Source organism: Crinia signifera, chromosome 5 (assembly GCF_055691185.1).
Source record: "Crinia signifera chromosome 5, ASM5569118v1, whole genome shotgun sequence".
Lineage (NCBI taxonomy): Eukaryota > Metazoa > Chordata > Amphibia > Anura > Myobatrachidae > Crinia > Crinia signifera.
In genome coordinates this window covers 61725471-61847366 of record NC_139221.1, presented here as the reverse complement: position 1 = coordinate 61847366, position 121896 = coordinate 61725471, and the positions used below count along the sequence as shown (strand labels likewise).

At 44.4% G+C, this 121896-nt stretch overlaps 1 protein-coding gene and 1 long non-coding RNA gene across 3 annotated transcripts in view; both read left to right on the top strand.

Moving 5' to 3' along the window:
* Positions 1 to 1321: 1321 nt before the first annotated feature.
* On the top strand, positions 1322 to 75138 carry ZNF704 (zinc finger protein 704). Of its 2 annotated transcripts, none has more exons than XM_083187323.1 (9): positions 1322 to 1568; positions 28719 to 28972; positions 48343 to 48446; positions 49226 to 49455; positions 52471 to 52571; positions 56965 to 57223; positions 63598 to 63690; positions 66071 to 66156; positions 66911 to 75138. In XM_083187323.1, exons 1-9 carry the CDS (start codon positions 1335 to 1337, stop codon positions 67020 to 67022), a joined length of 1473 nt encoding a protein of 490 aa, XP_083043449.1. In that variant the 5' UTR covers positions 1322 to 1334; the 3' UTR covers positions 67023 to 75138. The 2 variants fall into 2 exon arrangements, with proteins under 2 accessions (XP_083043449.1, XP_083043450.1); XM_083187324.1 differs by lacking the exon at positions 1322 to 1568 and adding an exon at positions 23220 to 23379.
* Positions 75139 to 115503: 40365 nt separating this feature from the next.
* LOC146079465 (uncharacterized) overlaps positions 115504 to 121896 on the top strand; it is a 7859-nt gene continuing 1466 nt past the window's right edge. The window contains exon 1 of the long non-coding RNA XR_014474546.1: positions 115504 to 115600. This is a non-coding gene — a long non-coding RNA (uncharacterized LOC146079465). The remainder of the gene's footprint in view (positions 115601 to 121896) is intronic.

Sequence of the window (121896 nt, the reverse complement as noted above, 5' to 3'; positions counted from 1 at the left end):
CGGCGTGGAGTTGAGAATAGAATAGTGTGGCGAGCGCAGCGAGCCACCGAGCCCGAAGCGTGGCGAGCGCAGCGAGCCCCGCGAGGGGACACGTATACCTGTGAAGTTATACGCGTCCCCACGCGGGGCTCGCTGCGCTCGCCACGCTTCGGGCTCGGTGGCTCGCTGCGCTCGCCACACTATTCTATTCTCAACTCCACGCCGACGTGGATAGTAGGGGAATGAAAAGGTCGGAGGACGCGCACCGCCGCCCCTCGCGGGCTCGCTGCGCTCGCCACGCTTCGGGTTGGCGTCTATCGTGGGGTGACGACGGGGACATCTATAATGTGAAATGGGTCATATTGGCCCATTTCACATTTTTCACATTTTCTCACGATTTCAATGTTAAAAAATATTTTAACATTGAAGCCTATGGAAAAATCGGGGGCATCGCGTCGGGACCAATGTTAATGGTTCCAACCGACGCAATGCCCCCGATATTTTACCTTTCCCGACACGATTTCAATGTTAAAATATATAATAAATAATTGAAGCCTATGGAAATATCGGGGGCATCGCGTCGGTCGCGTCGGGACCAATGTTAATGGTCCCGACCGACGCGATGCCCCCGATATTGTGTCCTAGCCGGCAAAATGGACCTGATTTCAAAGGAAATCGGGTCCATCGTATGGATCGTGTACCTTAACTTAAAGGTACACGATCCATAAGATTGTGGCCGTGCTAGGAAACAAGTACCCATGCAAATGAGTTTATATGATAACTTGTCAGTGATAACACTTCTGTTAGTCTCTATTTGACATATGTTCATATTAGTTTGCCCTCATAACACAGGATGAGCCACAGGTCTGGTCTGCTCTATCTAAATAATAATAATAATAATAATAATAATAATAGTGACACTCTATAGAAGCCTGTGATAACTTCTTTGTCAGATAGCCACAAGTCCATGCCCTCACGCTACCCTTGTGGGCACTGGGCAGCTCCAACCCCCCCCCCCCCCCCCCCCCCCCTCCTAATATCCCCCTGTCTAGTTTTACTCCAGGGTCTCCTGTTCTCGCCTTTGCTGTGTATCTCCCCTCGAAGCATAACACCCCCCCGTGCCCCCCAATATGCAGAACCCCTTGACTCCAGAAGCCCCCCGTGAGTGCCACGCCCCCCTTTCCCTTGCAGTTGCATCCCAGGATACCCCCACCCCCTGCCCTTCTGGTGAGGATGTGGGGGCTGTATGAGAAGAAGCTGTATGGGGGGGAGATGGGTGTACACTGGGAGGTGCTGAAAATGACAGCTCCCAGGACCTGAGGGGGAGGAGACACAGGACAGTCCCGGGGAAGAACATGCAGCCTCGCCGCCTGAGCAGCAAGCGCTCCGTCCTCGGCAGTAAGGTGGGCACAGCAGCAGAGGTTGCCCCGAAGTGTGCCATGCAATGGGCACGGGCAGCCGGGCTGGGCATTGGGTCAGTGACTGCGGACGGACGTGTCAAGAAAGAGGAGGAAGAAGAGGAGCTAGAGGTGGTGGAGAAGGATGCCCAGAGGCTCCCATGTCCCAGATCTGCGAGGTGCCCCTCCAAGGTGGGTGCCAGGCTGGGGGAATGCATGCCGGGGTGCAGCAGCTCGGAGTGGGCGTGCACGGGGTAGCCATGTGCTGCAGCATCCAGCTTGTTTCTCTCTGTACCATGGTGTAACAAAGGAAACTAGTTCACATGACACTGCTGCTCTCACTCCTCTCCCCAGTCTTATATGTGTGCTGCCCAAGCTAATGACTCTTTGTGCTGCTGGTGCCCATTCATCAGAGGGGCATCACATGCAATAATAAGCTGTATATATCATGCCAATGATACCCAGCCATCCATGCATGCAGCAGCAGCAGCAGCAGCAGCAGCAGCACAATGAGCGCACACACCCCCTTCTGTAGATAGAACAACATGTGTCCCTCACTCCTGTCATTTGGGCTGTTAATCCACCTTCTCCCCCTCTTTATAGCGCATTTGGGAGTCACACTGATAGTGCTTTGTATGTGTACCCCCAATTTGTGGATCTTTGTGTGACAGCAGCACCCTTGGGAGTCACCTCTCTGGCATGGTGCTGATGTAACAAAGGCTTGCTGCTGAGCTGCGATGCTATAGTAGGAAATACTTTTTTTTTTTTTTTTTGCAATCTGATCATAAAAAGGAAAACAAGATGACACCAACCTCACTCATTTATCACATGCACTTCATGATCCATGTATATTCTTCCTCCAGTGTGACCTGATGTAATAACAAAACTGGATGTGTGCTGTGTGACAGTGTGCATTGTAGCAGAGTATACAGTGGTGGTGGGGGAGTGACACACACACACTCCTAGGAAAACAGCTTGTGTTACTGTCAGTTACTGAGCACATTGTTGGATGTGGTCGCTGCTTAAACAAAGAAATGGTGCAACATGTTTTTCTCTCTGTCATACACTTTACTCAGAGCGACAGAAAGTCATAAACTGAACTGTACTGTAGGATCACCCAGTGGGCAATTGTCCCAGTAACTGAAGACCCCTCTGGGACAGGGTCAGGGTGCATAATATTGGCTGTCCACATACACTACAAAAACACCATTGTAGCAGAGTATGCCCATGTCACATTAGTAATAGGAAGATGATTCATTTAGATTCGCTCTTCTGTACTTCACATAAATTTTTTATTTTTTAAAAACCTTTAATTCCAGGATTTTTTTCGGTCTTGGGTAATTTTACTTTAGAACCATTTGGTAGATCAGTGTTTCCGAATGCTCAGTATTGTGGAATGTTTTGGTGCCAGGTTGCCCGCTGGCATTTTATTTCATTTTTAGATCTACCCAGGAGCTTTTTACAGTAATGGAGACTGGTAAATGTGTATTTTGCTTGGTTTTATAGTGCAGCCGCATCACAAAATATAATTCTTGTGATTTTTTTGTTTTGTTTTTACGTAATTACTTTTACAGATGGAACAAAAAGAAAACACCCAGGATTCACCTGAGGAGGTCTCTTAGATTTAGCGATTTGAATATATGTTCAACACAATAACAGGTATCAAAAGTAAGGCTGTTTTTATAACAAACATAAGGGCCGATCCTATTAACGACGAAGCGTGTGGTGTGCTATTGCCGCAATGCTTCAACGGCAACAATGGTACCTGAACTTGTACCCTTCGGAGTCCGAATTTGCACAAAATTGTTCCTTTTTCCCTATGAGTCAGCAAGCACTTTTGTGCGAATTCCGGTTGTGGGAAAGTGTGCCCACTAATTGGATTGACCACAGTGTCTAAATTTGAACAAATAGTGTTCTAGGTACTGGTAGCGCTATGCCCAGTCACCCCTGCTTTATTGTCTTCAGCAGGAGATATCCATGGTGATGTCACTATTACAATGCTGTTTGTGTGGGCGCTTTTCCGGTATCCCACCTGCTTTCAGGATACCCAGATAAAAATTTGGGTCCTCGTGGAGGGGGGTGGGGCTACAATGATGCCATCTTTTTTGCCCTGCCCCCTCCTCGAGTACCCACAAGTTAGCATCATATGTTCAGGTGGTGCCTGCAGGGCCGGCGCCACCACTAGGCAGCTCTAGGCATTTGCCTAGGGCGCCGGCACCTGGAGGGCGGCAGTTCACCCCTCACCCCCAGCATGGAGGGTTAGCGAACTGTGTAAAAAACTTGCGGCACCAGCGTCCCTGCAGTGCTGGAGCGGGCAGGGGTGTCCATGCCGCGGGGGAACCTGCGGTGCTGTCATTGTGTACAAAGCTGGCGGCGGCCGGCGGGGTCCCTGCAGTGAATAGAAAATAACTAGCGCTATGCGCGCAGCTGGCCTATAATATGGGTCCATCAACCTCAACCAGGTGACCTCATATGCTGGATCTCTAACACTGAGGTTCAAGTTCAGGTCATGGGACCCAAAAGGTCAGCACAAGCCTTTTTGGGACACATACTGTTCCTTTAACCCATCAACGTAAACATGATCTGCCCATAAGAGTCCCACTCTAACTACTACTGTAGGCCTCATTTTATTCCCAAATTCTACTGGATGATATAAAATCTGTCAACAGCAAAACACCATAACTCCCATCTGTCCCAATTACAGCGGGACAGTCCTTCTATTTGGAGACTGTCCCGCTATCCCTCTCATGGAGACTGTCCCGCTATCCCTCTCATGGGTGGCAATGTCACGCAGGCAGAGGGGAGGGGGGAGTCGGAGATCACTGCATCTCTTCAGTGCAGGGAAGGAGTGAGTGAGTGAAGGGAGTTACGGGCTGCTCGGTTGCTAGGGGAGCACTTGGAGTATATATACAAAGTTATAGGGCGGGATGTATTAAAATACATTGCCGCCCTTCGCCGCCCCCCCGCCACGATGCTGCCGCATATGTACTAACATATGCGGCTGGCATCGCGGTGCGGTGACGGAGGCCTCCCGCGATACCTGTACACCGGTGTGCGGGGGGTCTCCGTCACCTCCCTGCAGCCTGGCTCTCCTCTCACACCGGGGACAGCTATGCATGCTGTCCCCGGCGCTTCCTCCTCCCCCCTGCAGCCGGAAGGATGTCCGGCTGCTTCACTAGGGGGAGGCAGGGCTTACCTTCCAGGGTCCAGGAGGACCCTTCAGGAAGGTAAGCCAGAGGGGGGGTCGGCGAGGCGGCGGGTTTGCGTCGGCGGCCGGCGAAAAGAAGCCCATAGGCTTCTATAGGGTATCGCCACCCAAAGGTGGCGATACCCTTCAGTGCGGTATCATTTTTGATACATTGGAAAATGCGGTAAAACCGGGGTTTTACCGCATTTTCCATTTGATACATCTCGCCCATAGAGTGTCAAAAGGCCTACATACACTAGTGAAATTTGGTCCGATTTGACCCGATTTCAACAGATCGGGCAAATAAATTGGACCAAATCTCATGTCGTTGACATCCCATCCGACCCGATGTGCTGCCAGGATCCGGACTATTTGTCTACAGCAAAAAGATAAACAACGATTAGGTCGACACCATTAGTTCGACATGTAAAAAGGTCGACATGCAAAATGGTCGACATGCAAAAAGGTCGACACGTAGAAAGCTCGACGCTGCCATTAGGTCGTCAGCATCTAGGTCGACAGTCAAAAGGTCGATATGGGTTTTTTCACTGTTTTTTGAGCCGACATGTGCCGACAGGTGGTATTTCCCTACCATACACTAGGGCGAGGTGTGAGAATAAAATAGTGTGCCAAACGCAGAGAGGCACCGTGCCTGAAGCATTGCGAGCGAAGCGAGTGATGCGAGGGACTGCGGTTCACTTCAAACTGTGTCCATGTCGACTGTGTCGACATTTGGGCAAAAAAAAAAACCAGTGAAAAACCACGTCGACCCTTTGACTGTCAACCTAGACACTGTCGACCTAATGGTAGTGTCGACCTTTTTGCATGCCCACCTTTTTTCATGTGGACCTTTTTGCATGTCGACCATTTTGCATGTCAACCTTTTTACATGTCGACCTTTTTGCTTGTTGAACTAATGGTGTCGACCTAATGGTTGTCTATCTTTTTGCTGTAGATCCCTTGTCCCGGTTCCATGCAGCCCAGAGCTGGGCAAAGTGACGCTGGGAGGCAGCGGGGGTACTTGTTGGACTGTAAATTGTTATCCCTCCTTTACCTGTTAGACCTCAATGTGATGACTCCTTAGAATTCCGTGAGAGAGGGACCCTGTATAGAGATGATCAATAATCGGAGACCAAGTAATGCAGGGTACAACTCTGGCTTTAATGGGGGATGTACCACATATTTATAACAATACATAGGGTGTAGGCTTGACAAGCTAATAGGCTGGCATTTAGGTAGGTGGGTACAGTGTCTAGGGAGGGGTGAGTACAAGTTACCATATAGGGGCATAATATAACATACAGCAGTTTCGAACAAATCACAAAAAATACAGTTATCTGGGAAGTGCACCACACAGAGTAAACTGAAACAGAATGGGGAAGTAGCAACACGTGACATGCAGGAAAAGAAACTTACAGAATGTGAAGGAGAAACGAAACTCAGAAACACATTAAGAATGTACAGGAGAAACGAAACTTAGAAGTACATTAAGACAAGATGGCTGATTAACCCTTCAATCCCCTCTTAGAATCATAGTCTCTCAGACTATCTGATTCTTATAAACGGCTTCCCTCTTCTGGCGTTGCTGTGTGACATAAGCAGCGTAATCTTCTGGGGAAGGGGTCTTGGCAGACAAATCAGTATACATAACAGGTGTAGCATTGTCTAGGTATTTTGCCCCAATCTTCTTGCACAGGGGGAAAACACAATAAGCAATAATCATAAATAATATCAGTACTACAAGTAGGAAAATGCCTAGCTGAGCTAAGGCATGTTTCCAATTGTTCATCCATCCAAACCAAGCACTCCAGGGGTCGGTGACACCTGAGTTCTTCTTGAGTTCGATGGATAGATCTTCTAACTTTTTAATAGCTAAAGTGATTTTACCGTTGGGACCTGTGTTGTCAGGTATGTACGTACAGCATCCTGTTACTTTATTAATATACACACAAGTTCCTCCTTTTTCAGCAAGAATCATATCTAAAGCCATTCGATTTTGGAATGTCATCTGGGAGGTGGCCTCTAATTGTTCAGCTATACCTTTCAAAGCATCTCGGGTATCATTAACAAATCTCTGCTGATTATAATACATATAATTTATCCATGCTACATTTTTATTGATTGTCACAATGGGTATCAGTGATTCAAAGCCGGCAGCAACTTCGTTTCGTGCTTTGAACTCATCTGGGACCCCTCTTGGGACACCAATAGTATCTATGTATACATGAGGATCAAAACTTTCCTTAGGTGTTTCTCTTTTACTTCTAATAATGTCTAGTGGTTTTGTTGTGGGTGCAGGTGTGGGTATTTCAATGCTGGAGGGTAGAATGTGGATAGGCATAATTACTTTAGCCAGGGCACATTCTCCTTTCCATGTGTTTTCGAGTCTGGTTCTAATTTTCATATCACCACAGATAAAATAAATATCACCAAGGGACTTTTTCATAATGGGTAGGGCAAAGAATCTGCGAGTGGCACAGAATCCTTCAGGAAATACTTTCAAATCAGCTCCATTGGTGATATTTGAGTAATAACAAGTGTAATTACCTGGGTAGATGGTGATAGCGTTACCTGGGTTGGTGTGTTTAGACAAAATGGGATAATTCCTTTTCCATGACTCACATTCATTATCTAATGTCTTATTATCAGTGTACAAGGTAAAAAAGCATTTATCCTCTGATTCTGGTATATTCAGGGGGACAGTACCTAGATGAGGTCTGGATTTAGCACATACATAACAATCAGTATTATTACTTTTATGGGCATTATATTTCATCCATTCTAACCAAAAATTAACATCTGAGAATCCAGTTTCCATAGCTATAGTATCTTCATAAGTGGGGTTGTTGATAGCTAACATGTCTTTGAACTTAACTAAGTGTGGCATAAGAGGCTTACCTGTGTCATCCCTTCCCCTCTGTGCACTGGGGACATAGTTTTTATCATTATACATATCCTTTAGGTAGAAGGTTTGCCGGGGGCTAGGGACTAGGCCTCGGGGGAAGTGAAGTCCAAATACGTACAGGCCGCTGTCTTGGGGGCTGGGGTTTTCTATATTTATCGTAAACTGGCAGGGCTTGAGGGTCTTAGGTTTCCAGTACCCGCGGGGTCGGTCTGCGTTAGAGGAGGTGCAGCTGGTGGTGGGCCTAGAGATAGTCATTCTGTCTATGAGGGCCCTGTTATGTTTGTCTTTCCTGTTCAGGGCCTCGGTGGGGCGGTAGTTCCACTTGTTCCCTGAATTCCAAGCTGCCGCCCCCCAATAATCGCAGTTGTGTCCCCAGTAATCACTTGTTACACAGATATAAATAACTTCGGGCCTTAAGTTGGACTTTGGTACTTGATCGAATCGCATGGCTAGATCGATTTTTTCTCTCTTTTTAGCTAGTTTTGGGAATTGGAAATAGTCAAGCACAAATGTGGCAACATGGGTATTAGATGAATTATACCATAGGGTTAACAGTTCGTCATCTCGAGTTATATTTACTTCAGCTTTAAGGGGTATATATACTGCAAGACCTAGCAGAGTCACTAGGGCTAAAGTGGGGGGAATCATTTCTCTCAAAGTCCCCCTCGGCTTCAGGAGTTTGTAATTCCTCGTCCTCGGTGTCTCCAACCGGCAGTTCTTCTCCAGGGTGGAGGTCAGGGTTGTCTACCCTCGTTAGTACCTCGCTGGTCCGGCCTGTGTCAATCTCTGAATCGGTGTCGACCTCTGTGTCGATAGCAGCTGAAGTTGGGATTTTCTTTACTCTGGATGCGTGGATCCACGTTGGTCCCTCGTCTGTAAGAACAGCCGTTCTTGTGACAGCGACCACTTCTGTCTCTGGTCCGTATGCGAAGTCTCCGGGGTTCTTGTTCCTTGGCAGGATCTTCACAACGACCTTGTCTCCAACCCTGAATGGGTGAGTGGGTATCTGTGGATGAGAAGGATTTTTAAAGATAACATTTTGTTCAATCTCATCTAGTTTCTGTATTAGGGATCTTATGTATTCTTCTCTTATTACTTCTAAGTCCCCTTCCGCTATGACTAATGGTTTCTTTGCCCAGGGCGTGGGGAAGGGTCTGCCCATTAGCACTTCGAAGGGGGAGTAACCTAGAGTCTTTTGTGGCGTCATTCTAATTTCAGCCAGTATGATGGGAAGGACTGCCTTCCATTTGCTGAAGGTGCCGCCTGTTGCTTTTCTCAATTTATCCTTTAAAGTCCTATTCATTCGTTCCACGATACCTGAGCTCTGGGGATGGTAGGGAATGTGGAATTTCCATTGGATTTGCAAGGCTTTAACTAAAGCTTCAGTGACTTTTGCAGTAAAGGCTGATCCTTTATCGCTATTGATTTGTAGTGGGCATCCCCATCGCGGAATGATCTCCTGCGTGAGAATGCGGGCAACTGTTTTTGCGTCTTCGGACTTTGTTGGAAATGCTTCTGGCCATCGCGAGAACATATCAACTATGACCAAAGCGTATTCTTGTTTTCCTGTACCTGGTATATGGGTAAAATCTATCTGCAGGTGAGTAAACGGGGTGGTTGGGTATTCAAGATGCTGGTGTCTTGCTTTGTTGGGGTTGTTTGGGTTGTTTCTAAGACACACAATACATCTGCTAACATATTGGTTTACAAGTTCTTTTGCATTTGTGATGTAAAAATCATTGGTGAGGAGCAGTGTTGTCGTGACTTTACTGTGGTGACCTACTCCGTGGTAGTGTGCTATGAACAGTGAAGCACTTGTTTGGGGGATACACGGTTTCCCCTCTTTGCAGATTAATCCAGTCCGTGGATTCTTCTGCAGAATTGGATATGTCCAATCTGATAAATCAGAGTTAGAGGCAGCCGCCTGTAATTCCGTAAGTAAGTATGTGTCATCTAAGGATGGTGGCGAGATTACGGCCAGTGTGAGATTGTATGTGGATGTGGTAGCAGCCTGTTTTGCAGCAGTGTCAGCAAGGGCATTGCCCCGCGAGATATCATCCTTTCCTCCGGTGTGTGCTTTGCAGTGGAGGATGGCAATGTGTGAAGGCAGTGTGATTGCATGTAGGAGATCAGTGATTAATTGGGCATGTGATATGCCTTTTCCATCAGCGCCTGTGAAGCCTCGACGCTGCCAAATCATACCATGGTCGTGGACAACGCCATAGGCATATTTGGAGTCTGTGTAAATAGTGACAGGCTTTGCAGTGTATAGGTGGCATGCTCTTGTGAGAGCAATTAGTTCAGCAGCTTGTGCTGATTGTAGAGGAACTGCTTTTGCTTCAAGAACAGTTTGAGGAAGTTTAACTACTGCGTAGCCTGCCTGGTACGTGTTGTCATTTGGTCGACTGCAAGATCCGTCAACAAAAATTATGTCGGCGTCAGGTATGGGCACAGTCGACATGTCACTTCTGGGTGAAGTTTCTGAGTCAATTGTCAGAGAACAGTCATGTGGAGGAGGTGCCTCGTCGTCAGGTCCTTTTAAGCCTAAAAGGGCATTGAGTATGGGCACCGGTCCCTCTGAATTTGTTGCGTACTTGATAATGAGTGATGGGTTACCTAGTAGGAGTACCTCGTAACCACTGAGTCTTTGGGCTGACATGTGTTGTGTATGTAAGCCTTTGAGGATGGACAGTACGTTATGTGTAGTATGAAGAACGGTACTGTGTCCTAAAGTGAGTGCGGCAGCCATTTCAACAACCATTGCACAGGCAGCCAGTGCTCGAAGACAAGCAGGCATTCCTTGTACAGTGACCGGCATTACCTTTGAAAAGAATGCGACGGGTCGCATTTTGCCTCCATGAACTTGGGTGAGCACACCCGCCATAGTTTTACAGGTGTCCCTTGCAAACAGGTGAAATGGCAAAACATAGTTGGGGAGACCAAGCGCGGGGCTTTTAACTAACATTGCTTTGAGCTTTTCATATGCAGAAAACATTTCATTTGACCATTGTATGACTTTGGGTTTGTCTTTGAGTGTGCATTGTCTCAAGATATTATCGTAATAGGAACAATCAGAAATCCACTGTCTGCAGTAATTTACCATACCCAAGAAAGACAGCATATCCTTCTGGGTAGCTGGGGTGACCAGGCCCAGTACAGACTGTATGCGTTGTGGGCTGATTTTCCTTTCTCCCTCAGAGAGCACAAAACCCAAGTAATTGACATGCTTTTGACACCATTGCATTTTTGTTTTGGACACCTTGTGTCCACATTCACATAACCAGTTTAACAGTGATATACCATCCTCCCGGCTGGCCTCCTCCGTTGGACTACAGAGTAGCAGATCATCTGCATACTGTAGCAGGACAGAACTATGGGGGGGGGGTGCCATGGAGCCAATGTGGCTTGGAGGACTATGCTATAGACTACTGGGGAGTCAATATAGCCTTGGGGTAGACGGCACCAGGTGAGTTGTCTACCTTCAAAAGAAAAAGCAAAAAGTAATTGGGTCTCTGCATCGATCGGAATGCTAAAAAATGCGTTTTTCAAATCCACAACGGAGAAAAAGGCTGCATCTGCAGGGATGGCTGAAATGAGTGTGTTTATGTCTGGCACTATGGGTGCAATTGGGACTATGAGGTCATTTACCTTCCTCAAGTCCTGTACAAATCTAATGCTTCCATCAGCCTTGGCAACAGGGTTAATGGGTGTGCAGTATGGTGAGATTACATATCTCAGTATGCCTTGTTCAAGGAATTCATGTACCATTGGTCTAAGACCTTCAATTTTCTCTGGTGAGAGTGGGTACTGTTTGATGTACACTTGACTTGAATCTGGTTTGAGTTTGGCTTTGTATGGCGTACAGGGTATGAAGCCTGTGTCATAGGGACCGTTGGCCCAGATTCCTGCGTTGATTTTGTCAATTGAAGTGTTAAGTGAGTCTTGGGACATTAAGAAGTGTGGTGAAGTGACGTGAAGTCCACTTCCCTTGGATGAAGGTGTGATGGAGATGCGGAATTTATTGAAAAGGTCCCTTCCCAATAAGTTGACAGGGCATTCTGCGATGACCCTGAATTGATGTTCACCTAAATAACGTCCGTTTACAGATTGTATGGTCAGTTCGTCAGTCAGGTAAGTGTCAGTGGGTATCCCGTTGATTCCCATTGAAGGAGTAGTCTTTTGTAATTCACCATCATAGTGTAAGGAACACAGGACACTGGTTGTGGCACCGCTATCTACCAGAAAAGGTAGTTTCTTCCCATTCACATATAATGTGACAAGGGGTGCATCTTCCCAGTGGGTGGTAAATTGGACAAAAGATAGGATACCCTCCTCCGGGCCCCGTCACAGGGTGGGGTCGGACCAGTCAACCCTAAAACGTACATGTTCTTGAACGGGTGTGGGGCCACGGGCTGCTCTAGGTGGCCCTTGTGTGAAAGATGGTTGTTGAGACCTGTGTGGGCCTTGTGGAGGTCGATATGGTTGTTGTGGTCTTTGGGGTGGGAATGGGCATTCCCTAGCCCAGTGTGTATCTTGGCCACAATTGTAACATGTTGTTTGTTTTGCTATTGCGCCAGTGTTATTATCTCTGTTGTAAGGAGGGGCCCGATGATGTTGGTGTGGTGGGCCTTGTGATGGTCTGAAGGGTTTCCTTTGACCATATTGGGGTGCCCTACTCTGTCTATTTGGTGGGCCCCTGTTGTCTTGTTGATAACTGTGTGTTGTGACAATTGTCTTTTTCATGTCAAAACATCCAGCTGCCTCCTTTTCATACAAATGGGTCTCAAATTCCTGGAGGGTGTCTGAAGTCCAGGAAGAGACACTTTGTTTAACTGGCGTGGAAATGGAGGGGTGTAGGTTATTGATAAAGGTGGAAATGAGTAAAGGGAATATTTCAAGAAATAGTCCCGCTTCCTCAGTCCAGCATCTTTTAAATCTCTTCCAAAATTCAGTGACTGATTCAGTGGGTTTTTGTTTGCACGCCACTGCGACAGGCAATGAGGACCTCATTTTGAAGACCTTGGTCATTCCTGCTTCTATTTCTTTCCACATTGTGGCTATTCCTTCTGAATTATTTAAGGGGTAGTTTGCTGTTCCTACCGTGGTTGTAATGTTTTTGAAACTTTTGATCTTATTCCAATCCCATGCATGGTGATGGTCGATTACATTATCAACAATCAGTTTTATGTCATCATGGGTGTAATTTCTGCCTACACATGCTTTCTTCAGATAGGCAATGGTTCCTGCCGCGGTTACAGAGGGTTTTGGGCAGTGTTTAATGATCCTATTTAGGTCTTCTATGTCAATTGGTTTAACAAGTAATTGGTCACCAATTGTCATGAAGGGACAGTATTGAGTTGTTGTGCCATCATAGGTGGCACCAGATTTTGTTGTCTTCGGGCCAAGTTGTGTAGTAACTAGTGATTTGTCTGCATGTACTCTGGTGCCTTTTGTTAAAGGTTCTTTCTCTTCTCCTTCTAATAGAGGCATATCCTCCGTATTAGTTTCCTTTTTATCCTTTAAACTAAGATCTGGTTTGGGTGGAGGTGCGGTAGGATGTAGAACATGGTGACCCACGGCCATCAGTTCTGTATCCGTGAGGGAAGGATATACTGGACTGTAAGGTGGAGGTGACAGGATTTTTAGTGATTTGTTATATCTAACTTCTTCAATATTGTGGAGTTTAGTGGTGACGGCTTTAATTTTCCTTTGTTTCTTAGACAGGTTTGTGTCATGCCAGAAGGGAGCAATAGTAAGCCATTGTTCTCCTCCTGCACGCATATATTTCATATCCCATTTGGGATCTCCTGTATAATATGGCCAGGCTTCTTTATCCTCTAGACAAAGACCTTTTACCATGTCCATGTAAAAAGGGTAATTCGAGCCATCACGTGGGAAGGGGTTTGGACTTACGGCTTCTGTCCAACCTGATAAATTATCTACCCAAGGATTGATTAAAAAATAATCTGTGGGTGAATTACGGGCTACATATTCCTTACATGTTTCACTAGGTAATGGGGGTGGATAGACTGTTTTATTCTTACTATTATTTCCACCCATGTCGGGGTATGATTGTGTATCAATATTTCTGACTGTGAATGGGAGCGTGGAAAGTTCTTAATACTCAGACCAGGGGCGCCGTCTCAGTCAGGCAGGTCGGGACCTGTGGCAGCAGACTGTGAGGGTTGGTCTTTATCTGAATATTATATGAACTATATTTCCTCTAAGTACATCCCATTAATATAAAAGTACAAAATGTTAGTGAAACAACAGACCGTCTACGTGACGGTGGACAGAGTCTTGTTGTTATGTGAATACTGTATATGAAGCCTCACGTAGCGTTATCCTTAGAGGTAAGGAAGCATCAAGACCGCTAGTCTGTTGGCATACAGTAAACAATATTTTCCTGATGTTATTGTGCGTGAACTTACCAACCGCACTTACAATGGTTATACAGATATCAATTGTGTGTTCACTTACCAACCACACAAAGGATATTCAATAGAACAGACAGTTTTAAACATACAATAAATGAAGACAGAAAAGAATGGCCATAAGGAGACGAGTGATCAAATTGAGGTCACTAAATCGGACCCCAGGTCCTGTCTATGTGTCCCAGACACAAATGTCAATGTTCAGATCCCAGATCTGTGTGCGCACATTGAAGTGAAGTCCCTGACTTCAGAAGTCCCAGACTTCGTAAAAGTGTTCTTCTGTTCCCGGAACAGAGATACACGGGTTCAGATTCAGACTGTCTGCAATCCCACAAAGACAGAGAGATTACTCATCTGTCAGTCTGGGGACAGACTCTGAATCCCGGACTCGCAGCCCCCAGCTGTTGGACTGTAAATTGTTATCCCTCCTTTACCTGTTAGACCTCAATGTGATGACTCCTTAGAATTCCGTGAGAGAGGGACCCTGTATAGAGATGATCAATAATCGGAGACCAAGTAATGCAGGGTACAACTCTGGCTTTAATGGGGGATGTACCACATATTTATAACAATACATAGGGTGTAGGCTTGACAAGCTAATAGGCTGGCATTTAGGTAGGTGGGTACAGTGTCTAGGGAGGGGTGAGTACAAGTTACCATATAGGGGCATAATATAACATACAGCAGTTTCGAACAAATCACAAAAAATACAGTTATCTGGGAAGTGCACCACACAGAGTAAACTGAAACAGAATGGGGAAGTAGCAACACGTGACATGCAGGAAAAGAAACTTACAGAATGTGAAGGAGAAACGAAACTCAGAAACACATTAAGAATGTACAGGAGAAACGAAACTTAGAAGTACATTAAGACAAGATGGCTGATTAACCCTTCAGTACTCAGAGAGGTGGGCGGGGGGAGCCGGGCAGCGGGCAAAAAAAAAAACCATACAAATTAATAGGCAGCCACTAATTGGCTGAGAGCTCTCTCATCCAAACAGCGGCCACCAAAATGGGAACTGCCGACTTCTGGCTTCCCCTGCCCGGCTCTTGGCGAAGTCCGCTTTGCTCCACAACAATGGCCATCGATGGGTGCAAACCACCAATGGTTCATTATTGACGGCTTCAAACCAGTGACACTCCAGCTGCTGTGGTACTACACATAAAGGATGTGCTGAGATATGTGGGTCCACAGCAGCTGAAGTATCACGGTTTTCCTACCCTAAAACTAGTACTAGTACTGTTCCTCTCATTGTCCTTGTTTCTGCCCATGTATGTGAGCATTTAGGGAGTTCTCAGCTGGGTTCAGGATATCTACTGTTTTCGTTTAATCTACAACAAAGGGTTTCCCATTGTTTCAATTATTCTGTCCATCGTGACATTAATGACTTCTGATACACTTATGCGTGCACTCTTCTCTATACCGTTGTTCACCGTGGGAACTGCTGAATGGCACCCCATGTAGGGTTCTTTTGATCATATTTGGTGGAAATGTTTCCTTATTTATCTCTGCTGGTCTATTGTAATGGTTTTGGTGGAAGAGATCATTGATACTCCTATCCCTACAGGCCCAACTGTTTGGCTGATGTCATGTTCTGATATGACAGCAGACAAAAGAAATCTCTTCTCATACATTGTAATAATGCTGCTAGGGCTATGGCGTCGGTACATTGGCATCTATGCATACTCACCTTACCAGAATGTAATAGTGTAAGAGAATATATGGTACTTATGTAGTAACTGGGCTGCCGATTTTGAAATCGGGTCCATCGCATCGCATCGCACCCGACCATATCGCATGCGATGCGATACGATGCGATGCGATGCGATGGACCCGATTTTTCCATAGGATTCAATGTTAAAATGGACTCTGTCCATTTTAACATAGAATTCAATGGGAAAAGGGGTCCTTTTCATACCCCTACTATCCAAGTGGGCATGGAGTTGGATATAAACCTGTGGCGAGCGTAGCGAGCCACCGAGCCCGAAGCGTGGCGAGCGTAGCGAGCCCCGCGAGGGGACACAGAATACCGTCCCCTCGCGGGGCTCGCTTCGCTCGCCACGCTTCGGGCTCGGTGGCTCGCTACGCTCGCCACAGGTTTATATCCAACTCCATGCCCACTTGGATAGTAGGGGTATGAAAAGGACCCCTTTTTCCCATTGAATTCCATGTTAAAATGGACTCAGTCCATTTTAACATTGAATCCTATGGAAAAATCGGGTCATCGCATCGCATCGCATCGCATGGTCGTATGCGATGCGATGCAATATCGCATCGCATCGCATCTGATTGTATGCCTTAACTTAAGGCATACAATCAAAAAATCGGCAGCCCAGATACTACATAAGTACCGAATATATTTATATTTGGTAACAGATGACTTTCAACTCTTTGCCAAAGAGACAATCAATCAGACAACTTGGTTTAGCTGGACAGATGTCGGAGGCTCTCAAGCACCCCTTGCAGACTGTTTAACCCTAGAACATGACATGATATAGAAACCAATCAGATTTTGTCTATCATTTCTCTATGATTGTCAGAATATGGCAACATCACCACTTTTCATTTTTAGAAGCATTAGTACGCATACCCCATAATCTACTTGTGGCGCCAAGTAACTGCTCTTTATTAACCCTTTGAGTGCCAAGGAATTTATCAAAATAGGTGTGAAATTTGCCAAGCAAGCCTTTTTATTAAACGCTTTGAGTGCCGATGTTTCTGTGAGAGATCCTCAAAATATCCGTAAAAAATGCCAGCGCCACTCACAGCGACTGTGTTTTTTTTTTTGGGGGGGGGGGGGGGGGGTATTTAACTAAGCTTCAATTCAGACTTGGCTGTATTTGTATTTATTTATAATAACAGTCGCTGAGTGTGATGCTGCCATTTGTAGCGGATATTTTGATGATCACTCGCAGCAACATTGGCACTGGAAGGGCTGAGGGCAAACGCAGGCTATTAATTATGCACTTAGGCAGTAAGCTCTTCATCAGTCTGTCTTTATTTCTGTACTCATATATAGAGGGGATACGGTCACTAGGTCTACAAGCATTGGGTCGACACCATTAGGTCGACATGCATTAAGGTCGACATGACTAAAGGTCGACATGCGTTAGGCTGACAGGGTCATTAGGTCGACACAAGCATTAGGTCAACATGGGGAAGGTCGACAATCAAAGGTCGACATGGGGTTTTTCACAATTGTGCCAACATGTGCCGACATGGGCAGTATTTCATGCCCTACACTAGGGCGTGGCAGGAGAATAACATAGTGTGCCGAGCACAGCGAGTGCAACAGCACTACATTTAGTGTCCATGTCAACGGTGTCGACATTCGGGACAATAAAAATGTGAAAAACCCCATGTCGACCTTCCTTGTGTCGACCTAATGCTTGTGTTGACCTGATGACCATGTCGACCTAACCAATTTCGACCTTCCTGGATGTTGACCATAATGCATGTCGACCAACAAGCTGTCTACCCAATGATCCGAACCCATATAGATATTGTACATTGTAGATCCTTTTCTGTATCTTCATGTTTACATATTTATATCTCCTTACTGTACATCCAATTATGACACATAGGAGGATTCATTAATAATAATAAGGAATGTATCATGTTAGATATATTGAAATACAAATTCCATAATTTATCATACTGTATGTTTATATTGTGAAACATATAATGATTTCTGACGCTGCTAAGTATTATGCAGGCAAATGAGCTGTCACCGTCTTTTGGCGCACGCTGAGCAGCTGACACCATCACAGATGCACGGCGGCACACAGACGTGGCTTCTCAAATCTGCTTCATTATACCGTGCGGCTTTTCTTTCTGTTTGTTCCAACTTGCTAGTCACTGGTGATGAGAGAATGTATTGCTTGTGCCAGGAGGAACGATCCCTCTCGTACAGTACACTGGTAATCCATTTCTGAAGTCCATATAGTAGGCTAATACATCTAAAATACAAGCTGATAATAAAATATTTGGGTATTATTAAAAAAAACCATGTACAGTAATTAGGGGAAAAAAGAACCCCTTTCCAGTGCTACCTGCTGTAGCAGCCCAGTGCCAGTCACCTGCGATCTCCCTATGAACATGTGGATAAGCTGTGCAGGGTGGGGGCTGGGAGTACACAGGCGCTCAGTGTGGTGGAGCACATACAAATTATTATAAGGAAAACAACACATAAATAATACATCCAATAAACAAGTAAGATTCATTCATTAATATTGGTGATGGGTGATCTTACCCCGAGGAGGATTTCGAGCCTCCTAACCTTTGGCTGAAAACGCGTCAGTATTCCCAATAACTCTGCATCAGGACCGTGGTATAAAACATAGGGGGAGATTCTCTAAGAATCTCCGCCCCCCTTCGCATATTTAATTATCGCATATGCTGTAACATATGCGATAATTAAGGCAAAGGACAGCTCTTGCGTTAAGAGCTGTCCTTTGCGGTGAGAGTCGCCGGGTCCCAGCAGGTCCCGGCGGCTCTCCCCTCCCTCCCACACCCGGCGCTGCTGCTGCGCCGGGCTCTCCTCCTCCCTGCACCCGGAAGAGGATCAGTGCAGGGAGGAGGTCACAGGTCCGGGCAGCACTGCGCTGTGCTGCCCGGACACAGGTGAGGGGGGAGGGGACGATGCAGGGCGGCGGGGGGGCGGCGCGGTGCGGCGGAGGGTTGCGATAGAAGCCCATTGGCTTCTATGGGGCATCGCCAGATTTTTCTGGAGATGCCCCCCGCCGCGGTAACCCGGTGGGGGATGCTTACAGCATCCCAAAATTTTTAGCTTAGAGAATCTCCCCATAGACTTACTCATGATAGACAGTCATATGATCAACAGGGTCTAAAGGTCAAATGAATTTTTTTTTAGGATATGACCTATGACCTGCTGCCTGTGAGCTGTACTTTCCCCTGGTTATCACCAAATAACCCTTTAAATACCATACAATACAAACAATAGGGATTTCCAAAATCTAGGGCGCAATAAGACAAGCTAATGGTTCAGAACATCAACGTCCTCTAGTGTCTCCAGTTTTTTCTCCAGAATGCTCGTGATGATACAGTATATGGAGAGAGTCAGAGAGATCAATGGTTAGATATTGTTGTCTGTATTCTACTTTTAATAAATAAAGGAAAGTTGGAGAAGGTGGATAAATGGGCGTACCCCACTCACGGTAAGTATAGCGATGTATAGGCACCTAGCGTTTTCTTTCTCCTGTAGATGAGCTTTTTAAGATGAACTTTCCATCTCCATAAGTGTGGATATGAAAGTAGAAAACAATCAATGTGTAGATTCGTTTCACTTTGTGATATTATAAACACCCGGTGAATAAAGTAGAAAGTGTGTAGGCGTACCTTACTCACCCAAAAATGAGACAAGGTACTGTACATGTATAAAGGTTTCTTTTCTTCAATATAGATCTCACTTTGAAGAAAAACCCCACCCAAATCTAATTCTCTCTGCACAAGTTACAGCTGCCCCACCCGCAGTGCACATGGTTTTGTCCATCTAAGAAGGATTTTGTCAGAAAGAATGGACTAGAATAACCCCCAATATCTGGAGTAGATGACATGCGTACCCGACTTACAATTATGCAAGCCTTTCACCTCATATAGCGGGTTCTTTGCCTTCAAATATTCTGCATGTGTAGTTGAACTTCAAAATTATATTATTCATGCAAAACCCCCAAAAAGTCAGAAAAATTTAGTTTGGGGTCCCTTGATTTATATAGGTGATGAGGTGCCCCACATCCTTTTTATAAGGGAATTTTTTCTGTCTTTTCCAAATATTCCAACAGAGTTCTTAAAAAGGGTATATTTATTTAACAGCAAAACCAGATTAAAAATCCTCCATCCCAACAATGGAAGGATACCAAAACATCCAGAAAATATCCAAAGACATCCACAAGACAAACGATCCAAAAAAAAATATTTTTAAAAGTTTGTATAATACATACAATGTAGATCCAATAGAAGGTAATGGCTGCTCACACTCCACACTGGCTGTCAACGCGTTTTTTGTGGTTGCTAAAGTTTTGGCAAATATACTGAAACCATGTAACAGATGGGTCCATTTATCTGGAGATCCAACTCCCGACCAACTGGTTTGCTTAACCCTGGTTGTAAGTATCAACAGATTCATTTATTTATTTATTTATTTATTTCCAGTTTCTTATATAGCGCAGCAGATCCCGTTACAGTTTCTTATATAGCGCAGCAGATCCCGTTACAGTTTCTTATATAGCGCAGCAGATTCCGTTGCGCTTTACAATGGTAGACAGTGATAAAACAAACTGGGTAACAACAGACAGACTTGGAGGTAGGAGAGCCCTGCTGCAAGCTTACAATCTATAGATTCATGACCATTGTTATGTCAACCTATTGACCGGGCAGGGGCTTTATAATAAATTGCCCAAAATCTACATTTCATATAGCAGGTATTTAACAGGCCACAGAGGTGTTCTTATGGGGGTGCTGGTGGTGCAGGGAGCCACACTCCTGTGCATAGCTGCTTTTCCTCTCCAGACTTCTCCCAAAGAGAATAAAATAACTGGCAAGTAAGCAGTACAGCCAGATTGTGTGGAGGCAGCCTTGTCTCTCTTGGGATGGTAGGCATGCCCACAGAGTGATGCATCTGGGACACAGGCCTTCTACAAGGCCCTGCCCCATAGTTATGCAAATAGGGACTCCTGCAAGGCCACACCCAGGGCCGGCGCCACCACTAGGCAGCCTTGGGCATTTGCCTAGGGCGCCGGCTACTGGAGACCAGCAGTTTGGAGCTGCCCCCTCCCCCTGGATGGAGGTGAGCGGCGCTGGTTGCGGCCACAACTCCACCCCCTGGAGCGACTCGGGGCCACTGCATCACCCCCTCCCCTGGGAGTGTCGCGGCTACCCGCACCGCATCACCCGGCAATCACCCCCCCCTGGAGTGTCACAGCACCATATCACTTCACCCGGCAAGGGCCCCCCATGGGAAGCGTTGCGGCGGCCAGTGCCGCATCGCATGGCACTACCCCCCCCCCCCACATGGAGCAACATAGGTGAGTGCCGGGGCGACCCCCCTGTGGAGCGGGTGAGCGATTGAGCGCCAGTGCACCCCCCCCCCTCCCCTGCCTGGGGCTCACCGGTGCCTAGCACCGGCCCTGGCCACACCCCTTACACGCCTTTGGCAAGGGCAAAGGGTTTTTAGCCCCACTGGGACTAAGCACTTATAAATGAAAGAGCACTAGAGAACGTAAAAGGCAGCATAACATGGCTGATCCTAATGCATGGAACTAAGATAAATACAGTATGTATAAAAGAAAAACAGCATATTGAAGTACTGTGTGCAGGAAAAGATGTACATTTTACAATATAACAAGAGACTTACATAGTATCATAGTAATTTAGGTTGAAAAAAGACGTTAGTCCATCGAGTTCAACCTATCTAATTGTCTATCATACTAGCAAATAAATCCTTCCCTTTGTGATCTATTTTTCCGTATAATCAAAATGAAATATCATAATTGCCAAAAACCAGTAGTCTAGGGGAGGAACACAACACACACTGGAACAGTAACATTTTCCTACCAGCGCTATCCGATGGCAACCCCACAGCAACTACAGATGTAGCGATTGATCGCCAGATTGCATGTGGTGGTGCAGGCTGGCGGACTGCCTGACTGGGATGCGTGAGCGTCTTACTCGCTCGTGCTTCCTAGTCAGCAAAACGGCGGGGAGCGGTGATTGGAGGCCTTCCTGCCCATCTCCGCTTCAGGGAGATGAGCAGGAAGAGGGGGCAACCTGCTGCTGACGGGCAGGGAGTGGGGAGATGGGCAAAGGGGTCCGACAGAATGGGGAGCGTGAGCGTCTCGTGCGCACGTGCCTCCTTCTGTCGGAGGATGGCGCTTGGCGATAGAATCACCAGGAGCAGCTCAAATGAAAGCAGCTCCATCTGTATTCCTACTAAGTCCAGGAATACACAAGGAACACACCACTGCAGATATTGGCCACTCATGTGCCACCTAGCTGGTGTCTTAAGTGCCTATACCAGTCAGTGGCGTAACTATCGTCCCGCAGCCCCTGCGGTGGCGGGGAGGCGCTGAGGGTATGTGGGCGCCGGGGGGGCTGTGGGACTATTGTTACTCACTGGTTGCCTTCTGCCGCCGGTGGTTTTATTTGCACCGGGTCCCAGCTCTCCCGAGTCCCGGCTACTGCTGCAGCCGCAGCGCTTCTGATACAAAAAGGTGACACTTGGAAAATGGCTGCCCCCATACCGCAGACAGTTTTTCGTCTGCAGTATGGGGGCAGCCATTTTCCAAGTGTCACATTTTCATTAGCAGCAGTAAACGGGAGAGCCGGGACCCGGCGCAGACGGATGCGGCCAGAGGTAACACACACATACACACAAACAGGTCACACACACAAATACAAACACACACACAAACACAACCCCCCCCCCCCCCGCCGTACCCCGGCTCCCCTCCGCTCCGTGTTTTTTTTACCGGGGGGGGGCGCCTCCTGCATTGTCAGCAGGGGGTCGCAGAAAAACTAGTTACGCCGCTGATACCAGTGGTTTCCAAACTGTGTGCCTAGGTTCCCTGGGTGCCTCAGGACACTTGCAGGGGTGCCTTGGGTTTGTGGACCAAGATCATTTCATATTATTAATGGTTAATGTACCAGGCAAAGCCACTGCTTGTGGCTGCAATCATAATATATGTGGACAAACAGGAGCAAATCCTGTCCCTCACCACATAACTGTGACATATAAACACAATGTACTTAATTATATATATTTTTTCTAAATTTCTCAATAAGAAACATTTGGCCTAGGGGCGCCTTGAAAACATTTTGATGCTCTAGGGTGCCTTGATTCTAAAAAGTTTGGGAACCACTGGCCTATACACCCGTGATCCCCAGGCTCCAATGCAATGCTGACGGGACGCGCATCGCATCAGACCTGATATCAAACATATGCGATTTTGTCACTGCTCATCTGATTTCTTGCCGGAATCAGATGAAAAGTTACCAAATTGCCTTGAAATAGCCCTAGTGTATGGGCACCTTTAATACACAGGGAGGTGAATGGTTTTGCAAAGAGAGAGGAAGGTGAATGGTTTTGCAAAGAGATAAAAAAGTTACAGCATAATGTTAATTACAGTAAAATAGTGTGGCAGGGACAGCATACCTCCACATGAAGATAATGGAGGATCCAGTCCAGGTTTTGGAGCAGCAGCAGGGAAACTGATGTGGTCAGGGTTGGATTGGCAGCACCTGTGCTCTTCTGATATAAGGGTTTCCAGGGCAGAGAGTCATTGCGTTTGATGGTGCCAAAGCTGCCCAAGTGAATGACTGGGGTGTGGGCTATAGTAGGGTCCACGGGAGCCTTCTGAAGAGTTTGTACTATGCTGTGACACCTGTATGCTGCAATCCTTGCTTATTCTGATTACCTGGTATGCTCTTCACCCGCTACAAAATAAAGACCAAGACTTAAGGTGCGTACACACGGATAGATTTGACCAACGATTCAATCTAGTTAACGATTTCCTCTGAACTCCTGCACAAACGATTCGGTGTCAAATGATGAACGATTGAGCAAACAATTACACATGAACGATTGATCTTTAACGATGGTGGAGGGGAGCGGGAGCCAGTCAATTAGCTGCATTTACTTCCACTACAGTATATGACTGAATACATTTATTGTTTAATACAGTATTAGCAAAATGTGTTTGCATAATTTGATATAAATTTATTACTGTAGTGACCTTTTCTGTAAAGCATATATCCTGTCATATTTCATAAGACATTTATATTTCTCATTCATTCATTTTTTTATTTATTCAGTGGTGACCTTGTGGAGTTTGTATTGTAGAGACTAATTAATTGAAAGGTTAGCAGCACTAGGCCAGTGGTTGTCCGAGCCGGTCATCAGGACCCCACACTTCCCAGGTCACCTAGCAGAGGCACAGATGTATGTATTACTCACTAACATTTTAAAAGGTCCAGAGGTGGAGCTAATTATGTCAGGTGACTCTATGAGGAGATCTAGAAAACATGACCGGTTTGGTTCGTGAGAACCGAGTTCAAGAACATATGAACTACTAGGCAAATATGTCCTTGATATAGAGGGTCATATCAGTGCTTACATTATAGGACTCCGCTACATCAGGAACATCATAAGAGCCTGGGTTTATCACCAACCATCTTAGTATAGAGATAGCCAGCAGCTAAGCCTTGGGCTACCCACTCCCAGGGATTGAGAACTTGAGACAGACTGTACATTTATAAAGCATGCTTCTGCTGTTTGATGTCGCACAGTACAAACATGAGAACCATAAAACAGCTGATTTTGTCACTTCCTCTCTATGTATCTTTCTTTTGTAACCTTTGTCGATACTGAAGCAGGAATAATTTGGTCTTTTGTGCAAGATACTCTATTTTCTTTACTGTGTATTCTAACAAAGGGATTTTTTTTGCTAATTGTTCAGTTTTGGAATATCACAATTGCAAAGTAACTTGTTTATTACTCATACCCCTCATGAAAATATATGGAAAAAAAGCAAATTTTGAGGTCTAAAAAATGGCTTTTTGGGTATCCTCCATTTGCAAGTGTATAAATTGTTAATTAGTAACCAGTAATAGACACGTGAACAAGTCCATTGGCGCAGAGTCCATTGTTTTTCCTACTATCTGCATGTTCTAATATGGATCCAGCTCTCATGGGCCCTTATTCTAATCTATGCGGTACGGCCCGCGTGCGGCCGTACCGCCGATGTTTTGACACTGCACATGCGCAGAGGTCAATCTGCGCATGTGCAGCCCCCTTCGCCGCAGACGGATTTCGTCCGCCGCAAAGGGGGCGTATAGGGGCGTGAGGGGCTTCATGCCCTCATTTCCCTATGTGTACGCCCCGCGTTTCATGGGCGTTCCCATGCAAACGCGGGGCGTATGCATGGTAATGAGGGCATGACGCAACTCATGGGGGCGGAAAGCTGACGTCGCCGGATGTCAGCTTTCAGCCCCCATACAAGCTACCACACGGACGATTGTCCGTGTGGTCTCAGCTTGCGGGAGCTGCCGGGGCGTGCGGACCTGCCTTCGATGGTCGACGACCATCGAATGCAGGGGGCAGCTCCCAACATGGTGGAGGCGTACGCCCCGCCATTTTCATGCGGATCGGCAGCCGTCCGTGTACGGACGGCCGTGCCGATCCGTCTTGTAGGCGGGGATTCGTCTGGTGCGGTCGGAGCCGCATATGCGGCTCGACCGCACCAACCAGAATAAGGGTGAGGAGCCTGCCTACAGTGTGCACAGTTCAGAGCAGGCTTAGGGGGTATTCAATCACAGGTCACGACTGTCGGGTCGACCTGACAGTCGTGGCCTGGTTCCGTTCTAGGCCTGCTCGACTGCATCTCGGCAGGCAGGATTCAATGTTCTGCTTGCCGAGTGCCAAAAAGATCTGGGTGGGAGCTCGACAATTCACGGCCGTTCTCAGCAAAATGAGCCCGACTGCTTTTAAAGCTTGTTTTGCAAGACAGCATTGAATAGGCACCCCTTGTTGGAAATAGCGGCGGGGATTGAATACCCCCCTTAGTATATTGTATTATGACTTTTATCAATAATAATGCTTTGTTTGTAAAAAGCATCTTATTAAATTTGAGTTCTTATTAAAGTTGAGTTCTGTTGGTCCCTTGTTGATTTCTGCTCATACCTATTAGTGGAATGAACCTATAGAACCCTACCCCACATAAACACACAGTAGTAATGGCTTCATTTTAGAAAGTACATTAAGTGTAGATATAGGGGATACCAATGCGACAATACTACTGACTGTGCATGAGCAATGCTTGTACTCACACAGGCCAGAAGAAGGAATGTCCTATGTTGGCACTGTAAGCAGGCCAGAAAGTAGTCAGTCTTATATAGGGTCAACAGCCCAGAAAGTAAGCCAAGTCTTATGCAGAGGTCCAAAGAGTAGTCAAAGTACAGTGGTGGACGAGACGCGTGTGAATCATTAGGTCGGCGGTATTTAGGTCAACAGTCAATAGCTAGAATACTATTGGTCCACAGGCAATAGGTTGACCGTTGACACATTAAAAAGGTTGACATGGTCTAGGTAGGGCCAAACCTATGAATGATGGTGCCCGGTGCAGGCATTAATCTGCTGCCCCCCCCCCTCAAAAAAACATTTATTTTTATTTTTGGTGTCTATGTAGAAATCTGCCGACAAGTAGTGTCCCACTTTCCCTCACATGGACTGCTTTGCTCACTATGCTTCGGGCAGCATGTTGTCTTGTTGCTTGTGTTGACCTTTTGTCAAAGTCGACCTAAAGCATGTCGGCTTTTTCATGTGTCAACCTATTGCCTGTAGACCTAATTACTGATGACCCATTGATCGGATAATGTAAAGACAGGCAGAGATCCAGAGAGATGAGTGAGATTACAAGCAGGAGTCAGAACCAGAATCAGAGGCAGGACAAACTCTAGCAGATATTGGGATTCCATTACTTTTGCTATGCGGGTCCAGTGGTGTAGCTAGGTGCCACAGTGCCCGGAGCAAGGGCATGTTTAGCCGCCCCCCCCCCCTCTTGTGCGGCGAAAAGGGGGCATGGCCTAACATTATACCACTGTACACACCGTAATGCCCATTGCACATTTTGACGCACTTTGTAATACCCATTACACATAAAGCCACATGCCGTAATGCTAATTACACAGCCACGCTGAGTCGGGGATGTGACGGAGACCTCCCGCACACCACATCACAGGTATCGAGGGAGGCCTCTGACACCGCACTGCGATGCTAGCCACATATGTTAGTACATATGCGCTAGCATCGCTGCGGCGGTGCTGCGAGGGGTGGTGATGCATTTTAATACATCCCGCCGTCTGTCTATAATCCCCTAGAAAAGATACTAGATAAATGACAAGCACAATCTGATTGGTTGCTAGGGGCAACATCTCGCACTTCTTAAAATTCACACCTATAGTAACTTTACCCCAAAACCTCACATATGTCTGTATGGAAGAAGACTTCCCAGGGTGCAGAACCTCAAAGCATGTCCTGTGTGGGGTTATTGTGGCGCTAGGACACAATAGGTAACACTAGCAAACAGTGAGTAGCAGAGATTACTGAGTGGCCAGAACGTGCCATGACTAAAGGCCCCCATACACTAGCCGATTTTGGTCAGATTTCGTCCAGATCAGTCGGATCTGGCCGAAATCGGACCAAAATCGGCTAGTTTTGATGTCCCCTCAGATCCGATGCGCGGTCCCGTGCGCATCGGATCTGCGTCGGGTGGTCGGACCTGCTGCACGTCCGACCACCCAACTTGGGACCTAGTGGAGCGGTGCGGCGGTGGAGGTAGCAGGGGGGGCTGGGGATACTGCGGGGGACACAGGCGGCATAGAGCCGGGCAGGGGGAGCCGGGAGCTGTCAGTACTGAATTAAAAAAAAAAAAGCCCATACAATGAATGGGCGGCCTGTGATTGGCTGAGCGCTCTCTCAGCCAGTCAGCAATTGGCTGAGAGAGCGCTCAGCCAATCACAGGCTGCCCATTCATTGTATAGGCTTTTTTTTCTAGCACTGACAGCTCCCCGGCTCCCTCTGCCCGGCTCTATGCCGCCTGTGTCCCCCGCAGCGTCCCCAGCCCCCCCTGCTCCCACCAGCAGCCCTGCTCTGTAGCCCCCCCTGCTCCCCGTTTTTTTTTACATGTGATAAATCGAGACGATTTATCACATGTAAAAAATGGCACATCAAGTGCCAATCTAATCAAGCTCCCCCGGGGAGCAGCCGGGGAAGCTCAGGGGGAAGTCGGGGGCGACTTGTCCTAAGGACAAGTCGCCCTAGTGTATGGGGGCCTTAAGAAAGGCATCTAACACCAGCCATGTACATAGGGAGAGGGCACTTACGGACTGGCACTTTTCTGTGGTCCAGGTCGGAAACTGTGTGATGCAGGGAAGCCAGGTGGCACTGCAGGAGGGCACCGCGCTCCTCGAGGGCCACCGCTTGCCCATAGATGCGGGAGAAGATGCCCTCAGCGTGCTGGGACAGGTCAGACAGCTGCTGGATGATGCGCAGCACACTCACTTCTTGTAGTGAGGAAAGGCGCAGAGCCGGGACATCCCCGTCACCGGCACCAGCCCGGCACACATTGGTGGGCTCCATTGTTCTCCCTGCACCAGCAGATGGGGACAGTGCTGCAGCCAGTCTCACGGGTTCCGAGACAGAGGCTGTCCCCGGGAACATGCAGCTTTTCGGATCTCCCCTCTGGTCTTTCACTGCGCCGGCTAGGGATGCCGGTACTAGGGATGCGGCGCCATGACGTTGTGACGTCATGGCACCGCATCCCCAGCACTGGCGTCCCAAACCGGCACATGCACAGTTTATGGCGGTATGGGGTACTGATGCAGGGCAGGGGAGCTGGCGGTAGATTTCATGGCACCGGCGCCCGGTGACATTCCTGCACCTGGAGCGTGTGCTCCGCCGGCTCCACCCTAGCTACGCCTCTGTGCGGGTCAGGGGGATCTTGAATCAAATGTTATGCATGTAATAACCAACTTTGCCTGACTAACACTTTTTTTTTTTCTTAATTTTTATTATTACTTTCACAAATACAAACATTAAAACATTTCACATACAATACATATATTACATACAATACACTCAGTATTCACAATATCGTTTGTTCCTATACCGTTATTCTAATTGTTCGCACCTATCTCCTCTCTAGTTTAGAAAAGTTTCTAAAAAGTGTTTTTTTTTGTCGATATTCTACTTGGAAAACGTAAACTTTCTGTGTTTGTGTGTGTTAAATTGTCATTTGTGTAGGTAACACGTGTAAAACCAGGGAGGAAATCGAAAAATCAACAGGTGGAAGGCAGGCAAGTTAGTCACATGACACCCGAGCCACAAAAGAGACACCAGGCCACAGAAGAGAATGATGCTCCATACATGGTCCCGAAGAATACCAGCAGACCCACTGAACCTGAGCAGGAACTGAACCAGGAATGCACAAGATCCATCTGTCTGCTAGAGCAGAAGCGAAAGGTGGTCTCATCTAATATTGATGTCCCTCAAGCAAGGTATGTTTATTTGCAAATAATTTTTTTAAAGTATTAAAATAATTTGCTGAGGAGTGACATTACCACTTCCAGATACACTGGCTGTCATTACCCACTAAGCCAATGGTTATCAAACTCGGTCCTCAGGCACTGTGTGGGGTCCTGAGGACCAACTTTGAGAAACTGTGCACTAGGCTAATGATACTTACCACCCAGCTGATGATATTTATTCCTACCACCAGTCTAATGGGGGTTATTTTGATTCACTCCCTCTGGCAAATTCCTTCTCAAATGGAAAAACCATGGGCCTTATTCTAGTTCACTCTTTATGACAAAATCCTTCTTAGATGGACAAAACCATGTGCACTGCAGGTGGGACAGATGTAACATGTGCATAGAGAATTAGATTTGGGTGAGTTATTTTGTTTCTGTAAAGGGTAAATACTGGCTGCTTTATTTTTACACTGCAATATAGATCTCACTTTGTAGTAAAACCCCACCCAAATCTAACTCTCTCTGCACAAGTAACATCTACCCCACCTGCAGTGCACATGGTTTTGTCCATCTAAGAAGGATTTTGTCAGAAAGAGTAAACTAGTATAAGGCCCCATGTGCACTGCAGGGGGGCAGATGTAAAATGAGAGAATTCGATTTGGGTGAGTTATTTTGTTTCTGTGCAGGGAAAATACTGACTGCTTTATTTTTACACTGCAATATAGATCTCACTTTGAAGTAAAACCCCACCCAAATCTAACTCTCTCTGCACAAGTAACATCTACCCCACCTGCAGTGCACATGGTCTTGTCCATTTGAGAAGGAATTTGCAAGAAGGAGTGAACCAAAATAACCCCCAATGACTCTTACCCTACCCACAGTCTAATGACCCTTCCCCTACCCACAGGCTAATTACTCTTACCCTACCCACATGCTAAGGACTCTTACCCTACCCACAGGCTAATGACTCTTACCGTATCCACAGGCTAATGACTCTTACCCTACCCACAGGCTAATGACTCTTATCCTAACCACAGGATAAGGACTCTTACCCTACCCACAGGCTAATGACTCTTACCCTACCCAAAGGCTAATGACTCTTACCCTACCCACAGGCTAATGACTCTTACCCTACCCACAGGCTAATGACTCTTACCCTACCCACAGGCTAATGACTCTTAACCTAGCCACAGGCTAATGACTCTTACCCTACCCACAGGCTAATGGCTCTTACCCTACCCACAGGCTAATGACACTTACACTACCCACAGGTTAATGACACTTACACTACCCACAGGCTAATGACACTTACCCTACCCACAGGCTAATGACTCTTACCCTACCCACAGGCTAATGACTCTTACCCTACCCACAGGCTAATGACTCTTACCCTACCCACAGGCTAATGACTCTTACCCTACCCACATATTAATGACACTTACCCTACCCACAGGCTAATGACTCTTACACTACCCACAGGCTAATGACTCTTACCCTACCCACAGGCTAATGACTCTTACCCTACCAACAGATTAAAGACTCTTACACTACCCACAGACTTATGACACTTACCTTACCCACAGGCTTATGACACTTACCCTACCACAGGCTAATGACTCTTACCCTACCACAGGCTAATGACTCTTACACTACCTACAGGCTAATGACTCTTACCCTACCCACAGGCTAATGACTCTTACCCTACCCAAAAGCTAATGACTCTTACCCTACCCACAGGCCAATGACTCTTACCCTACCCACAGGCTAATGACTCTTACCCTACCCACATGCTAATGACTCTTACCCTACCCACAGGCTAATGACTCTTACCCTACCCACAGGCTAATTACACTTACCCTACCCACAGGCTAATGACACTTACCCTACCCACAGGCTAATGACTCTTACCCTACCCACAGGCTAATGACTCTTACCCTACCCACAGGCTAATGACACTTACCCTACCCACATATTAATGACTCTTACCCTACCCACAGGCTAATGACTCTTACACTACCCACAGGCTAATGACTCTTACCCTACCCACAGGCTAATGACACTTACCCTACCCACATATTAATGACTCTCACCCTACCCACAGGCTAATGACTCTTACACTACCCACAGGCTAATGACTCGTACCCTACCCACAGGCTAAGGACTCTTACCCTACCACAGGCTAATGACTCTTACCCTACCCACAGGCTAATGACACTTACCCTACCCACAGGCTAATGACACTTACCCTACCCACAGGCTAATGACTCTTACCCTACCCACAGGCTAATGACTCTTACCCTACCCACAGACTAATGACACTTACCCTGCCCACAGGCTAATGACTCTTACCCTACCCACAGGCTAATTACACTTACCCTACCCACAGGCTAATGACACTTACCCTACCCACAGGCTAATGACACTTACCCTACCCACATATTAATGACTCTTACCCTACCCACATATTAATGACACTTACCCTACCCACAGGCTAATGACTCTTACACTACCCACAGGCTAATGACTCTTACCCTACCCACAGGCTAATGACTCTTACCCTACCAACAGATTAAAGACTCTTACACTACCCACAGACTTATGACACTTACCTTACCCACAGGCTTATGACACTTACCCTACCACAGGCTAATGACTCTTACCCTACCACAGGCTAATGACTCTTACACTACCTACAGGCTAATGACTCTTACCCTACCCACAGGCTAATGACTCTTACCCTACCCAAAAGCTAATGACTCTTACCCTACCCACAGGCCAATGACTCTTACCCTACCCACAGGCTAATGACTCTTACCCTACCCACAGGCCAATGACTCTTACCCTACCCACAGGCTAATGACTCTTACCCTACCCACAGGCTAATGACTCTTACCCTACCCACAGGCTAATGACTCTTACCCTACCCACAGGCTAATGACTCTTACCCTACCCACAGGCTAATGACTCTTACCCTACCCACAGGCTAATGACTCTTACCCTAGCCACAGGCTAATGACTCTTACCCTACCCACAGGCTAATGGCTCTTACCCTACCCACAGGCTAATGACACTTACACTACCCACAGGTTAATGACACTTACACTACCCACAGGCTAATAACACTTACCCTACCCACAGGCTAATGACTCTTACCCTACCCACAGGCTAATGACTCTTACCCTACCCACAGGCTAATGACTCTTACCCTACCCACAGGCTAATGACTCTTACCCTACCCACAGGCTAATGACACTTACCCTACCCACATATTAATGACTCTTACCCTACCCACAGGCTAATGACTCTTACACTACCCACAGGCTAATGACTCTTACCCTACCCACAGGCTAATGACACTTACCCTACCCACATATTAATGACTCTTACCCTACCCACAGGCTAATGACTCTTACACTACCCACAGGCTAATGACTCGTACCCTACCCACAGGCTAAGGACTCTTACCCTACCACAGGCTAATGACTCTTACCCTACCCACAGGCTAATGACACTTACCCTACCCACAGGCTAATGACACTTACCCTACCCACAGGCTAATGACTCTTACCCTACCCACAGGCTAATGACTCTTACCCTACCCACAGACTAATGACACTTACCCTGCCCACAGGCTAATGACTTTTACCCTACCCACAGGCTAATGACACTTACCCTACCCACATATTAATGACTCTTACCCTACCCACATATTAATGACACTTACCCTACCCACAGGCTAATGACTCTTACACTACCCACAGGCTAATGACTCTTACCCTACCCACAGGCTAATGACTCTTACCCTACCAACAGATTAAAGACTCTTACACTACCCACAGACTTATGACACTTACCTTACCCACAGGCTTATGACACTTACCCTACCACAGGCTAATGACTCTTACCCTACCACAGGCTAATGACTCTTACACTACCTACAGGCTAATGACTCTTACCCTACCCACAGGCTAATGACTCTTACCCTACCCAAAAGCTAATGACTCTTACCCTACCCACAGGCCAATGACTCTTACCCTACCCACAGGCTAATGACTCTTACCCTACCCACATGCTAATGACTCTTACCCTACCCACAGGCTAATGACTCTTACCCTACCCACAGGCTAATGACTCTTACCCTACCCACAGGCTAATGACACTTACCCTACCCACATATTAATGACTCTTACTCTACCCACAGGCTAATGAATCTTACCCTACCCACAGGCTAATGACTCTTACCCTACCCACAGGCTAATGACTCTTACCCTACCCACAGGCTAATGACTCTTACCCTACCCACAGGCTAATGACTCTTACACTACCCACAGGCTAATGACTCGTACCCTACCCACAGGCTAATGACTCTTACCCTACCCACAGGCTAATGACTCTTACCCTACCCACAGGCTAATGACACACCCACCAGGCAATTCACAAGTATATTCATCAGCTGTTAAAATTAGCCATAAAAAAACACTTTAACTTGGTGTTCAGCTATTATTCCAATTATTGCGGAAATAGAAGCCAAGTTTCAAACCCATTCTGATTTTAAGGTATAGTAGTTGGCGTTCCCTACTCTTCATGAGCCAATAATCTGCTGATTAGGTTTGGGTGGAGCAACTATAGACCTATGTAAGTCACATGTTTTGATCTCTATTATTACTATTAGTCTATTATGGTAAAGCATTACGCCACAGCCTCACCCTCTTGTATAGATCTGTTTTTAATAGTAAGTAACGGATCTACTGATTATTTCACTGTATTCATGTCTTGGTGTGTATTGCCCCCTCACACAGCTTTATTTTCTCTTGTTATTTTGTTTGTGGTGATTTGTTTGTCTCATATGATCTGTTTGAGATTTGAAGGGATTTCAATTGTGGATGAATGTATTTGAATCAGCATGGCAGCCGCTGCGCTTCACAGCAGCAGGATCGCGCAAAAAAAGTGTCTGCTACATAGGATATTGAGCACTTTGGTGCAAATTAGGGGTGCGAATCAGCCAGGAGATGGGTGTGAAATGGCTGCCTTTGCCCACATTTAAACCTGTGGAAGTGGCAATTAGCACCCTTCACCTGCAGTTGCATTCCCCCCATTGTGTAGGTGATATATGTAAAGCGCAATGGAATATGCTGCGCTATATAAGTAAAACTGTAAATAAATAAATTAATATGGTATTGTTTTACCATTTCAATAATTGTCATTTTGCACAAAAACAATACCATGAAGGCCCCTTGTAATGTTAATATAGCTGCAGTTAGTGACAATTAAAATAAACTCTCTACATTTATAACGAAGAAGAAATTAGCAAATGAAGAAATGAAACTATAAATGAAGAGATGAAACCACGGTACTTGTTTCCTAGCACGGCCACCACGATTTATATCGTGGTGGTCGTGTCGGAAAAAAAATTGCGTCGGTCACGTCGGGTGCATACCAAAACGCACACGACGCGACCGACGCGATGTACCCGATTTCTCCATAGGCTTCAATGTTAAATTATTTTAACATTGAAACTGAGTACATTTAACATAGAGAAAAAAGGTAAATGGCCCAATATGGGCCATTTCTCATTAGGTATGGCCCCGGCATGTGTGTTAAAAATAATGGCCCCCCATTGTGGCCGCCACCCCCACGATTGACGCGAACCCGAAGCGTGGCGAGTGCAGCGAGCCCGCGAGGGGCGGCGGTGCGCGTCCTCCGACCTTTTCATTCCCCTACTATCCACGTCGGCGTGGAGTTCAGAATATATAGTGTGGCGAGCGTAGCGTGCCACCGAGCCCGAAGAGTGGCGAGCGCAGCGAGCCCCGCGAGGGGACGCCGATACCTGTCAAGCCCGCGAGGGACGCCCCTCGTGGGCTTCACAGGTATCTGCGTCCCCTCGCGGGGCTCGCTGCGCTCGCCACGCTTCGGGTTCGCGTCAATCGTGGGGGTGGCGGCCACAATGGGGGGCCATTATTTTTTACACACATGCCGGGGCCATACCCAATGAGAAATGGCCCATATTGGGCCATTTCCCATTTTTTCCTATGTTAAATGCACTCATTTTCAATGTTAAAATATTTTAACATTGAAGCCTATGGACAAATCGGGTCCAACGCATAGGCTTCAATGTTAAAATATTTTAACATTGAAGCCTATGGAGAAATCGGGGGCATCGCGTCGGACGCGCATAGGCTTCAATGTTAAAATATTTTAACATTGAAGCCTATGGGGAAATCGCGGGCATCGTGTGCCTTAAAGTTAAGGTACACGATGCCCGCGATTGTGGCCGTGCTAGGAAACAAGTACCGAAACCACAGTATACACTGAAAATAACGAGGTTGAAAATAAAAACGAAATATCATTGTAAATGTAATTTTGTTAAAAACATATAAAACCTTTCAACTTCCCAATGCTAAAATATATGTATATATATCTTTAAGGATACAGTAATGGGATCTTAATTAGCACTTTATGTGTGTCTATCTAAGATACAGGCTTTACATCATTTTCATGATATGAGAGAATCTAGTCCCCAGATAGTGCATGTAATATTACTGGCATCTTTACAAATTGAGATTAAGAGCTTTGCTATATTAGGCCACAGAATATAACTAGACATTATTTTGTCATAAATGTTATTTAAAGTGTCATTCTCATTAACTATCAACTATGTAGTGTATGTGATGAATGATTTACTGGTACTCTCCTCAAGGGGTCTGCATCCCTTCCACTAGTATGGCTGTGCATCACTTTATGATAAGTCTTGACATTACATGAGTATATACAGTAGAATGTATTGTACACAGAGGGACTCATGTACATTTGGGGCGCATGCATCTGCCAGCGATACAGACACTTTCACCAATTAGTAGTAGCATTCATTCTAGCACCATGCATCTTTCAAAAAGGACATGCTGCACTTTTCTAGTGTTCATGTTGACTTTGTCCACATTCGGGTAAAAAAAAGTGAAAAACCCCATGTATTGACTGTCGACCTTCCCCATGTCGATCTAATGCTTGTGTTGACCTAATGACCCTGTTGACTTAACCCCATGTTGACCTTCAGTCATGTCGACCTTCAGTGACTGTAGACCTAATGCTTGTCTATACTTTGATCCATACCCGTCTGCAATTATACCTCTCCCCATTAGCAAAGTCTGAATGAGAACACGGATGAATCACTGGCCGTGGCCCCACCTCTGGGCGTGCATAGCACTAGGGAAGCCAATCCCGGGGCATTTTTTCAATCCCGGGATTGGAAATTGAAAAATGCTCAATCCCGGGTATCCCGGGATTGGCTTCCCTAAAAAAAAAATGCCCTGCATGTTTACTTACATGTGCAGGGCAGGTGTGGCTGGGAGCCAGGTGGGTGGCTGGGAACGGTGATGTTGCCGGGAGCTAGGTGGGTGGGCGTAGTCTCCGGGAGCAGAGAGCCAGGTGGTTAAGAGAGTTCTCCGGTAGGCGGGGTCCCCAGGAGCTGGGCAGGATGCAAGCTAACAGAGCGAGCGGCCAACACGTCCATGAAATTTTGTGGGTCAAGGGGGCTTAGGCTGTCTGTGCGGCTATGTGGCCTGCACAGCGTGACCTATGACCTCATCATGCTGCGCAGGGCCACACTGACGGGTACAGGTGAAGCTGAGCTGCGCAGTCTAATCTCGAAATCCCAGGATTGGAAACACCAATCACGTTGAAATCCCGATGTTTTGGGGGCCAAATCCTGGGATCCCGCTGATCCTGATCCCGGGATTGGCCACCCTACATAGCACTTCGGAGTTGTAGGCCGCCCCCAGCTGCCCCCTTCTCCTACTAAACCACCAGATAATTAATGCGTGTGCTGGAGGCATTGCGTTTTGATCAAACACAAATCCGCCATACGACTGCATTGTGTGATGTTTTTAAGGTGCATCGTCTATCCAGTGGAAGAATAATTCATCTCACATGTTTTTACAGTTGATTAAACTGCACCACAACAGTAAGTAGAAGTTTCAGCACTTGCGGTAAGTGGGAAATGTGATGCCCATAAGCCTCAATGGTTACCAAACGTACCCTGGTCGGCTGCCCCTCTCCCATAGACCTGATACAGCTCTGTAATACACAGATAGCTTCAATCGTGTAATTGTGGGGCCAATTCATTATTACGTATGCTGGGTACACACCTACAGATTTAATTGTCCAATCAATCTGGTGGGTACAAAAATCTGACAATGTATGGGAGCAAATGAGACACAACTATTTGCACCCAAATGCTGGAAAACAAACAATAGTAATTCAGACAAATTGGTTAAAGTCGTTTGATTTATCAAATTAAACTGCGCTATCATTTTTATCCATTTTCCAGTGTTGGAGCAATTTTTTCACATACATTGCCAGATTTTTGTTCCCACTACACAGATTACTACTACAGACTACTCAACCTTGTTGGATGCTTATTATTGCACATTTTATCTTTCCGTGTTTTCAAATCCAGCATTTGTAAACTCAGAAATACAGCGTTTGCCTTTAGTCAGTTGTTTATACTAGAAGTAAGAATGCAGAGACATTGTAGTGCAGATGGCATTTAAATTTGAATATGCCTGTTGGTTTTCCAGTGGCCGCCCTGACATATTCCGTGTGACCCAAACAGGAGATGAGAACGCAGGGAATACACAATGTAGTATTAGATCTGTCTTCATTTACAGCCACAGGTATTTCTCTTCATGACAAATTGCAGATTACATTAAACACAAAGCTTGGGCTACATTGTCCCGTAAGCTCTACTTTTCTAATTATTTGTTGGTATAAAACAGCTGGAAAAAAAGATGAAAGGAAATTTAAAAAATGTGGGAAATAATTGCCCTAGGTCTTAGTAACCATAGATCTGTACTGTACAGCCAATTATACATCTATAACTAATATTCCACTGTAGAGCCTTTGTGCCTTTGTATAACTAGGTTGTAAACCAGCCATATAAATGAATTATGCTATATTATCTTATGTTGGATGTAGCATCTTTGGCCCAGGCTATTCCGGATTGTAAATAGCACCACAATAAACAATTAGAAGTTGTACTTTATGTAGGTGACTGCTGGGCATTAAACATGGAGGGATATACACTCTACAGGAAAGACAGGGAAAATAGAAGGGGCGGGGGTGTGTGCCTTTATGTACATAATAACTTAACATCATGTGAGAAAAATATGAGCACAGACCTGGAAGACGACAACTCGGAGACAGTGTGGGCAGAGATAACCGACAATAATAAGAAACCAAAAAACAAATTTATAATAGGGGTATGCTATAGACCACCAAATATAAATGAAAGGGAAGAGTCTCTTCTTTTAAACCAAATCAAACAAGCATCAAATCAGGGTCAGGTATTAATTATGGGGGATTTTAATTTACCCGACATTGATTGGGAAAACGAAACAGGTAAATCAGCAAGAAGCAATGGGTTCTTAAGCTTACTTAAAGACCAGTTTATTACACAAACGGTAGAAACTCCAACTCGTGATGAGGCGCTCTTGGACTTAGTATTAACTAATAACACAGACTTAGTTTCAAACACAAAAGTAATTGAACAATTAGGGAATAGTGATCACAATATGGTTTCACTGGAAATCAACTTCAGTAAATTACATCAAAAAGGATCTGCAAAAATACTAAACTTCAGAAAAGCGAACTTTGAATTATTCAGGGAAGCCCTAACAGGAATTGGGTGGGAAACGGTTATGGAGGGAAAAAATGCAGAGGAAATGTGGGATACTCTAAAAAAGGTGCTTGATTCACTAACTATTGAATACATTCCTAAAGTAACTAAAGGTAAATTCAACAAAAAAAACCCACCATGGTTGGACAAAGAAGTAAGGTCAGCTATCAACAATAAAACCAGAGCCTTTAAATTCTATAAAAATAACTTGAATGAGGAGGCGTTCGCAAAATACAAAGAATCAAACAAAACTTGTAAAGGGGTAATCAAAGCAGCTAAAATATTATATGAAGATTGCATAGCCACTGAAAGCAAAACCAACCCAAAGAAGTTTTTTAAATACATAAATAGTAAACGTTTAATTAAGGAAAACATAGGCCCACTAACTGATACTAGTGGAAAAAGTGTTACTGAGGACAAGGGAAAAGCAAAACTGTTAAATGAGTTCTTCTCATCAGTATTTACTAAGGGAGAGCAGACTGTGGAACGAACATTTACCACAAACGGGACAAATAAGCCAGATCTCATTGTGGATTTCACGCCGAAGGAAATAATACTGAGGCTAAGCAAACTCAAAACAAATAAGTCACCAGGGCCAGATGGGATTCATCCGAGGGTATTAATGGAATTAAGGGATGAACTAGCTACCCCCCTACATTATATCTTTAGCAAGTCACTATCGTCAGGTATAGTACCAAAAGATTGGAGAATAGCAGAGGTAGTGCCAATATTCAAAAAAGGAAAAAAGGAAGATCCCGCTAATTACAGACCCGTTAGTTTAACATCAATTGTGGGTAAACTATTTGAAGGATTTTTAAGGGATGGTATCCAGGAATATTTAGATCATCACCGTCTACTCAGTACTAACCAACATGGGTTCGTGAAAAATCGTTCATGCCAAACTAATCTACTAGGGTTCTATGAAGAGGTTAGCAAAAACCTCGATAATGGAAATGCTGTATATGTGATTTTCCTAGATTTCGCTAAAGCATTTGATACTGTCCCACACAAGAGATTGATTAATAAAATGGAGAACCTAGGATTGGGTGAAAATATCTGCAGATGGGTAGGGAATTGGCTATGTAATAGAGAACAAAGAGTGGTTGTGAATGGTGCCGTATCAGATATGATACCGGTACTAAGTGGAGTGCCCCAGGGTTCGGTTTTGGGGCCCATTTTGTTTAACATTTTTATTAACGATATTGGGATAGGGTTACTCAGCAATGTATCCATCTTTGCGGACGATACAAAACTTAGCAAAGTCATCAAATCACCAGAAGATGTCACCATGCTTCAAAATGATCTTGCAATTCTAGATGAGTGGGCAAAAAAATGGAAGATGAGGTTCAATGTAGATAAATGTAAGGTTATGCACCTTGGGAGACACAACCAGTGTGCAAGTTACAACCTTAGCGGAGAGGAACTGGGTAATTCCATACTTGAAAAGGATCTAGGAGTCCAAATAGACAGCAATCTAGGACGTAGTGCCCATTGTAATGTAGCTACAAAAAAGGCCAACAAAATTCTGGCATGTATTAAGAGGGGAATGGAAACTAGGGACTCAAGGGTAATTATGCCACTATATAAAGCATTGGTGAGACCTCACCTAGAGTACGGAGTACAGTTCTGGGCCCCACACTATAAAAAGGACATCATAGAATTAGAAAAAGTCCAAAGGCGAGCAACAAAGCTTATTAGGGGAATGGAGAATTTAAGCTACGGGTAGAGATTAAGCAATTTGGGACTATTTACATTAGAAAAGAGACGTTTAAGGGGGGACATGCTCAACATGTACAAGTATATCAAGGGCCAATATAAGGAACTGTCACACACCCTATTTTCTACTAGAAAGGAATCTAGGATGCGAGGGCATGAGTATAGATTAGAAGAAAAAATATTTCATTCAGCTAGTAGAAAGAATTTCTTTACGGTCAGAACAGTCAAACTCTGGAACTCTCTTCCCAGAGAGGTGGTAACGGCTGGCTCATTAGTTGCGTTCAAGGCAAAGTTGGACAAACATTTACTGGAGAAAAACATCCATGGGTACAAATAAGAAATATAATTTGTCTGTAAAATACCAGAACCTACCAAATCAGCAATGTATATCTATACCAGGTTGAACTAGATGGACGCAAGTCTTTTTTCAGCCTTACCTACTATGTAACTATGTAACTATAAGATGCCACCTCCACACTGTCCTGACTTGAGGGTCTGGGAAGTGGGTATTGGTGTCAGTGTGGGTGTGGAGGGGAGGCGGGGTGGCAGTAGGTTGTAGCTTTGCACGTGACTGGCAGCAGGTCTGATGCGATGAGCGATCCTGTGTGCATCGCGCCGGAGCCTGCGAGTCACACTGGCTGCACAAGCAATCTCTTGGATTGTTTCTGAGCAGGACATCCCTGGCTCAGACCATTGATGGTCTCCATCGATGGTGCATCAAGTGCTTTGCATCAATGTCATGAAACCATTGACAGGAAATCATTAATGTCTTCACTTACCATTGTACATCCATGTTGTGCTGCACAGCGGGAGGCAGACCAATCAGGAATGGGGGAGGGATGAGTGGTGTTTTGGGGAACAATGCTATAGATGGCATGGTTACATTGCTAACCATTGATGATCGATGGCCAGCTCAATCTCGGCTGCAGTTGATAGATCTACAGTGTCTAGATAAAAAGTCAATGGGTCTACCTCAAAATGATGACATGCAATAGGTCAAAATGAAAATGGTCGACATGAAATAGGTCAACAGTGTCCAAATGCAGACAAGATCAAAAGGTCAACATAAAGAAGGTAGACCGCAGGTCCTTAGGACCCCACACAGTGCATGCTTTGCAGATCTCCTCACAGAATAAAGTGAAATAATTAGCACCACCTGTGGATCTTTAAAATGTGTCCGTCATTTATGAGTGCACCTGTTGAGTAACCTGGAAAATGAGAACTGTGTGGGCTGCTGACTTCTGAGGACTGAGTTTGAGAACCACTGAGGTAGACGAATGACAAGGTCCACATGAGTTATTCGTGATTTTTTTTAAACCGACTTGTTCTTACCTACATCAATGACGGCAGAGATAATAATAGTGCAGCGAAGCACTGAAGTAGTGCTCCTTCTAAGCTTCTTTTGCAGGGTGCTGCACCCTTCCCCTTTTTAAAACCTCAGAATGCACCCTGCCCTTTTTGTGTGTGGTACTGTGCACCCTTACGCTGCCCCCCACCACGCTGACATGCCGCTCCGAACTTTCTGAGTGTGCCATCATGTGTAATGGGTATTATAGAGTGAACACTCACTGAAGCATGGTGAGCGAATCAAGTTGTGCGTGCGAGTTGTCGACATTGACACCAAAAACATGTGGAAAAACTCATGTCGACCTTTTCATGTGTCTACCGTTTTCATGTTGACATTTTGTCCCTGTCAACCTTTCCCTTGTTGACCTATTGCATGATGTCCTATTGACTGTCTACACACTGGAAAAAAGGGTAGATGTGATAATATAATCAGGCGCCCAGAGTGTTGAAGATATAATCCAATTTATTAATAACAAAACAATGAAAAAGTTGTAACACAATAAAATTCCTTTAAAATGAATAAAAATAGATGAATCCTTACCCCCTAAGGGTATTTGGAGCCAGCAAGGGATGGTGTTAGGGCAGGGATGCAGTCCGGAAGTGCACCCTGCAGTGGCCCCAAATACCTTAGCACTTGGCAGGTTCACTCAAAAGGATCAGTTTGGTCAGTCACTGTTGCCGACGCGTTTCGAGCCTCTGGTGCTCTTCTTCCAAGGCAGTGTCTGCACACTGTCTATCTAATAATCCACACCCTTCTATCCTGGGCCTTCCCATAAGCACATCATATAGTTTTAGTGATAATAGTTACTTTGAGTCATAGAAAGTGCCCTACCCCCAACCTAAACGCGTCATAGAAAGTGCCCTACCCCCAACCTAAACGCGTCATAGAAAGTGCCCTACCCCACACCTAAACGCGTCATAGAAAGTGCCCTACCCCAACCTAAACGCGTCATAGAAAGTGCCCTACCCCCAAACTAAACGCGTCATAGAAAGTGCCCTACCCCCAACCTAAACGCGTCATAGAAAGTGCCCTACCCCCAACCTAAACGCGTCATAGAAAGTGCCCTACCCCCAACCTAAACGCGTCATAGAAAGTGCCCTACCCCACACCTAAACGCGTCATAGAAAGTGCCCTACCCCAACCTAAACGCGTCATAGAAAGTGCCCTACCCCCAAACTAAACGCGTCATAGAAAGTGCCCTACCCCCAACCTAAACGCGTCATAGAAAGTGCCCTACCCCCAACCTAAACACGTCATAGAAAGTGCCCTAACCCCAACCTAAACGCGTCATAGAAAGTGCCCTACCCCCAACCTAAACGCGTCATAGAAAGTGCCCTACCCTAAACCTAAACGCCACAGTATTATTCAGAACCAGGGAGCAATTCATCGGACTTGCATATTAACAACTCAATTCAATCTTTAATTAGAATGTAAGTGTATACAAATATTATTATTTTGCGTACTGGATGCATGATCTCAGGCACAATACAGACACACTGTGCACACCTAGGATACACTTGTATCATGGCCAAGTTTCTTTTCCGTATCTAGAGCAAATGGTTCTTCCAATACTGTAGATATTAAACATTGCTCTGTTTTCATAAAACTCCACATTTAACAGCTAGAATTTCTTCTGTGCTTTGAAATATGCTCATGTCACCTCTGGAGGATTCAATTTGCCTGATAAATAATTCATGAGGAGCATTATGTTTAGAAGAAGAGGTTAATAGAGCTGAAAGTTATTGGGATAGAAATGGGAACGCTAATGATGAATGGGCCGACTTTGTCTCATTCTCAGTAAGCACTCGCACAAGTGTTATTAATTGGGAATGCCAAATGCTCTGCTGGTAGCCACTTTCATTCAAGGTGATCATTCAGGAGCAACCACCTACCAACACACACTGCGGGAGCTGGGAACATACCCTCCAGCAAATTTTAAATAAGCTCTACATGCATTTTTATGGCATATAAACACATGTAAATGGGCATGATATAATTGTTCCATCATTGTGTGATTGGTCAGAATTTGTGTCAGTAGCTAAGGCAGTGGTTCCCAAACTGTATGCCGTGGCACCCTGGGGGGTGCCTTGGCTTGGTGGCCCAGGACCAATTCATATTAGTCCAGGAGCAATGCAATACTCAAAACCAGTGGTGGGGGTGGCTGACAACCATATGTTGGCAAACAGGAGCAAATCTGGTCCCTGTCCAGAAAATTGAACCTAAAGGTGCCCATACACCTTACAATTATTGTATCCAATATTGGATACAATATCGCATCTCATCGCATCTCGGTTTTGCAATCAGATGAGATGAGATGAGATCTAGTACAAAAAGTATGTGCAGCACATACTTTTTGTACTAGATCTCATCTCATCTTATCGCAAAACCAATATGCGATGAGATGCGATATTGTATCCAATACTGGATACAATAATTGTAACATGTATGGGCACCTTAAGGATGACATATAAACACAATTTACTTAATTGAATATTTTTTCCAAAATTTCTCAACAAGCAACTTTTGGCCTAGGGGTGACGTGAAAAATATTCTGACACTCTGGCGCCATAAAAGTTCGGGAACCACTGAGCTAAGGTGATAATACAGGTAGGGGGTGCGTGGAGTAAACTAGGAGGTCTGCACAAGATCCCCTTCATAATGTGTGTATTACAAGTTATTTATATAGCACATACATATTCTGCAGCCATTTTCAGGGAATATCTGAACATTCGCATCAGGCCCTGCCCCAGTGGAGCTTACAATCTACAGTATATTCCCTACTACATGAACACGTGCACAAACATTCATTCTATGGTTAATTTGTTTAGGGGCCAATTAACCTACCAGTATATTTTTGGATTGTGGGAGGAAACTCATGCATACATGAGTAGAATATAAAAACTCTGCACAAGCGATGGACTTGAGGAGGGGTGGGGCTAAATGACGCGATAGCCCCATCCCCTCCCACGGAAAGCAGCGAATCACGGGAAATTTATGCTGCCGCGAGGAGGGGTCACAGTATCCAGAAAGGTTGCCCACCTTTCCGGGGGGTCGGGAAGCAACCCTGGATTATTCCCTTATTATATAGTGGTCACTCTGATGTTCTCTTCATTATATGGTTGTAACTGCTGGAGAAAGCACCTGCTGTTAAAAAAACGCTTTTCATTTTTATTTTTTTTATTAGCCTTGGTTATCTCTTACTAAAACTACCTGTGATGTATGAACCGCTGTTCATGGGACAGTGCTTTGTACTTGGGGGTCCAATAATCGGAGGGCCGTGCCTGCACCGACCGCCTGTGCTTGCGGCTCTTTGGGGGCGTGTCATCTGCATTTTCTGGGAATGTTCCCCGGCCCTCTGGAGGGAAGGCCGCTGATGTCATCAGTGGCCTCCTTCTCATCACGGCCTTCACAGTGCCGAGTCCTGGCTCACTTAAAGCTGCAAGCAGGGGGAAAAATAATTTTATGGTGAATGATTTTTTCCCCTTCCCCTGAAGGTCCACAGTGTGCCCATGTAATTTCACTTTTGGGGGGCAAATGGGCATGGGCAAAAACGGCCACAAAATGATCAAAAAACGGGCACAAATTCAACAAAACCATGTGAATTCACGCCAATTTCGATGATTTACATGGTCTCCGACAATGCTGGATTTTGTGCCCAGGTGAAAAATCAGCAGGTGGATTGAATAGGGCGAGTTGAAAAGTGTCATTTCAGCTAGGATTGAATGGCATGTTTCATTCCTTTGGGCCTTATTCTAGTTCACTCTTTGAGACAATTTCCTTTTTAGCTGGACAAAATCATGTGCACTGCAGGGGGCAGATGTAACATGTGCAGAGAGATTTAGCTTTGGGTGAGTTATTTTGTTTCTGTGCAGGGAAAATACTGACTGATTTATTTTTACACCGCAATATAGATATCACTTTGAAGAAAACCCCACCCAAATCTAATTCTCTCTGCACATGTTACATCTGCCCCACCTGCAGTGCACATGGTTTTGTCCAGCTAAGAAGGAATTTGCCTCTAAGAGTGAACTAAAATAAGGCCCTTTGTTATTGCTCCTCCGTGAGAACCTTCCCAAGCAGTGTTTGGAGTGTTTTTCTTTAATATATAGTATTATAAAAGAAATAGGAAAATATTGATTATTATATAAAAGAAACCTCAACATAACTAAGTTTACTCATTACAATGCTCCACATTGTTATTTTATGTGATTGATCTGGCAGAATGAATGCGAGAGTCATTACAGAGTCAGGAAGGAATCCCTCACCTTTACCTCATCGAGGTTACATCGCTGTCTCAGCCCTTGCATGCTATTGTTTTTCTGAATCAATATAAATAGAATTCAGAAAAGGCTGACAGATGTTCTTGTCTAATTTCACCCTTAATTGTACACAATATTTCTGGGATCTAAAAATTATTTATGACATTTGAAAGTTTTTTTTTGCTGGACTTTATTTTCATGATCTCGAAGTTTCTGTATGGTGTATCAGTAATGGGTTACCGTGATTTTAGGGTGGCTTTTACACCACCTTATTGGCATGTGCCCACCCCAGATAGGGCAGAAGTGTATTACACAGTGTACCTGCCCCAGATAGGGCAGAAGGTCCATATTACAGTGTACCCACCACAGATAGGCCAGATGGTCCATATTACATAGTGTACCCACCCCAGATAGGGCAGAAGGTCCATATTACACAGTGTACTGACCCCAGATAGGGCAGAAGGTCCATACAACACAGTGTACCTGCCCCAGATAGGGCAGAAGGTTCATATTACAGTGTACCCACCACAGATAGGCCAGATGGTCCATATTACACAGTGTACCCGCCTCTGATAGGGCAGAAGGTCCATATTACACAGTGTACTGACCCCAGATAGGGCAGAAGGTCCATACAACACAGTGTACCTGCCCCAGATAGGGCAGAAGGTTCATATTATACAGTGTACCCCCCCCCCCAGATAGGGCAGAAGGTTCATATTACACAGTGTACCCGCCCCAGAAAGGGCAGAAGGTCCATATTACACAATGTACCCACCCCAGATAGGGCAGAAGGTTCATATTACACAGTGTACCTGCCCCAGATAGGGCAGACTGTCCATATTACAGTGTACCCACCCCAGATAGGGCAGAAGGTCCATATTACAGTGTACCCACCCCAGATAGGGCAGAATGTCCATATTACACAGTGTACCCACCCCAGATAGGGCTGAGGGTCCATATTACACAGTGTACCCACCCCTGATATGGCAGAAGGTCCATATTACACAGTGTATCCACCCCTGATATGGCAGAAGGTCCATATTACATTGTACCCACCCCTGATAGGGTAGAAGGTCCATATTACAGTGTACCCACCCCTGATATGGCAGAAGGTCCATATTACACAGTGTACCTGCCCCAGATAGGGCAGACTGTCCATATTACAGTGTACCCACCCCAGGTAGGGCAGATGATCCATATTACACAGTGTACCCACCCCAGATAGGGCAGAAGCTCCATATTACATAGTGTAGATAGAGTAGAGGGTCTGTATTATAGTGACTACGGTGACTACGCTGCCTGACATGGACCAGGGCCGGAGCTACCTGCTCAGCAGAACCTGCAGAGCAGGGAGGCGCCAGGCTAAAAGGCGCTCTTCTGCTCTGCGACTCTGTCTGTAAGGACACCATAGATTGGGCAGTGGATCCATATTACACAATATACCTGCCCTAGATCAGGCAGTGGATCAATATTACACAGTGTATTTGCCCCAGATAGGGCAGAGGGTCCATATTACACAGTGTACCTGTTCCAGATAGGGCAGAGGTTCCATATTATACTGTGGACCCGCCCCAGATATGGCAGAGGGTCTGCATTACAGTTTACTATACCCCCCCCCCAGATAGGGCAGTGGGTCCATATTGCACAGTCCACCATAACCCCCCTTTACAGTGCACAACCCCCCATGGCGCACTTACAGCAGGCCAGCATGCTGAGCATTGCGCTGCTGCTAGCACTGGTTTCCATGGAGCTGCTGGCTGTACGACACTGTAGAGGCTGGCGGCCAGGCAGTGCCTTTGGTAGCTACTACTGCTAGCGCCCAGCAGGATTGCCACCCCCCGCTGCGATGAAGAAAAAAACCCTCACACACATGGTACCTTGCTAGGCCCATGGGCCCCCCAAATGGCAGGGCACCATAGCAAGTGCAGGGGCCCTCTATTGTTACGCCACTGGCTCTGTCCTTTTAAAATTATAATGTAAGCTCTCCAGGGGTGGATTAAGAGAAGAGGGATGCTATGTGCAGGCCCCCTACCCTCGCTGGTATCGGCACATATGCCACGCAGACTCGTCTGGCACTTTTATAGAGCCTATAGCGCATGTGCTAACCTCCAGGAACATGGGGCTGACCCATTTTCCTGGTAATTGCTCTACTATGCATGATCAAGTCTCTATAAAAATGGAACTTGAGCCATTTTCTTGGTGATCTCTGCAGACAGGTATCATCTATGGGTGCAGGGCCCTGAGTGCACTGCAAACTCTGCCCCATTACAGAAACACCCATTAAGCTCTCTCATCCTTGCATTCATGTCTGCATTTATCATATACTATGCTGTCAAGCACCATGGAAATAAATACTAATAATAATCAAATTATACAAAATAATTCACATTCTAATGTGTTCTAGGAAATATGAAGATGAATTAGACATGGATAAAGTGACAGCTGCCATGGTGCTGACTAGCCTGTCTACAAGTCCTTTGGTTCGCAGTCCTCCAGCTCGATTCCATGGTAAGTCTATTACGCACTTACAGTATGTACTTAAGGGGTTATTCAGACCTGATCGCACAGGTGCAACTTCACATGCCAGATGATTATCGATAGACTGTGCATGCCTATGGATCATAGCGCACATGCACAAGTCCATCCAGTGATAAAATCCTGCAAGTTGATTGACAGAAAGTAATTTATGGGTAGTAACCAGCCATCTTCCTGGAGTGTCAGGGGGTGCCCGGCTGTTTGGTGCATCACAGCCGCCGAGTAAGTCCTAGGCCACACACAGACTGCACACACTGGAAAAATCATTCAGCGAGTGAACGGAGTGGGAATTCAATCTGGTGGGGCGGCATATGTCTGATGTATATGGTCACTAGATGGTCACTCAAACAGTTGACATGGCTTTAGGTTGACATGAGGTCGACACAAGCATTAGGTCAACATGGGGAAAGTCAGTACTGGGCGTATGCGCAGTACCGACCTCACAGTATAGCGGTCGGTACTGCGCATGTGCCAGTCCCAGCACCTGTCATCATAGTACAGGCCTGGGAATGCTGTGCCTGTGGCGGTGACCAGGAGGAGTGGTGGTGGCAGGGTTGCAACATCGCGGCCAGTGGCAGCCACCCTGTTGCCATAAGGTACCATCCACCACTGCTCACCGGACTGTTCATTGCGGGGAATGGGACCCGTCCATGGGAACGCCCAGCGTCTTATGAGTGTCCCTGCTGGGGGTGGCGGCTGATGTTGTATGATGTCAGCGCCAGATACATATAATTGTGCACCTTTGTTGACAGATATAAATGGCTCTTGGAAAGAAGCGGGGTGTGTGTCTTCTAGCACCGGCAGCAGTGGCTATTGGAGCTGGACCACCACCAGTGACTGCTCCAATTCATCAACTCCATCCCCACCCTTATCTGTGGATAACTTCAAGCCCTTCCGATGCCCAGTACATCCAGATGACACCATCGATGATACTGACACTAGCAACATCTTTTTTGAAGATCCTGTCCCAAGAAAAAGAAAGGTTTGTGTACATCTGGTAGGATGTTTTTCAATTTCCTACAGGATTATTTCTGTTCCTGTTCTGTGATGCTCTTACAGGGCATTCATCATATTTAGGCTGAGAATAGGCTTAGGGATCCCTAAAAGGTATTAGCATGTCCGCAGGAGTCGTGCTCATGCATCATCCCATTTGCTCCAGCGTTGGAACACCATCTGTGTACTAGTAAAAGGGGCATATTCAATGCATGTCCAAACTGCAGTCTTGCCGAAAATATGGCAGTTTTTGACATGAATAGATCGGAAGGGGTTCTGATCTATTCAAAGCTATCTGTTTTTTTTCATCAGGTTGAAATTGAAACCAGGTGGATTAGCGGCTATTCTGTCGATCCACCTAGTTTTGGCTGGGTTTCTGTCATTCTCAATCCAACATAAAAAAATGCCGGATTTAGGATTGAGGATGGCGCTGGGTGAGCAGAAGCATCTTACATGGCACTGTCCTCCTGTCTGCTGCCGACCGCACCCTCCTGCTGCCACCCGCACCCTCCCGTCAATGCCCATACCCACCCCCCAACTCCCGTACCCACGGCCACCGGGCTGGGTGAGAGCAGCTCACCCGGCTCCCGCTGCCTCGTGCCGCCACGCTCACCTGGTCCCCGCGCCAGCCAAGTGAGCATCAATCAGCAGCTAAATCCGACTTCTTTACATAATAAAATAGAGCAGTCACCAACGTTCACTACATCAGCTGGAGTCACTGAGACAGTAGCATTTAGCAGCATAAATGTACAAAAATATTATTTTATGTATTGTGTCCTACAGCGTATTTCATGCAAATAAATAGATAGATAGACATTATCATATGCCCAACCTTTTTAAAGAGATGAATATATACAGTATGCTTGTAAATAATTTTTAATTAAAATCTTATCAGACAGGTCTTTTCATAACCCGTATATTCCATCATTTGATTATTTTATATTTTATTAATATTATTATTATGGTTTATTTATATGGCGCCACAAGGTTTCCGCAGCGCCTAACAATACATAAATGAGCAAAAACAAGAAAACACTGACTTACAGTACAAGGCAATTTAGGACAATACATGGTAAATAAAGACAGTTGCATGGAAGTAATTATTAGGGTGGTAGAGAACTAGGGATAGGTGCCCTTGAATGGAATAAATAGAGGAAATAACAGATGAGGAGAGAGGGTTTCCATATACAAGCAGGCATTTCAAACATGCTACAGTATAACCTTTCTAATAGAAATCCATTTATCCTGATTGACATATTTGTCACCATGAATAGATTTCTGTACCCACCTGCTAAGCAGTAATACCTACACCTGAGCCTGATACATCTGTCATATAAGCTAAACCAGATGACATGTGTGTATAACGCTGTCACGCTTATGCCGGTTTGGTACGTCATGCAAGGCTGGAGACTGATAAAATCTGTGTTTCGCTTTGTGCTGTCATCTAATGTCTGTCACCTGCTAGATGTGATCATTATCTCTTGTGTCGGACATCTGTTCAGTGTTGTTGCTCCACATTACTCTCATTACTGCATCTCACGCAAATGAAGAGCCCTGATCCCATTTGTCCGTAGATGGGTTACATTGCATTATGTTATATCTATAGTAATATAGGCCTAGGATGCCGTATACATCCTATAACAGATAGTACACACCTGCGTAGTAATTAATAATAGATTGTTGCAAGTCATGTTTAAATAAATAATGCTTAGAGGGAGAAAACTGAAACGAGAATGAATATATTTTTATTAATGTAGCCACCTAAAGCAGGGTTGGTTGATTGATTGATTTCAAAGGGCAATATTAATTAATGCTAATTCAGGCTTGTTTAGTATTCAATTATTGCTCTCTGAAATCCATCCGTCGAAGCTGCTGATCATCGGTGCCATTGAAAATCTGACGTTTAGTTAGTAGACCCCCTGGTGTACAGTACGTGTTGTTGTAGATCTGGACACATACGACTGAGAATGTGCAAGTAAATAAATGTTCTGTTGCATGCATCTATTTTACTGCATCCAAGTCTGCACAAGGCCCTGAGATCTTCCCAGTCCCCTAATGGATGTGGTTCAAAGCAGAGGAGGCTCCAGAGTGGGTGGCTGCACTGCCAGGCAAAATTCAAATAATGTAGGCCCAGCAACTGCCACCACCTGCCATTCCAAACTGACTCACTGGCAGTAGGTATGGCTCCCCTATTTAAATTTTGGACTATGCTGCAGCCTCTTCTCTGAAGCTGCCACTGGTTAAAAGGATAGACAGTGTCTAAATCGACAGTCAGTATGTTGACACCAAAAGTTCAACATGCACAAGGTAGACATCGACAAAGATCGACACAGGCAAAATGTCGTCAACGCATGAAATGGACAAGTCGTTTTTCATGTTTTTTTTTGTGTCAATGGACCCCCAATTAGTTTATCCTCTGACACACTTGACCATTCCCTATTGTAGTCCGCGTTGATGATAAAGTATGAAAAGGAAAAAATAATGAAGAAATTTTTTTTTTTAAAACGCATGTTTATCTGAACGGTGCCATGTTGACCTTTTTCTTGTGTCGATATTTTGTCAATTTCAAACTAGTACACGTCGACCTGTTAATGTCATCCTTTTGGTGTCAATATAGACTGTCGACCTATACATTGTGCCCTATAATACTGTGTAACACAGTGATGGCTAACCGTGACACTCCAGCTGTTGTAGAACTACACATCCCAGCATGCCCTGCATCAGTTTCAGCATGGCCAAATAGTATAACTGTAGCAGGGCATGCTCGGATGTGTAGTTCAACAACAGCTGGAGTGTCAAGGTTAGCCATTACTGTCCTAGTGCTATACTGTGTAACAGATACCATGTACTCATCGTGCGGTGGGAGCCATCCCAGCTGTGCTGTTGTGCTATCTGAGTCTGTGTGCTATCTGAGTCTGTGTGCTATCTGAGTCTGTGTGCTATCTGAGTCTGTGTGCTATCTGAGTCTGTGTGCTATCTGAGTCTGTGTGCTATTTATCTGTAGAACTCCATGAAGGTGATGTTCAAATGTCTCTGGAAGAAATGTGGTAAAATTCTGAGCACTGCGGCAGGAATCAAGAAGCACATCAGGACCATTCACCTCGGGTAATTCATTGTGACTTTATTAGGAAAGGAATTAAAGACTTAAATGATAAAAAGTAAAGATGAATAATATAATTTGGCTGAATGAGAACTTTGATCACATTATTCAGATTTCCCCTGGAGAGAAGATTAGTGAGTGAGCCCTGATTAATGCAAAATACGAATTGTATGTCATGAAATGTTAGGCCTGATTCAGTCCTGATCGCAGATCAGAATGGGCAAAACTATGCTGCACTGCAGGTGGGGCAAATGTAACATGTGCAGAGAGAGTTAAGGTGCCCACACACTAGAAAGATCTGCGATCATAAGATGTGCGCATAAATTAGCCTTGAAATCTTTTTCTGCCCTGGACAAAAGATTTCAGGCAAGCGCACATCTTTACCAAAGATTTATATTAAGATCCCATGTGCGTTCCTATGGATCTTTTGCTAAATCGTTCATGCAGCATGTAAGATCAGAAGATTTAGCAAAAGATCCACGGGAGCGCGCATATGGTTGAAATCTGCTGATTTGCGGTCGATTCTGCTGTAAATATCAGCCAATCGGCAAATAAATTGTTCTAGTATGTGGGTACCTTTAGATTTGGGTGAGTTATTTTTTTTTTCTGTACAGGTTACATACTGGCTGCTTTAGTTTTACACTGCAACTTAGATTTCAGTTTCAACACACTACATCGAAATACTCTCTCTGCACATATTACATTTGCCCCTCCTGCAGTGCACATGGTTTTGCCCATTTTGAGAACAAATTTGCCCTGCAATCAAGTCTGAATTAGGCCCGCTAAATTGTAAGAAATTTGGTACATGAAAATGATGTACTATAGCTAGACAGCTATCTGCAATCAAGAAACTCACAATTTAAGTGAACAAGGCTTGATAGTAGATGCCAGAATTAACCTGAAATTTGTGTGACGCCAATGTCACTCACATGGTAATATCCAACGTGTGTGTGACATTGCCACAGATGACAGCTAAATGTAATGCTGGGAACACAAGTAACATCATCGTTCCCTTTCTTCTCTGGGGTATTGGAGCCATTGGTCCACTCTGACCCTGCTGCACAGGTCTCTGCACATCTCCCGGGCTGGTGAACACTGCCACTGAACCGGAGCCTGATTAACCAATAGGTGCCAGGACTGGGGTGGGCACCTTGCCAGTGACAGCTGAGGAATAAAATGAAGGGCCAATTTATACCATGCTTCTTAGCTATCACCCATACTGTGGGGTGTAAAGCAGTGGCGTATTTACATTTTGGGCGCCCCCCCGCCGTTAAAGGGAGGGCGCCCAGCCACTCACCCGCCCCTCCGCCCGCCGCACCAACCCCCGCAGTCTAGATGTTCAGATCCGATATATCTGTGGGTACCTGGGGGAGCGGCAGGCGAGGACCGCAGGCGGCGCAGATGGAGACCGGGGGTGCGGCGGGAGAATAGGAAGAAATCCTATTCAAAAGACCGGGCGGCCGCTGATTGGCTGAGCTCTCAGCCAATCAGCGGCCGCCCGGTCTTTTGAATAAGATTTCTTTATATTCTCCCGCCGCGCCCCCGGTCTCCATCTGCGCCGCCTGCCGCTCCCCCAGGTAGCCGTCAATGCAGGTGGGGGGGACGCTGCGAGGCGGCTGGGGGGACGGACGCTGCGGGGGACGGACGCTGCGGGGGACACAGAGGCGGCAATTACTTACAGCTGAGCCGGGCAGGGGGAGCCGGGAGCTGTCACTGTCAGTACGGAAGAAAAAAAAAAAAGCCCATACAATGAATCGGCAGCCTGTGATTGGCTGAGCGCTCTCTCAGCCAGTCAGCAATTGGCTGAGAGAGCGCTCAGCAGCCAATCACAGGCTGCCCATTCATTGTATGGGCTTTTTTTTCTTCAGTACAGACAGCTCCCGGCTCCCCCTGCCCGGCTCAGCTGTAAGTAATTGCTGCCTCTGTGTCCCCCTCAGCTTCCGTCCCCCGCAGCGTCTGTCCCCCCAGCCACCTCAATGCCCCCCTGCCCCCTGCTCCCTTCACATTGCAGCTAACGTAACTATAGCACTGCAGCCCCCGGCGCCCGCACATGCATAGCGCCCCCCCGCGGTCGTGGGGGCTGCGGTGCTATAGTTACGCCCCTGGTGTAAAGTTCTTAAGGTGACTGTCAGATAGCTGTGCCAATGTAACTTACTGATGGAACCATTACTTTATGTACATTGTGCTACAGCACCGGCTGGGCAGCCTAAGGCCAAAGTCTCCTTCACACGCCACAAGCATTAGATCCTACATGCCAGTTGTGTAACGTAAGTTACATGCACACGGACAGTATGACTGGCGAGTCCCTGAGCGCCTATACATGTGTGTTTAGCAGCATTAAAAGAGGAGTTACATATGTATTAGCCTAGGCCACCTTTAATTAAACAAAAGATATTTGGAAACCTGTAACCTGGGCCCTTATTCTGGTTGACTCTCTCTTGCACGTATATTCGCAAGGTGGACCGATGTTTGGCTCATCTGCAGCAGCACTTCTGCACATATGAATACGCTGGGAGCGTGCAAACTTTGCTCTAAATCTGTTTACCGAGTGCACGCTCCCTGCCTTTAGAGCGGGGGGTGGAGATGGGCGTGGGGTGCCGGGCAGGCTATTGGTATATGTGAACGCCCAGTACTTCATGCGCTTTCCCATGAAAACGCTGGGCGTACACAAGCTAATGCTTTCGTGATGCACGTGCAGGGGGTGGTCAGCTGACCTAACCGGATGTCAGCTGCCCGCCCAATTCCCTGGAAATCTACACGCAAACAGTATATATGAGCCTGGACCACCCTTACGTGTGCGTGCACTTTCAGCATCATTTGATGGTCGGCGACCATCGAAAGATGGGGGAGGTTCCCACTGGCATGCAAACGAATGTTTATGTAAAATATGCATGCCAGGCTAGCGAAGGGGGGCGGGCGTATCACCATTCGCAGGGAGGGTTCTGGATAACGGGCAAGGGTGCAAATTCATGCCCGAGCGAGTCAACCAGAATAAGGCCCCTGGTCCAATGATTTAGCGCTATTTCATACGCTCTGGCTCCTGCCGGGCAGCGAAATCCCGCACGGCCAGGAAGCCGTGATGCACACAGTAGTTTACAATGAAGGGGATGGCCACAGCCCGGCAGCCGTCCCTTCCAGTGGTGGGATCCGGCTGCAACCGGGCGGCCGGGCCGTGGCCGCCCCATGTGAATGGACACATTTGTGTCCATTATTAACTGCTGTGTGCGGCATGGCTTCCTGGCCGTGCAGGGTTTCGCCGTTCGGCAGGAGCTGGAGCGTGTGAAATAGCCCTTAAGCTGCACACATATGATGTAATCAACGATTTCACTTGAACTCCTTTGATCTCCCAGACAAATTATATACTCATACACACTAAGTGAATTTACAAAAGGTATCATCAGTAGCCACATCCAGGAGTATGCTGTAATTTATAGAGCGTACACACTAGACCAGGGCTGGGCAACACCGGCCCTCCAAATGTTGATGAACTACACATCCCAGCATGCCTTGCATCAGTTTCAGCATGGCCACATAGCAAAACTAATGCAAAGCATCCTGGGATGTGTAGTTCATCAACATCTGGAGGGCCGGTGTTGCCCAGCCCTGCACTAGACGATGTAAACTCTGTTGTTCATAAATTGTCGACATCATTTGTTATGCCGTCTAGTGTGTACGCAGCTTTACATTGGACAGTCTAGGGAGGTGGAGGCTCTGTTATGGTGTGGCGTGATTTCATCTTGCAGGCATACATTGGCATGTGGTCACTCACACGGGAGCGTGCTCATTCTTCCTGACAATGTACCTCTATGCAAGTCTGATGACCTCATATTATGGCTGTCAGAGTGTTCCTCTGAGTTGGCATCATGAGCTGGCCTCTTTTGGTGTATTTTAACCCAATAAGATGCAGTTTGATGTGCTATCAATGGCAGGGTTCCACCACCGGTAAATATAGGGTATTGTAGACCAATATTCAGGAGGATGGTGTACGGTACACAGTACTTTACAGAGCTTGTGGTGTCTTGCTTGGTCATGTTGATGCTAAACTCCAATTAAAAGGAGCACCTACTCTTTACTAGACAGCTGTCTTTAGTTTTTTCTGGCAAATATTTGCTAATATGTTTCTAATGTATCAAGCTTCAAAAAATGATAAAACTGAGAGTGATAAACAGCCAGCCAATCAGCTCCTACCTGTCAGTTAGAAGCTGATTGGCGGGTTGTTTGTCACTCTCCATTTGATCACTTTTTGAAGCTTGATACATCTGGCCCTTAGTGTGAGTATTCCTGGCACCTGTATTCTCACCTCTACTTGTATATACCTGTCAGAAGTCATTCTTTGCTTTTATTGTTTACATCTGGTCCTTTTTTGATGTCCTTTGACCTACACTTTTCTCTCCCAAGACGGCCTGGAGAATCGGATGACTATGAGGGAGAAGAGGACTTTTACTATACAGAGATCAGGCTGAACAATGACTCTGGCGCTGAAGGGATATATACACCTGTATCTCCATCTTTTGCATCTGTTCCTTCTTCAGTACTTCTTCCAAATGTTGGAAACTGTGAAACTGTTTGTGTGAAGACAGAGAGCAAACTGTATGGCCGTCTCTGCAGATCAGCTCCTAACTCCTTCTATCTGGTACAGTCTGATCATGCCTACCAGGTAAACCACAGTTTTACGCAGTATTATATATGCGTATAAGTCACGATGATAAATCCAGGATTCAATTTGGGATTCTGGGGTTTTCTTTTCCGTACTTTACAGATTATTTTGTATAAAGATTTTGCTGTATCTTAACATTTGCGTTTGGTGTATCCCTTTTATGTACTTGTACCCTGCTTTATATTATGGGAGCATATGTAATAGGGTCTGAGTTTGCTGGAGGTGTAGGATGTTGGCTGATCTGAGATGTTTGTGGCAGCTCCAGACTGGTTGGAGGTCCGCGAGCTCCAATTGACTCATAGCTGGCAAAATCTATTCATATTACCACAGCTTCTCTTCATGGTTGCCTCCGGTGCTGGCCTGTTTGATCCATATTGCTGCCACCCCCTTTCGTTCTGGGACAGAGGTTGCAACCATTTACTAATGGCAGACCTGTTTCCAGCTGCTCCAAGTCCTGATAGAGGACTGCCCAAATGCTGCGCCTAAGGTATCATTTTGGAGAAGTCTGAGAACCTTAGGGCAATAAAAATAGGTATAGCCCTCATGTGATATCCAAACCCAAGATGAAGCAAAGAACTTTCATTGACGTATAGAGGTGGTATTCTACATCTGGTCTTTATTCACTAAGAGTAGCCATTTCTGACCACATTCAAGCTCCATTCACCCTAGCTGACCTAGCCATGCCGATACAGTTAACTTCTGATATTGAGCATAAACACTGAATGATATCGGCCTCTGAATTAGAGATGTGCAGGTTCTGATTTACTTTACTCTGATTTCAAAGCAGGATCTTATTGGCTATCCCAAATTACATGACAGTTGTTGACAGTTGATAGCCAATAGGATCCTGCTTTGAAATCAGAGTAAATCAGAGCCTGCACATCCCTACTCTGAATGCACCCATTTGTACCCATTCAATCTTGACTATGGCCATGATCAGTCATAATGAGCTTAAATATCCATAACCGTCCTCACTAGGGCATGTGAAATCCGAAAGGAGGCATGGGCTCTGCCCATCACAGCTCTCACTGGCTGTCTAACACAGGGGCACAACCTCTCTCCTCGCATTTCTGATGTGTATGTGCATCTCCAAGGTTTTGGGTTCTGTGCATGTTGCTCACAGTGTCCCAAACACTGCAGCATGATTGACATCATGGTGACGTTTGGGGTCTTTCACAGGTTGCCTACAGGCAGCACTGCAGAGAATGGGAATCTACGGTAGCTGTTATGAAGACCTCCAAAAAGAAGTAATCCATATGTCGGTGGCTCACTTCATAGTGTCCTTTCTTCCACATACAGCATGCGCTCTCTGCTGATGGAGGAGTGGAGCTGAGCTTGGGAAACTGGGGCACAAAGTACTTCCCTGGGTCCCTGGTTGGGAATAAGGTAGACAAGAGTGAACAGTACAAGTCCTCACTACAGCAGATACACCTATGCTCAGCTCAACCACCAACTGAGGATATAACCGTTAACTGACTGATGGGAATTGCTTGAAGGTGTCAGGGATCTCACAATTCTACTCTTTCCATTGCTTCTTACTGGGAGCCAAACATGGTACAGTTCCATTTTTACTGATATATTAATACATTCCCCGCTCATTGTGAACGGGTTATACTAAAGAAAAAATTGCGGTAAAAACCCTGTTTCCATTCCGGCGGGGCTTTAATGCGGAGGTTTATGCCAGCTCTAGCTAATGTAACGTTATAGAATTATATGGCTCCTCTCCACAGCGCTGCTGTGTGAGAAATCCAACACGGATCCCTCCCAGCATGCCTAGTGGTCACCAGCTTCTCTAGGCATGTGCCAATGGACTCCCGAGTCACAGAACAAAAGTCCAGGCAGCTGGGGTGATCGCAATGCGATGAGCATTGCGATTATGGGAGTTGGGATGTACCCCGCTGATTGGTACATTCCGCCCCATGTGGTTTTTGTAATACATATTATTCATGAAGACTTTTTAATACATTTTTATTTTAATTTTATATAGATAGATTTTATACTCTCTGCACTATATGAAAATGATCATTCTTTTCCATATTGTTGACTGTCAGAGATATCTACATATATATAATTTTCTAGGAGAAGGAATACATTAAAGGATCCACAGAATCTTACTTCCATATTGGATACACCAGGTGATTAGTACTTTTTTCAGTTGATTGCATTCTGAAGGAGAACCGACATCTTTTAAATGATACATAAGGTATTCCAGTTTGTTTGCCTCCAGCTACAGCTATTGTCATTTCATTTATGGTAATGACCAAGGTTTGTCCACTATGTGTTTGTTTTATTATTTTTATTGTTTTTATCCAACTAGAAACCATCTAGGCTGCAGAGTGCCATTGCATTTTCTAGTTCCTTATCTTAAATCCTGTTCAGTTTAGCCCAAGCTGTATGCAGTTTAGAGGAAACCACCATTAGTAATACAGAAGCATCCCTCCCCTTCATGAGTAGGCCATCGGCCTTCTAGGTTCTTATCTAGAGTACTCAATGACATCCAACAACAGGTTTTCAAGAGTTCATTATGTGAAAACAGGTTGGATAGTTACTATTATAATCCAGCAATATATATATATATATATATATATATATATATATATATGTACAAAATGTAGATCCAGACTGCGCACAGCCACAAGCTTCAGAAAATAGGAGTGTGTCCTTGGGTCAGGATGTAGTGCAGCTCTCTCCAAATAAAGCCAGCCCTTAGCTTTAATTGTCCCAATCACATGTAGAAAGAAATTGGAGAAAAAGCGCAGATATGAGCAAAGTGTAAAACAAATTTTACTAAAAGTGCAGGTCACACCCCCTGACGAAGTCCTCAGATGACGAAATGCATTGGGCGTGGCCTAAACTGACAACGCTGTGCTTTTGGAGTTCCTGACCACGGAGGCCCTGGCGGCGGCGAAAAGGCTGGTCCCGGCTATTCAAGTCGTTGGCGCACCGTGTTGGATATCACTGTGGCAAGCTGTTTGCTGTTATCTATGATGTATGTGAGCCTGCACTTTTAGTAAAATTTGTTTTACACTTTGCTCATATCTGCGCTTTTTCTCCAATTTCTTTCTACATATATATATGTATCATCTGTGCATGAATAAATACATCCAGGAAACTTGACCTGTTGGGGTACTTTGAGATTGGAGCTGAGAACCACTGCTCTAGGTTGTACTCCCATCTAGAGATGCTTGGACCAGTGCAAAATAGGTTGCTCTGTATGAACCCAAATGAAAACGTATAAAAGGCTGAACTTAATGGACTTGTGACTTTTTCCAGTCTTTTAAACTAGATAGGACTTATTTTTTTGGTTATATTTACTTTTTTATATTATATATTCAGTACGCCATAACTTGTACTGTACATAGAATCAACAGAAACTTAATGTCTTAAGAGGTACAGCACTATAATCACATAATCCATGGCAAAATTATCTATTTTACAGATATCAACTATTTCAAAATTATTTAACCTACTATATGGTAGGCATTACCTAAATTTGAGCCAATATCAGCATGCCTGTGAAGGCATTCATTTGTTAATGTTTATATTTACTAGCCCTGGGATGTCCACTGTCCATAATTCATTTTTAATCCTCAGTCTTGGAAGGTCAGGCTTAACTACTTTGCACTGAATTCGGGACAGGCAAGTTCATCATCGCAAGGAAAGGGTCCATCTCTTCATAACAAGAAAAGGGCTTCAATGTCCAAGGAGGACCCAGTGTCCTCTCTTCATTTTGACTTGAAGTCGAAGATATCTCTGAGAACTGGAATTCCATGGAGAAGCTCATCTACTCAATCTGAAGGTCAGGATTCGCGAGATCATTAGTAAGGGAAGGAAGTTAGATGATATTATAATATATTTATAGCTGATACTCTGTGGCACATTAGGTATTCTTGGGTCTGTAGTTTGGTTGTATTAGGTGGGTCTAACATGACACTAGAAGATACCTCTGCTTCTTCTCCTGTCTTTGTGACAATACTTGAAATCAAATCTACGGACTGGAGGTAAGTTCTAGAAAATGAGGGCTTTCTAATCATAAAATACTTCTGGTGTCCAAATCTTTACTTTGGTCATGAAAACATGTTTATCTTTCATATGGCTTCTAATTGTAAAGACGTACTGAAATTTTAATTGTTGTTGTCACAAAACTAATGAACTGATATTATCATCCTTTTATTGCTCTGTCTAAACAAATCAAGAATATCATAGATCAATCAAGAATTATATGTAATAATGACATATCTGACATGACTGCCTCATGAACAGCTCATTGGACATAACATTAGCACAGCCGCCATATTAAACAACTTGTTGAGGGAAATTTACTAAAAGCTTCGAAAAATAAAAAGATATTTTGGTACTTGTTTCCTAGCACGGCCACAATCTTGTGGATCGTGTACCTTTAAGTTAAGGTACACGATCCACACGATGGACCCGATTTCCTTTGAAATCAGGTCCATTTTGCCGGCAAAGGTACAATATCGGGGGCATCGCGTCGGTCGGGACCATTAACATTGGTCACGACGCGACCGACGCGATGCCCCCGATTTTTCCATAGGCTTCAATGTTAAAATATTTTTTAACATTGAAATCGTGAGGATCGTGTCGGCAAAGGTACAATATCGGGGGCATCGCGTCGGTCGGGACCATTAACATTGGTCACGACGCGACCGACGCGATGCCCCCGATTTTTCCATAGGCTTCAATGTTAAAATATTTTTTAACATTGAAATCGTGAGAAAATGTGAAAAATGTGAAATGGGCCAATATGACCCATTTCACATTATAGATGTCCCCGTCGTCACCCCACGATAGACGCCAACCCGAAGCGTGGCGAGCGCAGCGAGCCCGCGAGGGGCGGCGGTGCGCGTCCTCCGACCTTTTCATTCCCCTACTATCCACGTCGGCGTGGAGTTGAGAATAGAATAGTGTGGCGAGCGCAGCGAGCCACCGAGCCCGAAGCGTGGCGAGCGCAGCGAGCCCCGCGAGGGGACGCGTATAACTTCACAGGTATATGCGTCCCCTCGCGGGGCTCGCTGCGCTCGCCACGCTTCGGGCTCGGTGGCTCGCTGCGCTCGCCACACTATTCTATTCTCAACTCCACGCCGACGTGGATAGTAGGGGAATGAAAAGGTCGGAGGACGCGCACCGCCGACCCTCGCGGGCTCGCTGCGCTCGCCACGCTTCGGGTTGGCGTCTATCGTGGGGTGGGGTTTACGTAGTTAAATTTGGGGGTGTAGGGAATATTTTACATTGAATCCAATGTAAAATCGGGTCCCAGGGACCCGATTTACATTTCATTCAATCAAAAAATCGGGTCGGTCACGTCGATCGCATCGCATGCGACCAAATCGCATGCGATGTGATCGACGCGATTTTTCCGACACGACCACCCCGATGTAAATCGGTGTGGCCGTGCTAGGAAACAAGTACCGATATTTTGGCTATCATTTCTATATGCGATTGCATCCGAGAAAAAAAATACAGAATTTGATTGGTTGCTATGGGAGACATCACCTCTTTTCATTTTTAGAATCTGTAGTAAAATTACCCCTTCAAGACACATTTGCAACAATTAAATGCACCCCATTACCATGTACATTGTAAGCCATTTCATAAACATCACAATGAATACTTATTACTACCACTAATACTTGTCTCTACCAGTGATCTTATTGCAATATTATTGCTGGTTTTCACTTAAACACCATAAGATGTATAACCAAGCCGTACCCGTGGAAGTAATACTAAATTTGTATTATGTTTTGTTGCTATAACTGGTTGGGGGGATGAGATTGCAGCTTCTGAATTTCTTTTTTAGGTTGTGGAGCCATCCTATATACCATAGAGAGTACAGGCGGAGGGATGAGGAACCTTTGACCACCTGTTGTTGAACCACACATCCCAGCTGCAACAGTTTTAGCATGGCCAAATAGCACAACTGTTGCAGGAGATGCGTATTACAACAACAGCTGGAGGGCCAAAGGTTCCTCATTCCTGGTATACGCGGAGGGATGGGGAGGAATGATGGGTCTTAATTTTAGTTATAAATGGATCAATATTGCTGCCAATATCAAAATACAATTATCTTTTGAATTGAACATGACTAATAAAGTTATATTGGATTAAGGGCAAATGTGGTTCCTTTCCCCTAAATTACTTGTTACCCACCTGGCTGCTGCACAGCAAACCGGAAACAAATTCCTAGTATACGCAAGTATACCTGGCCAATAAAGCTGATTCTGATAAAAAAACATTGCAAATGGTTTTTTTTTGTTTTGTTTTTGTTGTATTTAAAATACAGTATTATTAATGGTATAATAAGATAATAATTTCCGTTTTTATAGAAATATAGAAAAGTGTTCTTTGTCTTATAGGCTACTGTACCTGTAAACATTCCACGAAGACTTAATGTCAACAACTTCAGTGTCTCCCGGCTTCTGCCTCATACTACAATCAATGGAGCTTCGGTGGGTTATATAAATGTTATAAATAAGAAATAAGGCCACTAAATCACTAAATGTATTGTATTCCTATGCATAATATGTATGGCACATAGATTGCTTTCAGTAAAGTAAGCCAAGATGCTCTTCATTTATTAGTCAGTGGATGTATGATGTCATGTGAAATACAGGTACATTTCAGTAAGATTGTGGTAGCTATGCAGCGGATTGGACCCCTTATTTGTTGCACAGGGAAAAAAATTGGGCCTGCAGTCTGCGACCAGGTGACTTTACTTTGGTGGGACCCTAATACTAAAGTTGTCCCCTCCCCTCAGGTCAGTGTAGGCCAACCGCCCCAGAACATCACATTAATGAGAGGTTAAAATGTTATTGTCTAAATTAGGCCGAGAGTTGTGCGGTCCTGATGATACCAGCCAGCTTTATCCATAAGATAATGGCAGCCTGAATTGTAGTTTCTGTGCCCTGTTACCCTGAGTCCTCAATTCTGAGTCAGTAATTGTCACACTCATTTGAATAATGTCTTTAAGAAGCAGAGACAGAGAACGATGTCAGTTAGAGATGTGCAATGTATGATTAAAGGTGTGACCAGGCATGATGTAGGTGATTGGCTGAATGAATATGGCGTTATGGTCCTACTTCTCTCCCTAACAATTTTAAACATTTTGAATAGGGATGCTAATGCCGGGGGATTTTTTCAATAACGGGATTCAGGATTTAATAATGCTCAATTCTAGGATTCCTCGGATTGGCCTCATTAATTTAAAAAAATTTCCCCGTTCCCAGGATTGGCCACCCTAATGTTAAAGTCATTCCCTATACTAAATCTAATTATTAAGTTTCCAGAACATAGGGGAAGACTGAATAATTACATTTAGGGGTTTATTTACTAAGTTGGGAGTTCTATTGAAGATGGGATGTTGCTATGGGCAACCAATCTTATTCATTTAGAACTTTATCGAAGATAATAGATAGAATTTGATTGGTTGCCTATAGCAACATCCCATCTTCAGTACAACTCCCATCTTATTAAATAAACCCCCATTAGGAGCTAATTGGTTGGTTCTTTATCTCTCTTTGAGGTTGACAAACCATCTCTTTTATGCCTTAGGGTGGGTACAAATTAGGAGGATATAGGCAGGGTTTGTAGACCAATTGTGGTGATCATTTAATATGTACTCACTATTCCAAGTCGTACTGTACGCGACATTGTCCTGCCAGCTGTGCTGTCCAAGGCCAACCAGAAGATGCTGTGCGCGACCCTGTACATTGTAATGAGGGACGAAATAAGATGTAGCTCCGTCCTTCATTACATTGTCTAATGTGTACATATGGGCAATCTGGCCCAATTGCCTGTTGTACATCTTTGTACCCACCCTTATATAATCCTTCCAATTTTATGTGACGTACATTTGGCTTACATACTTACTGTATGATAAAATATAAACAAATTAAGAAATTACATCTTCATTTTAATTTGTTACTCAGTAACATATGTGATCCTGATTTTATGCACACACTATGGGCAGTATTCAATTAGAGTCGGAAACTGACATTTGTTAGAAAACGTCAGTTTCCGACTTTTTTAGTCGACTCCATGATTCAACCTATTGCTCCGTTCTGTCTGAAACCAATTGGATTGGCGGAATAGCCAAAATAACTCCCATCTTGATAAATTTCCCCCTATGATATTTGTGTCTCATTGCCAATCTTTTTATGCAAAAATCAATGTCATTGTACCCGGTTCAAAAATTAGGCATATAGCCACATTTGCAATGCTAGAGTAGTTATTAACAAGTCACTTGTCTGTGTCTGAATTGTTCATTGTTGTTGATAGTTTATGAGTGTGTAATTGTTGACTTTGTGGTACAGACACTGGAAATGCAGTAATTCCTTCTTCTACATGTATTGCTGCAGTAGATAAGGTCTGTGGAGACCTACAGCATGCAGAGAAAGAGACCAGCTCAGAGCGAGAATGTGACGATTGAAAAATGTATACGTGTCAAAGATTTACATTCACAAGCCTGACCTATTTTAAACAATGCCCCTAAATAATTGTTTACATTACATGTGTTGAGTGAATGAAAATGAACATTTCTTTTTAGCCGCATCACTCAATTGGTTTGTGAAAATCTTTCAGGAGGTTCATATCATGCATTTGATTGAAATATTTTTTGAATCAATTTTATGGTTGTATTCCGTAAGCGCAGATTATTCCAACAGTCGGAAAATCTGCATTTTTTGCTGATTTTCAGTCGAATTTACATTTGACCTATTCAAAGTGGCCATTTTTCAAATGTCGGAAAAATTGTCATGGTCAGAAAACACGTGTATATAACTACTATATAATTATAAATGATCTTTTACATCAAGAATGTATTTTTTTCAGATTCGCCTTCCCTGCAGTACTAATCCTGAGGAATATACAGATCATCCAGTGTTATCTTCCCCTCCCAGAGCTGGTTTGGTGTCAAGGTGAGGAACTGGGTGCATTCCTTTATTGCTCAGAAATAATGGTTAAACAAACTACTACAAACACCGAATTATAAATAAAACCTAGAAACGGGAAGAAACAGAAAAGCAGCTTGTCCTGAATGTCATGCAGGTTTCACGATTACTAATTGTGAAGTTCTACAGTGATATGAGTAGGTATTTGTGAATTGACCAGCTAGATTCTCACAATCACTGGTTCAACCCAGAAAATGGCCGCCTTCACTCTGCTGCAGGCCCAGATGCCAAATCTGATGACCCTACTATCTTCCAAATGAAAATTCATATTTATTGAACCATGAAACAACTAATCTTGGTGCGGTCATATATTGACCCAGCCTGCTGACCTGATTTTCATGTTCCTGCTAACTATCACTATTGTCATTTAAATTAATTGAGAATATGGCAAACTGATTCTTCTTTGTGTCTGTAAATACAGACTTATGTCATACTTTCCTATTTATCAGGCACGTCCTTTGGGAAAAGAGATATGAAATGATTGGGCTTTGCTAGATGATGCCATTTGCAGGGGGCAGTGTATGATGATGCTAACTAACTCATTTTGCACCTGCCTGTTCAGCGCTAATTGACGTTGGCGTGGTTTTCTGAAATCTTGCATCATCCTGCCACGACATAGCCAACCTTGTGGGGAAATTGCTGATCTTCCTGGTTGTCTCCCTTTACTTCCAGATTCTCTTGAACACTAGGAATAACAAACCTTCTGTCTTTTCTTCATCAGAAAGCCTCGCGGTGAAGGCAAAAAGTGCCGCAAAGTATATGGAATGGAGAACCGGGACAAGTGGTGCACGGCCTGCCGCTGGAAGAAAGCCTGCCAGAGGTTTCCCGACTGAATGAGTGTTGTCGCTCCACCTGTATCTGACTCTGTCTGAGAGAGTGAACCGCACTAGACGCGACGCTCAGTCTTTTGGCCAAGTTCACCGTACTCAGGATTTTCACTCTGTGAAGAAATGGGTTCTTACAGAAGTGATGACTTCATAAAGCTAAGGGGTTGTTCAGTCTATGTTTGCATGGTGATGTATGAGCACTGCGGTGCTCAGATTTTCTACGAATTTCCTTCACATATTTCTAGCCTTTATAAGTGAACACCACTGTTGTTAACAAAAAGACTGAAAGCAGATGCACTTCTTTATATAAAGAAAAATCATTGCCTACGATCCCTACTATAAGGGTTGATAGTACCGGGCCTATTGTCAGTGCTGCTAGATGAGAAGTACTTAGTGCAGAGGCTATGTGCAGTCTTTTTCTTGATATTGCCTCAGTATATCCTGTAGAGATGCAGGTATACTGCACAGTGCTTCACAGAAACATGTTTTTTTTTATGGTTTTAGTCTCTCAAAATGGACCCTACAAACCAGGAAGACAGCCATGTTGGCTGCTGGAGCAATTTCAGCCTATCAGATTGCTTGGCACTATTCTGGAGGGAATTGCATGTCTACATTCAAATGAGTGTTTGCTCAGCAACAAAATGGCTTACACAAACCAGAGCTGTGCACCTACAAAAATGGGGACAGTTAACTTTTGTATTTCTTTCTACTTCAAATATCCTTAATATGCTTCAACAGAGAGGCAGCACCTACAACATGATTGGTCAACAAAAAAAAAATAACGTGGACTTCATACATGACATCCAGTACAATAAGCAATTAATGGGTGTTCACACTATTTATTGTTATTGGACTTAAGTATAAACAGTATTAGTGCTGTGTGTTGAATTGTGTAAATCACCTAACCAATTTCATTCGGTGAAGTATTTGATGTGAAATCATTTTAGGTTGTACAGGGGATTCAGGAAATGCATCAATCATCCCTTTCACTGGTCCCACTTATATTGAAAACCTATTACATCCCTGAAAGACACCTGTTAAGTATAAAAGAAAGAAAGAAAAGGATAGAATTTAACATTCGGAACACTTAGACATGTTCAAATATAAGCTGAGCGTGGTCTACACACCACTTCAGACCCGCAGGAGACATTCAGTCTAGTAATATATCCTAAAACATCTTAGTAGAAATTCGCAGTATTCACTATATCATGTTGAAATTGTTGAACTTGTACCCAAAGAACTGGAACATTGCAAGGGCCTGGGTACTCAGAGGGACTTGGTCTCTGGAGGGAACCATCCTTGTGAGTTGGGTGTGTGGCTTGGTTACACCAACCATGTACTCTAGCAGCTCACATTGGAACCCTTGGAGCTCATTTCTTAAAAAAAAATATATATATTTTGCAGATTATTTCACGGGAAACACCAGTTTTTGGGAGTACCCACAATTATTTAGTATCTCCTTGAGATAACACAATTACCATATGCAGCTGAAAACCTCATAGGTTTCCGTAGGGAATATGATACTGACAGATGATCCAAGCGGAGCTACTGTAAGACCATCTCTTGCTGGCCATACACTAGACCAACTTTCATCCAACTAGTTGGTTGGTTGGACTGAAAATCTAGTACTGGATGGGAGCAAATGACCCGGAAAAATGGAAAAAAAACATTGTCAAATTGTTTAAATCAAACCTATTTCACTACAGTACCTTGTCTGATCGACAGTTCTTGTTTGTTTTTCAATTTTGGGAGCAAACTACTGAATTATAAATTAAATTTGCTCCCATCCAATATCAGATTTTGTATGGCCAGCATAAGCCTATGGGTTACACTTCGCAAGTATCACTGGGAAAGGACTCCTCCGGAACTCTCCCCAGCAGGAGCTGCTGTGCATATGTGGACAGCCTGACCACACTAAGGACATTGCGGGGATTTGCTCAGTTCGGTGCCCCTGTCTCTGCGGGTGCTCGGTCCTACTGTACATCTGGGTGATGTATGCACTTTGTGCAGTGGGATCTTGGGTGCTAACATTGTGCCCAGCATTGCATTGTAAGCTGAATATTAATAACTGGTCCATTAAATGAGTACCCTTCTCACAATAGCCATTCCTAGAGCATCCCCTGATGCAGCCTGGTCATCTGAGTTTCATGTGGTCCTGTTATATAACGTTTCTGTGCAAATGTAATAAGTATAAGTTCGATTTTTCTACTCTCACTCCAGTATAGATTTGTACTGGAGATTCCAAATGATCAGCAATACAAGTGATCTGATTGGAAGCCAATGTTTCATTTCCAGAATTATTCATAAACTTGCAGAGAAATGTCGGTGCTCAGGCTGTGCACAATTGCGCTCAGCATTTGCACCAACAGAACCAGTCCATGTTTAATGTCATGGAAAGCAAAATAGAAGCTGACTCCGTTCAGTAACAACCATTTTAGCTGCTATATTAATTAATTAAATATACTAAGCACTTGTGCTAATTTTGTATCTTTTCTAGAATATTTTATGTGCCCTTTATTGCACATATTAATATTTTCAACCTTTTGCTGCTTTCACTAAACTGTTGCAAAAATGCGTCGCATTGGGGCTCATACAGTTAGTTCATCGTACAGATACCGCAGATATGGTAATGAGGACATCAAAGACGTGTAAGCAGAGATAAGCCATTCTTATCTAAATCGTTGTGCGGTAAAATAGCGACACAGTGACTTTAGAACAAAGAAACTGATTGAAAGGGGCTCTGTTTGGCCAAAATTTTATTTTAGCACTTTTAAATATTTTATCCCTGTTGGTAATTCAATATCATGTGGCAGAAAGACCTTGCACACAAATTGGTCTTGTAGCGTGCAGTAAACAGACTTAATTGATCTAGCACTAAACTGATCAACACTAATATCTGGTTGCTATGGATATCTGTGTGTGTGTTTGTGCTGGTTGCCGCATGTTATCAAGTCCACCAAGTGCTATTTTTCATCAGGAACACTGTTCCTGAACCTCTCTTTAACCATGACAAAATCAGGAATGGGGTTCCTGAATTTGTCCTGGACTAAAATGTTTATCAACCTATTCTTCCAGAAAAATAGCACTGAGTCCACCTATACCTTAATCTTTAATACAACCACTCCAGATGAATAGACAATTAATATTGATAGAATTTATCTATGCAAATCCAAGTTTATTCCCGCAAGGACAAATTTTGCCTTTTTGTTACCTAGATTGCTTACTTTAGACTTATGGTTACACACTGAGCGAGTTTCGCCCGTCTAAACAATTTTCCCGGGGGGTGGGCGGCTTTCCATAGCAGACTGGCAGTGGTGGCTGAATAATGCTGGACAACGCATCCACGCTTATCGCTGGGCCATACACACTGGGCGGCTTTTGAGCTGAAAACTCAAATGGTGAAACAGCTGCTTTCAGCTCAAAATCACCCAGTGTGTATGGGCCTTTATGGTCATTTCTCCTATTACCTTGATAAGATCAGCAGTGTGTGTAACAGTTATTGGAATTTTAGTAAATTTTATTATTTATACAGGTTCACCACTGATTTTCTGGCACTCGATGGTACGGGACTCTTTTTGATCCAGACACATCAGGTGCCAGGGGGAATTTATGCTATGGCAGGTTTAGAGGCTGTGGAAGGATTTAAAAGAGCAGCGGGAGGGGTAGGGGGAAGGAGCTGAGCTGGCGAGGGACAGGGGACACATTGGGACAGTCATATACATGGACCACAAGGGAAGGCATGCTGCAGTGGGTGAGAGGGGTGTGGAGGGCTGGGGAGTTGCACTGTGGTGGTGGTGGGGGGAACCAGGTGCAGGTGTCCAACCCACCCCCTCGCACTCCAGGGAAATGCACCGATAATGGTTATGCAGCACCGTGCTGATTATCGTTGGTCACCCTGTATTATTATTGTTATTACTATTATTAGATTTGACACCTGAGCTTATACACAAATTGCTAATTTTATGTAACCTAAACTTTTTGTTTTATAGAATTTAGAGTATTGTTACTTCTAAAACGCCTCTGTATAATGTGATGACCATTCTGTGGACCATGTGTCAGTGAGTAAATACCTTCTCTCCAATACAACACCAAACAGACATCCGTATCAATTAAAAGTCTTGCCTGTCCTCACTATGTCGCTGCCGATTTGCGCTCACTCGGGAGCGCGCATCGTCAGCACATCGGGCTCGCAAGCCCTGAAAAGTACACAATCGGCATGCAATATGGCTTCCGATCTGCACTATATCGGCAACATCGGAAGCCATATCGCACCGTGTGTACACACCACACCCTGAAATTGCTGATAGCAGAGAGCAGTTGCTTGTATTTGTTTATTTTATGGTAACTAAGCTTGTGAATTTTAGAGCTCCACAATGGAAAGACTGTTAGTGTTAATGTATTGTTGTTCTGCTTGTGGTATCTAATATATGCAGTACACACACATACACATTCACGGTGATTACAGAGTGGGTGTGGACTTCTATGCTAATTGCATCATTTTGGCCCTGCCTCCTATTAGCCTAATGAAGCAAGTATCCCGCCACATCACCTCCCAGTCCCACCTACTGCTCGCTGAGCATAACACACACATAATATAGGAGATAGTAATATATGACCTCTGTTCTCTGGGCTAAACTCACTTAATCAACAATCAGGATCTATATTGTATCTCAGGGCCGGCGCCACCACTAGGTGGAACGATGCAGTGGTTGCATCACAACCGCCCCCCCCACCCCGGTGGAGCGAGTGAGCACCCCCCTCACCTGGGGCACTCCGGTGCCTTGCACCGTCCCTGATTGTATTCCTGATTAGATCATTAGGTTTGATATTATTGAGTGCCTTTACAGCCAACATATTCTACATCTGACTCTGACACCGATATTGAGCTTCCCTTTGACGTTTTCTTTGTTCATTCTCACTACTTAAAAAAAATCTTACACAATAACCTTCTGCAATTACCGCGATGCATTCCAATTTGCAAGATTTACTTTTTATTGTATTACAATATTCTACTTCTAACCTACCTCTGTGTTGTACACCAAGAAATATATTTCATATACAATCAATTCAAAGTTTCAAAATGCCAAACACTGCAATGAATGTAAAGTAAACAAAATCTAATATGACATTGTCAAATAGCTTATAAAGTAGGACACTGATAAGTATTTGCTAGGTAAGGCCAAGATAGCAGTCCTTGCTATAATGATGTGACCACTAGGGGCAGTGTCCTGGTAAGAGGCCTACGGACAGTGGGATGTGCTGAGCGTTCTCAGTGATGATAGATTGCTCAGAATGCTCAGCAAGATCGCTCAGCACACATCGATATGTTAGCACTGTGTGCTGCGCGATCTGTCAGGGACAGTATTCTCCGGTGAGAACACTGGCCCTGACCGGTGATTAAGGGGCATTTCTAAGGGATCTAGTTAGATCGCTTAGAACACAGGTTCTCCAACTCGGTCCTCAGGACCCTACCCAGTGCATGTTTTGCAGGTCTCCTGAGAGAATCAAGTGACATAAGACAGAATCAAGTGAAACAATTAGCTCCACCTGTGGATTTTTTTAAATGTGCCAATGAGTAATCAATGCACCTGTGCACCTGCCGGGTGACCTGGAAAACTTGAACTGTGTGGGACTGAGTTTGAGAACCCCTGGCTTAGAAAATGCCCTGAAATCACCCCGTGTGTAGGCCCCTTTAGAAACAACAGTTTATATAACCTATGCAGAGATAGAGTATCCAACATGGAATCTTTATGTCTAGGAAAGCAGATATATAGAGATATATAATTTTTTTGTGCACAGTGTACCTAGGACAGTCAATTTACATGTTGTATAGTAATGGAGAATGACTTATGTCATTTTAGAAAATAATGAATGCTTATTAACAACATATCAAGACATCTTAACAGAAAATAGTTTTTTACAACCCCAAAATTGGGGGAGACAATTGCTGCCGTCATACATGATCATTTTGCTCAGGAAACAATACTGACTTTGAGTCACTGGTATAGCAGTAATAGAATCTGCTACAGTCACATGCTTCCACTGGCTCTTCTCATGGGAGATGGAAATTGACTTTTGTCATTAATTATTTTAATTGAATTTTAAAATATCTATGGGAGTAGGAGATCCACATATATTCATCAGGCATCACCCCAGAGACTCCCGCTTTTCCATCAATAATTTATTGTGGGTTTTATTTGATCACATATTTTAAAATTCCCATGTAAGTGTATTGTAATTATTTTTTTTTTCAGTTGACCTTTAAATAAACGAATTTAATATATTATTATTATTTGCTAAATGGGTTTCCACCAAGAATTACAAGAACCGAGAAAAGATTGTATTGTAATTGTGAAATATGAATATGTTTATGCATGTATATTCATGTTTATTTTTATAGCACCACTACGTACATATACTCTTTATATTGTCAATAAGATAATTCAGCCTATCAGCATCCTAGGATGATTGAGCGATGCACACCAAGGGCCTGATTCTGAGACGCATGCAATTCCGATGTCGGAGGCAGTGGTGGGATGTTGCAGTTCTTATTCAGACAATTATAAACAATTGCTGTAACATTTTTGGTTTGTGGGAGGTGACAGGGGTCGCTAACCAGAAGCATGAAGATGTTATACCATAGAGAGCTGCTGAATTTAGCCAGGAGCTATACAGGGGAGCCAGTGGTGGTAATTAGTGTGGGCAGAAAGAAGTTATACTCCCGCTAACCATAGCTTTCGGCGGTGGCATACGGAAACTCCTGCTGCCCATAGAAGTCATTGAGGAAGATGGTTACTAGAGTACCCTCTGTGTAGTCTTGCCACCTTTAAATATGGGCCCTGATCACAGCATTTCCCTGGTGGGCCTACATTGGGAAAGGGGCTTCATCGCTTGCATTATAGGGTATACTCAGAAATTCTGCATCTAGCATAGGGTGGTTATAAGTTTTGTTGGTGCGACTGATTGTAGTGTCACACACGCAAACTCAAGCACAAACCTTTATTTGAGCATGCCCGGGCAGACGCACCATGGCCATGTATCGCCATTAGTATCAATGTGCAGATGCTACACTGGTAAAGATGCAGACATGCCTCCGACTCAGAATCAGCCCCAAAATGTTACCCTCCACTGGGGGTGATTGAGATGTTTTTTGGGGCGGCTGCCCAAACAGCCTACCAATATAGTGCACACAGCACCAATAAATTACTGTTTGGGCATACAACCGGTACTCTCTGCACTTTTCTGCTCGCCACCCGAGAGGGCTGCAGAAATGCCAACAGCAATAACGTCCAAACACCAGAACAATGGAATTGCTGCTATTGGACATCATTTAATGGTGGGCTCCTAAAAAACAACTGAATCCCCCCCAATGTGTGTGGAAAGCGGGTCCATTTATAAGCTTCTTCCATGTTGGTTTGTTAATTTTCAATGATCCATTTTCAAAATGGGTCTTTGGTGAGCAGACTCCCTCTAAAACGGATTTCTGCCAAGATAAGACACCATCAGTCACACTTCTCTGCCGATATCCACTTGGGGAATGCAATTAAGCAAGATTGAGCTCCATAAACAAAATGTAACCTCCTCCCATAGCCTTGATCATGAAGCCATGAGTGTTCTATGTGAGAATCCCGTGGTCTGTGGGATGCCACTGCCAGTGCCTTGAAACGGATCTGCTCTGATGGAAAGCTCGTTAGACAAGCTTCCAGACAACTCTTATGGTATTTAAGCTCAGGCTGTGAGCATCGTGGGAGCTGAAGGGGTCTCCCAAAATATGGCGGTCTTGGGCACTTCGGAATACATTCTTGTTCATGGAGCACTCTTCGGTGACGACATGACATCAGAACGCAACTATAAAATGTTTATGTGTGACACACTCTAGTGTGGATTTATATGGGAATGATATGTCCACTTTAAGATTATAATGCCATAGCATCCTGGTGGTAAATATATTTATATGCCATTATATATATTGAAGTCTTTTCTCTTTTTTTTTTGAGCGTTTTTCACTAAATTTTTCACAGCCAAAACTATGTTCTTTATACTCTAAAAAGTACATGTCTCTTGTTGCTGTTATCCTTACGGAACAAATGTTAGTCAACCAATTGTTGACATGTAATTTATATGTATCTGTGTTTTTAATAAACTTTATGCGTTTATTACTTTAGTGTTATTTCCATTCTGTCATCATTACCAGCATTGTTGTATTACATTATAATTTGTACCTGACAACCTGTAAGAGGCACTCGCTAACGTGTCATCATTGGCAGGTGATGGGAGAAAGGCACAGCTCCAGGCTGTATATTTTTCAGTGTTTATTTGACATCAAAGGGATATTTGCTATTATATAAAAGTGTATTTAGCCAGGAAGTGATTGTGGAACAAATGTATACCTGTCACCTGTCACAGTAAGGCAAGCTTTTTTTCCTAGTCAAACGAGTATTCATGAGTTTTCAGCCAATTTATTTCCTAGTAATCAGTGACATCACTTGGGACTTCGTGACCAATATCTACCAGGCCCTGATTCCAGTGTGTTTGCCTTGCTTCATAATATTACCATCTGTTACATTAATGTGAAGCTGCATAGCTGGTGAAATAAAATGCAGAACAATAAATAATGTTCTGGAAATGAGGTTTAGATAACCTGGGGGTATAGGCCTCTCTATGATTACTCATAGTTTAGTCTAATCGGGATGCTGCTGTCAGTCTGATGGATGATGCAAAACCTAGGTCCTTAGTATAGGCTGTGTATAGCTTCTAAAATCCAATTACAAGTGTTGGCCGTGTAATATTGAGACCTGTATGACAGCAAACTTCCGATATCCGTAAACTTTCTGCAGAGTGAGTGAATACAAATGCTAGCACTGTTCCTCACTGAATTCCAATGTGCGCTGATGTGATGAATTTACCGTCAGTTTAACGCAGTTATTTCTCGGCGGTTAACCTCCTCTTTACTCCATATTCTGTATTGATTTGATTTCCGCATTCGTTTTGCTGTAATGTCAATAAGCCGCAATATTATTTTTGCTCTACCGCGCATGCGCCCACTCCGAGTTGGCCAGACATGCGCACTGGCTGCTACATCCAGGCACTGGTAGCTCCGTGGAGTTATCTGTGTCCTGTTGCAGGTGCCTGGTCCTCATGTATAATCCCGCTGCTTCATGCTGGTGGTATGTGTGCCAGGCTGTGCACTGTGCTGGTAGCATATGTGTGCCAGGCTGTGCACTGTGCTGGTAGCATGTGTGTGCCAGGCTGTGCACTGTGGTGGTGGCATGTGTGTGCCAGGCTGTGCACTGTGGTGGTGGCATGTGTGTGCCAGGCTCTGTGTACACCATGCTGGTGGTAGCATGTGTGCCAGGTTCTGCACCGCGCTGGTGGCATGTATGCTATCTCATCTGTGTATACTAGGGGGTTACACAATATTTGCATTGATGATGAAAGTCCATACATACAATCCAAGTGAATTAAAAAAAAAAACACTTTAATAAACATAAAAAATAATGACAACTTACATTAACACACACACACATAAAACATATGCCATATAACTAAAGGAAATTGATGATATTAACCACCTCTTCGCCTGTCCAGAACGGCGAATTAAAAGTACAGTTTACCGCTGCGGGGCATAGGGAATACGATGCGCGCATCTGCCTAATGAAGATGTATGAGAAAACCCCAGGAATGCGGAAGTGCAGGGAGCGCACTTCCACAAGCGTCCCACAGAAAATGTGTACAGTGGGGCACATGACCTGCCCACTATGATACAGAGGTTGCAGCCTTGTATATGGTGTGTGGGGCCATTTGACTTTGGCACAATGAACAAAGCTGCTGTAAGCTAGATGTCTTAGTTAACACCCTGTAACTAGGGATTATAATCCAAAAGAAGTGAAATATGACTAAAAGGTATCAGCGCTAAGTACTTAAATGTGTCTCAATTTTATAGGACACACAGGTTGATGTAAGTATCTAATGATACTTCCCTTATCTGGTGTAGTGGTCTTTGGGGGTCTTATACAACTGGTCCCACTTTGCGACGAGATTAGCTCATATATAAGAGAAAGTGAATAAACATAGATCCAAAATAGTGCAGTACTGATATTATAACAATTTTTTAATCAATGGTTAAAAACGCATACAGCAAAACAATACTGTACTGGAAAATGAAGAGGCGTTACCATAAGGCAATGGTACTTGAGCATGTAAGTAATATAGTGTGCAAGGCTTCGAAAACTCAAACCCTGCTCTCGAAGTACACTCTCTGATCTCGTTGGAATCTCTTTCTCATCTCCAGTATTCTATAAATCTACACAGACATAGGCCAACGCATATCGAGCACCTTGTCCTCTTCCTCAGAGCGGTATGACAGTGGGGATTGCAGACCAGAAATAAATAGTAATGGTAGAGAAGTGTATCCAGGTCAAAGGTGGCCAATGAATAAAACATAAAAATCTATGTGGCATACTTTTAAATACTGCATATATCAGTGCAATAGTGCACTAGACTAGAGTTATGAAGAATGGAATCACATAATTTATATAACGTAGAAGACATAGAAAACGTAGAAGACATAGAATAAATACTAAAAACAGTCCATATGATTTTCTAACCGGACGTAGTACATTTTATAATAAAAAGTAATTTGAATGTAAAAGTCTAGGTGTTGTTGGTAAGATACAAATTGCGTTTTGCAATGTCCATAAAGTAATATATGTCCAAAAGGGGAGTATGTGGAAGTGAGGGTCCAATGTTCCACATCTAGAATGCATCCTTCCGGCCATTAAATGCACCGCAGGACCTGTGGACCACATGTGGAATGCATCCTTCCGGCCATTAAATGCACCGCAGGACCTGTGGACCACATGTGGAATGCATCCTTCCGGCCATTAAATGCACCGCAGGACCTGTGGACCACATGTGGAATGCATACTTCCGCCCAGAAGTTGCAGCCTGGCACTAGTCATGGGGAGTTCCTTTCCCTCCCTATGATTCTCAAGAATCAAGACTGCTGAACAGAGAAAATGAAGGTCACCGCCTTGGCAATGTAGAGTGGGTAAGGGACAGAGCCATCCTTTCAACCCTGGAAAGGATGGATAGGAGCAGGGCCCCGGGAAACAACTCACATCTGAATATTTTCAGTTTTTGGATTCTGATGAATGAAGGTCCCCATATTAATGTATAGGAACTGCAGACAGTATTGGTCTTGAAAGTATCAGTGATCTCTCCTGCATTACCTGTTGTATGAATAGCCTTGATGATGTCAATGAATGGGTTCCTTCTTAAGCTTAATTTAAAAGTTCTAGCAGTGTAATATAGTGTCTGTGTATATGCTGCTGTGTGCTGTACTTTACTGTGGTATGGCTGTGCTCTATGTATATAGGGGCATGCTGCTGTGTACTGTACTGTACTGTGGTATGGCTGTGCTTTGTATATAGTGACAGTGTATATAGGGGCATGCTGCTGTGTGCTGTTCTGTACTGTACTGTGGTATGGCTGTGCTCTGTATATAGTGACTGTGTATATAGGGGCACGCTACAGGTTGAGTATCCCCTATCCGAAATGATCGGGACCACGAGCATTCCGGATAGGGGAATTTTTTGGAATCATTTTTTTTAGGCATACTTACCTGTCCCCTGATGGTGTCCGGTGGTCCCTCAGCGTCCACGCAGTCCCCGGACGTCCACAGCAGGCCTCCAGCATCTTCTCCGGTCTTCTCCGGGTCTCCAGCGGTCCCAGTAATGCATTGCGCGAGTGTGCGCGCGCACCGGTGACGTCACCGGCGAGCGCATACCTGGGACCGCTGGAGACCCTGGAGAAGATGCCGGAGGCCTGCTGTGGACGCCCGGGGACTTAGTAAGTATGAAAAGAGGGTTAGGGGGTTAAAAAAAAAAAATAAAAAATTCGAATGATTCCGAAAACCACGGTTTTTGGAATAATTCGGATAAGGGATGCACGGATACAGGATACTCAACCTGTATATACATACCCTCCAACATTTGAAGATAAGAAATCGGTACACATTCAGGAAGGGGGCGTGGCCATGGACAAAGGGGCGTGGCCAGTGGGCAAAAAGGGTGTAACCACGTCCCCTTTCCGAATGTGTACTCATGCAGCTCATGTCACATGGTGGCTTGGTAGGCTGCTGGCATATTAAATAAGTATATTAAATATACTTATTTAATATGCCAGCAGCCCACCAAGCCACCATGTGACATGAGCTGCAGGCAAACAGGTGCAACAGGATGCTGGATAGAAGAAGACAGCTGGAGTGATTTAGTGCAGCCTGTCAGGCTGAGCACCTACTTGCTGCACTGTACTGGATGATGATAGATCATGTGTTGTGACATTCAACTGTGTCCGAGGCTCCGGACAGTGACTGCTGCGAAGACGTGGAGGAGATCATCCCTCACTTGCACCGGGGCAGGCCTCCCTCACAGAGGTATTTGCACCCTGTTCTCAGTCTGCGCATGCCCATAACCGGCCCAACACCTCCTGCGCATCGCTGACTCCCTGCCCCAATGCTATTCCCGGGTGACTGACCAGCGAGAAGTGACAGGACAGCGAGAATCGGGCGGGAAGCACGAACAGCCGCCAGCTCTCCCCTGTGCATCCTCTACTCACGGAGAAGAGGTAGCAGCTCAGCCGTAGTCAGTGCCAGATTAAGCCTTCGGGGGGCCCGGGGTACTTTAGCCAGGGGGGCCCCCTTGCACTTGTCATTACTGGCCGCACACTGCATGGGAGAATATTACACTGTCAAAACACAGAGTAAAGGCAGTATAAACTTGGTCAATGGGTAACTGCATGTATATATATATATATATATATATATACACACACACACACACACACACACACACATACATACACATAAATACATACCATATGAAAAGCCTGTGTTTGTACCTCTGCACCTTACTCTGTAGGAGACCTCACAGTCCTAGTGCTGCCTTTGATTAAAAACCCTCCCATGACTAAGCTGCTGCTGTTCTCCATGGCCATGTAATAAGCTCCACCAATTAGAGCTCAGCACAAACCTCTCAGCCTCTGCTCTCTGGTTTAAAGTGTCATGGGACTTAGACAACTCCCAGGAATGCACTGCACACTTGTGCAATCAGTGTGCCTTGGCTCCTGATGCTCAGCACCATTAATCATTGTCACATTGGCAGATCGGTCAAGCTGCAGCACTACCCCACTCCCATGCACCTTTCGCAAAAAAAAAAAAAAAAATTTTTTTTTTTTAAAAATACATGCCAACCACAGGGGGCCCCTAGCTAGTGGGGGGCCCAGGGGCCCTGACCCCTTGTGCCTCCATTATAATCCGGCCCTGGCCGTAGAACTGCTCCATAAGGCACTGCCGCCAGCCAATCACATCGCTGCACAATCGGTGCACAGATAGCAGTCAGCCAATCACACCGCTGCACAAACGGAGGGCTGCAGCTTTCTCCCATAGTTACATTGTTGTTGATTTCTGCAGAAGCTGAGCTGGGTGCTGGAACCACCACCAGCAGCACTCTACTATATACTCCTATACATTACACAGTACCACTTCTGTATTCCTGTATAAATGGTGTAATTCTCAGTAAGTGCCACTGACAGCTGCACAGTACCACTTCTGTAATGCATACTTGTCTACTTTTGAAAACTAGTTTCAGGGAGATTATAGTTGGTAGCAGAATTTTGCACAGCGTCCCATTGAGGGGGCGTGTCATACGTGTCATACTTATATATGGAGCTATTGTGAAAAGAGATTGTGAACGTGGCACCTAGAAGCGTGGGTGTGTACTGCTAGATCTGAGAGGAATCTTTTAAAATGACTTATATCCAGGGCTATTTTTCAGCAGGCTCAAGCAGGAACTGAGGCACTTATTCTAGTTCACTCTTTCTGACAAAATATTTCTTAGATGGACAAAACCATGTGCACTGCAGGTGAGGCAGGTGTAAAACCCCACCCAAATCTAATTATCTCTGCACAAGTAACACCTGCCTCACCTGCAGTGCACATGGTTTTGTCCATCTTAAGAAATATTTTGTCAGAAAGAGTGAACTAGAATAAGGGCCTCAGTTCCTGCTGGAGCCTGCTGAAAAATAGCCCTGCTTATATCCAAATGTAGATGAGCCTTAAAGCCGTTAGTAAGAGCTACTATAAATGGTGCTGATGATTCAATGTAAATGTATCTATCTCTTATTCCTTTTTACTCAAAATATTTAACAGTGTAATGTGGGCTAGGTGAAATGAGGGAGATTGCTAGACTAATGAGGGAGAGAGGGAGATTGCTGCTATTTCAGGGAGTCTCCTGCAGAATGCAGGAGGGTAGGCAACTATGCTGTATACTCCACCCGCCCCATTGTTACTCTGGCCTGGTAGTGATCATTGGAGCATTTTATCCTGAAGTGGTACAAAATACAAAATGGTATTGTGCAACTGTGATAGACAGATACTGAGAATTACACCCATTGCACTTGGTTCCAGAAGTAGTACTATGTAATTGTTAGTAACATATGCTGAGAATTACACCCATTGCACATGACTACAGAAGTAGTACTGTGCAATTGTCAATGACAGATACTAAGGGCAGGACCTTTATTGTAAAATTGACTTAACTTTCCCCCAGTTGTATAATTATAGTAAGAGAATAAGGTACTTATATGTTAGTTGGGCGCCCAATTAGCATATGTACGCTACCGTAAGGAAATCGCATCGCGTCCGATGTTTTGCATGCGATGCAATGCGATTTTTCCATAGGGTTCTATGTTAGAGACTTTGCTATACAATATTGGGTGCCATGGCATCCGATAATCGCATCGCATCCGGTTTTGCATCCGATGTTTTGCATGTGATACATCGGATGCAATGCAATTTCTCCATAGGGTTGTTTGTAACTGATTTTACTATTCAATATTGGGTGCCATGGCATCCGATAAAATATTGGATCCGATTGTATAGGGTTTTATGCCATATAATGTACTATCCATGTATTATGACATATAATGTGATGGACGCACAACCCCACTATCATCGCCCCCCCCCCCCCCCGAAGAGTGGCGAGCGCAGTGGAACGCGTCCGCCTGACCTTTTCATACCCCCACTACCACATCGGCGTGGAGTTGATCTTATATAGTGTGGTGAGCCCAGCGAGCCACCGAGCCCGAAGCCTGGCGAGGGGATGCGCAATACATGTAACGTAATACGCGTCCCCTCGCGGGGCTCAACTCCATGCTGACTTGGATAGTGGGTGTATAAAAAGGTCAGATGGACGCGTTCCGCTGCCGCTCGCCATGCTTCGGGGTGGCGTGGATAGTGGGGGGGGGGGGGGGGTGCGTCCATCATATTATATGTCATAATACATGGATAGTACATTATATGGCATAAAACCCTATACAATTGGATCCAATATTTTATCGGATGCCATGGCACCCGATGTGCAGTAAATTCACTAACATACAACCCAATGAAAAAAATCGCATCGCATCCGATGTTTCGCATGCAAAACATTGTATGCAATGCTATTATCGGATGCCGTGGCACCCGATATTGTACAGTAAATTCACTAACATACAACCCTATGGAAAAATCACATCCGATGTTTCGCATGTAAAACATCGGATGCAAAACATCGGATGCAATTATCGGATGCCATGGACCCGATATTGTAAAGTAAAATCAGTTCCATACAACCGTACGGAAAAATCGCATAGCATCCGATGTTTCACATGCAAAACATCGGATGCAAAACATCGGATGCGATTATCGGATACCATGGCACCCGATATTGTACAGTAAATTCACTAACATACAACCCTATGGAAAAATCACATCCGATATTTCACATGTAAAACATCGGATGCAAAACATCGGATGCAATTATCGGATGCCATGGACTCGATATTGTATAGTAAAATCAGTTCCATACAACCGTACGGAAAAATCGCATAGCATCCGATGTTTCACATGCAAAACATCGGATGCAAAACATCGGATGCGATTATCGGATGCCATGGCACCCAATATTGTATAGCAAATTCACTAACATAGAACCCTATGGAAAAATCGCATCGCATCGCATGCAAAACATCGGATGCGATGCGATTTGCCTACGCAGAATAGCCCACTAAGTTATTTGCTAACATTTAAGTACCGAGAATAATATTACAGGTTGAGTATCCCGTATCCAAAATGCTCGGGACCAGGAGAATTTTGGATAACGGATTATTCCGTATTTCGGAATATTTTAATATTTCAATGATGTATTTTGAAGTATCTTGCATTTATGCTGTATAAACACATAATATACACACAAATATATTTTATTACCACATAAAATACACACAAACATATTTTAATTGTTCAAAAAACAAGGTTTCAAAACGTGAAACAAAATGTGTGTACAATCTCAGCACTGAATTTGAATGCCAAGCAATCATTGTCTTGCACATATATAGTGCCAGTTACATATCATGTCCCCAGTGATGCTGTTACATATGTCCCCAGTGAGTTTTTAGCAAAAAAAATTTTTTTTTTCACTTTCTGGAATGTCCGTATTTCGGAATAATTCGGATAACGGATATTCGGATACGGGATACTCGACCTGTATTTATTAAATAATGATTAAGGGACAATGTTATCTTTTTTACTAATGGGGCAATAAAAGTCTTTATGATGGGAACAACAATTAGTATTTTATTATGTGACTGCCATTTATATATTGGTAATATAATAATGATTGCCCACATTAGTAATCAATAAAAAGTGCCCCAATAATCTAATAAAGTATTGCTATCTTTGATTACATATTTATTTTTCCTCCAGCCAATATATTTATTAAGTAATATTGCCCCCATGGTATAAATAATAATGTTTGTTGTTTCATTAGCAGCATATAAATGCGTACAAAAAAGGGGGTGGGGTCACAGCTCATAAGGGCGGGTTCACGGCTCATGGGGTAGTCATGGGTCTATGCCCTCATAGTAAATGTATTGTATCTATTTTTGTGCTGCTTTTGCCAATTGTAAAACTGCTACACATATCCCAATGTTTTATTAGTATAAAGGGGCAACTGGATGACGGTGTTAAGTTATAGTTAGAAGTCACTGAGATGTATACAGTAATATCCACTAACACTAACTAACTGCATAGCAGCCATCTTGTCCCATGACATCATTATGACATCACAAATGCTCTGACAGAGGACATTCTAACGGCATCAGGAGAGGAAGCTGATTTTATCTCTTGTGCTTCACCTCTAACGTTTTGGACGTTACCTATTTAATATAACTGATAATATGGGCTGCATGTGCAGTAAACTGTGCATCCCTGCACCCAGCAGGAAGGTAAGTGCGCCGTTATATTTATGGATTGTACTTTGTACATACAGAGAATTATCATAGGCCGCCATAGGGGGAGCTCAGCCGATATTGGGAGTTTCTGGGCTTATATGGTTGTGATTTGTGCAGTTCTGTAGCCTAAATACTGGGGGATAGGTATATTGTATTGTTATTCTCTATGTGCACACATTTACACTTTAACTTAAGTTGTTTTTTTCATGTATTGAACATCCATGTCACAAAAAGGGCAATGCTGCTCTTCAACTCGATGGGGGGAATTCAAGTGTTTTTAATGCCGGTAACCACTTTATGGTTCATTATTGTTATGTATTATTAGGGGTACATGGGTAGGTGATGCTCCTGTATGTAGTATTAGGGGTACATGGGTAGGTGGTGCTCCCTGTATGTAGCATTAGGGGTACATGGTAGGGGGATGCACCTTCTCCTTTGCACTGTATAGGTGACCCAGGGTCCTGCTCATGTGAGCCTTCTAGTAACAATCATATAGGGACACATAGTGGAATGGGGGTACAGTGCATACGGGTGTCTCAGTAACATGGGCACAACGCAGTAACATGGGCACAGACTCATTTACCAGAACAATGGGGATTTATTACGCTCCCCCAGGTCCTCCCCAGCACGGGGCCTGAGATGTAATACTTACACCATTATGTACATCTCCTATACCCTCCCCTGCACAATTCCCAGGCAGCAGTGTCTTATAATGTGGGCATGTTGTGTAGTAACGCTCACATTTCACCATTAGCCTCACCGGCTCTCACATTATCAGTACTGAAGTGTCCATCTCCCCCCCCCCCTTGCTGGACTTTGTGGTTCTGCAGGACTTCTACTGCTGTCGTACATCTAGCTTCCCCCTGGAGACCCCCTCTCACCTTTTTTGGCTCCCTGCAGTGTGTGCTTTTCTCCTGCCAGTAGCTACCTCCTGCCCATTTTCCTCCTGCCTGACTCTAACTGCCACTAACGGCGCATGCCACTTGGTGACCAGTGTTGCCAGATCATCATTTTAATAAGAGTATATATTAATTACACAGGTCCCAGGTGTCAGAGATCATGCCAACTGTCATTATGTCCGATGAGTAGTCAAGTTTAGCCCCAGAACCTGTGTTAAAAATATCTTGATTGCTCATTGGATGTAATGACAGTTGGTATGAACTCTAACCCCTGGGACTTGTGTAATTCATATGTGCGCTTATTAAAGGGATGATCTGGCACCCCTTCTGGTGACCCTCATACCAGGAGAAACGCAGGATGTAAGATGGGGGTTTCTCCCAACATGACCCATTCCAGGAGGGACACAATGCTCTGCTCCTGTGCTTCCCTCTGATATTATAATTGCTGCCACCTGTGTTGAACTAGTTACTTGTTAAGGTGATAGCAATCCTAAAATAAGTAGGCATGGCCAACAACCATCGATGATTCATAGTCATTTCTGGCTGATGTTGAATAAAACATTTTTGCCATCAATAAGGGAGGCTCAGATGTCTGCCTTCATCGATGGTGCAACATAACACCTGTGATGCCCTGCCCCTGGAACTGATTGGCCCATGAGCCAGTCTGTCACATAAAAGGGATGACCATCGGTTGGTGAAGCCACAATTACACTCTGTAGATGGCTAGCATCGATGACTACATGCAATATCACCATCGATGGCAACCACACCGATGGTCATCCCTAATTAAGAGAGAAGTCCTAGAAAACTAGAAAAGAGCATTTTGTCCATTCTGGAGTAAGTCAAGTTGGAAGGTAAGTAATATTTTACATATATATATATATATATATATATATATATATATATATATATATATATATATATATATATATATGGTGCGCACTTCATATTGGATGTCATGAGGTGTGTTGTTACTTAAATTTCATGTATTATGCTGTCTACAAGTCTTGAAAAAGGCTCGGATGTGAGCCGAAACGTTGAACAAATGTGGCAGCGGGATTAAGAAATAAAATGCAATTTTAAAAATTATCTTCAGTCTGGAGAGTGGCCTCTTTATGTACCCACGTATATATATATCGGGGGTTGGCGGCACTCAGAAAAAACGACACCACACAGGGTTTAAACCGACGTTTCTGTGCTCAGCGGCACTTTTATCAAGGTGCAGGAACAAAGACAATACAAACAGTGAACATTTAAATACCCTACCTGATCTTCCGTACCGCCCGTCGCCTCCTCCCAATCCGGCGTCTGATGATGACCTCACAGTTCTGGGTGGTGCGGCGGGACGCACAGAAAGACCACGTGTGCCGAGTGTTGCTAAGGAGGCGCACCGACAACAAGTGCGGTATCCCAGCAGCGCTCTGTAAACAATAACAAACAAGCCATTACCACAAAAGATATACCGTAAAAAGCATATAAATAATCGACAAAACATTACACATTGGAATGGGTGTTAAGCTGTGATTGCATTGGTCTGCACTGCGGTTAATTTATACAAAATACGAAAACATCGTATGTATAGAATTCCTGTAAACAACATACGTATAAGCAAGAATGCTAATGTCTTATAAACCAAACAGAGGTATATAAAAAAAAATGGAACAATCAACTGCACCAATGAATGTTGGCGCCCATACCACGTAAACTGATGGACATTGGATAGTAGGGATTATACACCATATAATTTTTTATATCAGCTGAGTGTACTACAAAAAGCAAGATAGTCCTAGGTTCTCATTAAGACCTCTAGGACTGAGCGTTTCTAATGTAAAGATCCACCTACTCTCCAGCCGGAGGAGACGGAGTGATCTGTCACCCCCTCTTTTGAGGGGGGGTAAATGGTCGATGATTCGGTACCGTAGAGAGGCTAGATTGTGTTTTGCCTCGGCAAAATGCCGGGCCACAGGTTGTTCATGATGTCACAACTCATTCGTATATATATATATATATATATATATATATATATATATATATATATATATATATATATATATATATATATATACAAAAGAGAATAGAGAAGTCTTCACACCAGGAGCTTGGAGGAGACACTAGGATCATTCATACTCTGGTACAGAACTCCTTTTCTTTATCGATAGTGTCTGTGGAGATACTCTTCAGAAACTGGACTACTCTTGATACACCGTACTTTTAAAGATTTTTAGACATAAGATCGACACACCGTACATCCCACTTACCCCTAAGGAAGTCTTTTGAACCATCAATGAAGGCAAACATCCGATTCTCCCCCATTGATGGCAATATATAAATATATATATATATAAAGTCACTAACACACTCACTGTTACTGTAGATCAGGTGAGGATGAGGTCAGGCCCAGACAGTTTGCATTATTAGGCTCCACCCATTAATAGCATAATGCCACAATTCCCAGGTCTGTGTCTTCACAGGGTGGGGCAAAATTGATGCGATCCTTTTGAATTATGTCACATTATACCCTCCCCCTCACCATAGCCCCGCTACTCATGAAATTATCATGTGAGGGGGAGGCTTTGCTTGTCTGAGTGCAGATGTTTAAAAGAAAAAAACGGGGGGGGGGGGGGGGGGGGGTTGTTTGAAGTTACTGGGTACCCTCCTTTGTGCTATAGTGCATACCCCCTGGAGCCCAGGGACATGGTCACTTTGAAGTCTCCAGTGAGTGTTACACTAACAATGGTTATATGTTAGTGACAGTTTAAGAAATGTAGTGAAAATACAGTAAACAAAAAAAAAGAAAGAAAGCTAAGCGGATCTAATCTCCATCATTATCCATTGCTATAATCTTATTATAACTGCTGACATTGGTACTAGCAATAATTTATAAGCCACAATGGTGACTTTTCAGCTGATTCCATTGCCCTGATCTGTTGCTTCTATGGTACTGTAAAAAGTGACTGCACTGTTATGTAGAGTTATGTAGTCACAGCTCATCGTGTCTCTTCCTCTGCTCCTTATAGCCAGGCAAGTCCACCAAAGTGAGGAGGATCATGGTCCAGCCCATTAGTGCTGAGAAGCCCCCCACCAGCCGCGCCACCACTCCTCTACATGTGGTGAGCAAACCTCTGACTCAGGAGGACTTCTTCCTGCCCAGTGAGGGTAAGCTTCCTCAGGTGTTATGTATGGGCTGGATGTAAGCTTCCCCAGGTGTTATGCACGGGCTGGATCTGAGATTCCCCAGGATGTTGCCAATAACAACCAATCGAATTCTGTTTATCACTTTCTAGCAATGTGTATCGATTCCCCAGACACCGGCAGCTGTTCTTCTGACACCAGCTGCAGTGACTATAACACCAGCGGCAGTATAGGACACTTCCCAGCAGCAGTGTCTCCACCACCAGATGACAAAATAGTAGCAGCGGTGAATGCAGCCGTATCAGAGACAGTCGCCTTTTACATGTTCGGTGCAGGTAAGCTTCCCCAGGTGCTATGTATGGTCTGGATGTAAGCTTCCCCAGGTGTTATATACAGGCTGGATGTAAGCTTCCCCAGGTCTTATATACAGGCTGGATGTAAGCTTCCCCAGGTGTTATATACGGGTTGGATGTAAGCTTCCCCAGGTGTTATGTACGGGCTGGATGTAAACTTCCCCAGGTGTTATGTACGGGCTGGATGTAAGCTTCCCCAGGTGTTATGTATGGGCTGGATGTAAACTTCCCCAGGTGTTATGTACGGGCTGGATGTAAGCTTCCCCAGGTGTTATGTACAGGCTGGATGTAAGCTTCCCCAGGTGTTAAGTACGGTCTGGATGTAAACTTCCCCAGGTGTTAAGTACGGTCTGGATGTAATCTTCCCCAGGTGTTATGTATGGGCTGGATGTAAGCTTCCCCAGGTGTTATGTACGGGGTTGGATGTAAACTTCCCCAGGTGTTATGTACGGGCTCGATGTACTGTAAGCTTCCCCAGGTGTTATGTATGGGCTGGATGTAAGCTACCCCAGGTGTTATGTACGGGCTGGATGTAAGCTTCCCCAGGTGTTATGTACGGGGTTGGATGTAAGCTTCCCCAGGTGTTATGTACGGGCTGGATGTAAGCTTCCCCAGGTGTTATGTATGGGCTGGATGTAAGCTTCCCCTGGTGTTAAGTACGGTCTGCATGTAAACTTCCCCAGGTGTTATGTACGGGCTGGATGTAAGCTTCTCCAGGTGTTATTTACGGGCTGGATGTAAGCTTCCCCAGGTGTTATGTACGGGCTGGATGTAAGCTTTCCCAGGTGTTATGTACGGGCTGGATGTAAGCTTCCCCGGGTGTTATGTACGTTCTGGATGTAACCTTCCCCAGGTGTTATGTATGGGCTGGATGTAAGCTTCCCCAGGTGTTATGTATGGTCTGGATGTAAGCTTCCCCAGGTGTTATGTACGGGCTGGATGTAAGCTTCCCCAGGTGTTATGTACGGGCTGGATGTAAGCTTCCCCTGGTGTTATGTACGGTCTGGATGTAAGCTTCCCCAGGTGTTATGTACGGGCTGGATGTAAGCTTCCCCAGGTGTTATGTACGGGCTGGATGTAAGCTTCCCCAGGTGTTATGTACTGGCTGGATGTAAGCTTCCCCAGGTGCTATGTACGGGCTGGATATAAGCTTCTCCAGGTGTTAATTTCATCAGGGATTTTTGTGTTAGTCCTAGTCACTTTCCTAAAATTTCACAAACATTAAGTCACATTTTAGTAAAAAATTTTAATTATGCCTAAGTCAAGTTTTTAGTCAGTGGAACTTGGTGAACATTTGCGCTTAATTTTAGTCATTGATGTAGTTATAGCTTTGCAGCTTATTGATAGTGTAATGGAGTTTGATGAAGATCACGTCTCTATCCTTCCCTAGAATACTTGGTATATGGTCGTTAGGTCGACAGTCATAAGGTCAACATGCATTGAGGGGCAACTTGGGCTTAGGTCGACAGATCCCAAGTTCGACAGGGGGTTATTTCAACAGGGTCACTAGATCAACACAAGCATTAGGTCAACATGGGGAAGGTTGACAGTCAAAGGGTCGACATTGGCTTATACTGTTTTTTTAGCCGACATGTCCAAAGGCAGTATTTCTTTTTTGGTACTTGTGTAGTTTCACGGCACCAGCATGGTGCCATGCTACTTCCGGGTTCTACGCTCACCACAAACTATGTTTAAAAAAGTAACTTAACGCCATGCCAACATGGATAGTTCATACCTCCACTATCCATGTTGGCATGGAGTTGATTTCAAATAGCGGGGCGAGCGTAGCGAGCCACCGAGCCAGCAGCGTGGGCGAGCGTGAAACTACACAAGTACCTCTTTTTTTCTTATTTTCTGTAAATATCAATTCAAGAATATAATTATTTTAATGAAAAATGTTAATTTAAATAATTAAAGAATACAATTACTAGAAAAATACAACGTGCCTGATACAAGTAGTAGTACAGTACTAGTCTACTGCAAAATAAAATACATTTTTAGTCAACAATTTTGTATTAAAGAATTCATATTTTCATTATTGTGGAGCCCATAGACAGTACAGGGTACATTCACTACGATGAAAGATGGTGATGTTGCCCATAGCAACCCATCGGATTCTGTCCCTCATTTTCAGATGATACACCTGTTGAGACCACTGATACCGGCAGCAGTGACCGTCATGAGCATAATGCCCAGGTGGAAACACCCATAACTTGCAGCAGCGACTTGGTGGATGATGTGGTGGAAACACCCAGATCTTGCAGCAGCGACTTGGTGGATGATGTGGTGGAAACACCCAGATCTTGCAGCAGCAGCAGCAGCAGCGGCAGCAGTGCCTCTTCTGGGATGTTCTGGGAAGTGAGCAGCAGACACGTCTCTCCCGTGTAAGTTTCTGGCAGAATATCCACGTCCTTCCTGCTCTGGTCGCTGGGGTAGATGTCAGGTCTCTTGTTTTACAAACATGCTGTGATGTAGAAACGGTATCTCCATGGGCAGGATGTAGTAACCTAAAAATGTGGTAAAACCCCCATTTTCTGGGGTTTTACAGCATATGTACTAATACCCAGCGGCCACGTCATTGCAGGGCAGGGTAGGGTATTGCCATCTTTTGGTGGTGATACCCTATAGAAGCCTATGGGCATCTATCACTGCCTGTCACAAACCTGCCTTCTCCGCCGACCCCCTCCCCCTGGCTTACCTTCCTGCAGGTCCTCCTGGACCCGGATTTTAAACCCCTCCTCCCTCTAGCAATGCAGCCAGATGTCCTTCTGGCTACAGGGGGGAGGAGGAGGCACCAGGGACAGCCTGCTTAGACTTCCAGGCGTGAGGGGAGGAGGAAGTGCCCAGGGAAGTGACGGAGACCCCCGCACACCATATCACCGCACTGCAATGCTAGCCGCATATGTTAATACATACTGTATGCACTAGTATTGCTGCGGTCTGGCGGCAAGGGGCGGCAATGTATTTTAATACATGCCACCCCATATCTGCCTGCAGCTGGGGCTGCTACAGAAGTTCTATCACACGGAGCGTCCATTGGCTGGTATTCTACTTGTATGACACACACGTATATATCATTATACTAATGAGTGGAACAATATAATAAGAGAAACGCTACTGCAGGAGAAAATAAGTAATGTCAATTATGGGGCGTACATAGGCGTGCGCACGGGGGGTGCCAGGGGTGCACATGCACCTCCTAATGATCCCTGCACGTCACAATTGCAGCACCTCCAACGATCGGCATCTGCAGCTTCCACAAGCCCGTGACCCGGCCAGCCTATTTTTTCCCATTGATGACACTCCCCCCGGCCCGCACCCCCACATGACTCACTGTGACTGATGCACATACTGCTGCGGCGTGAGCTCGTAGAAGGAGGAGGGACAGTACGTGTGATGTGCTCTTCTCCTGCTCCAGCGGGACTGCTCTATGTGACGTCCGGGTCAGAGTGCGGTAAGACTGGAGAGACGGCTGCGGCTGATAGCGCGGGATCTCTCACATGCTGACAGTCAGACGCTCAGCTGGGCTCCTTCACCCCCGAGCCCTGACAGTGCCCATGCCTAACATTTATGGAGACCATGCCATCACTAATCTGTCTGTCACTGCCAGCCCCAAGTACATGCAGTGTTATCCCCGGCCGCGGGGACCCAGCACCTGCAGCAGAGTTTATATCGATAATCCCTGGGAGGGTAACCATAACCATTGGTGGTAGTCACCTACACTGGCCATATGCTTTCTAGCCAGATAGGAGGAGTAGGTCACTGGATCCACAGGCATAAACTATATCCTACAACATACAGTACTTCCCAGTTGGGGGGGGGATGTCTAATTACACTACTGAATGTACCACCATTCCATGTGACACTCACTCAGTCCTCCTGTATAAGATGTAATAGGAATTACGGCATGTGGTATTATATGTAATGGGCATTACAATGTGTAGCATAATGTGTAATGGCCATTACGGTGTATGGTATAATGTGTAAAGGGCATTACGGTGTGTGGCATTGTGTGTGATGGGCATTATGGCGTGTGGCATTATGAGTAATTTTACACTGTAATGCCCATTATACATAATGCCATGCACAGTAATGGGCATTACAGTGTAAATTTTTGCAGCGTGCCTGTTTGGGGCAATGAATACTCTGAAGTGCATATACATAAATAAGTCATCATCTATTTAGTTTGCATTGATGCCCAATAGGTTGTGATGGACACGCCCAGTAGGCTGTGATGGACACGCCCAGTAGACTGTGATAGACACGCCCAATAGGCTGTGATGGACACGCCCCTCCAATGGTGCACCCCCTAAGAAAATGGGCTGTGCACACCTATGGGGGCGTACACACATGTAGCGATATTGTCAGCAATCTGAGCAATGCTAGATCACTCAGATCGCTCAGCACACAACGCTGCACCAGTGCTGTATGCTGAGCGATCTGTCACTGCCCCATTCTCAATAGAGAGAACATGGATGATGACTAGATTAATACTGCATTAATTATCTACATCTCCTGCGATAGAGACACATGGGGCCACATATCACTATCGCTATGGGCCCTACACACACACAGAGAGCGATGTTTGCTTAATTTCTAACTGATCTGGTCAGATCGCATAGAAAATAGGCCAAAATCGCTCAGTGTGTATCCCCATTAGAGGGATCTCACATCACTGTACACTGGGCTTCCTGTATGGGGCCATCCTTGTCATGCCACACCCACAGCATCAGTGCTGTGATTGGTTCAAAGAGGCTTCACAAATATAAATGTATACGGTAAGGGCTACTAACATGGTGCACACGCTGTATAGCTGCAGACCAGGGAATAATGAGAGGACTTGTACACGGCAAATGTTTGTGTTGTTAGAGTAACAGTCACTGATCAAAACATTTATTTTATAGGAGGATCTACAGGAATCGTATCTCTGTTGGCCTAATCTGCCAGGAGGATACTGGGATGCCCAGAGATGATATTTAGATGGAAACCTGGACATCAGACTCGCTGAGTCACTGAATCACATGACATCTTATCATGTCCCGTATCTCGGGAATCAAAGTTGTATTGTTTAGATGCATCAAACATGGATGCCTGATGATTTTCAAATGATTTTCCTACAGTATTAATCGTTAAACTGTACCTTTAATATGTTATTTTGAAACTGTTATGTTTACCAGTTATAAGCCTGTCCTGTTGACAGCTGTTGACCAAAGCCTGTCCTGTTGACGGCTAATCCCCCTACCCATGCCTGTCCCGTTGACGGGTAACCCCCTACCCCCAATCTCTGTCTTCACAACTCCCTCTCTCCATATCCAGCAAGTTTGAAATATATAATTTTGCTTTCACTTACTGAGGAGTTCATTTGGTCCATTGAGTGGCCTCTAGTGGTCACAAGCGGTACTTCACCATAGAGTTGAGGCGTATTCCGCCTTTTCTATCTATACCTATGTTTTTCACATGTGTTATAATAATAAATATACACGCATACCTACAGCCATACCACATTGGATACGCCCAAACTCGTCTGATAAATATACACGCACATTCAGAAATGAATATACATATGTATTTATATATGTATCTGTTATTTCAACAATAAAAAGTCAACTTTTGAACAATACAACGTATGACGTATTTTTCCTGTATCGCATATATATTTTTTGACATTCGTTTGATAGAACAAGAAAATTGGCACTGGTGTATATTATTCATTTCTTTTGTAAACTAATATTACACAATACAAACAAGATATTTGTGAAATATTTAGCTTACATCCATTAATACAATGTCAGACGTTTGAACAAACAATGAAGGACCGTCATAGGAAATATGTAAATTTGTTAGTTGTTACATTTTATACAACAGGAAAAAAAATCATATACGGAAAGGAACAAGAGCACAAATGTGTTGTCACAACAATAATAATTGGATAATATATTGACAATTGCAGTACTCAACAGTACGCAACATCTCACGCATCAGACCATTCCTCTCCACTGACGCGACCAAAATTCTCATTCACTCTCTTGTCATCTCCCGCCTTGACTACTGCAACATCTTTCTGTCTGGGCTACCTCTCACCTGCCTCGCACCTCTCCAATCCATTCGTAACGCAGCTGCTAGGCTCATCTTCCTCTCCCGCCTCTCTACCTCCGCCTCCCCCCTCTGTCTATCTCTTCACTGGCTCCCCATTCCTTTCCGAGTTCTCTTTAAACTCCTCACCACCACCTACAAGGCTCTCTCCTCCTCCACAGCTCCCTACCTCTCTTCACTGATCTCTATCCACACTCCCTCCCGTCCTCTTCGCTCCATCGCTGACCGCCGACTGACCTCTCACCTAATCACCTCCTCCCACTCCCGTGTCCAAGATTTCTCTCGCGCTGCGCCCCTGCACTGGAACAACCTCCCGCCACCCATCAGGCTATCTGATTGCCTTACCTCCTTCAAGCGCTCCCTCAAAACCCACTTTTTTCGACTAGCCTATCCCTCCTCCTAACCTCTTTTGATCCTCCTATCCTGCCTCCGTTCCCCTCCGTTCCTACTTATCCTATTGTATTTCGTTCGTCCACCCACCTATTTTTAGTATGTTAACTCTTATGAGCAGGGCCCTCCTTCCTCACGTACTCACCCTACCTCATTACCTCACCTGTGCTCCTGTCCTGTTCTTCCCTTCCTCTACTTCATCTTCAGTCTCCTTGACAATTTTGACACCTACTTGCACCTACCTGAACTGATGCTGATTTTAGTTCTACCTGCTATACCCCTATTTATATTGTATCTTTCAACACACCCTGTACGTTGTAATTTGATTTTTTTGTTTGCTATGCACGGCGCTGCGGACACTTTGCGGTGCCTTATAAATAAACGTACTACTTCTACTACTACTCATGCATCCTATGCACTGAAAATTCAACATGGGTCAAAATTTACCCGAAACGACTTATGTGTTACAATTTTTACATGTTCAAAAACTACCATTTGAAATAAAAAGTTACACAGAACTGAATATTTACTATAGAAACAAAGTCACAAAATATTTCTGAACAATAAATAGATTTTGCCAAAATCTCTGAAAGATATATCTGTCACCAAAGTAGTGTGTACACACTGAGCTATTTTCCCCAAAGATCAAAAGATTTTCAGTAGGCGAAAGGCTCTGCTGAAAATCTGTGATGTAAAAGGCTATTTACATAAAGGGCGGGCTTTGAATTCCAAGGGTGGGAGCAGTGGCCAGTTTATTCAGTGCATTTCTGTACTTAGGGCCTGATTTCGAACTGATTGGTGGGCTGCATATATACAGAGCCCAGCGATCAGGTAAACGGCGCCCTACCCATAGAAATCCCGCCAATGTGCATAGCTACAGTTTTATTTACAGCCGTGCACGTAGGAAGAAATCCATTCACCTGCGCCAGCAATGTATAAGCTACTGCCATAATAAAATTATCGTTACCACCTTTGTGTTGAGAGATTCCCGGACAGTGGCCCGCTCCTTGCCCCGCCTCATCATATTTTTTTAAACCTTTGCTAAAAATCTATTCTTGATTTTGGACACTGTAATGTCCCTTACACGTTATGCCACACATCGTAATGCCCATTACATGTTGTGCCACACATCATAATGCCCATTACACATTATACCATACATCATGATGCATTGTACACATTATGCCACACACCGCAATGCCCATACACATTATGCCACACACACACCATGATGCACATTACACTGCATACCATAATGCCCATTACACATAATGCCACACACTGTGATGCCCATTAAATATTATGCAACACACCATGATGCTCATTACATATTATACCACACACTGAAATAGCTATTACATATTATGCCACATTAGTGCCGCTTACCTACATCTTACTTGATAGGGGTTTCATGCTCGACGCCAGCGGCATAATTCTTGACCTGGTTCTTCAGAATCTGCACATGTGCAGTTAGCACTGACCGCAGTTCCTCACCGGCGATGCGGTAAGTAGCTTATAGGCTACAATGGGCTGCCGCCATCTTAGAATGGCGGTAGCCCCAGGACCTGGTGTGATGCTGCCTGATATTGATACATCGAGGAGCATCACATCCTTTATAGAAACCTATGGGAGATGCAACTGCTGGGGCAGGAGAGATCGCAGCAGGTATCAGAGATTCCCGCTGTGGTTCCTCCGTCATATGGTTTGGAGGTATTTTATATTTGCAGCTAACCCCCCAAAATGGGTATATCCAGGGAATTAGATACACATATTATATGATAAATTTGCCCCTTGTTCTCCCCCATGGGTTACCTACTCAGAAGATAGATGCCATAGTGCCACACACACACACACACACACACACATACAGCAGGGTACAATCAGGGGGCAATCGCTAAATGGGACAAAAACAGCTATTTGCCTTGCATGTGACTACAGGTTGAGTATCCCGTATCCAAAATGCTCGGGACCAGGAGAATTTTGGATAACGGATTATTCCGTATTTCGGAATATTTTAATATTTCAATTATGTATTTTGAAGTATCTTGCATGTATGCTGTATAAACACATAAAATACACACAAATATATTTTATTACCACATAAAATACACACAAATATATTTTATTACCACATAAAATACACACAAATATATTTTATTTGTTCAAAAAACAAGGTTTCAAAACATGAAACAAAATGTGTGTACTATCTCAGCACTGAATTTGAATGCCAAGCAATCATTTTCTTGCACATATATAGTGCCAGTTACATATCATGTCACCAGTAGTGCTGTTACAAATGTCCACAGTGAGTTTTTAGCAAAAAAAATATTTTTTATTCACTTTCTGGAATGTATGGTTTTCGGAATAATTCGGATAACGGATACTCGGATACGGGATACTCAACCTGTATAGCCCTGATAGGTGCTGTACTTTGGTGCTGATGCAGAACCTCTTTGTGCTGAAGTCATGTTTAACCTTCTCCTCTCTGCAGCCTGCCCTGAGTCCCCCCATTAGTGCGTAAACCCCCGTTCCCCAGCCACATGCTAGCTAGCACTACATAATTACCGATCGGTATCCCGGCTATCGGTATTCCAGTATTGGAATCCTGATATAGTCGGAGTTTCAGCACCCCTGTGGTGAGGGCAGCCGGGATGCCGGCATCTGTATACTGTTACCCGCATCTGGTCACATCACCTGAATCAGCAGCCATACATTGCAGATCCAGGCCCATGTGGATCCTGATAGGGCACTGGCTGGGACCAGAGGAATTCTGGATATCCGATGTTTCCGTAGGTTGGAATATTTGCCTGCTATAATGAGAGGAATTAGGTTTCATACACACACACAATCTGAGGGTCACATTATACAATATTTGTAATAATTCTGTTCAATAAGCAAAGTTTGTGTGCACCAAACCCATGGCCAGATCCGAGAAGTGGTGACAGGGTTGGTCGTACTGGGGCACCCACTCATTAGGGGCCCCCACACCCTTTCCCTAAGATCATGTATTCGCAGCCATTTGATGTAAAATACAGTTGGTAAAGTAGCATCAGCTAATTTACTATCAACTGATTTCGGCTGATTTGCTGCATTTATACACAAAAAGCTCAGCCGAATTCTGGCGTATGAATTAGAGATGAGCGGGTCCAGAGCTCCGGGATCCGGCAGATCCGAATATGGTGATCCGAGTCAGGATCCGAACCGGCTCGGGAGTTCCCGCCTGAATTCCGGACTGAAAACGAGGCAAAACGTCATCATCGCGCTGTCGGATTCTCGCGGGATCTGGATTCTATATAAGACGCACACGCGCCCCGCCATCTTCACTCCATTATAGGAGAGGGAAGAGGGTGGTTGGGATCTATGCTGTGTGCTCCCTGCTCTGTGCTCTGTGCTGTGATTTATTTAGTGACTGATTTTTTATTTTGTTGTAAACTAGGTGCTGCAGTGCTTACTCGCAGGGGCTGCAGTGCTGCTGACTGTACACTCAGTGTACAGGGGCTGCAGTGTCCATAATACAAGGGGCTGTGTCCAGTGTGTCAGGGGCTGTGTCCAGTGTACAGGGGCTGTGTCCAGTGTACTGGGGCTGTGTCCATTGTCCAGGGGCTGTGTCCATTGTCCAGGAGCTGTGTCCAGGGTGATGGGCTGTATCCAGTGTCCAGTGTAACGGGCTGTGTCCAGTGTGATGGACTATATACAGTGTCCAGTGTGACGGCATATATCCATCGTCCAGTGTGACGGCATATATCCATCATCCAGTGTGACGGCATATATCTAGTGTCCAGTGTGACGGCATATATCTAGTGTCCAGTGTGACGGCATATATCTAGTGTCCAGTGTGACGGCATATATCTAGTGTCCAGTGTGACGGCATATATCTAGTTTCCAGTGTGACGGCATATATCTAGTGTCCAGTGTGACGGCATATATCTAGTGTCCAGTGTGACGGCATATATCTAGTGTCCAGTGTGACGGCATATATCTAGTGTCCAGTGTGACGGCATATATCTAGTTTCCAGTGTGACGGCATATATCCATTGTCCAGTGTGACGGCATATATCTAGTGTCCAGTGTGACGGCATATATCTAGTTTCCAGTGTGACAGCCTATATCCATTGTCCATTGTGAAGTGATCAAAATTGACTAGAAATGAGTGGAAATTAATGTTGCTGGGCTTAATTATACTTAAGGGGCAAAAACAGGCCAAAAATCTGTTATATTAGCAATTTTTAGCATTTTCCCAAAATAATCCAGATCCAAAACCAAAACCAAAACACGCAAGGGTGGTTTTGCCAAAACCAAACCAGATCCAAAACACGAAGGGAAATCCAGATTCAAAACCGAAACCTGAAAAAGTGCCCGCCGCTCATCTCTAGTAAGGACTCTTGTTGGTTTGAATTATGTGGGCGGCACAAAATCAACAATGGGCAGAGCCAGTATAACAGTAGGCGGGATTACTATATCATTATACCTCGAGATGTCAGTGACAGGTAAAGCTAAATCATCACACAGCAGGTAACGAAAGCTGGGGGGGGGGGGGGGGGCTGCGATATAGTAGAAATAGACTGTGCAGCAAAGTCAATTTCTAATAGTGATCCTAAAATGTGGGGTCACACTTTAGCCTCACAAGCCTCTTAACACTGTGCGATTTTGGCTAACTTTCCTTACGATTTTGACTATATGTAGGCGAAAATGTAGGGCAAAGGGAAGGGGTGTTGCCACTTAGTAATACCAATTCCCCTTACACCACACACTGCATCAGGTAGAGCCCCTTAGACACTCTGTGCCAGGTAGAGCCCCTTAGACACACTGCACACCGTAATGCCCTTTACACATTGTCACACGCCATAATGCCTATTACATATTATACAACACACCATAATGCCTATTACACATTGGGGGTTATTCTAATTTGATCGGTCACCCACGCATTCACACGGGGGGACCAATGTTTTGCATCTGCGTTTGCATAGGTGAATTTCTGGGCATGCTAATGTACATGTTTGCTGTCCTGCTCACACCTAGCAGTGCAGATGGGAGGCACGGGGTGGCGACGAGGGGCACAGCCCGCTGGGCGATCCCATGGTAATTGAGGTAGAACGGCTGGAGTGCTAAGGACGTTTGTGTCCTCAGAATATTCAGCTCTCTAGCAATCTCAAGGTGCTTACTTTGTCATGTCATGGATTTCTTATTGTGGATTGCAAAAATATGCTCAATAGCAAGAGAGTACTTTAACAAAAGAGCTACATGTTCACCCATAAGTAAATCATACCTTCCACCTTTCTCCTTGGATGGACATCTGCAAAGGCCTTCGGAGCCTGCCCAAAATTAGAGGAATGGCTTCATAGGAAATGCTGCACGAGAGCCACACCCCTGTTTTCATCAGGAGGTGCTGGTCATGCCCCCAGTCTCTCTGTCACTTGTATAGATGCCACGTGCATGCTGTGACCAAGAGAGGGAGAAGGCCTCACATCCCCCACCCCACCACACACATACAATGTAGGACACTGCAGCCTGTGGTTGGGACAGAGACAGTGCCCAAAAAACTAGACTGTCCCACTAAAATCTGAGCAGTTGGGAGGTATAAGTAAACAAGCGATGTTAACCCAACCATATAAGTATGGCAGTAGCTACAAATCTTGGTCTTCCTAAATTCCTTTGTGATATTTTTAATTGTCTTAAGTTGACTTAAAGGCAATAGCTATGAACTGTAACATTTAACCCATTTATCTCTCTCAACCAGGGTCAGACTGGCGCATAAAGGGGCCACCTGGGTACGAAGTGGTAAGGGTCAAGCTTAAGGTCTGTGGTCAGCCACCAGAATGTGTGTGGTCAGACACAACACAGGGTCACCTTATAAGAGAGGGGACGGGTATGTCACGATGACCCACTTTAATTGGAAAGAGGGCTCATTTTGTTGTAGTTTGCATAGAAAAAAACCCAAGCGCTCAAGTTCATCCATGATCCTGCTCCACCGCTTAGTCCTGCTCTACCACTTGATCCTGCTGTACCGATTGACATCTGAGGGCCATCCAACCCTGCTCTGAGCCAATTCATATCTTTGAGTGCCACATTTGACAAAAGAAGCCACTATATTTGAAATTTTCCTGATAAAACAATGTATAAATATATTTATTTGTATGTAGGGCCAGATTTACAGCTGTCCGCAAAAAGTGGCACGGACATAACATACATGTCCCAAGCTATTTCTTGTCTCTTTTAAATCATATTAGCCTGAAGAGCCTCTTTAAGATATACACTGCTCAAAAAAATAAAGGGAACACTTAAACAACACAATGTAACTCCAAGTCAATCACACTTCTGTGAAATCCAAATGTCCACATAGGAAGCAACAATGATTGACAATCAATTTCACATGCTGTTGTGCAAATGGAATAGACAACAGGTGGAAATTTTATGCAGTTAGCACGAAACCCCAAATAAAGGGGTTGTTCTGCAGGTGGTGACCACAGACCACTTTCTCAGCTCCTATGCTTTCTGGCTGATATTTTGGTCACTTTTGAAAGCTGGCGGTGCTTTCACTCTAGTGGTAGCATGAGACGGAGTCTACAACCCACACAAGTGGCTCAGGTAGTGCAGCTCACACAGAATGGCACATCAATGCAAGCTGTGGCAAGAAGGTTTGCTGTGTCTGTCAGCGTAGTGTCCAGAGCATGGAGGCGCAACCAGGAGACAGGCCAGTACATCAGGAGATGTGGAGGAGGCCATAGGAGGGCAACAACCCAGCAGTAGGACCGCTACATCCACCTTTGTGCATGAAGGAGGAACAGGAGGAGCACTGCCAGAGCCCTGCAAATGTGCATGTGTCTACTCAAACGCTCAGAAATAGACTCCATGAGGATGGTATGAGGGCCTGATGTCCACAGGTGGGGGTTGTGCTTACAGCTCAACACTGTGTAGGACGTTTGGCATTTGCCAGAGAACACCAAGATTGGCAAATTCGCCACTGGCACCCTGTGCTCTTCACAGATGAAAGCAGGTTCACTCTGAGCACGTGACAGATGTGACAGAGTCTGGAGACACCAAGGAGAACGTTCTGCTGCCTGCAACATCCTCCAGCATGACCGGTATGGCAGTGGGTCTGTAATGGTGTGGGGCCGCACAGCCCTCCATGTGCTCGCCAGAGGTAGCCTAACTGCCTCAGACCCCTTGTGAGACCATATGCTGGTGCGGTTGGCCCTGGGTTCCTCCTAATGCAAGACAATGCTAGACCTCATATGCAGGGCCGGATTTATCACTAGGCCCGTGAGGCACGGGCCTAGGGGCGGCACCTGTCATGGGCGGCAGGCTGCGACCATCAGCTGCGGCCAGCCAGGCAGTCAGAATTGACAGCGCCAGTGATTGTGCGCTTCCCGGCTGTCCTCAAAGCTGTCCTCCCCATACCGCAGCACAGATCGGATCTCTTCCGATCTGCAGCACCGCGCTCTGCTCCCTCCCCGCCGCGCTGATTGACAGCTGAGCTGCTGGCACCCTGTAACAGTACAAGGGCAGCCGAGCGACGGCTCAGCTGTTAGATAGTGGAAGCAGCCTGCGCGCCTCTCTCAATGAGTGGCTGGGTGCGAAGGAAGGCTGTCCAAAGAGGCGGGATCTGGGCAGTGTCTGCTGCCGTGGTAAAGAGTGGAGGAGAGGCAGACTCTAGTTCTACTGCTGGGCTGACTGCATTTCAAGATGAGTAAGGCAGTCAGTTCTTATATCTAGGAAGGCTTTGGGTTATATATATATATATATATATATATATATATATATATATGGGATCATTTGGTCTATTGCATTATGGTCGAAAGTCATTAGGTCGAATCCATTAGGTCGACATGCTAAAAGGTCGACATGACTGTAGGTCGACATGGGAAAAGGTCGACATGATTATAGGTCGAAAGGTCATTAGTTCGACAGGTCATTAGTTCGACAAGGTCATTAGTTCGACATTGTCTATGTCGACATTCACAAGGTCGACATGGGGTTTTTCACTGTTTTTTTACCTGAATGTCAACACAGTCGACATGGACACAGTTTAAAGTGCACTGCATCCCCTCGCATCGCTCGCTGCGCTCGCGATGCGTCGGGCACGGTGCCTCGCTACGCTCGGCACACTATTTTATTCTCCCACCACGCCCTAGTGCAGTGGTTCCCAAACTGTGTGCCGTGGCTCCCTGGGGTGCCTCGGGACACTTGCAGGGGTGCCACGGGTTGGTGGTCCAGGACCAATTCAAATTATTTATGATCAATTATTTATGGATAAAACCAGTGCTGGTGGCTGCCAATCATAAAATGTGTACAATCAGAAGCAAATCCTGCCTTTTACCACATAACTGAACCTAAGAAGCACATACAAACACAATCTACTTAATTTTATATATATATTTTGGGGGGCCTAGGGGTGCCGTGGACAAATTCTGATACTCTAGGGTGCCGTGATTTGAAAAAGATTGGGAACCCCTGCCCTAGTGGATGGTAGGGCATGAAATACCGCCTGTCGGCACATGTTGGCTCAAAAAACAGTGAAAAACTCCATGTCGACCTTGTGAATGTCGACATAGACAATGTCGAACTAATGACCTTGTCGAACTATTGACCTGTCGAACTAATGACCTTTCGAACTAGAATCATGTCGACCTTTTCCCATGTCGACCTAGAGTCATGTCGACCTTTTAGCATGTCGACCTAATGGATTCGACCTAATGACTGTCGACCATAATGCAGTAGACCAAATGACCGTACCCCATATATATATATATATATATATATATATGTGTGTGTGTGTGTGTATATATATATATATATATATATATATATCAACCAAACCCCTTCTTTTTCGCGCTAAATTCTGAGAGATTATTAGTTTGCTGCCTGTTTCCACAATACCCCTGTTGGCTGAGGGGAATTAGAAAAGATACGAGAACAAGTGTGGAATGGCGCACTTCTCAACTTTAGTCCATAATATAGTAAACAATGTCCATAACTTGGTGTTATTCTCTTTATTAAAAGTCTTTTTAGACAAAAAGTGCTGTTTTCACCCAACGCGTTTCGCCCAACAAGGGGCTTCCTCAGGGGTATCAGCTGGATAAGTGTTCACTTGTCTGGCTCAGCCAGACAAGTGAGCCAGACAAGTGAACACTTATCCAGCTGATACCCCTGAGGAAGCCCCTTGTTGGGCGAAACGCGTTGGGTGAAAACAGCACTTTTTGTCTAAAAAGACTTTTAATAAAGAGAATAACACCAAGTTATGGACATATTATGGACTAAAGTTGAGAAGTGCGCCATTCCACACTTGTTCTCATATATATATATATATATATATATATATATATATATATATATATACAAACAAATTTATCCAGGCAAATGGAAAAACAGGAGGCGGCACTCAGCGTGTAAAAAAGGTATATTCAATCACATCAAAGCATAGTGAAAAAAATCAATCAACCACTCAGCCTGTACGTCAACGGTTTCGGAGCTGGCGCTCCTTCATCAGGACAGCTGATAAGTGCAAAATGACAGCATAGCAAAATCATGCAGAAACAAACAAGTCTAATGCAGGTTACACAGTTTAAATAACAAGAGGTGCACTTACGTGATTATTGCGCCGCACTGAGCCCGGGGACAGGCATCCGGCGGGGGGGAGCCACGTGACTTCCAGCGTCAGCGTGGTTGTCAGGGCAACCCGCTGGCGTCTCCTCCGGCTCTCAGACGGCGGCTGTGAAGGGTCATTAAGGAATGCACGTTGCTTGTCAGCATACGGATGCATTCAAAAGTGCAATCTACGTGGACATATAAAAAAAGGGGAGATAATAGAAAAATTTAAAAACAGGGAATGGCACAGAGCGTCTGATAAACAATGGGGAAGTGGTACCGTTATTTGCAGCGCAACAATCAGCATATGTGTTACTCATGTTGACACTATACATGTCGACAAATATCAAAATACAGTACATTTATAAATATACAAGACAATAGAGCATATTTATACTAGCGGACCACTATTACCACTGTGGGTGAATATCACCAAAGAATTCATATATATTTTCCGGGGGCTTATTATACTTTCCTGGCTGTCATTTGATGCAATGTTTTTTTAAATATATTTTTATATATATATTTTGTGATTAGATGGACTTTTAAGGTATATAAGCATTTTACAATATAGCCCCTTCATAACATGAAAAATGAAACATTTTTATCACCGCCATGCAGTATTACAATATTTTTATGTTTTAATATTATATTAATATTAATATTTGAGGATTTAGAGATGGACTAGATTTTTTAAAAATCACAGAAAGATGTTAAGGGATGTTTTTTCATTTAGGCCGTGAGGTGCTGCAGTGTCCAGAACGTGAATCCAATATGTTTCGCGTTGTAACAAACGTTTATGTCTGTCTCCCCCACGTATTGGCATGGGGACATGTTCTATAATTTGGTAGCGTAGACTCGCTAACGTATGTTGATGGGCCTTGAAATGGCGGGTGACCGGTTGGTCGATATCTTTGCCAGCTAGGCAATTCTTTATGGCTGACCGGTGCGCCGCTGCCCTTTCTTTGAAGGGGCGGCTGGTCTGGCCGACATAGTAGAGCCCACATATGCATTTGATGATATAAATCACATAAGGGGTAGTACATGTGACTACTTGTTTTATAGAATATTTGTGGCCAGATCTTGGATGTTTAAATGAAGATCCTGTATCTAAATATCGGCAAGCCGTACAAGTAGGGCATCTATAGCACCCTGGTGCTTTACTTTGTGTACCACTGGGCAGAGATGGAGTGAGATTTGTTTTAACTAGAATGTCGCGAATGTTGCGGCCTCTCTTTAAGCTGGGCATCAAGGAGGACTGTGCGAAACATGGCAGATCTTTGTCTGAGGTCACCAGTGGCCATGTGGCATTAAGGACACGTGGGAGTGCCGCACTGGTAGACGAGAACGTGGTCACAAATGGGATTTTTTTCTTTAGGTCTTTAGGTCTGCTGGCTGATAATAGATTAGACCGTGGAGTATTTAGTACTTCCAACTTACAATAATCACGTAAGTGCACCTCTTGTTATTTAAACTGTGTAACCTGCATTATACTTGTTTGTTTCTGCACGATTTTGCTATGCTGTCATTTTGCACTTATCAGCTGTCCTGATGAAGGAGCGCCAGCTCCGAAACCGTTGACGTACAGGCTGAGTGGTTGATTGATTTTTTTCACTATGCTTTGATGTGATTGAATATACCTTTTTTACACGCTGAGTGCCGCCTCCTGTTTTTCCATTTACCTGGATAAATTCGTTTGTATATAATACCTTGTGGAAGGCACCTTCACTATCTTCCTTATTAGTCCAAGTGCCGGTCCCCATCGCCACGTATATATATATATATATATATATGTATAATATGTGTGTATATATATATATATATGTATATGTATAATATGTGTATATATAGGTGAGTTGACACCTGGGGCCCTATAAGTATAGCATGATATGCATGTACCAGTTGTCACCCCTCTTGATAAAGGTGCAGAGGCACCGAAACGGCCGTCGAGGAGACGCTGTTGTGAAACTTTGCTGAGAATGCTAAGTATAGCCTCACTTATGCCTGTTGGGTGTTTATGAATTGTTTTTCTGACATGATCATGGCTGATCTTATTGTTTGTCCTTGGACATTAAATTTATATTGATTTTTTCTAATTTTGGACTGGTGCTGGTCTTTCAAATTGATTTTTGGATAACTGTGAGTCTATATATATATATATATATGTATGTATATTTATATGTGTGTGTATGTATGTATGTATATTTATATATGTCTTGATACGTTACCATTTATGACTGATGCTGTGATATCTTATTCCTGAGTGCTGTCCATCCTCTATATATACAGTATATATATATTACACATAATGGCAGAGAATGGATGGCACTCAGGAAAATATATCACAACATTGCAGTCTTAAATGCTAACGTATCGCCCCTTTATCAAAACATATATAAATATACATATATATATATATTGTGTTTGTACATGTATATCCAATGCATACATGTATACGGTCCACTGACATTCAGCATGCCGATTCCAGCATCCCCAAGGATGCACCCCCCAACTCTCCCTCATCTATAGCCTAACCATCCCCACCAACACCCCACCAGCTAAATCTAACCCCCCTCTCCCACATTTGAAATCTAAACCGGCCTTCTAAGTGTTTAAACCTACCCCCTAGCCTAAACCTGGTATGTGGCACAGTGTGTAATGGGCATTATGGTGTATAGCACAATGTGTAATGGTGCAGTTTGTATACAGAGCTCTAGCTGGTGCGGGGTATCTAAAGGGCGGCCAAAAATGTTGTGCCTAGGGGCGGCCTGACCCCTAAATTCGCCCCTGCTCATATGGCTGGAGTGTGTCAGCAGTTCCTGCAAGACGAAGGCATTGATGCTATGGACTAGCCCGCCCGTTCCCCAGACCTGAATCCAATTGAGCACATCTGGGACATCATGTCTCACTTTAGTCCAGGTCTGGGAGGAGATCCCTCAGGAGACCATCTACCACCTCATTAGGAGCATGCCCAGGCGTTGTAGGGAGGTCATACAGGCATGTGGAGGCCACACACACACTACTGAGCCTCATTTTGACTTGGTTTAAGGACATTACATCAAAGTTGGATCAGCCTGTAGTGTGTTTTTCCACTTTAATTTTGAGGGTGACTCCAAATCCAGGCCAATTTGATTTCCATTGATAATTTTTGTGTGATTTTGTTGTCAGCCCATTCAACTATGTAAAGAACAAAGTATTTAATAAGAATATTTCATTAATTCAGACCTAGTATGTGTTATGTTAGTGTTCCCTTTATTTTTTTGAGCAGTGTAGTGAGGCAACTATCCTAATAAACCCCGGAATGTCCCAGACTGAGCAAGAATCTTCCTGGATGACATTTTGGCTCTTGTTTACATGGATGCAATTCCTGGCATAACTCACCTGAGGTTTCAACATGAGTAATAAAAGACATAGCAGTCACATGAGGACACGGCAACACCATGTTTGTGCAAACTCTTCCAAATAATTGCAGACTTTAAACTGAATTGCAACGATATAATGACATACTTCCCCGTTGCAGCTTACTTTTATTACAGTCCAGATTGACAAGAGAATCAGGATTACAACAATGTTTTTATTTTCCTTTCTTTGTACTGTGCAGCAGATTACATAAAAATTGTGCAAAACTACACATTAATTACCATAATATGTCATAAATGGTGATTTGCTTTTTGCAAGCAAACTATGTGTACTTTGGGAGCGTCCCAGTGGTGTCAGAAAGCATGTCATGGTACAACGATCCCTTTTTAGCCGCACTGTTGAAAGCTGTGACTTGCCACATGGCAAACCATGGGATGGTACCACAATGAAATGATCCAATGTGGAGCACATCTTCAGACCGTGGTTGGCACATTTCACACGGCAACTGGCTGCTCCCATCCTATGGAATGCCCTTCCCACACACAATAAGACTCTCTACTAGCCTCCAAATGTCAGCTACCCTCCGCTTGTCCGTCACGGCTCCATAAGCATGAGAACGCCCATAAAACGCTGGGCGTTCCCATGTGCCAAATGGGCCGCACTGCCTTTCGGGGGGCTGGGAGGGGGACTGGATTTTTGAGTCCCCCATTATGTATGAATTGCCATCATATATAAAATTATTTCTGTATGGATCTTTTTATGTGTTCTCAAAATGAGGGCAGATGTACTTGGAAAGTGATAAAGTGGAGACAGATAAAAATAGCAGCCAGTCAGCTCCTAACTGCCATGTTAAAGGCAAAAAGAACTGGACCAGATTGTTTAGTACTTTATTATTCTCCACTTTATCACACTCCAATACCGCTTTTACACTGCCAAAACGTTTAAAGAACCAGTATTTTTAAACGGTATTTAAAATGGGTCTGAGCCTTCACATTGCAGTAGATTACCGTTTCAAATACCGTTTAAGTACCATTCACATCAGTCAACCCGTTTAATCCCCTGAACACGTTTCAAGGCAGAATGCAGGGGACAGCCTATCACAGGTCTGTAATTTGTTGTTTTTACTAAATACCGTTTCAGAGCCATTCTCACTGCATAAAAACGGCTCTGAAACATGTAGGACTCTGCTTTTTAAACGTGTTGAAATACCGGTTAACTTTAACCGGTAAATTAACTCTGGCGCTTTCCCACTGCACCCTTAAACGTTTTGAAATGGGAAAAAAATGGCAATATACCGTTTAACAAGTGCAGTGTGAAAGGGGTATAGAGCTTAGTACCTCTGGCCCTATTTCCCTTTATTCTGATTCCATTCAAAACTTGTCTGATACAACATTAGGTTTATTCATTATAAGTAAACAACTTTAACATTTGTGGAAAAAGAAAAAGTACACTGTCGCCCTTTTGATATCAGTCTTATTATTCAGATACTTGGCAGAAGTTGCTGCATGCTGCTATATTTGTAAGAAGTCGCACCCACGTCTAATGTCAATAAAGGTAACGCATGAAAGCACACAACATGCAGATTCACGAATGTTGCAGCGCTCGTGTATTTTAATGAGTCAACCAATCTATACAGTAAAAAATGTATTTATATCACATAACAAACAATAAAAACTGTAAGTGAAGATCACTTTAAAAACAACAAGTGGACCAATTGATATAACCTGCTCTGGTAGACCTCAACAAGTGGAAAGGTGGAAAAAGGAAATGGAGTCCAATTTGTATTCCCAGTAGGTCGCTGGAGGTGTCCCGGTCCAATGAGGACTTGTTAACTTTTGGGGATCCTCTCTAAGGTGCGTTATAGTTATTGGTGGGATAAGGTGTTCCAGTTGAGTTCCAATGAGCCACTATAATTAACCCAGTCAAGGGACTGTAATGTCTGAACAGAAAATCTACAGACGGATATCTTGAGACATACCTGCCAGCTCTCCTGGCAAACTCTCCTGGCTTTAGGAAGTGTGCAACTCTTCTACATGCCACCACTTCTGGAGTCAGCAGGGATACAATCACACTATCAGCAGTACTACAGTTCCATTCCACCCAACCGGAGCTCAGACCTGCTGGAACTGGTAAGTATGGCTTTAGAATGGGTGCCACGAATTTAACAGAGTAGCTTCCCCACTGACGTTCTCCAGTATGCATATTGCACAGGAGGTCTAACAACAACCTAGGAATGTTTGACAGCTTTTATATTCAACAGTCCCCCCCCCCCATATCATAATATTTCTTATCACCCCCAAAACTTGTCATTGCCCTTACCTATGCCCATGTTATGCCACACAGTAGTACACCTAATTCATATTATGCCTAATAGAACTGGAAGGTGTACATAATCAAGTGCAATTTACTAAAATGTTCCATCCTAAGCTCCTCCAGGGTTGAAGATATTTAAGGTGGAAAGCAAAATTTAGGGCACCACCGAGACAGTATTTTGTCAAATGCCAGCTGCACTGCTGACATGGAGGTGGCAACCTACATTGGAGTGTGCCCAGAGCTGGATTAATAGAGCTGGTGTCCGGCACTCGTAGATAAAACATGCTCAACTTGCTCTGGTGCCCACCTTCCTTTAGGAAAATATATATAGTTGTTGCTGGCTGACAGTCAAAGAGACTTTCATCCAATAAGACACTATACAAGTGTAAGTTTGAAGTCAACGTTTTGGGCTGTTTATCAAGACAAATCTGTGATTATACAAGCCGTGCAAAGGGGGGGGGGGGGGGGGGGCGACGCGTGAAATATGCCCTTGCTTTTCACAACAGTATATACAACACTGGGTGAGGAGCTATGACATGTGGGCTACTGTTCATGCACGCTCTGTTCTGCTTCTTTCCTCACCAATGTGACAGATATATGTAAAAAAAAATATTTTAGGATATATCCAGAGCGCTGTTCCTATATATTCTATATTCTCCAAATGGTTTATGCTGAGAGGAACTAGATACCTCTGTCTTTCCTTCTTGGTTCCTCTCCGACAGCTGGAAGCCATCAGCCAGTCCAGTCCCATACTTGTCTACTTTTGAAAACTAATTTCAGGGAGATTATAGTAGTAGCACAATGTTCATGTGGCACAATATTGAGGAGACATGTCATGCTCCACCCAAAGGGTGTGTCCAGCTCCATGTATTGGCATATCTCAGGATTGTGTCCTCCATTGGCAAGTGCAGTATTAAATGCTGCATATGCTGAAAAAAAATCTATGAATAATGTTCCATTACACTAGGCCGACTTGTCCTAAAGACTGGACCATACTTACCTACCCTCCCACAATTCGCAGCCTTTTGAGTCCACCAAACCCCGCCTTGCGAATGTTAGCCTGGCCGCTACCCATTCCTGGGCGATTCCCTTGTAGGGCCTATGAATGGATGTTAAGCAGTAACATCCATTCACAGGCTAGGGGAATCCACCCACATCATTCGATGGTCGGCAACCATCGAATGATGGCAAAGGAGCACGCATATAAAAGTGACTCTCAAGTCACTTACATATGCGTGGCTGCTCAGGAGGATGTGGGCAGGCAGCTGACATCCAGCGATGTCAGCTGGCCACCCCCTGAACCATCGGGGCATTTGCATGAGAACGCCCAGCGTTATCATGGGAACGCCCATGAAACGCTGGGAGTTCCCATATGCTTATGGCCCGCCCTCACACTTGGGTGCATGCTCCCAGTGAACACCCTGTTCGCCATGGCCGCATGCACCCTGTGTCTGCATAACATTGCAAAATATTGGGAGAGTGAATGACCCAGAATAACCCCCAGTTAGTGTTAGGGGTGCACACGCACACCCCCTAATGCTGCGCTCACCCTTATTAACACCTCCCTGCCCCTAGCAATACCAGCAATACCTTTGAACAAAGACTTTTTATAAATGTAATCCACCATAAATCAATTATGTGTGTTTTGCATTGTTACTTGTACTAGACCATTGTCATTTCACTACATACCGGCATCAGGGCCGCCAAGAGAAATCCTGGGCCCCGGTAAAACAATTTCTTTGGGCCCCCACGGACAGAGGTCCCCACACACCGTGCCAGTGCTGCCTTCCCCAAGCAGTCGCAGGGTCTGCGGACCTGTTGTTGCGCCGCTGCTTCCAAGGCGTATACAGGGACAGTGAAAATGTTCTCAATAATGCCTATTACACATGTCACACACCCATTACATATTATACTACATGCCATAATGCCCATTACACATTATGCCACACACCGTAGTGCTCAGTACACATTATGCCACACACAGTAATACCTATTTCATATTTTACCACATGCCATAATGCCCTTTATATGTTATTCCATGCACAATAATGCTCATTACATATTATGCAACACATTGTAATGCCTATTACATATAATACCACACATTTTATGCCACATAAGTTCCGCTTACCTAAATGCTTGTTGCTATAGGTTTCGTGCTTGATGCCAGGGGTTAACATGCTTGTTGCCATGGGTTTACATGTTCTGCCCAGAGTTATATGCTCTGCCAGGGGTTAACATTCTCTGCCAGGGGTTAATATGGAGTTACATGGTCTGCCAGGGGTTAACACACTCGTTGTTATATAGTTACAGTACATGTCCTGTCAGAGGTTACATGCTGACTTCCAGAGTTGGATCTCAGCCCCAGCAGCATGCAGGGAGGCAGCAGGCACAGAGCAACCAGCGACCCACCTTCCACCAGGACATGGATGTGGAACAAGGTCTGGGACTGCTGGGCTGGAGACATGGCACCGGCACCTGCTGCAGCTGGTGGCGGCTGGGATGGGAAAGTGAGGAGCAGGGCAGGCAGGATGCTATGGAGTTGGCGATACTCCCATGAGAGGTGGCCTCTCTCTGTTCCAGCTTCTCCCGGCACCCAGGGACTACATAATACATACACAGTATTTAAGTATCCTCCTGTCACGGAGCCACGGTAAACTCCCTAGTCACGTGGCGGGATCTCAACAGGCCCTGGAGCCAGAGAGCAGAATAGTTCTTAGAAGGACCTCTGTAATGCTGCCGTTCCCCACGCCAGCCCACGCCCGTGCTCCCTCTGCCGCCGCTACAAAGCTATGGCGCACTCAGACCCAGCGCACTCACCACCAATTTTTTTTTTTTACACTGTGTGTGTGTCCGGACCCGGGCCCCCCTGACAGGCCTGGGCCCGGGTAAACTGTACCTGCCCCCCCCCCAACTCGGCAGCCCTGATCGACATCATCCACATATGTTTGTGACTTTATTTGCAGGTACTGTTACACAGAGTAATTAGAAGATTAAAACTGAAATAGGCAGGAGATTATGGTGTGGCTGAGAGACGTTTTGGACATGCCCAATATGTGGTGCTAGACACACCCCTTTGATGGTGCACCCCCTTATAAAATGTGCTGCGCACGCCTATATTTACTATGCTCAGTCTAGGCCAGCACAACCCCATTCTCCATATCCAAGTATAATAGGATTAATTCAACGACATACAAAACATACAAATGTGAACAGTAAAGAAATGAATTTCTTACACCCGGTACACACAGGGCGACGGAGCAGGGTGGTGAGCAATCTAGTTAAGCACAGATCACTCAGCACACAGCGCTTCACCATGTGTGTTGAGCAATCTGTCATGGCCAGTGTTCTCAATTGAGAGAACACAGGGGATGACGAGATTTATGCAGTATAATTCTAGACAGACGATAGCGAAGCACGGGACCGTGCATCGCCGTGCTGGGGGCCATACACCTGGAGCGATCAGTGCTTCATTTCGAATTGTTCTAGACAGATCATTTACACATACACACAACACACACACACACACACACAATTGTTATATATCCGAATGAGCCCAAATGTGTTTGATTAAAGCAGTTAGCTTCATGATGTGCAATTGTCAAGACCGAGAATCACTTAGTAACTGTGCCCTGAGGATTATCCTTCAATCCTTGAAAACAAACCATTATAAACTGGAAAAATGAACCAACATGTATGGAAAATCTGTAGTTCAAATTATACAAATCCGTTTATTTAACATCTATAGCTGAAGTCTCCACTGCCCCCTTGTGGAATACAGATGTTTTCCAGACATCTCAAAGCCTTAAAATTGTTCAAATGTAAGAAAAGCAGTCGGGGGGAACGTTTCTATTTATGCATTGGGCCCATTTATCATATAATGTTTGTGGCTAATTCTCAGTTTTCGGGGGTTAGCTACAAATATTAAATATCCCCTGAATGTATGCAGGAGGGACAACAGCAGGAATCTCCCATCTCCCATTCCCTGCCGCGCAAGCAGCCGCTCCCACCATAGGTTACTATCAACAAAGGTCAGCATCGGATTGGGCTCCTGGGCTCCCTCCATTTCTATGGGCTGCGGACCGTGCTGCCTGCGGGAAAGTGCGGTCAGCAGGGTCGGCCAGGGGTCAGCACTAACCTCGCATGCGGCACCCCTGTCCCTACATCCGCAGGATGATACATTCAACCAAAAAGATTGCATATTGCAATGCGATCCTGGCCAGTAAATGCATATGCCCAGGTAACATTGCATATGCGATCCAATGATAAATGGGCCCCTGTCAGTCTCTTACAGTGGAACATGCAAAAAACAAATATCCCTGGAAACTGGCACCTGTACACAAGGGCAGGATATACAAAGCATTTGCGATACATCCCACCACAATTCGCATTGATACTAATCTCAAGTACTAACATATGCAATTAGTATTACAAATGGCAGCTCTTGCGATAAGAGCTGCCCTTTGTGAAGCAGCCGGCGGGGGGGGGGGGGGGGGGGGGTGGTGGTGAATGGGTCCCTACAGCTCTCCCCCTCTTGCTGTGCCCAGCTGCCTGATGCTCAGATGGCTGCACTGCAGAGACTGTCTGTCTACTCCTCCTCCCTGTACCCAGAAGGGGGATATTCTGGGGCTAGGGAGGCAGAGGTCACTGGTCTGGGCAGCACAGCTGGAGGCTGCCCGGATATCAGGTGAAGGGGGGGTGGCGTAGGTAGTGTGGGGCAGTGGGGCCATTGTGGCGGGGAACACAAAATTAAGTGTAACCCCCCTGCGATAACAGGGTTTTTACCACATTTTCTGTTCAGTACAATTCAATTTGCTCTCTAATAAAAAGTATACATAAAAACTGCTCACAGGTAAGATAGTTATTATATATACAGAATAGACTGTAAACCAGGGGAACAGAAACAAAAAAAACTAAGTATTTGAAGTGGAATCCAGAAACATGGCTCCTAAGATGAGGACATGTTAGAACTCACACCTTCTCACTCTATTGTAACAGGGAGTCACTCTGACGTTCCCTAGTAGAACACACTTGTATACTGTTGCTGTGGTGACGGCTGGGTCAGAGCTGTAACTATTTCCCAGGTCTCACAGCTGACTGTGGGCTCTCAGAGGGGGAATGACTGGTAAGTGATGCCGGTGCTCAGACACCAGAAGCCCCAGGGCGATCTGTAGATCTGTGTATGAATAAAGGGCACAGCTATTAATCTATGTAAATTTGTGGACCTTTGTGGGTTAGAAAGCTCCTGTGAGTAATCCGTGGCACTTAACAGGCAGAAGACATATAGAATGTTAATGCGAAGTCTATTTGTAACTTTGAACAAAAGATAGGAGCCCTCCATAGTGCGTATATCAGAGCAAAACTTGTTTATTCACAAACATATCCTCGAAGTGGGTGGTAAGAAATCACGTACCAAATGAGGCGGTATGACCACCGCAAGAATAACAGCGTGTTAGTGCATGGATGCCCCCATGAAAATGCTACGCATTCCCCTGGAAACACAGGTGGGCCAATGCCTGCTGGGGCGGACGGCTGGCAGAACAGGACATCAGCGCCAGCCACCTCTTCGGTGGCCACCGAAGAAAATAAAAGTCAGTTGAACTTGAGACTGACTTTTATTCCCAAAGCAGAGAGAAATAATTTGATGGTCGGCACCCATCTAATGATGTGTCTCCCCTTCAGCTGCATGCGAGGGGAGGTGTTTGGCTACATGTTACTGAGGGAAAGAAAGGCAAGATCATGCAGTTTACACTGGCACGTACTATCAGGGAGCGCAGTGGTGTGCACTACAATAATCAACACTTTTTTATATCAATGTAAAAAATTTATTTAAAATAAATAAAAAACAATAATTTCAATACATTTAAGTGCACTTCATAAGTTTTTTGCAATTGCAAGACAAAACAAACAAGACTAACAACATTTAACACATAGAGGCTTTTTTAAGCATATTTCAACTAATATGAGGCTGGATATATTCTTGGAATGTCATTCAAGGCAATGGCTTTTTAGCAAGGCTTTTTATAGTTACCAGTCCCGCATAGTGGTTGGAGAAAAATTCTCAGAGATGGTGTGTCCGGCTTAGTAAGTGTCCATATTGTGGGTACACAACTTGCCTCTGTGTAATTAGAGGAACTCTCCTGTTCTGTACGGAGAGATGATGATAGCTCTGCAGCACCAGTGTATATGACCGCTGCTCCGGATGATAAGGGCAGCGAATCTGCGGTGGATAAACCTGGTAATCAAATGGTCAGTGGTCAGCAACAAAACGCGTTTCTCCGCCTCAGGGTCAGCGGCTTCCTCAGTTGTGCTGACATTGGTATGTATAGCGCTATTTATAGCAGTCCCGTTCGCGGGGTTGACACAGCCGCACTTCCGGGTTTGCGCTCCACGCCTCGGTTTCAAAAGGACATATTTATAATCTCTCGCGGCCATCTTTTAGCTGCGTTCCAAGCCTCGTTTTAGGTTAACACATAATGACAGTCTCTCGCGGCCATTTTACTTTATATACCAAGCCTCGTTTGTGAATATATTGGCCGTCTATGAGACCAGCTCCAAGCCTCATTTTGGGAGCCGTTTTTTATTGTATACTTCCTGCTTTCCACTTTAAAGCCTGCTGTTTACATAATGCCTATATTCCATACCTCATATCGATATAGCCTCAACATAGACAAAACGAACAACAATTAACATATAACAAATAACAGATATACATAATTTATACATAATTATAAAAACGAGTATATATAATTTCTTCATAATTTTCTATATATAACTCTCATTTAGAATTAGTGGTGATTTCTTTATAAGGATGCAGACTACTACCACTAGGTGGCAGTAATTATTTCTTCCATGTTCTTCCACAGGATACAAACAATTCATCTTTTCAATGGACCATAATTTAGATTTTATATATTTTAATAATAATGACACATTTTTACATAATTTTGCATAATTTATCTAGTTTTAATTTCCAATTAATTAGGTCCACATAGGATATAGAGAATACAGAGGATATAAAGAATATATAAAAAATATATATAAAATGTATATATATAGAGAATATGGCCCATTGGGTGAAAAATGTACAGGGAGATAGCTCTCACTTTCTCTCTCCACTAAACATTATTCAACTCAATGCTGTCATTGAGGCCCAACGGATTCAGAGTTCTAAGGCAGAAGATCCAGTATGCCTCCCTTCTACATAACTGGACATATCTATCGCCACCCCTTGGGGTATTTTTAACATGTTCAATACCTATCATGCGAATCCCATTAATATCCCCATGTTGACAACCCGCCATATGTCTATACAAGCTGTTACTTTTGTTCATTTTTGTTATGTTACGCTTGTGTTCCATGAACCTAACATGGAGGTTTCTAATGGTGCGGCCCACATATTGCAAGCCGCATCCACAGGTTAAAAGGTAAATGATATATTTAGTCTTGCAATTTATAAATTCATTAATAACGAATACTTCTCCAGAAACATAAGAACAAAAATTTATAGTCTTCTTAGCGCAAATAGCACATGAGGAACAGACCCCCCCCCCCCCCCCTCCTCCACAGACATGATACCCCACAGGTTTTTCGGGCAGCCATGAGGATGGGTTACCAACCCCCTCCTTCCTATAAAAACTAGGTGCAATCTTGTTCTTCAAATTCCTAGATTTTCGGAATACTACGGTCTGGCCTATATCCACTTCTTTGTTCAGAATCTCATCAGCTTTTAGAAGGTATACATTTTTTTGTACTATATTTTTTATTTTCATTGCTTGGGTGTTGTATTTTGTTACAAACACCGTTTTTTTCCATCTTTCCTGATGTTTTTTTGGTGTTATTGTCCTCCCTACTTCACTCACTCCACTTTTTTCCTGCAGTAGCTCCTCCCTTTTCATCTCTTTTACAGTTTCTAGTGCCCCATTTAAGATTTCTTTCGGATATCCCTGTTCTTGAAATGATTTATTTAAATCATTTCAAGAACAGGGATATCCGAAAGAAATCTTAAATGGGGCACTAGAAACTGTAAAAGAGATGAAAAGGGAGGAGCTACTGCAGGAAAAAAGTGGAGTGAGTGAAGTAGGGAGGACAATAACACCAAAAAAACATCAGGAAAGATGGAAAAAAACGGTGTTTGTAACAAAATACAACACCCAAGCAATGAAAATAAAAAATATAGTACAAAAAAATGTATACCTTCTAAAAGCTGATGAGATTCTGAACAAAGAAGTGGATATAGGCCAGACCGTAGTATTCCGAAAATCTAGGAATTTGAAGAACAAGATTGCACCTAGTTTTTATAGGAAGGAGGGGGTTGGTAACCCATCCTCATGGCTGCCCGAAAAACCTGTGGGGTATCATGTCTGTGGAGGAGGGGGGGGGAGGGGGGTCTGTTCCTCATGTGCTATTTGCGCTAAGAAGACTATAAATTTTTGTTCTTATGTTTCTGGAGAAGTATTCGTTATTAATGAATTTATAAATTGCAAGACTAAATATATCATTTACCTTTTAACCTGTGGATGCGGCTTGCAATATGTGGGCCGCACCATTAGAAACCTCCATGTTAGGTTCATGGAACACAAGCGTAACATAACAAAAATGAACAAAAGTAACAGCTTGTATAGACATATGGCGGGTTGTCAACATGGGGATATTAATGGGATTCGCATGATAGGTATTGAACATGTTAAAAATACCCCAAGGGGTGGCGATAGATATGTCCAGTTATGTAGAAGGGAGGCATACTGGATCTTCTGCCTTAGAACTCTGAATCCGTTGGGCCTCAATGACAGCATTGAGTTGAATAATGTTTAGTGGAGAGAGAAAGTGAGAGCTATCTCCCTGTACATTTTTCACCCAATGGGCCATATTCTCTATATATATACATTTTATATATATTTTTTATATATTCTTTATATCCTCTGTATTCTCTATATCCTATGTGGACCTAATTAATTGGAAATTAAAACTAGATAAATTATGCAAAATTATGTAAAAATGTGTCATTATTATTAAAATATATAAAATCTAAATTATGGTCCATTGAAAAGATGAATTGTTTGTATCCTGTGGAAGAACATGGAAGAAATAATTACTGCCACCTAGTGGTAGTAGTCTGCATCCTTATAAAGAAATCACCACTAATTCTAAATGAGAGTTATATATAGAAAATTATGAAGAAATTATATATACTCGTTTTTATAATTATGTATAAATTATGTATATCTGTTATTTGTTATATGTTAATTGTTGTTCGTTTTGTCTATGTTGAGGCTATATCGATATGAGGTATGGAATATAGGCATTATGTAAACAGCAGGCTTTAAAGTGGAAAGCAGGAAGTATACAATAAAAAACGGCTCCCAAAATGAGGCTTGGAGCTGGTCTCATAGACGGCCAATATATTCACAAACGAGGCTTGGTATATAAAGTAAAATGGCCGCGAGAGACTGTCATTATGTGTTAACCTAAAACGAGGCTTGGAACGCAGCTAAAAGATGGCCGCGAGAGATTATAAATATGTCCTTTTGAAACCGAGGCGTGGAGCGCAAACCCGGAAGTGCGGCTGTGTCAACCCCGCGAACGGGACTGCTATAAATAGCGCTATACATACCAATGTCAGCACAACTGAGGAAGCCGCTGACCCTGAGGCGGAGAAACGCGTTTTGTTGCTGACCACTGACCATTTGATTACCAGGTTTATCCACCGCAGATTCGCTGCCCTTATCATCCGGAGCAGCGGTCATATACACTGGTGCTGCAGAGCTATCATCATCTCTCCGTACAGAACAGGAGAGTTCCTCTAATTACACAGAGGCAAGTTGTGTACCCACAATATGGACACTTACTAAGCCGGACACACCATCTCTGAGAATTTTTCTCCAACCACTATGCGGGACTGGTAACTATAAAAAGCCTTGCTAAAAAGCCATTGCCTTGAATGACATTCCAAGAATATATCCAGCCTCATATTAGTTGAAATATGCTTAAAAAAGCCTCTATGTGTTAAATGTTGTTAGTCTTGTTTGTTTTGTCTTGCAATTGCAAAAAACTTATGAAGTGCACTTAAATGTATTGAAATTATTGTTTTTTATTTATTTTAAATAAATTTTTTACATTGATATAAAAAAGTGTTGATTATTGTAGTGCACACCACTGCGCTCCCTGATAGTACATGCCAGTGTAAACTGCATGATCTTGCCTTTCTTTTGTTCTGTCTGAGTTACACATACTCTGACAGGGAGCAGCAAGGGTGTGCATCAGTGGGACCTCTCAGATACATAGAGACCAGCGCTTCTATACAGCCCTCTTTTGGGCATCCCCTCTTTCATGTTACTGAGGGGATTCGGCGGTGAGGGGGGTTGGCCAGCCTGCTGGCAGCGTTAAGCCAATCGCTAAGCAGCGAGCGACCACTGCTTAGCAAGCTGTGTTGAATCACCCACATAATCTTTGCGGTTTAGTCATTTTATTAATGATGGTTACAGTCATACTTACCTACTCTCCCAGAAGGTGCAAGAGAAGGATTTTTTTGGGGCACTTCCTAGTTAAGTGGGTAGCATGGAGAGATAATACCCTGGAATTGCTGGTCCGTACATAGGGGGTGATACTTGCCTGCATTTGAAACCTCATCTACGGGAGAAGCCCAGAGGGGAAACTGTGGTTGTCAGTGCTGGGAGCAGGGCTGACCAACACATCCCTAAGCCATCATTTAGCCCCGCCTCTCCATACGGCAACACACTTCCCTGGGTGATCTCATCATCACGCCTGCTTCACTAGGAAGCGGAAGATCTGGCCACTCACCTGTGGGTAAGGGGGGGGGTCTGCCCAAAAAAAATATGGCATTGGCAATGATGGCTTTATTTATGCAAATCATGTACAATTAGCCCCGCCTCTTCCCCCACAATTTTCAGCATTTTGTTGTGATGGAGGTGTTGCCATAACATGATTCACTTTCGCACCAGATAACATGATTCACTTTCGCACCAGAAGTGGTCAACTGCATCTCTACTCTTCTCCCAGAGAGGATAAATATGGTATCAGTACAATATATCAAGTCCAAATAATTCTAAATTTAAATGTTATTGCTATATATTTTGCAAGTACAAAACGATGAGCCACACAACTGAATATCCCTGGTATTAGTTATGTACTGTAACAATGCTTAGTTAAGCCAACATATGCACAATACAAGGTCCAAAAGCAGTGGCAGTTTTTACCTATGGGCTGCAGGGCTGAAGCCCCCCAGGTAAAATCAGCCACTGTCTCTGCCTAAAGTGAAGCCAGAAGTCCTACCTGTCAGTCACTCAAGGCAGTCCCATACCCTCCAACATGACCCATTCCATTAGGTACAAAATGGTCTATTCCTGCCAGTGGCAGTTACAGAGGATTGACTGCAGCACAGTCCAATATTCAAAAAGGGGA

What these genes read in the sequence shown, in the direction of transcription:
- ZNF704 (XM_083187323.1), top strand. Translation starts at nt 1,335, where the DNA reads ATGCAGCCTCGCCGCCTGAGCAGCAAGCGCTCCGTCCTCGGCAGTAAG. An exon ending in ATTGATGTCCCTCAAGCAAG is followed by an intron (nt 28,973 to 48,342) that starts GTATGTTTATTT and finishes AATGTGTTCTAG; the next exon opens with GAAATATGAAGATGAATTAG. An exon ending in CTGTCCCAAGAAAAAGAAAG is followed by an intron (nt 49,456 to 52,470) that starts GTTTGTGTACAT and finishes ATTTATCTGTAG; the next exon opens with AACTCCATGAAGGTGATGTT.